The following is a 144179-nucleotide window of genomic DNA, read 5'->3' on the forward strand; positions in this document are numbered from 1 at the left end:
GAAAACCAGTTACCTGTTCCTTTGACCTTTGTGCTCTGTCGCCTGTGCTCAGTGAGGCTGGCTCTGCACCTTTTGTAAAAGAGTGTTGCCTGTGGCCTGAAATATACATGATGGCACACGCTCCGGGCTCTGAGCTTTACCAGTAAAACACTTTTCAGTTCATATAGAGATAAAAGGTTGCAGAACAGAGAATAACATGTGTCTTGTTGGAGGTGTACGTGAACATGGTGACCTGACCTACATGGACAGATGCAAAAGCAAAGGATTCCAGCACCAAGAAGGTGCCACAACCCCAGCCCGCCCTCCCCTTGCCTTTAAAAATGCTTTGCTGAAACCCTTCAGGGAGTATGGGATTTTCTGAGCACAGGCCACCGGTGTCCTGGCAAGCCCTGCAATAAACCTTTCTCTGCCGCAAACCCCGACGTTCCGGTTTGTTTCGCCTCACTGCACGTTGGGCACACGAACTTGCGTCCAGTAACATCTATACTTGACGATACTGTACTTTGCACTTAAAATTTTATTGAGGGTAGATCTCCTGGGATGCACTTTTTAACCACCATTTAAAAATAAAAGTTTATCTGTGCTCGTAGCTTCACAGGTCTACAAAAGAGTCTCTTGCCTGCATTTCTGGAAGGTAATTTGCCTGTTAATAACTCTGACTTTCAAAAGGGTTCAAGTAGATCATGGTTTTCTGCCTTAAGACAAAGCAAAGCATCCAACTGTCAATGCTCTTTATCAATCCACTGACTGGAGGTCTTCAGCATTTGACAGTTGGCCCGGCATCCAATGTTTTCCTCCAAATATAGAGAATCTGGTTCTTTGTTTCTTCAATGACGGTCCTAATATTTTTATTATTGAAATGTCATGTGGTGCATTGGAATGAGCAGGGGTCGGGTGGAGGCTGAATCTCAGCTCCATGATTTATTAACTAGGAGACTCTGGGTGAATAACTTAGTTTTTCTTGGCCTCGATTTTGTTACCTTTGAAGGAGGGGGCGGATATATCCTATTTTTAAATGTTAAATGGTAGCCGCGCCCAGGAGTGAGATTGCTGGATCATTTGGTACTTCTACTTTTAATTTCTGAGGAACCTCACCTCCATGTTGTTCTCCATAGTGGCTGCACCAGTTTACATTCCCAGCCACAGTGCAGGAGGGTTCTCTCTTCTCCACACCCTCTCCAGCATTTGTTGTTTGTTATCTTTTTGATAATAGCCATTCTGACAGGTGTGAGGTCGTATCTCACTGTGGTTCTGATTTGCATTTTGAAGAGGTATCTGCGCCCCCAGATTCACAGCATCACTATTCACGACAGTCGAGACACGGAAACAACCTCAGTGTCTGTCAACAGAGGAATGAATAAATGAGATGTGGCACACAGACACACACGACGGAATATTACTTGGCCATAAAAGAGGAAATCCTGCCATTCTTGACAACATAGATGTACCGAGAGGGCATTATGCTAAGTGAAATAGGCCAGACAGAGAAAGACAAATAGGGTATGATATCACTTATCTGCAGAATCTAAGAAAGTCACATTCATAGAAACAGAGTTAAAAGGTGGTTGCTGGGGCTGTGGGGTGGACGGGTAATAGGAGAGATGTTGATCAGAGTATAAAGTTGCAACTAGTAGGTAAATAAGTCCTGGAGATTTAATGCAGAGCGCAGTGATTATAGACAATAATATTGTATAACAAACGTCACCCTTACTAAGAGCCTAGTGCTTAATAATCCCCACCACATACACACACACAAAAGTGGTAATTAGGTAACCTGACAGAGATGACAGCTATCGCTACAAGGGCAATCATACTGCAATATATAAATGTATCAACCAACACGTGGCACACCTATCAGAATGTTACATGCCAACTATATTACAATAATAATTTTTTTAAAAAACCTGTAAAGCAGGTATCTTACTGTCCTGTATGGAGGGGAGCTCCAAAAACAGAAGAAAAATTTTTTTTCTGCAGGCAATACCTGAGACAGCCTCGGACTGAGACCACACCTGTTCTTCCTTAACTTCTTGAGACAAGGTTGTTGGATTCTTTAACAAGAACGCAAAATGAGATTGGCTTCCAGACTTCCACGAACAGAGTATGGTTACGAAAAAAAAGGAGAAAGAAAAGAAAAGAAGCCAATGAGGGCAACCAAAATGGCAGAGGAGACAGAAGAACTTAGCTGCTTCGTAACACAGACCCCGTGGACCATCTCCATCAGTCCCTCAAAAACCCTTTCTCATTTTCTCCCGAAATATGCACGGATGTGTGCGTGCACGTACACACACACGTACACGCACGTACACACACACACACACTCTCTCTCTCTCTCTCTCTCTCCCAAACCAGAATGTCACCCCCTAAGCACCTACTCTATAGAAATTCTAGATCGTCACTCCCAGAAGGTTTGCACCCAGACCCTAAGTTGCCATGCCTGTCTGTGGAGACGTTCCCAAAGGAATTCCATGAGCAGAGGTGGACAAGGGTGGCCACCAAGTAATAAACAGGCTCGTACGGGACCCTCGTTTTGGTGTGATGCTTGCTACCTGGCTATACCAGTGTGACATGAATGCTATAAATCACACACAGGTTGACTTACACTGAGGAAGGGTGGATCTTTCAGCAAAATGCAAAGGTAACGTGGAAAGCTGGGTGCCAAGCTACGCGAGGCATGAGAAGGAAATTTTAAAATATTTTAGTTTTTGATGACAATGACGGAGGCACATTTTGAACAAACTGCAAAGGCGACCGGCAAAGACACCCTCGGGTACTAGATGAGAGGCTGGCAAAGCATGGCCAAATCCAGCCCCCCAGCCTCTTTTTATAAATAAAACTTCATTGGAACACAGCCACGCCCCTTCATTTACATACAGTCTAGGGCCGCTTTTGCACACAGCTTGTCCTGCAATGCCAAAAATATTAACCATCTGGCCCTCTGCAGAAGAAAATACAATAATACTGTATCATATGTTTGAAACTTGTTTTAAGGGAGAATTTGAAAGTTCTCAGCACAAGAAAAACATTTTATAACTATGTAAGGGGACGGATGTTAAATAGATATACTGGGGTGTTTTTCTGCTACATATACGTATATAGAATCATTATGCTGTAAACCTGAAACAAACATAATTTTTTGGTCAATTATATCTCAGTAAAATATAAAAAATTAAAAAGAAAAAGAAAGACTCCCGACACCTAGGCTAGATGAAAGCAGAAAAGCTACAGCTTCCCCTGTGACCAAAGAACCAGACCGGAGACAGACTTTATCTTAAAAGATACAAAGTTTTATTAAACAAACCTGGAATCAATAGTATTATTCCATAAATTAGACAGCAGTAAAATTTTCCTAGGGTATATATACAAATCACAGTGATTTTCATTGTGCAAGGAACTGACAGGGTTTTTTAATCCACACGAGAAGCTGGGATGACCCGGCGGGGCTCCCAGTGTGACTCACTGGGGACATGCCACACTGGCCCAGGAGCTTCATCCCGCAAGAAAGAAGGAAGCTCTGACCTCCCTGCAGAGCTGGAAAAGCATCTCAGGGAACCAGGAAAGACGGCCTGCGAGCAGAAAGGCTTCACATCCCAGTTGCAAAAACAAACATGTAATGACTTGTACTTAAATAACAAAAGTCCACCATGGAAGATCAACAGAACATCTTAAGACACAATAATTTAGAGGAAACCGTTACAGAGTATTTCCTTTTGATTAGGAAGCACTGCTCCTTGGATGCAACCCCACAGGGTCTGCAAAAACAAGCTTGATACGAAAACATTATGCTTGGTGAAAGCATCCCCCCCATTCCACCTCCAACAAGACAGACAGACACACACACACACACACACAACTACTCAAACATATTAAGACAACTGTGCATGTGTTCTTCTCTTTGTTTCTGGTAACTCAACAACATCCAGGGAAGTGGAACTAATTAGTCAGAAACAGGGACAGAGGGTACATACAGTTCGTAGGATGTGCCCAACAGGTGTAAAATACACGCCAGGGAGACGGACCCCTGGAAAAAGAATAATGCAGGCATGTCACTTCAAATCTTAATTGGGAGCCATCAAGGGCTTCTGTGGTGGTGCAAATTTCACGATGCAAGATCAAAGGGCTGGAAAAAAAAAATCCAGTCTTTCCTGCACCTGCAGCTAACGTGAGGATTTTGATGTTCTGGTGGGATCTGCTGCAGCCTGCAGGGTTCACCTGGGTGGGCGGCCCTCGGTGCCTACAGGGCGGTGCGTCGGGGTCTCGCGTGAACAGGATGGAGCTGTATTTCACAGTTAAAGTGGTTCCACACTGAGAGGCAACTTAGGTAGTACGTAGAAAGGGCAAATGTGCGTCACCTCACTCAACTGCTCAGCGCTACTGGTGACGCTGTGGCTGGCGGCAGGCGAGTCCCGACATAACAGACGGACAGAAGGAAACAAAACACTGCACGAGACATTTATAAACAGCTGGTGGTGCAGCTGCCCCAGGAGCACAACAGGAGGTGGTGTTTGAAAGCATCGTGATGGTGTGACATGGACACCTGTTACCTAGTGACTGGAGTTTCTTTTGCGTGTTTTGACATGTGGAGAGCATAAATCACGATTTTTCCATTGCTGGCAAACGATACATTTCTGCTGAGGGGGATTCCAGCTTCCGTGACCATGAGCGTTATGCCGTATGACCAGCTGTGATTTCATCTCCTTCTCAGCTTGACAGATGCCTATCAAAGCAGGCTGGCGACAATCCCCTTAGGAAAACAAGACCCGCCTCGATCCACCTCTTGCAATACACGTGTTTCCTAAAGACTATTTAAATAGCACTGTCATTTACCAACTTGTCAAAATTGCAGAAAACAAAAAAATCTGTCCTTTCCCGGCTCTCAATGCTGTGCTGATGGATGTGAATTTTCTCCAAAACTTTGCACCCTGATTATTTTTGATCCGATATGTGAACACGGCAGAAGGCCTCCAGGGAGTGAACAATTTTTGGGTCATACATAGGGAGCGTGCCATGTGCTTAAGACTCACTTAGATCACACCCATCTTTGCATTACGTCAGACCATTTAATTTATGCCCTGGTCACCGGCAGGTAACGCTTCGTATAATTAAATGGGCCTGAGGGTCTGGAAGGTGAGACAAACACCATGTGGTACTCTTGGAATTCCTCTTCACTTTCAATGTTTTGCGTGGCTGATGGTCAATGACAACGTTTTTAAAGAACCAAGTCATCAATGCATTTGAACTTTCGTCTTCCCTGCGTATTTGTTCAAAATTAAGGCAGTGTGTTTGCATGCATTCTTGTACAATTTTCATCTCATAAATTAAATCCTGGACAGGAAGAGCAAACCCAAAAAAACACGCATAGGGATCGTGTGTATGCACAATTTTGCATTGTGTTCAAGAAAGGTGTTTCATTTATTTTGTATTTTTTTAAGCATAAGCCTCCTAACAATTTTTTAATTTTTCTTTTTGCGGTACGCGGGCCTCTCACTGTTGTGGCCTCTCCCGTTGCGGAGCACAGGCTCCGGACGCACAGGCTCAGCGGCCATGGCTCACGGGCCCAGCCGCTCCGCGGCACGTGGGATCTTCCCGGACCGGGGCACGAACCCGCGTCCCCTGCATCGGCAGGCAGACTCTCAACCACTGCGCCACCAGGGAAGCCCTAATTGTTTATTTTTATAGTCAGAAGACACAGGACATGTTTTTCCTTGTGGGTCTACATCTCCGTGTAGGTTTGCTTTGCTCATTTAACCTTCTGACATTCAACGATGAAACAGTGCAGAGATTACATGGTAAAATTTTAGCCCCTGTTGGCCCATGGCTTCACCCAAAGAGCACGGTGCCTGAAAGGTACAGACTGAAAATACAGTTCTGTGGGAACATTTATCCAAGCGCACCCTTGGAAAATAAATTTGTATTGAGCTACTCATTGGAGCGGGTTTCTTTCACTAAATTTTGGACTCACTCTCACCTATGGAGTTGGTTTTTGAAGACGAGGTCATTTATGAGAAGGGGGTGATTTAGTGTCTTCAATTTAAAGCTCTTATAGGTGTAAGTTGCCTTCATGTCTCCTTCAAATACACACAGCCCTCGTCTTTGGATTCGTGAGTGGAAACTGGCCAAATGTGAGAGGTGACTGCATCTCCTTTGACATTTTTTGCTACGGTAAAAAAAAAAATGTATGATTTTTTGCAAATGGCAGCTCTCCACATCCCCAGATGTGCCTGCAGAAGACATAGAGGTAGGCAAGGGCTATAGGAAGAAAAGCCTTCCTGGCCCAGCCCAGGAAAAACAGTGTTGATGGCAAAGAACCTGCCCCAAGAACACATGAGCTGCAGAGGCCTGGGAGGGGGCTGAGGGCTCAGGGGGCACCGAACACTTGACACCAACACACCTGTGGGGCATACTCTGCCCCATGCCGGCTGCCCAAGGAGCTGGACCTTTCTTGGCAGGAAAAGGGAGGATGCAGGAGAGGAGATCTCGGAGATCTATCGGGTGCATCCCTGCCGCCACTGAAGGCTCTAGAACCTACTTCTTAAATGCACAGACCTCCACGCAGAAGGCCGTGGTTGGGCCCTACGATCGGATACATAACAGGTTTGAGCAATGCTGTGTTTTCAGCTGACTCACAGCCAACAGAATATGGGCGGCGCCTTTAGATTTTCAGAGCAACGTTTGGAATCAGAAAGCAGAAGCCGAGAGTAGAGGAGGAAATGCATGAGGGACCAGACAGACACCAAGGACCTCCGCCCAGGCACTGCTTCTGGGAAGACCCATATTTAAACAGCAACACACACATGGCGACCCACTCAACACTTGGCTTTCATGATCAGTGCTAAGGGGAAGGCACAGCAGAGCACTCCTCAGGGGACCCTCACCATCACGTCCAAAGAGAAACGAATCTCACCCAACGGTTATTCTGCACAAGCCAACCAGGTCTATGACACCAGATGGACTGAACATTGACAAGAAGTAAAACTAAGCAGAAACGAGGGAAGTTCAAACACTTCCATCGTACCCGTTTTGTTTCTTACTTTTCCTAAAACCAAAGGGAAAAGAAAACATTTGCATAAGTTCATTGAGCCAATACAGAAAGCTACGCGTTTGCTCTGGGAGATGCAGTTTGGTCCACGGATTTAACCTGGAATATTAATAGATAGCCATCCCCCTACAGAGTATGAGATTTTTTAATGCAATAGAGAAAATTCCTTGAATAACATTCATGGTCAATGGCTAGCCTTGCACTAAAGTCCAAACCCACATCTCCTTCCCTGTCGTCCTGGATTCATGACCCAAGGCTACCAGACACAAAGCATGGAAGATATTGGATACAGACCATCGTATGATACTTTCTTCACATATAACCATACAATGCATATAAGATGATAAAAAATGCACATATCATACTTTTAAAATTTGTCCCCAAGAGAATAGATTCTTGAAAAAAAAATCTGCAACAGAAAACACCACAGGCTCTGGAAAGTAGGAACATTTACTTCACTGTACAATTCCCCTGCTCCAGGCACACCGTCCTTTTTATACACACACAGACACACGCACAGGCACACACACGCAATTTGTGGTTGTATCTGAACAAGTTCAGGTCAAACTTATAAAGTCTATGAGAAAAAAACCCCCAGGATATCCCAGTAGGAACACAAGCCTAAAAAGAAGATAAAATCTACAACCAAACCATTTTTCAAAATGTCCTACTATGCGGTCGATTTCCAGTTGCTTAAATAATTCTAGGTCCACAAATGTCAATGGCTCTGCAATCTCTTTATATACATCCGGGTGTATATAAATGTGGAAAAGTCCTTATCCCATTAAGAAGATGCTTCTTCAGGTCTGCCTGGGGGCAGCCATCTGTCCCAGGCAGGCTCAAATCACCCTGTTTCTGGCATGAAATTAGACAAAGGATTTTGTTAGTTTTTAAACACCTGGGTAACGTTTGACATCCTAAGAGCAACAACAACGATAATAGCACGAAAGAAACCCAACTTTCCTTTGGAATTCTTACTGCAAAGACCCACAAGCCTGAATTCTAAGGAGAGAAGATGCCCAATAAGAGACATGGAACAATATCTGAAAGGTGGGTTTTTAATGTTCTATGGTGTTGACATGCACAGAACTAGCCTCTCCTCACCCACGATGAGAAGGGAGATTCATCACTCAAGCAAAAACAGATCCTAGGGCTTCCCTGGTGGCGCAGCGGTTGAGAGTCCGCCTGCCGATGCAGGAGACGCGGGTTCGTGCCCCGGTCCGGGAAGATCCCATGTGCCGCGGAGCGGTTGGGCCCGTGAGCCATGGCCGCTGAGCCTGCGCTCCGCAGTGGGAGAGGCCACACCAGTGAGAGGCCCGCGTACCGCAAAACAAAACAAAACAAAACAAAAACAGATCCTAGTTTCAATGTGCTTTGCTGTAGGATTATACAACCAGAAAAAACATTTTATGATGAAGAGGACTACAAGGCACAGAGAGCTGAGAGGTCCCCTGCCAGCTGTCTTAATATCCATCTCCACCTGCTGAAAAGCAGGAGTCCACACACAGATGCACGAGTCAGTCACACAGCTCCAGAACAGAGCTCCGGAATCCTGTAACGAAGCTGAACTCGGGTCTCACCTGTGGGATGAGATTTCGCTTCATGAAAGAATATCTTTTCGCATAGCATCATCACATCTAATCGCTCAGCGGAAAATACCAGCCGGTAAAATGACTGAGAGACATTCAAATACGAATGTGTCTGGCTTTTAGAAGAGCAAAATGCAAGCTGGTTGCATGAACAGGAAGCAATGAGATCACGAAATGGTCTCCTGACTTCCAGAGGGTCACCAAGAATGTCATCAAATACTGCCCCTGCCATTGGCCAAAGTACATTAAAAATATTTCCACTATAAATCTGGGGGAAAAAATGATACAAATGAACTTATTTACAAAACGGAAACAGACTCACAGACACAGAAAACAAACTTATGGTTACCGAAGGGGAAAGACGGGGAGGGAATTATTAGGAGTTCGGGATGAACAGATTCACATTACTAGGTATAAAATAGATAAACAACAAGGACCTACTGTACAGCACAGGAAACTCTACTCGGTATGTTGCAAAGACCTACAATGGAAAACAATCTGAAAAAAAATATACATATATACAACGGAATCACTTTGCTACACCTGAAACTAACACAATATTGCAAATCAACTATACTTCAATTAAAAATTAAGAAAATAAAGACCAACCCCTAGATACCAGGGAGAAAAATAAAAGGCAATTAAACTAACTCAATAACTTAACTAAATAAACTAGACCTTCAAAGTCAGAGAGGCATAGACCTTCAAAGGTTCGTGGAAATAAGAGAAAGTCATTTCTTTTCAATCTCAAATTAACTTTAGCAAATTTCCTATGAGGTGTTCTCAGCTGATTCTTTTCTAACAAAAAGAGACCCAAGAGCCCTTCTGAAAATACTTGGGAAGTACTGTGGTCTGGACCTCGGGGATTCCAGGAAGCAGCCACAAGAGCTATGCTTCTCAAATGTGTAGGCGCACCGGTCTCCTAGGAGCCGTATGTACTGGTACAGACCCTGCCCCGGCAGGTCGGTCCGGGGAGTGAGATCCTGGTGGTGAGGCTGGTGCTCTGGCCGAGCGGCCCACACACACCGGCTGTTTCTTCTGCTGCCCTGGAAAGGACTAGGGCTGATTCTGCTCCATCGCTCGTGCCCGAAGTGGGGAGAGAAGCCCCACTCGGTCTGTGCAAGACCTCCTGCACATGAGGTTCTGTCAACCTTGCTGATTTTTTTTTTTTTTTTTTTGCGGTACGTGGGCCTCTCACTGCTGTGGCCTCTCCCGTTGCGGCACACAGACTCCGGACGCGCAGGGTCAGTGACCATGGCTCACGGGCCCAGCCGCTCTGCGGCATGTGGGATCTTCCCGGACCGGGGCACGAACCCGCGTCCCCTGCATCGGCAGGCGGACTCTCAACCACTGCGCCACCAGGGAAGCCCCCTGGCTGATTTTTAACTACTAAAAATAAACATACTCCTTGTCGGTTACCCATTTTAAATACAGCAGTGTTCGTATCAATCCCGAACTCCCAATGTATCCCTCCCCCCTCTCCCTGACCCTCCCCCCCCGTAACCATAAGTTCGTTCTCTGAGTCTATGAGTCTGTTTCTGTTTTGTAAATAAGTTCAACCAGCGAGGACCTTCTGTAGAGCACAGGGAACTGGGTACAGTATTATGTAACAACCTAAATGGGAAAAGAATTTGAAAAAGAATAGATACATGTATATGTTAGAAAGAAAGAAAGAAAGAAACAGAATTCAACTGATAAAATTAATGAATGAAATGAGATGCCTTGATATTCAAAAAAAAAAAAAAGATATACCTTCCAGGTGGGGAGCCCATGCTCAGAAATTCTTGAAGACTTCCAGATCTTTCTGTGACACCGGAGGGGCCATGTTCCAGTCGTTCTCGGGATAAGCTTCGAAGTTGGAGGTGTCACCCTCGCTGCACACTTTGGGCACGATGGGAGGCTGGGGGATCAACAAGACCCAACACCGTGTTACAGAGGAACAGCGCGTGCCAGGATGTTATTACGCTCAGCGCACATTATTGCACTTTGCACAGACCGTGTTTTTTTACAAATGGAAGCTTTGCAGCAACCCTACCCTGAGCAAGTCTATTGGGATCCTTTTTCCAACCACACTGGCTCACTTCGGGTCTGTGTCACATTTTGACAATTCTCACAGTTCAAACTTTTCCACTACGATTATATTTGTTATGTTGATCTGTGACCAGTGATCTTTGATGTTACTACTGAAATTGTGTTTGTTTTGTTTTCTTTTGTACTTTGGAATTAAGGTACGGACACTTTTTTTAGACATAGTGTGACTGTATGGTTAATAGATTACACGATAGTATATATTGTACATAACTTAATTTTTCTTCTTTTTAATTTTTGGCCACGCCTTGGTTTGCGGGAATCTTAGCTCCCGGACCAGGGATCGAACCCTCACCCTTGGTAGTGAAAGCACACAGTCCTAACCACTGGACCACCAGGGAATTCCCTATACATAACTTTTATACGTGCTGCGAAACCAAAAAATTAGCGTGACTCGCTTTATTGTGGTACTCTGGAACCAAGCTTACAGTATCTCCGAGGTCTACCCATACATCCCTCTATGTCTACAGCTTTATGTGAAAATGTAATAAGAACTGGAAAACAACAGAGCTGCTTTTCTTTGTTTATGAACAGGAAAAACTTGGAATTAAAGATATTGCAAGTGAGGTGTCAACTATCAGATTGATGAATGCTTACACAGTTTGAAGAATTTAGGGAAGAAGGAAGGTACCCAGCACTTGCTTCTTAAATTCTAGAACTGAGGACCACCTGGACTGCTTGTTAAATTCAGATTCCCAGGTCGGGGACATTCTGATGTAGCTGGTCCTGTGGCCACACTTTGGAAAATTCCAGAAAGATGGAAAGAGCTCCAGACTTGGGTTTTATTATCTCAGAGGCCAAACCACAATCCTGCATTGATAAAAATGAAGGCATTGGGATTGAGAAGAGGGTCAGCAAACTTTTCCCATAAAGGGCCAGTTAGTAAAACATCTTGTTTTTCAGGCCATACAACTTCTGTTGCGACTACTCAGTGCTGCCATTGCAGTGGGAAAGCAGCCATTGACAATCTGTAAACAAATGGATGTGGCTATGTGCCAATAAAACTTTATTTATAAAAAACAAGCAAGGGGCCAGATTTGGCCCACAGGTTGTACTTTGCTGATTCCTGCATACATCCAACTCCAAGATTCTGTAACACACACAGACACCAACTAGTTTTCCCTAATCCTATGAAACTGTTATGCTTTGTCCAGAGCCTTTAACACACGTGGTGAGCACCACCCCTCTCTCCCTTCCTCTGCAGGATGGGTCCTAACCTGGATGTTTCACAAGACACTTGAGGCTCACGATGCTAGAATCCTCAAGTCAAGTCCAGGACGAGGACCTAGATTTGTCCCTGTCCCAAAGCTCCGTGCTTCCTAACAGACCACAGCAAAGCAGATGCAGCTGGAGAATCCTGACAGAGCATGGGCTCATACGTGGATCCCAGGGGGGGACATTTTAACTGCTATGTGGACACAGAAATCAGTCAAGTAAATTAAAAATTATTCATGTAAAAAAAAAAAAAGAAAGAAAGAAAACCCTCTTGTCACTTGTATATTTCGGTGAGTGTATCAAAGTGCAAAGACTATGGAGCGGTCAGCATCTCAGAAACATCAAGGAACTTCAGGTGAAGGTGCCACGTTCCTCACCTGACTCAGAAGTTCCGTGCCAGAAAGCCTAATTAGTGAGGTTCACGCTTTATACGCACAGCAGACAACTCCCATCCCCAAATGGGCCAACCCACGCATGAATAGATCTTAGGTTGGCTCCATAATAGAGGTTAAGGATTTATAAAGATTTTAAAAGTCACAGAGTAAGTTTAATGGTGACTTTTCCTTCATTCTTTCTCACTGCATTCAATAAATGAGCTATTTCTATAAACCAGGCACCACGTGGACAGAAGGTGCATGATTCTGACTTTCAGAAACCTTCCAGCCCAGTCAATGGCTCCAGGGGAGTATCTCTATCTGGGTGGCATATTTGGAATCACTTGATGAACTTTTAAAAAGCTATAAAAATAAAGTCACACAGAGATACCTCTTTTTAACCATCAGTTAGGCAAAACTGCAAAAGTTGTATAACTCATCACTCTTGAGCTGGGGGGAAAGAGGCATTTTTTCAGAACAAGTTCCCTGGGAGCACAAAAGGATGTCATTTCTACAGAGACGTATGCTGCAAAAGTACCTAGATTTCAAACGCATTTGCCCTCTGACCCAAGGATCTCACTTCTGGAAATTCATCTTCAACACAAAAGAAACGTATGAAATTATTCCTTTTAGGAGACTGGAATCGGCATTAAGTGTCTGTCAGTTGAGGTCTGGTTAAGTAAACGATGGTAGAGACACGTAAAGGAGTTCCATGTGGTTTAAAAAGAATGAAAAAGCTATCCAGGCATATGGGAAGATCTCGAGGTCGTATCGTTAAATGAAAAAAGCAAAATTAGAATAGTGCACGTATAACTGTAGGTTTTGTGTTTCTAAAAAAGGGAGAAGGACTTCCCTGGTGGTCCAGTGGCTAAGAATCCGCCTTCCAATGCAGGGGACATGGGTTCGAGCCCTGGTCAGGGAACTAAGATCCCACGTGCCACGGGGCAACTAAGCCAGTGTGCTCTAGAGCCTGCGTGCCACAACTAGAGAGCCCGTGTGCCACAACTACTGAGCCCGAGTGCTCTGGAGCCCTCGCACCACAACTAGAGAGCCTGCGTGCCACAACTAAAGACCCGACACAGCCAAATAAATAAATAAAAATACTTTTTTTAAAAAAGGGAGAAAATAAGAATATGTGTATCCACCTGAGTTTACATTAACCTAAAGAAACTTTTGAAGGATACACAGAAGAATCTAATAAAAGTGGTTACCTATAGCCAGCTGGGAGGGGACAGCCTGGCCATGTATACCTATTAATATTGATTTGGTTTTTGAACAATGCGAATATATTACTTAGGCAATTTTGTAAGTCAGTGTAATAGAATAAAATACATAAAAGTTAAAACCTTGAACAAAATGAATATCGGTTCCACCCCTAGAGTCTGGGCTGGGGGCGAGGCATTAGCATTTTTTAAGTCTCTCCACTGGCGCCCAAGTGCAACGTTGAAAACATTGCTGTTGAGGATACCCGTCAGTCACATATTAAGTTCAAAGAAAGAAGGGCCTCAGAATACTTTCCACCTAAGCTACCACCATCACTGTGCCACATCCGTCCATAAGTATGAGACATACGTCCTACCTGTGTTATTCCCCCTTAGAAAGGGAACAGATGAGATTCATCATAGTCTCAGAGCCAGGGACGGATGGAGCCAGTTCTCCAAAACGTCAACTGCAAAACTGGGGTCTGAACCCCCCATTAGGTGACTCTTTAGCTGAGCTCTCCCCTGAATAGGGAACTTGGCTTATTAATGATTTGGGATGGTTGCTTGTATCGAATCAATTCATTATGTGTCCATGCTAAGTGAATGAGAGCTCAGGAGAGCTCTAGGCTGCCCAGGGACGAACTGCCCATTTAAGTATGTTGTACCTTCAGTTTCCTTTCTGGGACAGTCTCCCAGTCCATGGTCCGGAACCACCGATGCCGTTTCACATCCTCTGCTCCATTCTGCAAAAGAAACATGCATCATCAGTGAACGGAAGGTTGGCAGGACAGGAAAGAAAATATTCCAAAAGAACCTCTACGTAATGCCCTACAGAGAAAAACAAGAGTTTGCTATGCCTGCAATCACTGTGCCCAGAGTGTGAGCTATTAGGGAAAACTACAGACGAAGGCATTTGAGTTTCATGGGCTTTCCTTTGTCGTAGAAAGAAATCCGGTCACGGGGCTCACGTGTACACCGCTCTGGACCAAAGACCGAAGTATAATTATGATTCAGCCTCTTGACATAAAATTAGACTGACACGCGGTCAGGTCTGAGTTTGACACCTGTTTTCATCTTGACAATTTCCTCAGGCGAAATTACGCTCACTTTAGAAATGTATAAACTGAGATTCATTAAATGATGTCATTTGCTCTGTATTGCCCAGCGAGTAAGTCTGTAACTCAAACTGAGCATGTCAAACTTCAGAGACTTTAACAACTACCCAACGTTGCCTCTCAATCAACAATGTGTACAGCACAGGGAACGCTTCTCTACACTCCGTCATAACCTATATGGGAACAGAATCTAAAAAAGAGTGGATACACACATACGTACTCACTTTGCCGTACAACTGAAACTAACAGGACACTGTAAATCAACTCTACTCCAAAAAATATTAAAAACAAAACACAAAAACCAATGTGTAGTAAGGTCTGTCTAGTTCATCCTCAGCTGCGTTGTCAATGCTGGACGGGAGCCACCTCCAGTACCAGGACCTCTGAAAATCCCTTCCAAGTTCTCAGCCTTCAGCGGCACCTTTCTTCTCCTTTTTTACGACACTTGTAGCAACTTTTTAATCAATTAAACGCGTGAAGTTATAAGACAGAAACATGAGAAGTCCGTGACACAGGAGCCAGTGCATCTGAAGTTAACTTTTTAAAACGTGTATCAGTTCATATTTTTTAAAGTTTTAAGTGATTTATCCTCAAAAAAGAAAATTCTCTGTAACCATATCTCCAAAAGGAAGGAGATGGGGATGTCAATGTTTTCCACTTTTTTCCAGTCCTATTATTTTGAAAACTCTTTTCCTTTTCCTATTTCTTTCCATCCACATGTAAGTCAAACAATGACATCTGATAAATGTTACCTTGAGGGATGCTGAGAGAAGGTAAATGGGACTGAAGGTTTACTCCCTAAAAGTTCAAACTCAGTATGGATACTCAGGTTTTATGATATCTAGATAGATGACAGAGAGATAGATGTAGATGACGGTAGAGGACAGATGATGAGCTATTTAGATAGATACATTTATAGATGATAGATGAACGTTAGGTAGATAGGTGTTCAATAGATAACAGACAGATGATAGATGATGGAAGATAACAGATGACAGGTGATAGATACATAGGCAGATAGATGATAGATAAATTGATAGATAATGGAGAGATAGATGGATGAGATATCTAGATAGATGATTGATAGACGACGGATATATAGGTAGATAGATGACGGAATATGACAGACATATAGACAGACATAGATGACAGGTAGACAGATACAACAAATAGACAAAGAAGTGAAAGAGAAAGTAAGTGCTAGAAACTTTCCAAGTGTGGAGGACAGAGCAGTGTCCACAGAGGATGAAGGAGATAAACACAATGGTCTGTTTGGGAAATAAAAAGAGAAACACTGCAAATGAAGGAGCGCCAGGAGGAGAAACACATCCCGTTACTGGATGAACAGCCATCCGTTTTCACAGATCTGTTCCTTTCACCAGCGATATATAACCACTTAGCGTTTACTCCCCTCCCTTAAGGACCTCAACACATGAGCCAATCTCCATAAGTAGCCTTAACTAGCCAACCAATTTAACTAGTTATGTATTGAACTGTGCTCCCCATGAAAGGACATGTGAGGCCCTACTCCTCAGCACCCGTGAATGTAACTTTATTTGGAAACAAGGTTCCTGTAGATGTAAACAAGTCAAGATGAAGTCATTGGGGTGGACCCTAAATGCAATGAGTGTCCTTACAAGACACAGAAGAGGAGAGACACAGACACAGAGAAGCCCCGGGAAGACAGAGGCAGACACAGGTGGGAGGCGGCCACAAGCCCAGGGACGCCTGGAGCCCCCAGAAGCTGGAAGAGGCGGGAAGGACCCTCCCCTGGAGCCTCTGTAGGGAGCACGGCTCTGGGACACCTGGACCTCAGACGTCTGGTCTCCAGGATGGGGGAGGATGGATTCCTGCGGTTTTAAGCTCACGGTTTGTGGTCCTTTGTTACAGCCGCCCCAGGAAATGAACACACCCACATAAACAGAGGGCCCCAAGAGATCTGCGGGGTTCAAGTCTCACACATGGGTCTACTTTGTCCCTCAAGACTGCAACTGACAGGGTCAATGCACTGGTCCACGTCTAAGTTTATCCACAGACATCCAGAGCTAGAAACAGCTAAGAAGACGTCCCTGGCTTGTCTCAAATTCAGCAGTGCCCAAACAGAACCAAGACAGGCATATACAATATCACAGTTCATACAAGTCAGCTCCTTCCACGTTATTCCCCTCCAGATGAAAAATTTGACAAAAGCACACATGGTGTACAGCTTCTAAAATGCCGATGAATTCACACACCAACCAGCACATGCGTGTTTACAGCAGCACTACTCATAACAGCCAAAAAGTGGCAACAGCCCAAGTGTCCGTGGGCGGATGGATGGATACACAGCACGGGGTCCATCCACACAGTAGACCAGGACTCAGCCAGGACAAGGAGCGAAGCTCTGACAGGCTACCACGTGGACGGACCCTGAACACACGATGCTCAGTGAGAGAAGCAGACACAGAAGGTCATGTTTTGTATGATTCTATTTTCATGAGAGCTCAGAATAGGACAATCTATAGAGACAGAAAGTCGCCCAGTGGTTGCCTGCCACCAGGAGGGATAGAAGGCTAGAGAGGTGATAGCTACAGGATACAGGATATGGGCTTCTTCTGGAAGGGATGAGCGTGTGCTTTAAAACTGTGGTGATGGGGCTTCCCTGGTGGCGCAGTGGTTGAGAGTCCGCCTGCCGATGCAGGGGACACGGGTTCGTGCCCCGGTCCGGGAAGATCCCACAGGCCGCGGAGCGGCTGGGCCCGTGAGCCATGGCCGCTGAGCCTGCGCGTCCGGAGCCTGTGCTCCACAATAGGAGAGGCCGCGATAGTGAGAGGCCCCCGCTTGCCACAACTAGAGAAAGCCCTCGCGCAGAAAGACCCAGCACAGCAAAAATAAATTAATTAATAAACTCCTACCCCCAACATCTTCTTAAAAAAAAAACAAAAACAAAAAACTGTGGTGATGGCACAGTTCTGCAAATACATTACAAGCCATCGGACTGTCCACTTTAAAACGGGTAAACTGGATGGCATGTGAATTATACCTCAACAACGTTGTTTAAAAATATGAAAGTAAATAAAGTTATGACTCGTAACCTACAGATCACTGTTGAGTCACTGGCTCCTTTGGAGAGACAAGGAGATGGGGTGTAGACCCAGTTTGATTCTGCAGGCCCCAGAAACCCAGATTTGGACTCTGACCAATGACTGAATATGACAGGCACTTATAACGAATACCACTTAACATATACGGATGGAAACACTCACCTTCATGTTGCCCAATCTCCTTGTTCTGTCGACAACAAGCAATTTCTTAATGAGGTCTCTGTTGGGGAGATGGAGACAGAAACGCAGACATGTTGATACGGACCCATGCAAACACAGCAGGTCGACAGTAGTAAAATCCACACCGTACAACGTGGACACGGGCGCAGTGGTTCACACTGGCTGAACGCTTTCTGACGCTTCCTTCTAACCATTATCTGTTCCTAAATGATTTCTGCGGCGCAGAGCTGCGAGAGGGACCTAGCTAAGGGGAAGAGGTTGATTAAATCATCGTAGAGAAGAATAGCCCCGGAGCAAGAGAAAATGTGCCTGCCCTGGGGATGGTGAGGCTTCATTTCAGACATACGAGTCAGGCCATCCCCGCCGACTACGCGACATGCGCTTTTACCAAAATCGATGGTCTCGCTTTGCCCTGTGGGTCTGTTTTTCTGTGAGATTCTTGTCTGGCCCTCCTTGCCTTCCCGTAAGCACGTAAACTTATTGGATCCCTTTCGTGTGTGCTGGTTCACTGAGATCCTCCCTCTAGATAGCAGACGGGGGACTTCCCTGTGTGGTCCAGTGGTAAAGAATCCACCTTCCAGTGCAGGGGACACGGGTTTGATCCCTGGTCAGGGAACTAAGATCCCACGTGCCGTGGAGCAACTAAGCCTGCGTGCCGCAACTACTGATCTCACACGCCTCAACTAGAGAGCCTACGCCCTTTGGAACCCGCGTGCTACAACTACAGAGCCCACGCGCCCTGGAGCCTGCACGCCACAACTAGAGAAGAGGAAATCCGCACGCCACAACTAGAGAGAAGCCTGCACGCTGCAACGAAGAGCCCGTGCACTTCAACAAAAGATCCCGCGTGACCCAACTAAGACCCGACACAGCCAAAAATAAATTAGATAATAAATAATCTTGTTTAAAAATAAGTAAATAAATTGTAGGCAGTATCAGAATACAGCAGGACGGTCAACTATGATGGGAAACTGGAGATGGTTTTCAAGACTTCCAGAAGATGGGCTAGCTCTCAGAGTAACAGTTAAGGAAATAAAAAGTATAATGTGTGTGTTTAAGTATCTAATACGCTGACTATGCTGTGTATAATAATATCCAGGGACTTCAAGCATATAAGGATGTTTTCCAGGACAAGCAAACACCCCCGACTCAGCTTTAAGCATCTCAGCTTTCCTGAATCCAGCGATGCCCCAGGGTTATCATCACAAAACCAGGCTCCAGCTACGCCCTGGGCGCTGTGTGACCAGCTAAGGAGGCTCAGATGCGTCAGGTGATAAATGAGGGACCAGGGACCCAGGGCTCCTCACATCTGCACTGTGAAATCTCCCAGGTTCCCACTGATCAAACTCTGTTAAGGTATAACTGTAACACAGAGTTTCCCAACACTGGGTATCCTTAAGTAGAACTGGAGTCCTTCTAGACGTTCTCCCAAATCCATCTCAAAGAGAAAACCCAAGAACACTGGCTCACCTAAGGCTAGGATTTAGCCTTAAGGCTAGGATTTTGATGTGTCCATCGAGAACAGAGGAAATTTACTCTTGTGCAAGGCAGAGGGATACAAGAGCACTGAGAAATGAAGCTACCTTTCCCACACTTAGTGAGTCTCCCCTTCATTATTTTGACACACCAAAGAAACAAACTAAAAAAAACAAGGTCGCCAAACACCACACTCCCAAAACATCCCCAAATCCATGTGTTTTTTCTTCTTTTTCCCTATTATTTACAGCACCCTCAGCCCTATGAGTGCATATCCTTAAAGCTGCCAGTCCCAGGATTACAAGAAAATCAAAGATTTATTTAATATATAAATTTAGATCTTTGCAAAACAGCTCATTCCTGAAGGCAAAAGGTGCAAAGGAAAAGGGGCCACCCGATATGTCAAAGCCACATAGGAACTCTGCAAGCATCCAAGACGTGGCAGGTGGGCACCTCCATCCTGGAATGGCTGTGAGTCTACTGGCAGGCCCTTGATTCACCGAGGCTGAAATTCTGAATCCTACTGACTCCCCGGGTGCCAGCTGGCTTCTCCTCGACCACTTTCAGACACAGAGAAACACTTGTAAATAAATATGAGTTCTACCAAGTCGGCACCAAGCCCCCAAGCTTTTACTTCCTTTTCCATTATACATATTCCTGCAAGGAAACCTGAAGCTTCATCTAAAGAGACATTTGCCCAGGCCAACACGCTGACACGGTCCAACGCTGAGGCTGCAGGAACCCACAAAGGACCTGAAAAACTTCAGTCAAAATTCTACCCTCAGGGCCACCTGGTGACAGTCATTTGGGTAGGAAATCACTCCTTCGGGCTCTGCTTCTCAGCCAGCTCATGAAGATCTAGGCAAAAACGTGAAGAAGTAAAGCTTTACTCAACTATGATCTGCCGTCATCAAGAGCAGCAAAGGGTCCCAGGTTTCTGCCCTTGCTGAGCCCCCTCACTGGGGACGTGAGAGGAAGCGCCTGGAGCTGCGCACGTGAGCCCTCCCCCTCACCCTAACCCTCACCCTAACCAAGGATTCCAGAACAGCCTCTGCTGCTTCTCTCTTGAAAGTAAACTAGGAGAAAAAGACGGGGAGTTGGCAGGAGACCGGACGGAGATTATGCTTAGGTCTGTTCTCTTTCTGTAACATCTTCTTGTTCACGAAACGTTGGAAACGTACTCTACATACGGACGTGAGTGTAAAAAAGAATGAAATTGTGCCATTTGCAGTAACGTGGATGGACCTGGAGGGGATCATACTAAGTGACGTCAGTCAGAAGAGAAAGACAAATATATGATGTCACTTGTATGTGGCATCTAAAAAATGATACAGGGGCTTCCCTTCCAGTGGTGAGGGCTCCACACTTCCAATGCAGGGGGCATGGGTTCAATCCCTGGTCGGGGAACTAAGATCCTACATGCTGCGCTCATGGCCAGAAAAAAAAAAAAAAAGATACAAGTGAACTTATCTATGAAACAGAAACAGACTCACAGACATAGAAAACAGACTTATTGGGAAAGGGGGTGGAGGGGAGATAAATTAGGAGTTTGGGATTAGCAGGTACACACTACCGTATATAAAATAAACAAGGACCTACTATATAGCATTGGGAATTATATTCAGTATCTTGTAGTAACCTATGATGGACAAGAATCTGAAAAAGAATTTATATGTATATACATACATGGGTGTACGTATAACCAAATCACTTTGCTGTACACCTGAAACTAACACAACACTGTGGGTCAAGTATGCTTCAATAAAACAAAATGGATAAAAAAAGTGTGGTAAAATAGAAATAAAATTTACTATTTTAACCATTACAAATACATATATTAACAGAAGCAAATAAATGACCTGAGATTTATGGATCTTCCCTTCTCCTGGGGAAACATCTCCTGGAAGAATTTAAGTCCTTCCTTGAAAGAGGAAGGGGATCCAGTCTGATGATCTGTGTTGCCTGAGACTGTCAGAAGTTTACAAAAGAAAGAAGCAGCCTATGAGGACACAGGAGGTAGTTCATATTTATCTTGCTTGGAGCACGTGCACCCATGGCAACAGCGAAGTCACACCCACCGCGGGCAGGTCCCGCCAACATGCAGCGGGTGTTTACAAGCCCCAGGTGTACCCGGGACAAGTCCAGGGAGTCTACAGGGGCCATCAACTAGCAGTGCCCATGGGTGTGAGTAGGCGCTAATCTGATCACACCATTGGTCAATCGTTGATACATTTATAACTCAACTTTATTTTTTTCTCTTTATTTTGTCTTCTCTTAATACCCTCCCCCGATCCTTCCTCGTCCCTCCCCACCCCTCCCCTATAACTCAATTTTTAAAGTGTTTTGCCATCTGTTCGAAACAATGTCACTCAACACTGATGGGATCTGGAGCCTGGGAGAGAAATCCTAGACCATATTTCTTCATTTCTTTCTAGAGCAATAGACTTTTGAGTGCTGTATGTATTCTCCTTGTCACCTTACTGTCGGACCATTCAGGACACAGAAGTCTCCCTTCCGGATAATTTATGTCTAACTGGAGCCTCCTTTTCTTGCTAAAATCTTTTAAAACCCAGCTGGTGGGTCAAACACGACACAAGCTCCAGCCCACACGAACCAAGAAGAACACCATCCTTGGTCCATACTGAGCATCGCTGTTTAAGGTGAAACGAAACTAGATGCAGCCAGCGGCCCCAGGATCACAGCCGATCACTGTCACGAAATAAGTTTTCCCTGAACTTAACAGGTTACTTTAAAAATATGTAGCAAAAAAAGAGAGAAAAGTTTAGTTCTCAACTAAACACAATTAAACCCCATTTGGGGATCAGAAGAGGTTTGGAGCACCTATCAATGTATCTGGGAAATACAGTAAAACAGCTAGAAATTAGGACTCACAACGGTGCAAATGGCTAAAAGCTGACACACAGAGCAAGGTCGTTGGAAAACCTAAAGCATTCTTATCTTTTAAAAAATTTAGCTTTTCCTCCCACTGACACAAAAATGCACACCCAAAGTTTAACACCGAAGCAATGCAAAAGTTCTTGAAACAACGAGGGCGTAACTCAAAATTCTAGCAGGAGAAAGGACTTTAAGAATGAAAATAATTTAAGCAGGAGAGAAAAGATAAACTCTGCTAAAGCCATCAACACTTGTGCCAACCACAACACTAACTAAGGGAGGAAGGACACTTCTCCCTTCTTGTCAAATAACAAAACGGCTCTCTTATTAAATATGATAACAAACGCCTTTATTCGCTAATTGTAAGTGTCATTTATTTTAAACGGTATAAAATAGGGCTGAGAGTCGTTAAAAGGTGAAGTCTCATCCCAGCAGAGTCATGAAAACCTCTTCCCTTTTGGTGGAAAAAATGACCGGTCAAAACAGCTTCAGCCCAGCACAGAGAATAACACAGGATGGTACCCTGCTCGGCAGATGCCATAACTGGGGTCTCTCAGATGCTTTAAAAATAAACACACCCGATGAGGAGGGAACGGTTTACTTACTTGACACTGAAGTCCAAATGCCTGGGGAAATCGATCTTGCCTGCAAGAATTTTTTGGTAAATGCCAAATGCGTTGTCATCAAAAAACGGAGGAAACCTGTTAGAAACATCAACATCTATTTTTAGTGCCGAGCAAGTGTGGAAAACACCCCTGCTTGGTAAGGATGACTGTTTCTGCCTGACCCGAGCAGAACAGAATTTATTTCACCGCAGCTCTTTCCCCGCATCCTGGAGTCCATGGATGGCTCGACACCAGCTTCAAAGACATGGTTCCAAGAGGCCAAGCGTGAAGCACCGCAGCCCAAGCACAGAGGATGGGCCAGCAAAGAAAAGGCAATGACCATGAGGCCATCTGACCAACTATGAGGTCACTAGGGTGCCATTAAAAATGTCTCCCCGGGCTTCCCCGGTGGCGCAGTGGTTGAGAGTCCGCCTGCTGATGCAGGGGACATGGGTTCGTGCCCCGGTCCGGGAAGATCCCACATGCCGCTGAGCGGCTGGGCCCGTGAGCCATGGCCGCTGAGCCTGCGCGTCCGGAGCCTGTGCTCCACAACAGGAGAGGCCACAGCAGTGAGAGGCCCGCGTACCGCAAAAAAAAAAAAAAAAAAAAGTCTCCCCAACTAGACCATGAGTGGACCTCTTTGTATCCCTCCTGCATACGGGAGTGTGTAGCACACAGTAGGTGCTCAATAAGTGTACACAGGCCAAATGTAAGAGGATAGGTTACACTGTATCATATTTTTTTGGCTCGAGTACGTCATAACTTTACAGAAGCCAGTATGTAAATCTCCACAGTCGATGAATTCACCTCCATCCTACTTTGGGAGGCGAGTGACAGCAAGGCTGGTTTCCAGTTTTGCGATTTTAGGCACAAAGATCTACACTAGGGGTTGGCCAAGGATGGCCCACAGCCTCTTTTTGTCAATAAAGTTGTACTGGCACACAGCCATGCCATACACTTATGTATCCTCTGTGGCAGTGTTACCACAATTAAAGACTATAGTCTAGTTAGAGAAACGAACAGACCTAACCTTTCTAACATCTGGAAATAGAAAAACAAAACAATGTGACATAAGCTAAAGAAGAAATATACTTACAACCGTGAAGGCCAAGCAACTCTAGAAGTAAACCACTAAATGCGCACCAGATATCCACACGTCCCTGGGCACAAGGTATACTTTAATACTTCCTCAGAGTATTCAAGGCAAAGACCTTCTACTCGAAAGCAAAACTTCTATTTATTTTCTTTAGAAGGAGGTCTTCTAATTCAGTAGAATAAGCAAAATGGAAATATGAAGGGGAGTTTTCAAATGATGGTCTGATTGATGGCAAATCTCAATGATCAAAAATAATTCTCGTGTTGATTCCAAATCAACTCCTCATGTTTTTTTAAAGAGAAACAGTGTACCACGGGTGGAATGGTGGCCTCCAAAGTTACACCCGTGTCCTCACCCTGACTACCTAAGTGGGACCTTATATGGAAACAGAGTTTTTGCAGATGTGATGAAGTGAAGGGTCTGCGACGAGGTCCTCATGGAGAAAATGTGTCATACATACCTACCCACGTGCGTGGAGAATGTGGAACGCAGTACTCCGGGGGAGCTGGCATTACACGACACTATCATGGGAAAGGCATGTTACCAGTAGGTTAGTGAGCGGAAAAAACAATAATAAGGGAGAGCACTAACACATCTTGCCTGAAGGAAAAAGCACGGAGAGGGCGTGTCGGAGAACTCGGCGTGTGGAAAGCGGCCGAAGAAAGTGCCCTCAAATCTCTGCCTTTAATCCAACAGAATCCTTCCAATTCTTAATAAACGGGTGCTTGTCATACAGAAGTGGGCGTTATGTACACCTTGCGTTGTCCATGGTGAGATGTAGTCATAAGGACAAGCTGCCCATCCCCGTGAAGGCAGGCTCGAGACTTCTTTTGCCTGAAAAATTCATGCCAATTTTGCCATTTTCTCCATCATCTATCTGGATTCTTTTTAGATACCTTCGACCTACCTAAATCCTCCAGTAAAGAAAATGGATTGTCCAGAAACAGGCGCTGTCGCTGTTGTGACCTTGCGTTCCTCATCAGACCCCCAGAGACCCGTTACAAAATGATGGTCCTGGGACATCCCCAGTAGTCCAGTGCTTAAGACTCCATGCTTTGGACTTCCCTGGTGGTGCAGTGGTTAAGAATCCACCTGCCAATGCAGGGGACACGGGTTCGAGCCCTGGTCCGGGAAGATCCCTCATGCCGCGGAGCCACTAAGCCCGTGCGCCACAACTACTGAGCCTGCGCTCTAGAGCCCGCGAGTCACAAGTACTGAGCCCGTGTGCCTAGAGCCCGTGCTCCCAACAAGAGAAGCCCGCACACCGCAACCAAGGGTAGCCCCCGCTAGCCGCAACTAGAGAAAGCCCACGCACAGCAACAAAGACCCAACGCAGCCACAAATAAACAAACAAATACACTAATTTATCTAAAAAAAAAAAAAAAAAAGACTCCGTGCTTTCACTGCAGGGGGCACGGGGGGTTTGATCTCTGGTCCGGGAAGTTCCGCACACCACAGGATGTGGCCAAAAAACAAAAACAAAATGATGGTCCCAAACTATCGGCCCATTTTAACAGGGAAAGTACCTTGCAAGGCAGGTACTTTGGAAATGGCTTCAAGGAAAAGAAGAGTTTTTGGAGAGAGAAGTAAGAGATGGGCTGCTATAGTATCGCCCTATTTTGACTTCTCCCTCCAAGGTCCTCGGCCTCATACATTCCTATAAAACAAATATCTGAGCTCCTCAGAAAAAGGGGCAAGAACAAAGTACTGGGCCAGGAAACACCCGGGCAGACCATAGCTTGAGCCGAGAGTCCCGGGGCACCCTATCTTTGGCATGGCAGCTGCGATTCTCAAAGCGGGGTCCCAGGGAACCCTCGGGTTCCTCGAGGCCTTTTCAGGAGATTTGTGACACCCTTTTTCTGACTATAAATCTGAATATGGCTGCATTTTCGTCATATACCTCAACCAAAACAACGAATCACACCAGACAGAGTGTGAGAGAAGGGGAGAACGCAGCAGCCCACAATGAAGCTGGACATAAAAGACTAATGAACATGTGAAACAATGTCACTGTTTTCTCTAACTATTTTTAATGCTAGGAAATAGTTATTTTTTCATTAAAAATTTGATTTATGTTAACCATTAGTTTATCACCTTATGCCTTTACGTATAAACTTATAAACTTACATATATAATCTCAGTTTAATTTTCAAATGTGGTAAACGTTGACAGATATAACCTGTATACGTGAGAGCTCTTTGGGGTCGATACTAACATTCAGGGGCATTTTCATAACTTTTAGGAAGGGAGTCACTTTTAGGACAGACGGTCACTGAAAACTTTTAGGGTCCTGCGGCTGAAATGTTTTGAGAACCACTGCCCCGCAGCTAATGTTCTACATGGATGCAGCTCCAAATGCAGACTAGTTCCATCTTCCTGAAGAACAGGCGTGCGACTGAAACTCTCCACATGGGTGGATATGAAAGGAACAGATGATGGAAGACATCAGGGCTGAGTTGGGCGCTCCAGGAAAAGCCCATGAATGGGCCCACCTGTTTTCAATCCAACCGAAACATTTCTTACTCGATGAAAATAAAATCCCAGTTATGACATGCTCTCATACCTAATCACGTGGCTGGTTGTACCCAACAAATGTACTTCTTGTACTTCATGAAACATTTCACCCACCAATGAAAGCAATAAGCAAAGAGACAAGGCAGAGTCTAGCCTGATCTTGCTAAAGGTGCCAAAACAGAAAATGGAAATCCAACAGGCATACGGGAGACGGGGACTTGGAAGAAAAGGCCACCTCCACCATCTATGTAAGAACTCCCTCCCACTGGCCACCAAAGGCGTCTGGGTTCAAGGGGCTGAGAAGAGCAGCTTGCACCATCCAGTGATCTCGTGGGCAGTGAACACACGGAAGCAGATGGTGTCAGATCCACTGAGCGCTCCAGAGAGAACAGAAAGGGGTGCTAGGGCGGAGCGTGGCTGGGAGCAGCGGAGGAAGGCTCTGAGGGCAGGTTACAGGTGAGCCTGAATCGTGAGGACCGGAAGAGAAGGGACCGGCCGGGGGGATGCCCTCAGGCAGCTGGCAGAGAGAGGGACAGCAATGCCACATCGGGTGCTGGAGACACGGCAGGAAGGCCCGCAATCCCAGGAGAGAGGCCAGGCCTCTGTCTAAGGTGGGTAGATCTTCTACAGACCGACTCAGAGCCTCGTCTAACGAGGAGCTCCGGGTCTGTCCCCTCGAGGGCTGCTAGGGAGAAGGACGTGGCCTGGCGGGTGTCGGTGAGAGACCCCTCCGGTGGCTGCCAGGGGAAGGTGCCACGGGCAGGGGCAGGGGCTAGCTGGAGGAGACGTGAGGACACTCGGGGCGGGTCCAGGTGAGAGCAGAGGCTGGCCAGACTTCAGGGGCAGCCCCAGGTCAGCCAGGCGTGCAGTGTGGGCAGGGACGGGTGTCTCTGGAAATACCACCCAGAGAAGCCTGACTCTAACTGGAAATGTGGCAAACAAAAATACGCCGACTGTGAACAGTTCCCTCTTATGAAATGCAAAGTTCAGCTTACGGTGTTCTGGGTTAGGAGAGGGTTTGAACTATTACCCTCCAATTATTCTAATAATAGGACCTAGTAACAGATTCTAATGACATTATTTTCTACTGAATTCCTAATATTCTCTGAGAATACTAGAACTACCGTATGGCTAACCTTCTACTGGAATAGAATATTTTCTATTTCCTAATATTCTAATATTTTAATATACTACATCCCAAGAGTAATTAGAATATTATTTTAATATAGCATATCCTAATAGTATCTTAGTTACTATTAAAATAGCATACTAAACTATTAGAATTCTAATAATTATGGTTATATAATAACCCTCCTAATAATTCTAGTATATCCTAATATTATATTCTAATTCTACCCTGTCCTACTTTATTCTACTCTATTTTAATAATTTTCTATTAGAGCCTATCAATACTGTGTTCTAACAGTATATTATATTCCAACCTTGCCTCTCCTATTGATATTCCGCATTATTATATCCTGTACTATTACAGTCCAAGCTAACAATAAAGACAAAACAGAGGATACGTGGACCCCATTCTGCTAAACACGACTCGGCGCCGGGATTCAATTCTCCTCGGGCAAGGCTGCCCTCTCGTGGGCAGCAACGTACAGGAGGGAAGGTATGCTGCTGGCTTGAGTGTGGAAGCTGATCAAGTACAGGTGCAGAAAGATGTACAGTTTCTATACCTTCTTGGTGGACTGACGGCACATGCCATTTATTTCAGCGTGTTGCTTTGATTAGGACTTCCTGGGCTACGGTGCAAATGAAGAAATTTGGGTCTACGTGATTGGCTAGAGGTGTCTGACTAAAGAGCAATGGAAGACTGAAAAGATTCGATAGATTGATCGATAATGATCTATGATTGATAGATACTGATCTATGATTGATAGATGTTGATCTATGATTGACAGAAAGGCAGATAGGTAAAAATTAATAGCTATACAGTTAGAGAGAGATATAAATAGACGATAGGTAGATAAAAATAAATTCATAGAGAGTTAGAGATCGATACAGGTAGATGATAGAATAGGTAGATGACAGATGATAGATACATAGAATAGATGACATATAGATAGATCATAGATAGCAGATATACAGTTAGAGATAAATAGGTACAGATAGTAAGACAGACAAATAGGTAGATAGATGATGGATAAAAATGACAAACTAGATGATAGGTAAATATGATGATAAACAGGGGACAAGAGTGGGCAGATAGGTATATTATGTAAATAGATACCAGAGCTGACGACAGATACAATAGAGAAGATATACAAAGACGACAGATAGATACAGATGATAGGTAAACAGACGATAACTAGATATAAACGACAGACAGATCATAGGCAGACGATGAAGAGACGGACGACTGATAGATGAACACGGACAGGTTTGCAGAGATTCCCCCCTGGCTGCTCACACACTCAACGCTGGAGAAGGCCTCTTTCCATTTTTCTTTCCAACTGAAAGCTGTGGACCAGCCCTGCAGGGAATCACACAGGCATGGAACAGGCTCCGGGTTTTATTAAAACCAGAGTAAACTCACTGTCTGCAAAACTTACCAGCAAAAAGCACAGCCGCCAAGGAAGGCAGGAAAAAGGGAAGGGGCGGGAGTGTGGACGGAAGGCTGCACGTCAGACAGAAGAGCCCCGCGTTCACAGGACGGGGAAGAATCCCCAGGTCCACAGTTTCTACGAGGGGGATGCCTGCTTTCTGTGTCCATCCTGCACGTCTCACGCAGAAGCCACACACTTCAATATTTAATCATGCCGACCCCTTGAGAAACAGTTCGACTCTCGGCTATCTGGACGAGGGGCAACGTGACTCCTAACCTCCCCCGAGGCACGTTTGGGATTCCAGGGAAGAACACCCTCTTTCCATTCCGGCACACTCTCTGTTCATAACGTCCTCAATTGCGTGATCCAACACGTACGTTACCCAGCTCTGGGAATCACTCCAGAGCGTCCGTGCGGGAGAGGAACAGCATTTTCTTGGGAGACAGGGACACTTACAGACAGGATAGAACACCTCGACAGCTGTGCCCTGCTGGTCCCAAGCCTCCGCTTTTGCTCTTTGGAAATCAAGCCGAACGGTCCGTTCGTATCACCGTCACCAGCAGCGGGAAACTGTCGTGCGACCCGACCCCAAGAATCTGCCCCCGACCCCCAGTGCCCCATCCTGGGGGCGGGCTGAGCACCCCAGGGCCAGCGCGTGGGGCAGGGACTCACCGCAGACTTCTCCACGGAAACCCAACTCACCCCGAGAGCATCTCGAATATGAGGATGCCGAGCGCCCACCAGTCCACGGCTCTCCCGTGGCCCTTGCTCTGGATGACTTCGGGGGCCAGGTACTCGGGGGTCCCGCAAAGGGTCCACGTCCTGTGGGCAGAGAAGGGGGTCCACAAAACTCAGCTGTGCTTGGCCAGTGCGTGCATCTCAGAAGCACTGAGGGTTAGTCACTGAATTGATCAACAAGATGCCTTAAACCCTCGCCCGGTAGATAAAGACAGTAACCTTGTCTTCCCTGACTTCTGTCCTTTATAAACACACTGTAACCAAGAAAGAATCTGAGTAACGGCCCTGTTATCACGGCTGTGTCTTCTTCTTGGTGCTTACCTTTGCTGCTCAGAAGCAAACCCCTCAGTCCCCGTTTTCCCATAAAATGATGGGAAAAAGGATTCAAGGATTGACTCAAGGGAACGACCCTCAGGAACCCAGACGTCCGCTTTATTAATAAATGAGCTGGTTCTGTAACCCCCAGAGGAAACACAAAGCGACAGCTAAGTGCCTTTTTCACCTGCTCTGCAAAAGGTCTGAAGTGTTTTTGTGGGTTCGCGGTCATTTTAGTATCCGTGGTGGCTTTTGGAAATCCTCAGGTTAAGGGGTTCTGAGATGTTTGGGGTTTAAACGGGGCGGACAGCTTTGGAAAGGATTTTCTCCCCAGGAGTTGAGACTTGGAAAAAATTTAGCTTTTAGCGCCACCTAGAGGACAGCTGGCTGAAAGCAAGAGATTCCAACCAGCCAAGCCGGGACCCAGCGCTGAAAGCGGAGATTTCTGATCGTCTGGGTGGTTGTTTTTCATTTGGGTCGTCCCTTCTCTGTGCTGCCTTAGATCTGTCTTTTTCACAACAGATGGGAGAAGCAGTCTTCTTCTCCTTTTAAGAGAATTCTATTTATACTTTAAAAAGCCCCAATGTTTAATTAAAACATAATTTGTAAGGTTTCTGCTGAAATATCTAAATTTTTATGCCCTATGGAAAATAAAGACTGATTTTCCTAATTTTCTCTTTATTTGTATATCTCAGTATGGAGGATTTTGCTAACAAAAATTCACCCGTGAAAAGATAAAAACAATACAAACTTCCAGCTGAAAGATTAGGTCCTGGGGTTGTAACATATGTCGTGGTGACTATATAGTTAATAATACTGTATTGTATATTTGAAAGTTGCTAAGAGAATAGATGTTAAAAGTTCTCATCAAGAGTAAAAAATTGTAGGGCTTCCCTGGTGGCGCAGTGGTTGAGAGTCCGCCTGCCGATGCAGGGGACGCGGGTTCGTGCCCCGGTCCGGGAAGATCCCACATGCCGCGGAGCGACTGGGCCCGTGAGCCATGGCCGCTGAGCCTGCGCGTCCGGAGCCTGTGCTCCGCAGCGGGAGAGGCCACAGCAGTGAGAGGCCCGCGTACCGCAAAAAAAAAAAAACAAAAAAAAAACAAAACAAAACCCTGTGTCCAAAGCATAGGAAAATAACACGCTATGGTCATGTTCACGTTTTAGATGACAGATCAGCGATCGTGATTAATAGCCAAAAGGGAGACCACGGAATTCCCTGGTGGCCCAGTGGTTCTTTGCCTTCCAACGCAGGGGGTGCAGGTTCCATCCCCGGTCGGGGAGCTAAGATCCCACATGCCTGGTGGCCAAAAAAATCAAAACATAAAACAGAAGCAATACTGTAACAACTTCAATGAAGACTTCAAAAAGGGTCCACATCAAAAAAATCTTTAAAAAAAAAAAAAAAAGGGCAACCAAAGGAGATGCCAGGGAAAACGCTGCTGTGACACATGAGCTATGAGCTCCATCAGAGCCTTTAGCCAAAGTCTGAATGGTGACTTTCTCTTCCCCAAAGTGCAACTGACACAGCTAGGCTGTCAAACCACTAAGATGACCTGGAAACCGCCTGGTTCCAGCCCACGTTCTTACGTTGGGTAAAAGTCCAAGGCAATCAATGCCATCTGCCTGTTTTGTGTTTTTGGTGTGTGTTTGTCATCAGGACATACACGAAATCCCCAGAACGTATCTATCATATAACTGGAAGTTTGTACCTTCACCCATTTCCCCTTCCGCTCATCCCCTGCCCCTGGCAACCACCATTCTACCCTCTGGTTCTGTGAGTTCAGCTGTTTTTTTAAAAAATTAAAGTATAGTTGATTCACAATGTTGTGTTTGTTTCAGGTGTACAGCAAAGTGATCCAATCAAACACATATTTTTTTCAGATTCTTTTCCATTATGGTTTATCATAGGATATTGGATATAGTTCCCTGTGGTCTACAGTAGGTCCTTGTTGGTTATCTATTTTATATGCAGTAGGGTGTATCTGTTCATCCCAAACTCCTAATTTGTCCCTCCCCCGCCCTTTCCCCTCTGGTAATCATAAGTTTGTTTTCTAAGTCTGTGAGTCCGTTTCTGTTTTGTAAATAAGATCATTTGTATTCTTTATTTAGATTCCACATGTAAGTGATATCATATGATATCTGTCTTTCTCTGTCTGACTTACTTTGCTTAGTATGATCATCTCTAGGTCTACCTGTGTTGCTGCAAATGGCATTATTTCATTCTTTTTCGTGGCTGAGTAATATTCCATTGTATTAATGTACCACATCTTGTTTATCCATTCATCTGTCAACGGACACTTAGGTTGCTTCCATGTCTTGGCTATTGTAAATAGTGCTGCTATGAACACAGGGGCGCACGTATCTTCTCAAATTAGAGTTTTCGTCTTTTCTGGATATATGCCCGGGAGTGGGATCTCGAATTCAGCTTTTTTAGATTACACACGTAAGTGAGATGCTACAGTATGCGTCCTTCTGTGACTGACTTATCTCACTTTAATGCCCCCAAGGTCCAACCATGTTATCCCAAATGGCAAGGTTTCCTTCTTTTTTATGGCTGAATAATATTCCATTTTATACGCATCTCCTAGCTTCTTTATCTACAAGCCAAGAAACACGTGAGGCTACCAAAAGCTAGGAGAGGGGCACAGAACAGATGGTTTTCTAGAGCCTGTACGAGGAACACTGCCCTGGCAACACCCTGATTTCCTATGCTGGCCCCCAGAATTGTGAGGCTGTAACATTCTGTTGGGTTAATCCCCTTACTTTGTGGTACTTTGTTATGGCGATCTCAGAAGCCAAACACCCACCCCATGTGGGCCATATCACATCAGCCCTCAGCCAGTTCACCTCTGCTTCTAAAGCACCTGGGGTTTTCACACTCCACACCGGGTATTAGAACTTGTGCTATGTGACGGGCTACAAGCTAAATGATGGCCAGGGAAAGAAAACATTTGGAAACACAGCTTTGGAGGTCCAGAAAATTGTCATAATGATATCCATGTTTATCTCTTTAAACAGGCTGACCACCCAGTTGCCCCCTCAGGCTTGGAGAGATGACATCATGTCACGTAGACAAGCAGCTACAGCTCAGAAAGGGGATGCGATGGGGTTTCCGTAAGGAAGAACTTCAGGTTCTCCTTGTGACTTTGCCCTGGGATCGGCGAGAGGAAAGAGTCGAAAGTGCAGAGGCGACCCACTTCACCCCACGCAGATGGCTACCATCAAAAAAACAGAAAACAAGTGGTGACAGGATGTGGAGAGAAGGGAGCCCTCCTGCAGTGGAGGTGGGAACGTAAAATGGTGCCGCCACTATGGAGAACAGGATGGAGGGGCCTCAAAAAACTAAAAATAGAACCACCGTTAGGATCCAGCAATCCCACTCCTGGGCTTATACCCACGAGACATGAAAGCAGGGTCTTGAAGAGATACCTGCGCATGTCTGTCCATTACAGCACTGTTCACAACAGCCAAAAGGGAGAAGCCACCCAAGTGTCCCTCATGGATGAATGAACAAAAAGGAATATATCCAGACTATGGAGTATTATTCGGCCTTGAAAAGGAAGGGGACTTTGACACCTGCTACAACGTGGAAGAACCCTGAAGACGTTACGCTCAGTGAAAAGGAAAACTACCTAATGATCCCACTTACATGAGGCCCCTAGAGGAGTCATATTCATAGAGACAGAAAGTAGACGGTGGGTCCAGGGGCTGAGGGTGAGGAAGTAGGGGAGCTGGTACATTTTAACGGGGACAGAGTTTCAGTTCTACAAGAAGAAAGGAGTTCTGGAGATGGATGGTGGGGATGGCTGTACCACGTACTGAATGTCATTCATACACTGAATTTTACGCTTAAAATTGCTTAAGATGGTATCTTGGATGCTATCTGTATTTTGCCACAATTAAAATTTTATAAAGTGCAGAGAGAGAAGAGGCTGAGAAAGGAGGGTGTCCCCGTGGGCGGGAGATCCAGGAACAGGTGTCTGATACCCAGAGTCAAGGTAAGGTAGCCAGGACCTCGGCAGACGCTGGACCAAGGGCGGGTTTGGAAAGGATCCGGGACCAGTAAGTCCAGACAGAGCTGTGTGGGAGCCACGTCCAGCTGGCACGCTTCTGCCAAGGAGCATGTCTCTGGGGCAGCCACTTAAAAACTCTGGGCTGCAGCCCAGGTCCAGACCACGTGTGCCCGGGTTGCCTAGTGTTGCCGTTGCATCTGGCACCTGTCTGTAGACAGGTAGAAAGGAACGGCATCTTAGGAGGGAGAAAATATCCTTTGCAAAGAACTCCTCCAACAAGAGATGCAATGATGAAGCACTGATAGGAGAAACCCCTATCTTGCAGGTTTCATGTAAAGAAAGTAACAGTGTCTGCTCACTGATACGTTTGTCCACTCTCTCTGTTTCTCTGCCCATCATCGAGCTCACGCTGACCCTGCTGTGTAAGCAGTGCATCTGGTCCGAGCCCTCCCCAGGTCCACTGGAGTGTTGGGGGGTCTTGGGCGGGAGTGTTCAGCCCTCTCCAGGAACCCACCCAAAGGTGCTCTTGGGTCCCTGCTTCCCTTCTCCATGACACCTCTCCATTCCCAATCTCTGATTCTTTTTTCACACGACAGACTCTTTCCCATTTCCCTAGAACCCCCTGTGATACAAAGTACCGTTCCAATTTCAAATCCTATGGAAGGAATGGAAGGTCACGTTACGTTGGTGCAGACAGAAATTGTATGGTCTGGTAACCAGCCAGGAATTTGGGTGCAGAAGGTGGCCGTAAGTTCAGGGAAGGAAAGGAGATGGGAGACGTGGGTTCTTCCCACACGGAGTCGAGCGGGAAGGGGCTCACACTGCCTACTGGGCTTTTTCAAGTGACAACCCGTCAGGGCGCACAGAACCACCTGGAGGTCCAGTTAGGAGTTTCTGGTCCCCAGGACTTAAGCTTAGCAGCATTTTTCTTCCCGCCACACCCAGGTGAGTCAACTCAAAGTCAACCCTCGTTGCTTCGGCTCATGAAATTCTTTAGTTCTGCCGACAGAGCCAGGTACTGGCCCGTGAATGCTGTATTCCCAGGTGGGGCGCATCCACGGTTGCCTGAATCTAGCTGGAAGCCTGGCTCTTAGCTGATGTCCTCACCAGGTGGAGGTGGGTGCAGATAATTGTATCTGTGTTAGGTGTGGTGTCTCCGCTTACATGTGGAAAGGTGAGTCTCTCCCTGGCTTCATCCTGGGGTATTACGGGGCACAGATGGAAGGCTGTATGACTTTCCAGTTTCTCAGTAAACTCAGGTAGCCTGACCCCCTCATTCAAGTAAAAGCTTTCTCCAAAAAGCCCCCAGGCTTCTTGGATGTAGAGAGGCATAAACTGCTAGAAGGAGCTTCAGACTGCAGTAAACGTCCTTAAAGCCTCAGATTTCAAACAGTACTGCAGTTCCCTAAAAAGTTAAAGAGAATTTCCGTAAGTCCCAGAAACTTCAGTCCTTGGTTAATGCCCCCCAAGAATTGAAAGCAGGGACTCTGACAAACATTTGTACACGCAGGTTCATAGCAAACGATTACTGTGCAAGGTGGAAGCAGTCTTCTCCTTTTAAGAGAATTCTCTTTATACTTAAAAAAGCTTCCTGCAAAAAGCCCCCATGCTTCTTGGATGTAGAGAGTCACCAATTGCTGGAAAGGGCTTCAGACTGCAGTAAATATGTTAAGACAAGACAGACAGTGGGGGATGTTATTGGGAGAGTGTGCTGGTCCAGGCTGTGAATTATCGATGCCCCTGGTCTTATCGTCTCTGCTCACTGGCTCTTGAAGAGAGGGCAAAGTGACACCCGCCGTTCTCAGTTTTCTCACTGTTATCAGGTCCACCACAACTGGGGGTGGGAGACCGTTATCCAAGTGTGCTCTGTGAGATAGTCGTCCAATTGCTCCTGTGTTCCGACTCCCCCACTGCCTTCCGTGGCACCCCCACTGAGTTGAACTGTGTTCCCCCCCAAAAGTCCTAGACTCCGGTACCTGTGAGTGTATTTGGAAATAGGGTCTTGCAGATGTAATCAGGTTAAGACTGGGACTAATCCAATGACTCGTGTCCTTAAAAGAAGAGGAAGAGAGAGAGATCTCTCTACTGTATCCGAAGGAGGCCATCTACAAGCCAGGAAGAGGCCTCACCGGGAACCAAGTCAGCCAGCATCCTGACCATGGACTTCCAGAACTGGGAGAAATACATTTCTTAGAAGGTCACCAATCCTATGGGATTAGGACCCCACTGTCATGACCTCATTTGACCTTAATTACTTTTAACAACACGATCTCCAAATACAGCCACACGGTGGGGGTTGGAGCTTCAAGACATGAATTTTGGAGGAACACAAGTTCAGTCCAGAGCAATGAAGGTGATGGTGATGGCGGTGATGGAGGTGATAATTATGGAGACGATGGTGGTGATGATGATAGCGGTGATAATGATGACGGTGATAATGAGGGTGATGATGACGGTGGTGATGGTGATGAAGGTGATATCTATGGGATGATGATGGAGATGACAGTGGTGGCGATGGTGGTGGTGATGATGATGTGAGGGTGGGCATGATGAAGTGAGAAGCACCTGCCTACTCAATGCTTACTACACGAGAGGAACCGTTCTTAAGAAATCCCTTCCAATGAGCAGACCCATCCGTTGTTACCAATCACCCTACAGGGTAGGAACAATTCTCATTACACAGACGAGCAAAACCAAGGCACACGGGGTGATGACAACATACACCGTACTCAATCTCTCCAGCTGGAGAGTGGCAGACCCAGGGGTCCAGCACAGGCAAGTGGTCCTCATATCCACTCTTCATTCCTGAATGCCCCTCTGAGGTGCTTCCATTAACAGAGGCTCTTGGTAAGGGAAATAAATTTAACCTGGAAGCCATAAGGTACTACCGCTTGGCAATTGTGGGGATACACGCAAACTACCTTACCTCTCGGGGCCTCAGATTTCTCAGCTGTAAAATGATGACGGTTGGCCAAACTTATCACCGAGTGAATTTGTGAAACATTTTATTTGTTTGTTTGAATCAGGGCTTCCAAATAAAATGATTAAAAAAAAATCCCACAAAACACTAGCAGGTGGACTATATACCACATGTTACCAATAGGGGGCAGCCAATTTTAAAACCAATTTTTAAAACTATATAAAGTCTTCACACTCTTCTACGTAAAACCACCCCATTTTATTCTTAGCCATGCAATAGATGAAATTCTATAGGGGAAAATCAGATTGCATTTAACAGCATCCTAGAACGAAATTGGGTCATTTGTAGAGACATGGATGGACCTACAGACTGTCAAACAGAGTGAAGAAAGTCAGAAAAACAAACATCGTATATTAATGCATATATGAGGAACCTATAAAAATGGTACAGATGAACTTACCTGCAGAGCAGAAATAGAGACACAGACGTAGAGAACAAATGTATGGATATCAAGGGGGAAGGAGGGGTGGTGGGATGAATTGGGAGATTGGGATGGACATATATCCACTATTGATACTATGTATAAAATAGATAACTGGGCTTCCCTGGTGGCGCAGTGGTTGAGAGTCCGCCTGCCGACGCAGGGGACACGGGTTCGTGCCCCGGTCCGGGAAGATCCCACGTGCCGCGGAGCGGCTGGGCCCGTGAGCCATGGCCGCTGAGCCTGCGCGTCTGGAGCCTGTGTTCCACAATGGGAGAGACCACAACAGTGAGAGGCCCGCGTACCGCAAAAAAAAAAAGAAAGACAAGCCGTAATATACGTTGGTGACGGTGTGGAGAAAAGGGAAAGCACGTCCGCTGTTGGTGGGAATTTAAACTGCTGCAGCCGTTATGGAGAACAGGATGGAGGGTCCTCAAAAAACTAAAAATAGAGCTACCATGTGATCCAGCAATCCCACTCCTGGGTATATATCTGGAGAAAACTCTAATTCGAAAAGATACATGCACCCCAATGTTCACTGCAGCTCTATTTACAACAGCCAGGACATGGAAGCAACCTAAGTGTCCATCGACAGAGGAATGGATAAAGAAGATGTGGTGTGTATATATATATATATACACACACACACACACACACACACACACGATGGAATATTACACAGCCATCAAGATGAATGAAATCATGCCATCTGCAGCACCGTGCATGGACCTGGAGATTGTCATACTGAGTGAAGTGAGTCAGACAGAGAAAGACAAACACCATACGATGTCACTTCTGTGTGGAATCTAAAGAAAAAGGAGGTCACAGCGCAGAGGACACAGAGCACGCTGCCAGAGGCAGGGGGCGGGAAGATGGGAAAACGGGGGAAACGTTCACTTACTTGTCCACCAGTTTCTTGGCGAACCCGAAGTCAGTGAGCTTGATGTGACCGTCTCTATCCAGCAGGATGTTCTCCGGCTTCAGGTCCCTGTAGACGATCTCCTTGGAGTGCAGGTACTCGATGGCACAGACGATCTCCGCAGCATAGAAGAGCCCGGTGGAGCTGGAGAAGCGGCCCTGGTTGCGCAGGTAGCTGAAGAGCTCACCACCCGGCACGAACTCCATCAGCATGTACAGGAAGCGGTCATCATGCCCCGTCCAGAACCTGCGGGACCAGAGCGGGAGTGAGGGCTGCGCCTCGGATGGACAGGAAGGGACAGGGACGGACGGATGCTGGGATGGCACTTAGACGGAGGTCGTGTCACATGAACAGGTTGTGTTAAGATATATCTCTAGGTAAGACATGATCATACGAAGTGAATTCAATCAGACAGAGAAAGACAAATACCATATGATATCACTTATATGTGGAATCTAAAATGAGACACAAATGAACTTATCTACAAAACAGAAACAGACTCACAGACACAGAGAACAGACTGGTGGTTGCCAAGGGGGAGGGGGGTGGGGGAGGGATGGAATGGGAGTTTGGGGTTAGCAGATGCAAACTAGTATATAGAGAATGGATAAACCACAAGGTCCTCTTGTAGAGCACAGGGAACCGTATTTACTTTCCTGCGATAAACCCTACGGAAAAGAATACGATAAAGAATGCATAGATACGTATAAGGGAATAACTTTGCTGTACAGCAGAAATTAACACGGCATTGTAAATCAACTCTACTTCAATTAAATCTTTAAAAAAACGATATATCTCTAGGTCCATGTTAGGACACTCATATACATGGACAGATGCAAGACGTGTGTGGACAGATGTTAAGATTTGGTAGAGGGCTTCCCTGGTGGCGCAGTGGTTGAGAGTCTGCCTGCCGATGCAGGGGACGCGGGTTCGTGCCCCGGTCTGGGAAGATCCCACATGCCGCGGAGCGGCTGGGCTCGTGGGCCATGGCCGCTGAGCCTGCGCGTCCGGAGCCTGTGCTCCGCAGCGGGAGAGGCCACAGCAGTGAGAGGCCTGCGTACAGCCAAAAAAAAAAAAAAAAAAAAGATTTGGTAGAGATCGATGTTAAGATATGTCTATAGGTATTAGAACAGAAAAACCAACACATAAACAGATGATTATTTTGTAAGAAAAGATACATCCCTAGGTAGATGTTAAGATACTCATACAGATGGACCGATGCTCACATCTGTGTGTGCGGCAATGCTAAGATTTGGTAGAGAGCGATGTTATTGGTACAGATACATGTTAAGACACGGCATAGACAGATGTCACATTATGTGTATAAATACACGTTAAGATCGATCTCTAGGTGGACGTTAAGATACTCGTATAGGTGAACAGATGTCGAGATATGTGTGTGGACACATGTTAAGGTTTGGCAGAGATCCATGTGATGGGTACAGGTACCCATTCGATGTGCTAAGATGTGGCACAGATGATGTTAACGTTACGTGTACAGACACACGTTTGGACACGTATAGGTAGACGTTAAGATTCAGGTGCACGCAGATGTTAGGATACAGGGAGACACAATGCTAAGGGATGGCTATCCTGTCGACATGCAAAGGTCTCAGAACGGCCAAGAGTAAATACCAACTTCTGATGATAAACTGGTGAACAGCTTGTTATGGGCTGAACTGTGTCCCCAACCCCCAAATTCATATGTTAAGTCCTCACCCCAGGACCTCAGGAGGTGATTCGATTAGGAAATACGGTCTTTAAGGAGGGGATGAAGGTAAATGAGGTCACTAGGGTGGGCCCTGATCCCATAGGACAGGTGTCCCTATAAGAAGAGGAGATCAGGACACAGACACACACAGAGGGACGACCCTGGGAGGACACAGGGAGGAGACGGCCATCTCCACGGTCTCAAAGGGCACCCACAAGGCCGACATCCTGACCTCAGACTTGCAACCTCCCCAAACATGCGCTAGTAACTCTGCTGATACAGCCGTGCCGTCTGGGGCGCTCGTCTCACAGCCCGAGCAGACTCACACGGGGAGGGCACACCTCAGGGATCACACCTGGTTCAGTGGCCCCAGGGTCGTCATCAAGACTGCAAATTTCCAGTCCATTCATGATGGCCTCCCAGACACCTACTGGGAAAGGTGGCCATTAACAAAACCCCAAAGCAAGAGATTTCTAAGCAACAACGGGTAGGAGATGTCCCCAGAGAGTCAGAAGAGACGCATCACCTTTAGAAAGGTGCTGATCGGCTCTGTTCACGGGAGAAAAGGCAGCAGCGACAAGCTGAGGAGAAAAGAAGAATATAGATGCGAGAAGAGACAGAGTCCTGAATGAATTTTAGAGGTCACGGCAAAGAGGAAAAGCAACAGCTACATCCTGGGGAGATAAGCACTGATGGAGAAGAAAGTTTGCCTGTAAAGGAGACGTAGCTACGTATGGCTGATTCACTTTGTTATATAGCAGAAACTCATACGCCATTGCAAAGCAACTGTACTCCAATAAAGATGTTAAAAAAAAAAAAAAAGACGTAGAATAAAAGAGAAACGCTCTTTGGAAGTAAGGGCTCTGTTTTTGAGCGGATTTAGGACACAGAAGCGTGACTCACGCACAAGCATATAAAGGTCCCCCCCTCCCCCCCGCAGGATCGGGACACACAGACGATGATGTGAAGCAACGTGAGGCTACCGTGCCAGCGGTGCCTGATCCCCGAACCCCCGGCTCGGGCATCTTCTCTGCTCAGGACGCTGTGCTCCCCTCCAAGGCTGGTCCCAAAGAGCTGCGTCCCTCTGGGCTTCCATGAAAACAAAGGATGCTCGGAGGACCCGGCGTCCTTGGGTGAGCAATGCACAGGGCACCACGCACCAGATGGTCTTGGCTGCTGGGATGGGCTGTTCCAATAAAGTAAAGAACAATACAGGCACACCTCGTTTCAGTGTGCTTTGCACACACCGCATTTTTAACACATGGAAGGTCTGTCACAACCCTGTTTCGCAAGCAACTCTACGGGCACCATTTTTGCAAGAGCATTTGCTCACTCTGGGGGTCTGGGTCCCCTTTTGGTAATTCTCGCGATACTTCAAACCTTTTCGTTACTGTGGCGATCTGTGATTTGGGGTGTTTCTATTGCAAAAAAGCAAGTCACGGAAGGCTCCGAGGTTGGTGAGCGATTTTTACCAATAACGTGTTTTTCACTATGGCACCCACATTGCTTTTTTTTTTAGACATAATGGTACTGCACACTTAACAGACTTCAGTCCAGCGTAAACGTAACTTGTAGATGCGCTGGGAAACCAAAAGCTTCGCGTGACTCGCTTTACGGCGCTATTTACTTTACTGTGGTGCTCTGGAACGGAACCCACCGTTATGTCTGAGATCTGCCTGTAATCAACCGTATCGATATATACACAAAGCACTGGAGGAGATAGTTTGCAATGACCCAAAAAGTAGCTGGAAGGAAGATCACCAAGCAGTAACCAAGTGTGGCAGTGGTCAGGAAGGTGTAAGTTTCTGCAATAAATAAAAAGATGGGGGACTTCCCGGGCGGTCCAGTGGTCAGGACTTGGTGCTTTCACTGCCGAGGGCACGGATTCAGTTCCTGGTTGGGGAACTAAGATCCCCGTAAGCCTTGCGGTGCGTGCGGTCACATTTGAAAAAAAAAAAAAAAAGATGGGCTGCAGAGAGGAAAAACGCCCCCCGTCGTGGATGTGAAAAACTTTTCTATGCCCAAGGGAAGCCTTTTAAAAAGAAAAAAGGACAACACACTCTTCTGGTGTTCAAATGAATGGCTGTTTTGTTAAGCACTATGGTTTATATGTCTTCGCACAATGCGGGCCACGCGTTACGAAAGGGTTTCTCTACATGCGCGTTTACACGTGCAGACTCTTTGCACGACGGGTGCGGCTGGGGGATGACGGCTACCCTCCGATAGGGTGGCCATACATGCCATTCTTTCTCGGTGTTCCTCGTTGATTTCTGTCTCTCAGAGTCAGAGACGGCCCCGGATCCCGTCTGTAAGAAGCACAGCGGCAGCCACGTCTAGGCGTGGCTTTTCCCCCAGTTCCTGACAGCCGTGCATCTCTGGCCTGTTCCCCTTCTCACATCTGACAGCTCAAAGGCTCGAGATTTGCAGTGTTGAGACTTGAGGGAACACAGGACGCAGGAAGAGTGCTTTGGGGTTGTGGGTTGTGGCTATTGCTACTGGAGTGGAACACAACTTTGCTCCCCCCGCAAAGTATCTCTTTGGCACGCGGATTATTTCGACCTGAAAACAATCAAAGCCCAAAGACTCAAAAGAGAAACTCTGACCTTCTCGCTAATAGCCTAAAAGAATTTAGACGGAGGAGCTGTTCCTGGGACCCCTCTCCTCGCCAGAGATGTCTGCCCGTGATATGGGCCACCCGTGGTGGGGAAACAGCAGGGCCTGGAGATCACGGTCCACCCTGTGTCCCATTGTCTCTGCAGGCTCAGCAAACACTTGTCTACCAACCCTTTTCTTTTCCGTCTCCATGTCAACGGCCCTCCTTCCCTTTGAAGTCCCAAGCCACTAACCCAACAGGCTCTTTCGCCTTTAGCTGAAGATGATAGCATTTAAGATGAGGGTTAGGACCATGTTTGTGAGTGACTCCGCTTTCCTGGGTCTCTCCCGTGCGTCCAGGGGATTCAACTTTCGTGGGACTTTCTCCTGTTCATCTGTCTCACGTCCATTTCATTCTCAGACCAGCCAGAAGAGCCTGGAAGGATAAGGAAAATGTCTTCCTCCCCGACATGGCTTTCTGGAGAAATCGTCTGAGCAGACGCCCATCTTCCTTCCATCATTTAAAATCGAGATGAGTCGTTACCTTTGGGCCGCCCGCCCTCCTTCTCCGGTCCACATACCGACGTGTATGGCAAGGACGTTCCGTGCCGTGATGCTTGAATAGAAGCGCACGGCATCCCAAACGCACGACAGCCTCGCTGTGTTTTGCGGGCGAGCTGAGAACCCAGCAAGGGCTTTGCGGTTCTGACGGGGAGATGTGTTCTAGAGCAGGGGTCCCCAACCCCCAGGCCACGGTACTGATCCGCGTCCTGTTCGGAACCGGGCCGCACAGCAGGAGATGAGCCGCTGTTCCCCCCCCACACCGCCCCATCGCTCACATTACCACCTGAAGCCCACCATAGACACACACCTCCGTGGAAAAACCGTCTTCCACAAAACCGGCCCCCAAAGCCAAAAAGCTTGGGGACCGCTGTTCTAGGGTCCTGACACCTGACTGGTGAACTTGTACACTGAACCTCTACGTAAACTGGTGACCTGCTGAATTTCTCTGGGGCAGGGCGGATGGCCAATCTAGCTAGAACTCACCTGGGAAGGCCTGGGATTCCGGGATTTCGGGGCCGAACTGAGCCCTTAAGAAGACGTGAAACAGTCAATAATATCTAAGCAAGGGCACGACCATTTTCTACAGCTGTGAATTGGGTTGAAAAGGTAGGAGAAATATACAGGAGCCTATCTCTCCGCTGCTCCAATACACACACACACGCGCACACACACACACACACACACACACACACACACACACACACACACGCACGCACCTGGAGGTCATCAGGGAGCTGCTAGGCAACTCATTCTTTGCGTAACTTCTGTAACTGCTCCCGCAGACCCACTAACAGGCTGAGACTGTCCTGACGTCTTCTCAGCTCTGGCAAACGATGCATCCCAAGGTTCCAAGGCAAACTCATCTCAACTCTCAGGAGCATCAGATAATGAACAATGTGGGGAGGTGAGGACAGAACCCAGATGGGGTCAGCAGCAAGGAATGAGACAACTTTCAGGGTTGAGCAAGTAAGTGCAGTGCGTCAGTCCCAAAAAATAGCGTGGCTGGACACCAGGTGATTCGGGAAGGAGGCCGGGGTCACAGTCTCTCTTTCCGTCCCCTGGGCTCTAGGGGAACTGCAATTTGATCCACGGGTAGGTCGACCGACATAGGAAGCAACTGAGGGTGAAGGGTCTGTTAACCGGCTCCCAATTCCTCACACGCCAAGCCATTCTCGGATACCAGCTGGGTGTCCTAGAATTCAACTCAGTTCTGGTACTATGCACCCGGAGTTAGCATCAGACCCCACGGGGTAAGGGCTCAGTCCCACAACACCCCAACGGCAAGTCCAGGGGGCCACCTGTGCTTCTGACCGACCGGCTGCAGGTGGAAGGTTGCCACGACCTCTCCTTGGGTTTCATCTGCTAGAACGGCTCACAGAAGTCAGGAACGTTTACGCGCTAGATCACCGGTTTATTATAAGAGGAGCTAACTCAGGAACAGCCAGATAGGACCGATGCAGAGGGTGAGATTTGGGGAGGGGGCAGGGGACCCCAACACCCTCTCCAGGCTGCACTCTCCCCAAATCTCTACATGTTCACCGACACGGAAGCTCTCTGAACCCTACCTTCTTGGGGTTTTATAGAGGCTTCATTACGTAGGTCTGATTAACTCACTGGCCACTGGGAAGCGAACTCAACCTCCAGCCCCCCTCCGCTTCCCAAGGTCAGGGTGGGACTGACAGTTCCAACCCTCTAAGGGTTGGTTCCCCTGTAACCAGCCCCCAGCCACAGGTGACCGGGGGGCTTTCCAAGACACCTTTATGGCTCTCAACACTTAGGAGATTTCAAGGGTTTTAGGAACTCCGTGCCAGGAACTGAGAAGCAAACCAGATAAATATTTCTTAGGATAAATCACCGCATCACAGTCTCAAATGTCACAAACAAGGGGCAGAGTGGGGAGAACTATCCTGACCGATCAAGATGGATGAAGACGTCCGTTCCACAAATATCTAATGAAATCAAACAAAACTTCAACCAACCAGCACACCTACGAAAGCCACCGTATAATAAGTGGATAAGTCATTTTGACCTTTGCAGATCACACGCAGAAGTGATCCGTCATCAGCCTGCTTAAGAAGCAATACTTTTCAAATAAAGGCACCCGTAACAAATAGAAATTATGGCTATAAAACAAACAAAAGTCCTGAGGGCCCTGATGCCACTTGCCTTCTCCAAATCACGAAAATCAAATACAGCATCGAAAGGAAGAAAAGAAATTCCGCCGATACATCTTTGCTTCAAAGCTCCACCAGTTAAGAGGTTTCTTGTATGGACAGAAGTTGTGAAGGGCTGGGTATTATTAATGATCGGAAGTAAACGAATATTCAAACACTTCCTGACATCACAATTCCAAAAACAGTAACAGTCATCGCTTGGTGCTTGTGGCTGACAGGAGGCAGTCCACGTGACCACAGAGGAATGAAACTCTTGAGGTTAGAAAATCAGAAGCGGGATACACTGCAGGAGCTAATCTGTTCATCCCGTCATTCTCATCAACTGCAGGACCGAGTCTATAAAAAGAGTAGAAGTTCGAGGGCCAAAAGCAAGGTTTATCACGTCGCTACGAGAAAAGCACGCACGTAGCGGATCTCAAAGGTGTGGGACCCACGGTTAGCATCACCGAGCAACATCTCCAGTAACTCACGATCACCCGTCTTTATTGACCTCACCACCCACTGGTTTTCTCTTTGTTTAGTGGATACATCTGGACAAGGACCCACTTCGGGGACGTCCCTGGTGGTCCAGTGGTTGATACTTCGCCTTGCCGTGCAGGGGGTGCGGGTTCGAGCCCTGGTCGGGGAAACTAAGGTCCCACATGCCTCGCAGCCGAAACACCAAAACACATAAAGCAGAAGCAATATTGTCACAAATTCAATAAAGACTTAAAAAATGGTCCACATAAAAAAAAAAAAAACAACAACAAAGGACCCACTTCATACCTGGCAATGTCCTATCTTGGACACACTGGAAAGGGCACCTCCCGTTTGGCCTGTCATGAGCCTTGTGGGAAGCAGGGGAACCAGCTCTAAACACCGAACACAGAAGGGGGGTGTGTGTCCCAGCAAGATGGGAAGGGTTGGCCAGGTGTATCTGTGGTCGACGGAGGCTGGGGACAGACACACAGGGAAGTTGGAAACTGAGGCACCAGTCAAACCCTAGAGCTGTGGACGCACCGTAGGGAGTCTGCATTTTGTTGAGGGCAGGAAGGAAAGTCATTGACGGGACTGGAAAACAAAGGATGACAGTTGGGTTTTCATGTCAGAAAGAAGCCCCCGTCTCCAATCAAGAGTGGATGAGCCCTGGGGAGGTGACTGAGAAGAAAGAGAGGGGACCCAGATGAACAAAGGTGGATGGACTTTGGAGATGTGACTTACAAGAGGCAAGGGCAGGTCTGGAAAAGATGAAAACTCTAACTCGAAAAGATCCATGCACCCCTGTGTGCACAACAGCAGCAGTCACTGCAGCCAAGACATGGAAGCAACAGCAGTGTCCATCGACAGAGGACTGGATAAAGAAGACGTGGTACGTGTATACACAGTGGAATACCACTGAGCCATGAAAAAGAATGAAACGATGCCGCTTCCAGCGGCATGGATGGACCTGGAGATGATCATACTATGTGAGGTCAGTCAGACAGAGAAAGACAGACGTTATACAGCATCACTCCTATGTGAAATCTAAGAAGTAACAGAAATGCATCTACGTACAAAACAGAAACAGACTCACAGACACAGAAGCATGGATGGACCTAGAGATTATCGTATCGAGTGAAGTAAGCCAGAAAGAGAAAGACAAATGCCACACGATGTCACTTAGATGAGGAATCTAAAATATGACACAAACGAACTTACTTCCACAACAGAAATAGACTCACTGACACAGAAAACAAACTTATGGTTACCAAAGGGGAAGCGGGGCGGAGGGGTTAAAAACTAGGGGTTTGGGGTTAACATGTTCACACCACTATATATAAAATAACCAACAAGGACCTACTGTAGAGCACAGGGAACTCTACTCAATCTCTTAGAATACTCTATAATGGAAAAGAATCGGAAAAGAGCTTTATATAAATATATAAAACGGAATCACTTTGCTGTACACGTGAAACGAGCACAAAACTGTAAATCAACTATAGTGCAAAGAATTAAAAAAAAAAAAAAAGGAAGAGGAAAGGGCAGAAGCCCTGGTTAGGGTGAACACAGCAGCAAAGAAAAGGAAATCAAAAACAGTGCCCGGGGGTGTGGGGGGTGGGGGGGACCCAGGAGCTGGAAGGGCCATTTGGGGGGAGTCCAGAGGAGGAACTGATTGGAGGTGTGGGGCAAAGAGGAAGGTCAAGAACTCCTTTCCAACACGAGGACCCTGAACTGCCTGCAGAGACATCTGGGCAGAAGGGACCAGGCGCCAGGTGGGTGGGTGAGTCTAGCTTGGAAGGAGCAGGTGTGAGTGAGAAGCTGAGCTGAGGCGTCTGGAGCGTCTACTGTACAGCGGGCGTGACTACAGTGCGTGACTTTGGGAGCACGTGCACACATTCACACACGTCCGGCCCCCATACCACGTCGCTCCCTGGTCCTCCCACCTCTACCTTGCATGGCCCATGGCCCAGCTCCTCTCCAAGGAAAAGCTAAGAGACCTCCCTCCCTTTCTGTACGCCCTCACCCCCGCCCGGCCTCCTGGAACGCGTCCACCCAAAATGCCCAGGAGGGATCTCTACGAAGCAGAGTTAAAAACATTGAGAGGCAAAACAAATGTGTATAATATGCTGTAAGGATGCCACACTCTGTGTGCGAGCACGCACACACAGAGCTCTTTAAGCACAGGGAGGAGGACAGAAGGCATCATACCAAACTGTCCACGTGGTGACCTGGTGATGACGGAGGGACAAAGGAAGAAAGAAAAGGGAATGAGGCAAGCTGAGAAAAAAAAATAAAACAGAAAGAAAAGCAGAGGAGAGAAGAGAAAATGCTTAAGCACTCTCCACGGGCAGGAAAGAGAATGAGATGTCGAAAATGCACTCAAGGAGTTGAAGCGGGGACTGAGACGCCTGTACACCTGTGTTCACAGCAGCGTTACAACAGCCAAGAGGTGGAGGCAACCCAGGTGTCCATGGATACGTGATGGATATAAACAAATGTGTTCCAGTCACACCATGGAATATTACTCAGCCATGAAAAGGAAGGACATTGTGATACAGGCTACAATGTGGATGTGCCTTGAGAAAATGATGCTGGGTGAGAGAAGCCAGACCCAAAAGGACACACAGTGTGGGATTCCACTCAGAGGAGGTCCCTAGGGTTGTCACACTTATCAGAAAGTAGATGGGGGAGGGGGACAGGGACGCAGTGCTTCATGGGCACCATGAGTTCCAACTCTGCAAGATGAAAAGGTTCTGGAGATGATGGTTGGGATGGCTGCACGATGTGGACGGACTTAATGTCACTGAATTATACACTTAAAAATGGTCAAGATGGCAGACGAACGGATAAGGAAGATGTGGCACATGTATACAATGGAATATCACTTGGCCATAAGAAGAAGCGAAGTTAAGTTAGTTGTAGTGAGGTGGATGGACCTAGAGTCTGTCATACAGAGTGAAGTAAGTCAGAAAGAGAAAAACAAATACCGTATGATCACACATATATATGGAATCTAAAAAAAAAAAAAAGTTCTGAAGAACCTAGGGGCAGGACAGGAATAAAGACCCAGATGTAGAGAATGGACTTGAGGACACGGGGAGGGGGAAGGGTAAGCTGGGACGAAGTGAGAGAGAGGCACGGACATATATACACTACCAAATGTAAAACAGATAGCTAGTGGGAAGCAGCCGCATAGCACAGGGAGATCAGCTCGGTGCTTTGTGACCACCTAGAGGGGTGGGATAGGGAGGGTGGGAGGCAGAGACGCAAGAGGGAAGCCATATGGGGAGATATGTATATGTATGGCTAGTTCACTCTGTTATAAAGCAGAAACTAACACACCACTGTAAAGCAATTATACTCCAATAAAGATGTTTAAAAAAAAAAGTCAAGGGCTTCCCTGGTGGCGCAGTGGTTGAGAGTCCGCCTGCCGATGCAGGGGACATGGGTTCGTGCCCCGGTCCGGGAAGATCCCACATGCCATGGTGCAGCTGGGTCCGTGAGCCACGGCCGCTGAGCCTGCGCGTCCGGAGCCTGTGCTCCGCAACGGGAGAGGCCACAACAGTGAGAGGCCCGCGTACCGCAAAAAAAAAAAAAAAAAAAAAAGTCAAGATGGTAAATTTTATGTGAGGTACATTTTACCACGATTAAAAAATTAAAATTGAAAAAATGCATTGGAGAGAACATATTTATCAATTATTCCATAAACAGCAAAAAAAAAAAAAAGTGGCCGTCACTGACAATGAGTAGGAAAGTACCGGCAGAGACGTCAGCTCTGAGCTCAAAGAAGCACTTTCCACATTTGATTATTGTCTTTTATTTGCAAAGTCTGCAGTGAGCGCCTCCCTTGTGGCATTTTAATTAACTTAAAAGTCAGCCTCATCTAGCTGGAGACACCTAACTTTAAAGTCGCTCACCATTTCTCCAGATGCTGCCGTAAAGCTGGACTCTGCCATCAAAAGGAGAAAACAGAAAGCCACTCACGTCACCCTTTCTTGAGCCCCATCGCCCGTCGCAACCTGAGGCTCTGGAACATCCCTTCCAGTTTCCGAACCGGCTCCATGGTAACCAGTGCCCCCCCCCCACCCCGGCGAGGGGACCTGAACTTGTTTCGCCATCCCCAGCCCAGGCTCCCCCTGTTGTGGTCCCCAGGGGTCCCAATGCTCGGTGGCTACATCTGATGCCTTCCCAAGGACCACCGTTTGCTCTCTCTCTCTTCCCAGATGGCTCCCTGGAAACTGCCCCACCTGGAACCCTGTCTCTCCCGTCCAACTTCCCAGGCGTGTGCCAGGCCAGTACACCGCTGTGGAAGGCGGGGACGAGGTGACCTCGTGCTCTGTCCTCGCACCCAAGTCCCCAGCTGAACGCACAGGGAAGCGCACCGTGCGTCCATCTAACCTCCCCAGAGGTGCCCTGGGGGCCCGTTCCCATCTCCTTCCCCAGCTCCTGAGTCACACACCAGCATCAATGCTGGAGCTCCCCACCAAGGCCAGCCTCGTGTCCAAGGCGGACTCAGATCCCTCCCCATGTCCCAGCCTGCTGGCTGACCCGGTGGCCCCTGCACCAAGCATTCCCCCCACCTGTCAGCCAACAAACGCCTTCTCCTTCTGCGAGATGCTGCTGCGGCGTCCTTAGGGGATTAGGATCTCCCGCCCCAAAGGGCTGACGATTCCGTCCTTACCAACCACGCCGGGATCTACCAGAGCCTCGTCGGGAACTTCACAGTTTCCCTCCATCAGGAGAATTCAAACCTCCCTTTTATAAGCATCCACCTTGCCAGAACCCCCAAAATTCAAAATGGACATTTCATTACGTTCGGACAAAGCACAGAACAAGGAATTGGGAAGTGGCCGTGTTCCTTCTGTCACAGCTGTCCCTTGCAGGCGATGGTGAAAGAGGAAGGAGAGCTATTTCTGGACTTTTGCTTCTGAAACTCAAGTGCAGAGGGGTCAAGGGACCCCTCTTTCCTCCTTAATTATCAGCAAAGTCAAGGAACAGTTTTACTAACTACCTGTCCACGTGCCAATGGAGATGCACACCAGACTCAAGTCTGTGGGCAGGAAGAAAGACCTTTCCTTTAGGCTATGGGCTCGTCCTCTCCAGACTAAGACCCAAGTTCCTCTACGTGGAGATCCAAGCTGTCATTTCGCCAATAATGAGAAGGATGTGCCCCATGGGTGATGGACCTCTGAGTTCTTTCATACCCAGATCTGTAGCGGAAAGCCAATGAAACATGGCTGGCTACCCGGGTCTTCTACCGCGCAATGAGTGACACGGCACTGGGACTGTTATTGGGTCCACAGGCTCATCACCAAGACTAGATGATGGAACTCCACGTGCAGGGGCTGGGACAGGGAAGTGAGAATGCACCCACACCCACCTAATCTCTGTGTGTGCCTGTATCACAGGCGTTATCAACCAACCATCCATCCATCCTTCAACCCATCCATCCAACCGTCAACCTATCTAATCATCTACCATCTGGGTATCCATCCATCCACCCACCCACCCATCCATCTTCCCAAATATCTACCTATCAATCTATTTATCTCACTATCTATTTCTATATCACCTGCCTATTCATCCTGTCTTCCTTTCTTCCTTCCATCCACGCATTCTTTCTTTCTTTCTACCTATCTATCTATCTAGGCAGTGGTCTGTAATCAGGACTATTTCACTCCCTGGGACATATTCTGTCAACGTCTAAAGACATTTTTTGCCATCACACCACAGAGGGAGTGTGCTCCTGGCATTGAGTGGGTAGACACCAGGGATGCTGCTAGACCTCCTCTACTACACAGAAGAGCCGCCACCACAAAGAATTTCCCGTCCCCAGTGTCAGTGGTGCCCAGGTGAGAACGCCTGTCCTGGATCCCACCAGCTCTAAGATGCCAGTGATTTCTATACACACAAAGGGCACAAAGGGCAGGGAGCAGACACAGGGTCCTGGTCTAGGGGCGGGACACAAGCCTTCCTCCCCGGGACACCTTGTCTGTAACACAATCCTTCTACACTGAGTTTGTCAGCTCTTCTAAAATTATCTCTACGCTGGCTGAACTGGCCTTCAGGATTGCTTTATCCCAGAACAGAATGCATTCTCTGATGTGGACGTAATGAACGTCCTGGCCGACTTTCAACAACGCAACCAGTAGCACTTCAAATACCGAACGCTAATAACACCGTGGGCGAACAAGCCAAATCGTTCAAGTGGAAGTTGAAACTTGAGTCTGTGTTCGGCGTGATACCTGGGATCATCGGTATTCCACGTGGCTTCACGTGAACGCAAGTAAGGCTCACTCAACACTTCCGGACAGTATGAAAGGCAGATGTTGGGAGAAGCAACTCATTTCCAAGAGAAACTGCGCGGCTGGGGGGATTCGATACCTGCTTCCCTCGTGGTCTCTTCCCACTAAATCCGGTGCCCCATCCAGCGGCCCTGGGCACCCTACTCCCCCCGTTCGCGGGGCTGGTCAGATACAGCGCTCGCCCCCCGTTACGTGTGGGGCACCTCTAGAGTCTGCTGACCCTGCATCAATTTAATCTGTTTTCAAACACTGCCGGGTCCCACAAGTGATCATGCACAGGAAACTTCCAAAGGCTACAAATACTTTATAATAAGACCCTGTGCACTGAAAGACCTGCACCTAGCAAGTCACCCCAAAATCTATATGCTGAAGTCCTAACCCCCAGGACCTCAGCATGTGGCCGGATTTAGAGATGGAGTCTTTAAAAAGGGGATGAACGTGAAATGAGGTCACTAGGCTGGGTCCTGATCCCGTAGGGCTGGGGTCCTTATAGGAAGACGAGGCCAGGACACAGACACGCAGAGGACAGCCTTGTGGACTAAAGGACCAGGAAAAGTTCCTGCCTCTTGGCCGGAGCACAGTTGGACCTGACATATAGAAGGACGACACTGAGGTGTGCCTGCACCCAGTGAGCTGTATGGCAACAGGAATATCAAGGTAGCAAAGAGACTGTCAGATTACAGAGCTACCACAGTGCAGAGAGATCACACTCTTTAAAATTAGAGAAAACCCGATTTAGATAACCTGGGGTCAAATTCCATCCCACTGAAACTAGGTCTTACAGCCTTTGTGATGGAAACAATTCAGGTACTTATCCAAAAGCACGGAACATCGGAATACAGAATCTGCGTCCCTCTGGATTCGGCAGTCTACCCTACCTGATGAGGAACCCTCCTGATTAGCTGTCCAGGAGTCAAGGAAGCAGAGTTGTCTGACTAAAGCTCTGTTTTTCACGGTCCTCCTTTTCCCTATTCCCTTTTAACTTCCCAAAGCTCAAGGATTCTATCCTGGGGACTCCTCTGACGTAGTTAGAAAGCATCTCCAGAGCCCATCACCTAGGCTGGTCCCCACTCCAGGAGACGACGGGGTGTGTGTTTGGGGCTTTGCTGGGGCTGCCGTAACAAAAGACCACAAACTGGGTGGCTTAAACAACAGAAATGCATCCTGTCATAGTTCTGGAGGCCAGAAGTGCAAGATCAGGGTGTTGGTGGTTCCTTCTAGAATCTCCAGGGAAGGATCCATCCTAGCTTCTTCTATAGCTTCTGGTGGTTGCCAGCAATCCCTGAGGCTCCTCGGCTTATGGCCGCATCACCCCCAATCTCCACCTCTGTCTTCACGTGGCCTTCTCCTCTCTGTGTGTCTTTGTGTGTCTTCTCCGCTTGTTTACAAGGGCACCCATCACATCGGATGGAGAACCCACCTTACTCCTGTAGGACCTCGACCTATATCTTGATTACACCTACAAAGACCCAACTTCCAAATAAGGTCACATTCACGGGTACTGGGGGTCAGGACATCAACGTATCTTTTGCAGGGGTTGGGGGGGACACGACACACAATTCAACCCACAGCAAGGTGGAGTTCCCAGAATGGAAGCCATCCCCCAAGGTTCCCTATAGCATCACCCTAATGTTTCCAGGGGGACGTGCCTGATCCCAGAAAATATGCGTTGAGGTGACCTCAGCAGCCCCGCCAGCCGCTGGGCGGCACGCCCACCACCCACGCACAGCCCTGGCAAGCACTCCTCCCACTGGCTTCTTCCCTCTTCTCCAAACTTGTGTCTTCTCGACGCCAATGTCTCAGACTTTTCGTTTTCACCATCCATTCCACCTGCTTCTCTTCCACGTTCTCCTAATTTCACTGCAGACACACAACAGATCACGCCACTTGGTTTCCAGAGCAAACCGGAACCCAGCGGCCAGATGCCCCGTCTTCCTGGGAAAACTCAGCCACAAAGCACCCTCGGGGACACACCCTGGAGGTCCTGGCTTGAGACTTCCTGTATTTGGTAAAAGCCCAAGACCGTTCTCCTAAATCACGTGAGAATGACTTGGCAACAGATAAGGGAGTCCACGTCTCCTTTACAAAACGTGTACTGAAAACCCTAGCCAACTGAAGTCGTTATCCAGAATCACTATTTCAGTTTCTAGAAGAGACACCAGGAGTAGACGCTTTTCTTCTTTCCAGAAGAAGATCTACACGCATCAGATTTTCTACCCATCTTCCCACCACCTCCCAGCGAAGAGGAGACTCAGACCTGAACAGGGAGGGGTGGCGGCTCTGCTGCCCTGGCTACTTCTTTCTTTGTTTCGATTTTAATGACTCAACAGCATGAGACTCTACTGACCCGTCCACACTGGCCCGACACGGCCGCTGGGCTTCTTAAAAGGAAAGTAAGACAAGAAGTCAGCTGCTTCCCTTCTGTCGCCCGTCAAACATGCCGCCCGTCCGTGCTCCGAGTGACACGCTGTTTCGGGCCCTGGGGACATTGCTCCGCGGCTGTGAGTTGACAGGTGTTATCTCCCTGCACTGGGGCACGTGCAACATGCTCCAAGAGCAGGGTGCAGGCGCCTGTCTCTGTGTACAGGCAGGTGTATTGCAGAAGAAAGGCAGGTGAGGGTGAGGTGGGAGAGGCAGGGGGTGGGGAGAGGCAGATGAAGGAGGCACCACAGGGGGGGCGGGTGGCCCTGCGGTGACAACATGGATGGCACCTCCCACCTTCTACTGCAGGTCACTTTCCTGGGATGGAGGCAAGAGCGTCTGAAAAGGGCCAGAGGCAGAGCCAGAGACCGGGATGAGCCGTTTCTAGGCCACTGAGCCCCTGGGGTCATTCCCTGAGGATGTGTCAGCAGAGACGCAGGTCATCGGAGGGCCGTGCGGGTGAAGGGATCACTACGGCTGTAGTTAAAGCAAAGAACGCCTTGAAAGAGGCAAGTCTGGGAGGCCAAGAACAGCTGGGCACTCAGGCCAGAGAGGGGGGCCCACACCAGGCTGGGCTGGGAGGGGTCGGGGGCTGCGAAGGGGCGTGAGGAAGGCGGCGGAAGGGGTGGGAAGCGGTGCCCGGCCCCCGGGGATGGGAACGGAGAGCCCTCTGTGGACGCCCACACCTGAGGCCCCTGAGTGGGAAACGGCCTTACCCTCCGCCAGCAAAGAGCGTGGCAGAAAGAGGGATCCATTTGGTCCACATTGGGCACCTTCAACTGGAAGGTTCTATGAGGCATCGACATGGGGCCACTGAACGGCCAGCTAGAAACCCAAGAAACGACGTGCGTGAGCAGAGGTGAGCAGGTGGCTGAGGTCCCAGGAAGACCGACTGGACGGGCTGTCCAGGGGGCTGGGGGTGGGAGGAGGGGACAGAGCCTCTGGCGGGCCCCAGGTGGCCCTGTGGACACGCGGCTGGCGCAGGGGGTGCGGCGCCAGGCGTGCCACCCTGGGCAGGCACTCGTGGGAACGGCGCCTTTCTCCGCGAGACCGGGAGCTGAGATGTCTCAGCAGAGGGTGACCCGCTGTGACCATCCTCCCACCTCCCGCAGGAAAATCCACCTGGGGTCCGGGAGGGCGGGGACCCGGCGAAGGGGACTCACAGCTTGACCAGGAACGGGTGGCTGACTTCCTTCAGCACGGATTTCTCGTTGTGAACGTGCTGTTCCTGCTTCAGGCGGATGACGTCCGGGATACTCATCACCTTCAGGGCGAAGAAACGTGTGCTCTGCTTCTCGCGGACCAGCTGCACGCGACCGAACGTCCCCGTACCTGCAGTGGGGAGACGCGGTGTCAGCAGTCACGGCCCCCAGGACGGGAGACCGGCACCCCGACCTCAAGACAACCTGGAGGCTCCGACAACTCAGTACCGGCGATACACCTGGTGCGAGGGCTGGGTGACAGGCACCTGTCTGGAACGGTCAACTGAACTGACACATACACAGGATCACTTGCCCCCGAACTGTTCTTTAATAGGGGCGAATGGCCATCCTTTCTGCAAATGAGTCGTCCCAGAGGAAATGCGCACACAAACACACACGCGGGGAAAGGCAGAACGGTAAAGGATGCTAAATACGGTCCTTCGATGTGTCTTTTTCTTTAGGTTTTCTAGATCAAGACAAGACATAGAAAATAAACTTGCGGTTACCGGAGGGGATAGCAGGGGGTGGGGAGAGATAAATTAGGAGTTTGGGATTAACAGATATACACGACTACATATAAAACAGGAGAACAACAAGGACCTACTGCAGAGCACAGGAAACTCTACTCAACATCTTATAATAACCTATAATAGGAAAGAATCTGAAAAAGAACAGATACGCATATATATAACCGCATCACTTTGCTGTGTGCCTGGAGCTAACACAACATTGCGAATTAACGAGACTTCAATTTAAAAAATTGGATTAAAAATAAAAAATCAGAAGATAACTCTTTCCATGAAAAACTTGTGAGTACCCCTGCCAGGTTCCTATTTATCCCACAAAGCACTGTAAGAGAGGCCAATAAGCTCACAACTCTAGGACACGTGTTGGTGATTGCCACCGTCCTGTTAAAACAAAACAAAACAAAAAAAGCCAAGTGTAACACACCCCTCCTCACAAGCTGCTTCCTTTAAGCCATGAATGCCAGCTAAACGCACTCAGTGTTTCTGTTAACACTTGCCAAGGGTTAGAACCAAGCGATGCAGATACTCACAGAGAGAAAAATTTAAAAAGTGCAACCACTGCAAACATGAAAGGAAATCAACAGTATAAATGTAAAAGGAAATCAAACCCTCTTGTGTACCATAGGCTGTGACACTGTCAACCCAAGGTCTCCTCCTCTGTGGTCTCCCACCAGCCCTTCTTCATCCTCTTGAGCCTCACTGTGGGGTGGGGTCCAGCTGCTACCCCTCCCCCAGGCCGACAATCACTTAAGGCACCTCTGAGATTAAAGTTCCAAAGGCATTTTATCTACGGCCAGAGAAAAGGTAAAGTTGGGGGCACAAAAATGACATCTGTATGTGTGAGCCTCTGGAAGCTTATCCAAGACGGCTGTCCTTTCTGCCCCTGTTTATCGAAGAAATAACGCAGAGGAAGGGCTCTCCCAGGGGAAGGAGGTGTGGAAAACGGCCAACGAACTGGGGCTCCCTGGCTGGAAAAAATGGCAATCAACACGATGAGAATGCAGGAAGAAAGGAATTCGAGGATGGCTCGAAGACGAAAAAGACCTTCAACGCAACCATGCAGCCAGCCACCTTCTCCTCTTTCATAGAGTTGGGAACGCCATTATGGCACACGGTAACATGGAGAGGAAAACGAAGTTACACTTAAGCAACACACTTGGGGGGAGGACCTTTTCTACAAATTGAAATTCTCAAGCTGCAAAAGAAGTAAGTGCATCTACTGGCTTACACAGCTGGGGTGAGGGACAATGCCAAGTCACCTTGGCTTTTAAAGCAAGTTCCCAATCGTGAATATTTTATTATCGCGCAAGTAGAAAGTGATGTACAAACATGAAGGAAAGAAACTGTGCCAGAAGCAGCAAATGATGAGCCCCAGTACAGGTTTTAAAAGTCCATCCTCATCAAAAGATGATTCGGAAGTAAAAACAGAACTGCACCACAGTTAGGCAGTGTTGACAAAGTTCTGTGCAAGTGGATCCACACAGAGAGGCAAGTAGGGAAAGGGCTCCGAGGAGAGTGAATGGACACAGTTTAGGTGTTTTCATGAGATCGCTTGGTAAAGGGCACATGAGTGGGAACTGAGGACACTGGCATGGCTTCTAGTGCAAGTTTTGCCTTTGACTTGTTCTGTGAACCCAAGGCAAACAAATGAACCCGTCTGGACTCATACTGTTTTCATCTGACAGAACAGGTAGATGACTATATCAACGTTATCAACTGTCTCACCACACGCTAAAATTCTAACGATGAAAAGAAAGAACACGGCTATGACTCAACAGTTTTTTTTTTACCTTTCTGCCTGCAACCTCTTTTAAGCTTTGCTCTGAGCTGCGTGTGCTGTAAACACTGGGAACTCAAAGCAGAGTGCCTGCAGTGCAGAGATGGGGGAACTCCCTCAGCACCACAGTCAATTACAGGATGATATAGGGAAACCGTCTTGTTGACGGCAGATGAAACCAGCATGCTGTAACTTTTAAGCTGACCGGCTTGAATGCGCTGAAGACCAGACCAACATTCAATGGTGCTGGTATGAAGTTGTTATTGCAGTAGAAAGAAAAAGGACAAACATCTTTTCCTGCTCGGTGTTGGCAGGCTCTCCAATACACATCCCCAGCTCTCCATATCTCCCGTTGGAAAGTAGAAAAGTCCCCCTTTCAGCTTTGCTGCCGGTAAGGACGGTTACATGACCCACCTCCGCCCAATAAGAGACGAAATGGAATATTATTCAGCGTAAAAATGAAGGAAAGCCTTGTTGATCATCTATTTTATATATACTCGTATGTGTATGTTAATCCCAGGTTCCTGACTGATTCCTCCCCCTCACGTTTCCCCTCTGGTAAACATAAGTTTGTTTTCGAAATCTGTGAGTCTGTTTCTGTTTTGTATGTAAATTCATTTATATCATTGTTAATTAGATGTCACAGATGAGTGACAGCATATGATCTTTGTCTAACTTACTTCACTTACTTCACTAGTGTGATAATCAACTACACTCCAATAAAATCAGAAAACGAAGGAAATCCTGCCACTTGGGACATCACGGATGAGCCCTGAGAGCATTAGGCTAAGTGAGATAAGTCCAACAGAGAAAAACGCACACTGTATGATCTCATATATATGAGGAATCTAAAAAAGGGCAAACTCATAGAAACAGAGTCGACGGTGGTCGCCAGAGGTGAGGGGTGAGCGATCGGGGGAATGGATGAAGGGGGTTAAAGGGCAGAAGGCTACAGTTACAAAATAAATAAGTCCTGGGGATGTCAAGTAAGGCATGGTGACTACAGTTAGTAACTCTGTATTGTTTACTTGAAAGCCGCTAAGCGAGTAGATCTTAAAAGTTCTCATCACGAGAAAAAAATGTGTAACTATGTGAGGTGATGGATGTTAACTAGATAGACTGTGGTGATCAGTTTGCAATATATACGATTTGCAATTTGTCCAGTCATTGTGTTGCACACCCAAAACTAATACAGCGTTATACATCAAACACATCTCAAAAAAACGGGGGAAAAAAAAAACCAAACCTATTTCTCAACTACACTCCAGTAAAGATTTAAAAAATAAATAAAGGGGTCACCTTGAACACAAGGTATCACTTTACTATGAGTAAAGTCACAACAGAGGGGGAAAAAAAAAGAACTGCAGAGTGAGGTGTGGGAAAGCGCAGAAAATGCATTTCGCAGGGTCAGGAGGGACTGACCTGCCGTCTTCCTCAGCTCCAAACCCACAAACTGTCCCGAGAGGAGGGAGGTCACACAGGGACCACGGCAAACCCTTTGCCCTACAGACGCCAGGTAAAAAAAAGCAGCCACCTTATTTTGTCTTTGAAAACCCATAATGTAAATGAAGCAGGTGGAAAATCAAAGCTACTAGGATTTAAGTTTGTGTGGGTCATTGTAAGTTTGCTGGAACTGAAAACACTTGGGGGGAAATCCACACAGAATGGGGACCGTAAGAGTAGCGTGGAATGCCAGGTAATTACAAAAGGAGAAAACGGAAACCACTCTGGGTTTTATCTCGGGGTATGGGGATCACAGGGGTAATGACAGAAATGATAGGGAGGCCACTCCCTCTGATTTCACCCTCCATCCCCCTCTGGTCTCCCCCCTTTTCCCGCACCACGTTCTGCAGAAAAAATCCACTAATGGACCAACGCACCAGAAAACCGACATCGCCCATCTGAACCCTACTCAACCTCTGTACTGGGAGGGGACCCACAGTGGGCCTGGTCCTGTTTGGCTCACCTACACACCGTTTTTCTAAGTCTCCTCCCACCAGTTGAGGGTTGAATTGTGTCTCCCAAGAGACAGATTCAATTCCTAATCCTGGAACCTGGGAACGGGAGCTTATTTGGAAACAGGGTCTCTGCAGAGGTGATGAAGGGAAGGGTCTGAGATGAGGTCCTCCTGGATGAGGGTGGCCCTACATCCAATGACAGGGTCCTTCCAAGAGACAGAAGAGGAGAGACCCAGACACAGAGGAGAAGCCATGTGAAGACAGGACAGGAGGGATGCGGCCAGAAGCCCAGGGACGCCTGGAGCCCCCAGAAGCTGGAAGAGGCAGGAAGGATCCTCCCCTGGAGCCTCTGGAGGGAGCGTGGCCCTGGGGCACCTTGACCTCAGACGTCTGGTCTCCAGGATTCAGAGAGGATGAATGCCTGTGGTTTTAAGCTTCCCAGTTTGGCGGTAATTTGTTACGGCGGCTCCAGGGGTACAAATTCCACCAAGCAATGCAAGGATTCCTCTAGCATCCTTATTATCTAATCACCTAATACTACGTGTTCATGTTTTTGCATACAGAACCTAACAGGATTTTTACTTATCTTCCTCCTGTTTGAGAACACGTTTGGAAATGAAAATTTACATTTTTCAAATACCCCAACAGGGATCTGCTCAAGTCTTTTGATACACTGATGTGGTTTGGGAAATCCGGGGAAGTGTAAAGGCCAACACTGAGGACACCACACTCAACTGTCTTTGTCCAGATAGTTGATGAGGAGAGACTCAAGGGAAACTCTAGAATTCATGAAAAGAAAAGCCGGTCTGTTCTGGAAAAGTGATGAACTTTCCAAAAGCTTATCAAAAGAAGCATGCAGGGCTTTCCCTGGTGGCGCAGTGGTTGAGAGTCCGCCTGCCGATGCAAGGGACACGGGTTCGTGCCCCGGTCCGGGAAGATCCCACATGCCGCGGAGCGGCTGGGCCCGTGAGCCATGGCCACTGAGCCTGCGCTCCGCAACGGGAGAGTCCACAACAGTGAGAGGCCCGCGTACCGCAAAAAAAAAAAAAAAACAAAAGAAGTACGCAAACCAGGAGTCTGCCTCAAGACAGAACAGGATGATAGCTAATAACAGCAACATTTTCTGGGCAAAAGAAACACTGCTGGGTTTCTGCTCCGGTGGGGTAAGCCCCGTGGCTGTCCTCACCAGGAACACGCCCCCGTCAGAAAAGGGAATTTCTCTTGGAGACTCTGACACAGGCAGTTTCGCCAGAAAGACAGCCAAATTCCACATTCCCTTTTATGAACTGCATTTTCATTTCATGTTTTAATTACTGGAAGTGAGAAGATTCCGCCTCTTACAAAGGATTTTGTAAAAGTGTACACGCATAATGTCTCCTGCGAAAAATGCACATAATTAAGCTTACCGTTATGACATGGAAGTCTGGCTTCCCAATGACTGTTTTTTTTTTTTTATCCTTGAGACTGCAACAATCAAATGAAATATGCAATACCCCTCTATCCATTTCTAGATACCTCTGACAAAATTTAACCTTGAAGAAACACACTGCTTTTTTATTACTTTACATCGTGGAGACCATCGGCAGTGACGTTATCTTACACACTTCCGTCTTGTGCTTTAAGGAAAAAAGACTCCACAAGAAAGGACGTATCCAAGCTTTGATGATGAAAGGGGTAGAAACAAACCCTTTGAGGACATGTTTAAGGAGAACATTTATTTCACAAATAAAGGAAAAGACAACGTGAAGTAACAGGATCATTATAACAACCCGTGGAGCAGAATTGATAGAAATTCCACCAAGGTAGAAACTAGCAAAGACTGGTTAAATGTGCAAAGGGAGCCCTGTATATAAAGACCGTATTTCCTGGGTTCTGTTGAAAATTAGGGAACCGAACCAGTTTTTAACCTGACGAGAAATCACCTTTCCTTTTCTTCCTGTTTCAGAGATTCAGAAATAGTACTGGTTCCCTAAAAATGACTGAGTTCATGCTTTGAAGGGTCTGCTCTAAACAGGATGACCTCTGGGGGGAGGGATAAATGGGGAGATTGGGATTGACACATACACACTGTTATATATAAAATAGATAACTAATAAGGACCTGCTGTAGCGCACAGGGAACTCTACTCAATACTCTGTCATGGCCTATATGGGAAAAGAATCTAAAAAAGTGTGGATATATGTATATGTATAACTGACTCACTTTGCTGTACACCTGAAACTAACACAACATCGTAAATCAACTGTACTCCCATAAAAATTTCAAACAATAGGGGCTTCCCTGGTGGCCCAGTGGTTGAGAGTCCGCCTGCCGATGCAGGGGACACGGGTTCGTGCCCCGGTCCGGGAAGATCCCACATGCCACGGAGCGGCTGGGCCCGTGAGCCGTGGCCGCTGAGCCTGCGCGTCCGGAGCCTGGGCTCCGCAACAGGAGAGGCCACAACAGTGAGAGGCCGGCGTACCGCAAAAAAATAAATAAATAAATAAAAATTCAAACAATAAATCAATAAATAGGATGACGTCTCGTCCACACAGCAAGGGAGGGGCAGTTATTTGATTATGCAAACAATTCTTAAACACACACACACACACATTTTCCATTCTGGGTCCACACTGGGGATGAAACAATTCTGAACAGGAGGTGCCACGGCTGTGGGGATGGATTCGGGGGTCTGAGATGTCAAGATCTGTCTTTCACATCTGTGGGCCTAATCCAGCAATGAAAGACATCAGCTTCATTCTTCTAATCCATTCTTTACCCAAAGATCCCAGGGTGGCCTCCCGGGTGTTACCTTCTTACAAGGGACCCAGAATCAAAGCTCAGATTTCGTGCAGAAAGTCTTTCAGTTACCTCCACTCTTACCCAAGGAAGGCCCACTCGGGAGATTCTATAAAGCCAGTACTTGGTTTTAACTTCGTCCTGTGTTTATGGAGGATGTTATCACTGCGGGTCCTGGAGGAGGACTCATGGGGACTCCCCTCTGTGGGCTATTCTACAACTTCTCCTGCGTCTTCAACTGCTGAATGAATCATCTTAAACTAGTTCATCATAAAAAGTTCTTGTAAAAAATCGCGTCTGTCGTACACCCTGGAGGATCCTATGCCCCACGTGACCATCTTCAAGAAGCCCTGTGTCCGAAATCCATAGATTCCAGGTTCGACCAGAGACACTTTGCTAAAGGCATCGGTAGAGAAGGACCGATTGTACCAGCTCACCTGCCTTCTTTTTCTTAACCTGACTGTATCCCCCTCCACCCCTGTCAAAAACAGGAAGGAACGGATACACAGATACGTGGACAGATAGAAAGAATGGAGAGATGGATGAAGGACAGACAGATGACTAATAGATATGGGCTTTGTACGCCTATTTCCCAAAGAGGAGATAAAACCTCATCACAATCCACCTGACAATTACCTGTAATCTCCATCTTCATTTAGTAACAGCCGACACAACTTTAGGACAGTCCAAACCACTCCGTCAAACCTTAAAGCACAGAGAGCTGGGAAGAGGATTAAAAACACCCATCACCCAGCTTCTGACGTCAAGAAACCCCACTCCCGAAGACTCCTGGGATCCAGACGCCAAATAATTTCAACTCACTTCCCACAGCTGTCTGATAGAAACCTTTTTTTGTTTAGTATTTATTTTACTTATTTTATTTTTGGCTGCGTCGGGTCTTAGTTGCGGCATGCGGCAGGCTCCTTCGCTGCGGCGTGCGGGCCTCTCTCTAGTTGTGGCGCGAGGGCTCAGTAGTTGTGGCGCGCGGGCTTAGTTGCTCTGCGGCATGGGGGATCTTAGTTCCCCAACCAGGATCGAACCCACGTCCCGTGCACTGGAAGGCAGATTCTTAACTACTGGACCACCAGGGAAGTCCAGAGAGAACTACTTCTTTTAATGGAACTATAGGTAATTTACAATGTTGTGTTAGTTTCAGTTTACAGCAAGTGATTCAGTTCTTTATATATATATATATTTTTTTTTTTTTTCAGATTCTTTTCCATTATAGGTTATTACAAGATATTGAGTAGAGTTCCCTGTGCTCTACAGTAGGTCCTTGTTGTTTATCTATTTCATATATAGTAGTGTGTACCTGTTAATCCCAAACTCCTAACTTATCTCTCCCTCCCACGACCCACTATCCCCTTTGGTAACCAGAAGTTTGTTAGAGGTAAAGCTTTTTCAGGGGAGCATCTCAGGATCACAAAGAGACCAACTGCAAGAGTTCTCAGTACGTATCCACCCCATCCTGAAACAGTCTGCACCCGCCCCTTGTATATAGAGCATAATCATACCTGTTTATACTGGCAGGAAGGGAGCCGAGCCAGAGCTCAGAAAGAGGTGACCCAACCATCTCTAAAGAAAGACCTGCCTTACCGGCCATCCCATCCCCTGCACCCTCCACTTCTCTGTAACCTGCGATCTCTCTTGAAGTTACGACGCTCAGTGTGCCTTGCAATGGTGTATCCCAGATGCTAACAAAACAGAACCAGGCATGGCCAAGGGGACAGAGAATGTGGGTGAAGGAGACCCAACCTGCCCTGAAATGCAGGAGAAAAGACAGCCAACAGGCCAGTGGGGGGGGCGGGGGGGGGGGCGGAAACTGCCACAGGAGCAGAGCTTCCAAGGAAGCACGTCATCTCTTCCCTGTGGCGCTGGGAAAGAGGATGCAGTGGAAAATGCGCTTCAACCCAGGTCCCCTCGGCGGGAGCAGAATCCCCACACCCTGTGTATCACCTGCTGGGCCAGGGGCTTGAGCTCTGCGTTGGGTTTCGAGGGAACACTCTTCTTCCTCACACTTCTATATGGTCGAGGTAGGTTAAGGTACAGAGGTCAACACAGGGTGTATATAATATTAAGGGTTGCAACTGGGAGACTTCTGAGCGGCCCAGCGACCCTTAAGGGGCTACAGAGGGGTCTGGACCATGCTTCAGAGCCGAGGCTGCCTGAGGTTCACACACCCCCGGCCTCGTCGTGCCGTGGCGTCTGGTGCAGCCATTCTGCAAGATGGGGGCCGGACAGAGGGTGACATACCCCCAATTCGCTAGCATGCCCAGACGTGGGAAGAATTCAGCGGACCCGTAGGTGAGCCTAGGACACGGCAGGCAGCCTCGGCCTTGGGCATCAGCAGCGTCACCTGGCCACCCGGGGGGATCCGGGGGTCCCTTCCACCACCAGTGCACCCCAAGTGTCATCAGCAGTCACCCCCTTTGCCTGGAACCCCGCCTGCAAGGTGTCAGGAATCCCTTGTCTCCTCCATCCAACGGGAGCAAAGGTTTTATCTCCTCAACTGTTTAGACAAGTGAAATTAGTTTACAGATGTTTAAACCCATTGAAAAAAGGATCTATAATTTCTAAGGAGGCTGAAAGAAGGCAGTATATGAAGAAAACGTCAGTCCACTCTTGATAGTGGTATGTGCTTCTCTATGTTGAAAAGACTTCTTAAAAAAAAATAATAAATTTATTTATTTATGGCCGCGTTGGGTCTTCGTTGCTGCACGCGGACTTTGTCTAGTTGCGGCAAGCGGGGACTATGCTTTGTTGCGGTGCGCGGGCTTCTCACTGAGGGAGCTTCTCTTGTTGCAGAGCACGGGCTCTCGCCGCACGGGCTTCAGTAGTTGTGGCCCGCGGGCTCAGTAGTTGCGGCTCACGGGCTCTAGAACGCAGGCTCAGTAGTTGCGGCGCACGGGCTTAGTTGCTCCGTGGCATGTGGGATCTTCCCGGACCAGGGCTCGAACCCGCGTCCCCCTGGCAGGTGGACTGGCAGGTGGACTCCCAACCACTGCACCACCAGGGAAGTCCCTGAAAGGGGCTTCTGCAGAAGGATACAAGATACTAAGCTGGGTACCTGGAGTTGGCAGGGGATGTGGTGATGGAGGCAGATGGGGGCCAAAAACAGGGATGCATTTCCATGGATAATTTTCATTTTTTAAATCTGTGAGCTGTAGAAATGTTTTAGGTACATGATAGTTAAATCTATGTTAAATTGATCAACTCAATAAACATACATTATATAATTATTGCAAGATAATTACTACGTCATAATGAAAGAATGCATCATTGTAAAACCCAGTTCTTTTCTTTGGAGGAGGTTTACCCCCTTAAGGTAACATCAGAAAAGCTTATAAACTACAATACGTGACATCTTGTGTCCCAAGCCTGCAGTTCTCCTTTTCAAAGCTGGCTTTTGGAAATTACGGCTGCAAACTAGTACAAACTTCTGTTTTACAGGGGAAAAAAAAAACCTTTAGAAGGTGTTTATTAAAGAATGTGTGCTACCCCTGATCAAAATTAGAATTGTGGAACTGTACACTTTGAAAGGGTGAATTTTACGGTTTGTGAACTGTCTCTTAATAAGCAAAGTTTACCCCCAAAAATGTGTGCTTTGGAGAAAGTTCTGAGGATTTTTTTTTTAAACTTGGAACCTTCAAAGATCAGCTGATTAAACTGGACATAATTCAGCTGAGCCCTGGGTGGGAGGGGTTAGAGTTGTGAGTTCACTAGTCTAGACAGATTTAAAAAAAACAATAACAAGCAGTTCCCTCAAAATGTGGCTGAGTCAAGCCACATTCCATTTCACAGTGCCCTACTGTAGGATCGATATTTCAGAAACACAATTCCTCTATTTACAGATTAATTACTAAGTTACACTCTCTCTTAAGAAAGATACGAAGTGTATAATCACGAAAGAAAAAAGAAACACAGGAAGTCCCTCACACCAACCCCAACACTAAGGAATGTAACACGAGGAAACGCCTGGAATCCCTGGCCCTGCACTGGGCTCCCCGGGAGCAGATATGAGGGACCTGGAACCGTGCTTGGTGACTCTTCACCCAGGAGCACGAAGGCCGGTCTTTGTATTCTGACAACACAATCCAGGCAGGTTAAAAGTCACAGGCCGGTACTGCATCCAGGGTGGGATGTGATGATGTCATAGCACCCCGCAAAGTTACAAACAATGCACCTCAGCGTAACTGACACTCTGGGTTAGATAATTCGGGGGTCGGGGGGGAGGGCGTGTGCTGGGCACTGTGGGCTGTGGAGCACGATCCCTGGTCTCCACCCGCCCCCCGCATTTGTGACACCCCAAATGCCTCCAGACATTGGGAGCAGAATCCCCTTGGTTGAAGACCACTGGTATAGACAGATGGATGATGGATGGACGACAGATAGAAGATAGATAATAGGTAGGTGGTAGATGATAAATAAGAGTGATGACAGATGATAGCTAGATAGAAAAAGGTAATAAATGGATGGATGGATGGATACATGGATAGATATGGAATATAGATGATAAATGGATGGATGGATAGATATAGGTATAGATGGATACATACATACATAATAGAGAAATACAGAGATGGTAGGTAGATGATAGAGAAATATAGACAAATAGACGGATAAATAGATAATAGGTAGAGTGGTAGATGATAGATGGATAGATATGGATAGATGAAAGATTTATAGATTTGATAGATGGTACATAGATATAATAGATTAATGATAGGTGGATGGATAATTGATAGACAGACAGACAGACAAGACAGGGTCTCTCATGTCAATGCAGAGTTTCTCTGCCTCAGCAGTACTGACACTGGGGCTGGATGAATCTCAGATGCGGGGCGTGCTGGGCCCTATGGGCTGTGGAGCAGCTTCCCTGGTCTCCATCCCCCCACCCCCGGTGTAACAATCAATAATGTCTCCAGACTCTGCCAAGTGTCCACTGGGGGGCAGCACTGCCCCCAGTTCAGAAGCACCAACTTGGAGCAAGACAGCCCAGTCGAACTTCCTGTGGGGACAGAAACAGTCTAAGCCCGTGCCGTCCAACCCGTGGCCACAAGCGCACAGCGGCTCCAGAGACCGGGCGACTGGCTTGGATCGCCTTTCACGTGGCCAGCAGCTGTCGTCACAGCGGACAGCCTTCAAGGCGCCGCAACTCAGCTCACGATCAATTCTTGCGTCCAGCGTCCACTGGCCCCTCTGGAAATGCAGAGAACGCTGCACCTCGGGCACCAGATGGTTTCTGTGGCCCACGCTGTGAAGACCACCTAGCTCTCTAAGCAAAAACGGGGTCAGGGACTTCCCTGGTGGTGCAGTGCTTAAGACTCCGCACTCCCGGTGCAGGGGGGGCCCGGGTTCGATATCTGGTCAGGGAACTAGATGCCACGTGCATGCCACAACTAAGAGTTCACATGCCACAACTAAGGAGCCCGCGAGCCGCAACTAAGACCCAGTGCAACCAGATAAATAAGTATTAAAAAAAAAACTACTGAAATATTGCTGTGTGTTGGACGCTCTGCACGATTCAGAAACAGCCACAATCCACGCAAGGCTGGTCCCTGATATCTTAGTTTTGTTACCATCGTGCTGGGAAAGGCTGACAGTAAATGTTAATGACAACAGCCATCCTGACTCTGATGCGCTCATCTGTGTTTCAGGGGCTTCTAAGGCTGCAGGACTTCAGAACACAGGTGTGCTGAGGTACATATGGATGGACCTCACCTTGGGGTGAAGGTCGGGAAAGACGTTCATTTTTGAGGGAGGGAAGTTTCCAGTGGAAATGGGAGGGTGGGGCGGACTGGAAAGTAGAGGCTCACTGAAATTAAGGACGGGTGGGACTTCCCTGGTGGCGCAGTGGCTGAGAATCTGCCTACCAATGCAGGGGACACGGGTTCCAGCCCTGGTCCGGGAAGATCCCACATGCCACAGAGCAACTAAGCCCGTGCTCGACAACTACTGAGCCTGCGCTCTGGAGCCCGCGAGCCACAACTACCGAGCCCATGTGCCACAACTACTGAGCCCACGTGCCACAACTACTGAAGCTCTTGCGCCTACAGTCCGCAAGAGAGGCCACCACAGTGAGAACCCGCGCACTGCAACGAAGAGTAGCTCCCACTCGCCGCAACTAGAGAAAGCCCGCACGCAGCAACGAAGACCCAACGCAGCCAAAAAACTAAACTAAACTACAATAATTAAAAATTAAAAAAAAAAAGAAATTAAGGATGGCAAAGGCCACAGAGAGAATGGAGATTCGTGAGGATGGAGGAAACAAGGCAAGAGAAGGCAGGGATTCTGAAATCCTTCCACTGCGGTCTTTAGGGAACGGATTACAGGAACTCACGCGGCGGGCAGGGGGGAAGTGCCTGGCTCGTCTGAGTTCGGCATGCTTTCCGTTTTGTTTCAGAGATTTCCCTGCGGTTGCAGAAGCCAGTAGGAAGGACGAAAGACTAGTGTGGAGCGAAAGAACAAATCCTGCATGAGGCTGGAGGGGATGGGCTGGGAGAGGGAGGGAGGAGATGCCCACAGGGTAGCACTGAGGCATCTGAGAAGGTCGTGATTTAAAACTTGAAAAAAGATCCTGTACTTTTGTGAAGATGTATTTTATATAACTTAACAACGCTAAAATATAGTAAGATCTTTTGAGAATGTTATTGTAATATATGTTATTGTTTGCACAGACTTTTATGCATAATTCACTCTAAAAGTATACAGTGTGTGGTCTAAGAAAGATAAAAAAAAAACGACAGGACACAGGAAACCCTGGCAGGTGTCCAAAGGGTCCACTGAGTTGTTCTGTTTTGGGGAGGGTGGTGACAAGTTCCATGTTGGACCCTGCGGATGTCTGGAGGAGCAGGGATGTACTGGGTTCAATCGAGCCCCCAAAGATTCATGCCCACCCAGAACCTTAGGATGGGACGTTATTTGGAAACAGGGTCTCTGCAGATGTGATGAAGTGAAGGGTCTGAGATGAGGTCCTCCTGGAGAAGGGTGGCCCTACATTCAATGACGGGGTCCTTCTAAGAGACAGAAGAGGAGAGGCACAGACACAGAGGAGAAGCCCCGAGGAGACAGAGGAAGAGACAGGAGGGAGGCGGCCACAAGCCCAGGGACGCCTGGAGCCCCCAGAAGCTGGAAGAGGTGGGAAGGACCCTCCCCTGGAGCCTCTGGAGGGACCGTGGCCCTGGGACACCTTGAGCTCACACGTCTGGTCTCCAGAACTGGGGGAGGGTGGATTCCTGTTTCTGTAGGTCACCTGGTTTGTAACGATTTGGAACAAGAGTCCCGGGAAATTAATATAAGGGGCCCCCTGGATGTTGGGGAGAGAGAGACAAACCCACCCAACAGGCTCTGCCTTGGAGACCACCCTGCAGCTCGCAAGAGCAAGGTGCAGGTGACGACTGTGCCTTTGGCCACCAGCTCCAGGATGATAACTACAGTCACAAGCATGGATCAGATCACCCTTTGGACTTTAGAAAATTCTCCTTTGTAATATCCAGCCATCCTGTTGGAAACTCTTTTGTTTCTCCTTTATTGGAACTTCCTATTATTGTTGATGGATACAGTATCTCGTCAAACTTCTCTGAAAATGACTCAAAGTGAGACTTTTAACAAAATTCCCTATGTTCCCTTGTTTTCACCTTCTCTTAGGTTCCCTGAATTATTGGTTTTCTCTGGGATCTCAAGTCTTCTGCTATCTGGATGTCTCAGACTGTGTAAACCTATCCAACAAGGCGAGTTTGGTGGCTGTTTCCTGTTACGAATGAGGGTCTGAGAGCATTAGGAGAACGTTACCCTTAGAGAGCAACCACTGCCTTCCGTCTCTTTACTGAATAAACTGTTCCCACAGCGCTGATGGTTTTCTGGGCACCGTGCTCATCACAGGAGCTGTGGAGTTCTCCGGGGATCCCTGTGCTTCCTTACTCAATCCTTACTTTGTTTTTTGGCCCCGCCGTGCGGCTTGCGGCGATCCCCGTTCCGCGACCAGGGATCGAACCCGGGCCCTCGGCAGCGAGAGCACCGAGTCCTAACCCCTGGGCCGCCGGGAAGGCCCACTCAATGCTCACTCTTGTTAGAGCTCGTCTGGGGTCTGGCGTGTCCCGCCCTCCCCATGCTGCTTCGTCCACACTGCCCTACACGCTGGCGTCTGCTCTGGACTGCCCAGAAGTCTGATGCAACTTCTAACCTGTGCGTGACACCTGCAGCTCCTTCGTGACGACTGTCTGTACCTGCGTTATTCCTGTGTTCCTGAAAATAAACTGTATTATCAGCTGAATGGAAACTTGGGAGAGGGAGACTATGAGGGGGGTGTGTGTGTGTGTATGTGTGTGTGTGTGTGTGCGTATGTGCGCGGACGTACCAGCAAGCAGGTGGCATCTGTGTGCAGTCAGGTTGCCACATGCCATCAGACGTCTCTGCACTGTTGATACTATGTATACGATAAACAACTAATGCGAAGCTACAGTAGAGCACAGGGAACTCTACTCAGTGCTCTGGGGTGACCTAAATGGGAAGGGAACCTAAAAAAGAGGGGATGTATGTATACATGGAGCCGATTCACTTTGCTGTACAGCAGAAACGAACATTGTAAAGCAACTCTACTCCAATAAAAATTAATTAATAAAAAAGTCTCTGGCAATATTTACAATGGAGAGAGGCTAGAAATAAATTACACACACACACACACACACTGGCGGACCTCAGAGACACAAGTTGGGTTCCAGACCAACTCAATAAAGCAAATAGGGCAATAAATCGAGTCACAGGAATTTTTTTGGTTTTCCAGGGCGTATAAAAGTGATCCTTCCCAGTTGACAGACTCCCCTGTAGTCTGTTAAGTGTGCGATAGCATTCTGTCTAAAAAAACAATGCACAGACCTTCGTTTTACAACAGCTTCTTGCTAAAAACTGCAAACCATCCTCCGAGCCTTCAGGGACTCGCCGTAGTAACATCCGAGTTCCCTGGTCACAGATACCACGACACATATCATCACAATGAAAACGTTTGAAATATGGCGAGAATGACCAAAACGTGACCCAGAGACACAAAGGGAGCAAGTGCTGTTGTAACAGTGGCACCAACAGGCTTGCTCGAGGCGGGGCTGCTACAAACCGTCAATTCGTAAAAGAATGCGGCATCTGCGAAGTGCGATAGAGCGAACTATGCCTGTGTGTAAATATATTTAAAACTGTAACTTTCACTACATCTTCTCAAGGAAGATGTAGCTTGTCTTCTGCTGACAAACTCCATCTTCCCATCAGTGAAGGTGTTTTGCCCGTTTGAAAGTGTTTTGTTATGAAATCCTCAAGTAACCACGAGAATATGGTTCATACAGAAACAGAAGAGATGCTATAAGGGGTCCGTGTGGAATGTGCAACCAGAGACGTTTAGAAAATGGCAGCTGATACTCAATCACTTTTGGAAAATATACGTATGCCTCTGGACATTTACCTATACTAGGGAAAGGAGGTCCTTTTGACGTGTAATTTATCTCAGGTATCGTAATGAATCAGGGAACAGCCGAGAATTTTATTAAAGAGCTGTTTCCATCGGTATCACTAACAGTGTCTGAAAAATCACTTAAAAACGATCCTGAGGTAGTGGCACCCCAGAAGGAAGGAATTCTGAGGTCTGATTTTGTTGACCTATACGACTGCTGAGATTCTTAGGTGTGTAAGCTGTGCTGTCCAATGCGGTAGTTACCAGACACATGTGGCTTATTTGAAGTCCAATGAAGTGAGGTTGAATCAAATAAGGAAGCTGATGATGACCCAGCAATCCCACTCCTGGGCATATATCCAGACAAAACTGTAATCCGAAAAGACGTATGCACCCCTATGTTCATAGCAGCACTATTTACAATAGCCAAGACATGGAAGTACCCTAAGTGTCCATCAACAGATGAATGGATATAGAAGATGTGGTACATACACACAATGGAATATTACTCAGCCATAAAAAAAAGAATGAAATAATGCCATTGGCAGCAACATGGATGGACCTAGAGATGATCATACTAAGTGAAGCAAGTCAGACAGAGAAAGACAAATATATGATATCACTTCTATGTGGAATCTAAAATACAATGCAGGTGAACTTATTTACAAAACAGAAATAGGCTCACAGACATAGAAAACAGACCTGTGGTTGCCAAGGGGGAGGGGAGGTGGGGGAGGGATGGAGTGGGAGTTTGGGATTAGCGGATGCAAACTATTATGTATCGGATGGATAAACAACAAGGTCCTGCTGTAGAGCACAGGGAGCTCTATTCAGTATCTTGTGACAAACCATCATGGAAAGGAGTGTTACACATGGGTAACCGGATCACTTTGCTTTGCCGTACACCCGAAACTAACACACTATTGTACATCAACTGTACTTCAATAAAATAAATTTTAAAAAAAGAAGCTGGTACCTCAGCTGGTCACCACAGCAACATAGATTACAGGACATGGTCCTCACAGCCCCCAGTTCTCTTGGACCGCGTTGCTCTAAAGAATCCAAGAACGGGAGAAGAAGTTTGCTAGCAGAGAATCCGGGAGAGGCAGATGACTCAAGAGCTAGCATACGAACTTGCTGAACCGGTCACCTGCTCAACTAGTCCCGTGGAGTCTACTCGGGAGCCTGGTTCATGTGCGTGATACGGCTGCGGCTGCCATGCTGCTCCCAAACTACGGAGAATCATCCTTATTTCATGAGAGGGGAGGGTCAGGTCTGAGCCCTGAACTTACGCGTGGTAACAGAAAACAGTACTAAAGTTGCCTAATAGTCTTCACAATGTTTAGACCATCCACATGATGGTCAGTGGAAAGCATGGGTCCCGCCGCAATATCCCCCAGCTGAGCAACCGCTGGGTTCTCGGAGTACGAGAATCTTTCCTCTTCTAAAGCCCCGACCCCGATCCTTGTCTCTTCTCTCTCTTGCAGATCACATCCCTGAGAGGTGACCCTTCAGTTCTTCCAACTGACCTCAGGCTCTGAACTCTCGCCAGGGTAACCGACAGCCAGCAACACATCCACTCTTCCAGTGTCTGGCTGGACAAATCTTCTGGGGTCCCTACCGTGCCCCAGGGTACAGAGTGATACATACACAGCGTGGTAGACACAGACCCAGGCCACCTGCAAGCCCGTCAATGTCCACTTCAGAGCTCCCCACGCTCAAAGCAGCACCTCTCAAACTCTCTGATCTCAGGATTTCTGGATGCGCTAGAAATCTATCGAGATCCCTGAGGAGTGTTTGTTGGTGTGGGGCTTGGGGGTGCCTCTCGATAGCAGCCATAGTAACAAGTAAAACAAAAATACAGAAAACCCAAGAGCCCTCAAGGACGCATTTCACTGGTGGCCAAAGAGGCAACCATGATCACACGTCAGGCGGCCACTGGAAACTCCACCCAACACTCATGCGAGAAGGAGGGAGGCAAAAAAAGCAAATAATGCTTTCGTATTCTTACGAAAGTCATAGTGACCTCAGAGTCCCATAAGGAACCCCCACGGGCCCCCGGACCCCACTCTGAGAACCACTTGCATCTCAGCTATGGACCGACCGTAGCGGCCCATCGCGTAACCGATGCGGTCTTTCAAGAGGCATTTCATTCTGCCTCTTAAATAGACTATTTCGCAAGAGCCAGCATTTTCCAAACTGGATAAAGAAATATTTTTACAGCCTTTTTAGTCTAGGCTCTGCAAAGCAGACACATTTTGAGTTGAGTCTGTTACATATTACAATCCGCCCTTTTCATTCTCATTTACTATCTATTTTGTGGTCATTTAAGAGCTCACGGCACTAAATACGGGCATTCTGAAAACCTGAACAAATGACACATAATCAAATATAACTGGCTCCCATTCAAAGTCTTTCTGATGATTCCCACTTCAAACCACAACCTTCTCACCAAGATCGAAGGTGTCATTTGAGAATGTGACAGAGACCCACTCTCCCTCAACCATCTTCCTCCGGGATTTCCTACCTGTCAAGGATATCCAATTCCCACAGCATAGCCCTCATTCCCCAAAGACTAAGGACAGAGACTGGGGGTCTGGGAGGGAGCGACCTAAGGGTCCCCAGGAGTCATCTTAAAAGTCCCCCGTGGCCCCAGGTTGGGATAAGCGTCCACCCTTCATCTTTGCACGACACAGGCGAACCACGTCCTGGGAAAGCACATGGAATCCAAACATCTACTAAGAAGACAAAACCGAGTGTCTCCCAATGCCCGTGCCTGAGCCTTGCCCAGCTGGAGCCAGAGAACATGTTCATAACCCAAAGTACACTGCTCTACAAGCCCGGGCACGGCCAGTCCGTGCAAAGTCAGGACAGCCAGAGACCTGTGTCATGCCAGCCACTTGGGAAGTCAAGTTTAATGCTGGCAACAAATGAAATCGATAGAAAGACAATGTCTCCAATTCCTCCAGAGCCTTGATGAAAGCTGCTCACTCCGTCTCGATGGCCCCCCTGCAAATCTGTGGTCTTCCAAGGATCCACACGCAAGACTCCTGCTGTCTGTGCTACTGAGTGATTCCTGGGCTGGGCTGGCGTCCTCATTTTATACTAATCCTGCCTTCTACTTTCCTATCACTGTGTGACGTTTGTCACGATTCATTACTCTTTTCTGGGCTGCAAAAGCAGCAGCCTGGGACCTGGACCGTCAGAGGTTGCACTGTTTCCAGAACAAGAACATTCTGAAGGGACAATTCAGAAACCACCTCCTGGGGCAGACTCGGGACTGTCCACCTAGGAACGACCTGCCCTGCTGACTTAACAGGAAGGCTAGGCAGCGGGCCTGGCAACCGGAGATGGCCCTTCCCATCCAAACAGGTGGCCGGTCTCAGGTTTCATCAGAGCATTTGGCAACGTCCGAAGAACTGGAGTGTTCTCAACAGCCAGAAGGGTTCTCACCCACTCAGCCCAAAACCTTCCAGTGTGCGTGGGTGTGTGCACACCTGTGTATGCAGTAATGCAGGGAGAAACGGAAGCACAGAAAGTCACTGGACAACTAAAGAAAGAAGTCGGTTTCCCCTTTGACAAAGGTAGAAGATCTCCCGCCGATAACCCAGGAGGTAAAGAACCCAGTCCACACACCCACCCCCCACCCTTCCCACGGATGGTTTTGCCAATGGCGTCCCAAGTTCTAGACGGGGACTGTAAAGCTGATGTCTAAAGCTGACGGCGCCCTCGTTTTACTTTTGCTTTTAAGGAAGCCGAGCAGCTGTCCTGAAATGCACTGCACTCAGAAACAGGCTTCTGGAGCAGGTGGCCGCCGACTCGTTTTTCTCCATGCTTATTTCTGTGGCTTGTTCTCCCCAGGGAAGCAGCTGGGGCTTTTCCTTCGTGGAGGGGGAACTGTAACGAAAGCAGCAGCAGCTGGGAGAGGGAAACAACCCTGCAAGAGGGTGAACCAGCCACAGTGCACAGAACACAAGACTCCCCCAACGACCAAGGTGCCCTGGGATGGTGGGAAAAGATGACGCAGGCTTAGCAGTTCTCCTGGGTCACGATTCCATTTCTTCCATGGCCCTCTGGGATGCTCAGAGGAGTAGCCCAGAATCTCAATCAAAATACAACATTTTACTACCAGGAAAAGTAAATAAAGACCAAAAAAAGAAAGCAAGAAAAAAAAAAAAAAAAAAAGAAGCCTACACAAAGAAGAGTAACAAAAAACAAAAGCAAGCAGAAATAAAGACCTAACCCGCGTCTCCGTGTCAGGTCTTGACTGACTTTACAAGCAGAAAACAATGAAATTGAAAACAAAAGAGACTTCCCGGGTGGTCCAGTGGTTAAGACTCCAGGCTTCCACCGCAGGGGGCACGGATTTGATCCCTGGTCAAGGAACGAGATGCCCCATGCCGCGAGGAAGATGCAGTGCAGTGAAATAAATAACAAGAAAAAAAGAAAACAAGAAATCAATAGAGAAAAAATAATCAAGGCAACGAGAAGCTGCCGCTTTGACCCAAATCCATACAACGGATACCTCAGAATCTGTTACCAAAAGGACGCACTGACTAATCTTTTGGAGGCTCAACTAAATGAACGTCTTCCTGAGTAAAATCACTGCCAACAATGACTATATTCAAGGATCCAATACTCTGACTCACTGGTGTTTGGTTTTTTTCTGGGTAAATGTTTTTTTTCCCCTACGGTGTGAGGATAAATGGAAACTAGCACCCAGGCAGAATTTCCACAAGAGGAAACTCTAGATAGCTGGCCTTCTGGGTGCCCATTCGATTTAGGGGGGCGGGGGTGGGGGGGGAACACTCCAAGCGAGAGTTTTCAATCTGTGCTGAATGTTTTTTTTTGGAATTGTCCGCAAACACGAGCTGGCTAACTACCCACCTCTCCTCGCTCCCTGCTAGCCGTCCCCCCCTTCACTGAACGCACCCAGGCACAAGAAGGCGTGGGCACACAAGCCCTGCTTCTGTCTGCCCCTCCAACCTCAGACCCCAGGTGCCCTCGGCGTTACAAAGGCCGTCCTGTGAGCAGCGGAGCCCTGCCCGCCACACCCAACCCTCAGATCTGCCCGGTCTGGTCTTTTGTTCAGTGAAGTGGCTCCCGAGATAATGATCCAGCAGGGTGAAATCATCAACCCAATTAACTGTCAACTGTTTTACAGGAACCCTGGGGAGGCTGCCCTCCAAACGCCTTCGATGAGCCCGCCTCATCAAAACCGTGTCCAAAGGAGCCACGTCCAGAGAACGCATATAGAGAGCAGCTCACGACGTGGGAGCGCTGGGTGCAATGATTTTCAGGAACTCACGCGTTTGAGCAGGGACTCTGGGAGACGGTTTGTTTTTCCTGTAACTGGAGGGAAAGCCAGCGTGAATTTCCAAATGGTAAGTGGGGTGAACAGATGTGCAAGGGGCCGAAGGTGGATCTTTTTTTCAAGCATGGAATCACCCAGTGGGAGGGGACCTCGGACGCCCAGAGTCTAATCTTGACAGTCCTCCTAGACTAAGTGGGATGCATTGGGCCAAGCAGGTGCTGGGGAGGCCACGGCAGCACCTGGCACGAAATAAAGGCTGGAAGGACGACCCAGAGGGGTCCGACGGGAGCCCCTACACAGGGACAAGGTGACTCACAGGACGGGTGACAGCCACCCACATGGAGAATGTCCCCTTCACGTTCCTACGTCCCAGGGGAGCAGGACCGTCTGTGTCGGAGGAGGGAAGGACCTGCATCGTTGAACGCGCGTGCCCACTCCATCCGCGGCCGTGGCTGATACGGGGCGTTCCAATGGGACGAGCCTCGGGGACACTCGGGATGCGTGACTGGAGTCCTCCATGGCTAACTCCAAAGGCACTGAATAGCTATTTGTAACATACGCTCTTATTTGGAGACGCAACCCAGATGCCAAGCGGACGTTTACTGAAGTGCCGTAGGGGTGTAGCGAGAGACGCAGCGTCCTATGCACCCAACCCAGCGCAGTGTCGCAGATCCGTCCTCCCCGTGAAACGCAGGCGGGGCATGACGCTGCTGGAATTAGGAGCTGCTTAGGTGCATTCATGGTGCTGCTTTTATTATTCTTCCAAGGGTAACCTCGGGGTGGCGGGGGGAGAGCCTGCCAAGTTCCTCAAAAAAAAAAAAAAAGATAAATAAACGTCCCCGTGTTGTCCAGTCAATGAACATGCTCAGGCCTCCTTGAGAACAACCCGCCCGCCGCCGCCTTTACCTCCCGCCCCCGCATGGACACAAGCTTGGTTTCCGGGATTCCACGTGGCTAACCACACCTGCCTCCGCACGGGTCATAGCCGTGCGTCTAAAGGTCCATCCCGGGGCCAGAAGCTCCTCGAAGGTGTAAGGCTTTGTCATCTCATCTTGGAGCAGTCCCGTCACTGGCCTTTCCCTTGCAACACGAGAACTGGAGCTGCTTGGCCGGGGACGTGGCAGTCAGTGGTGACACCATTCCAGCCCCTCAAAAGAGGGCAAAGATGTGACAGCCTCCGGTAACTCATTAATCGCTTCCCCAGCGTGCACAGGCACGTGCGCACACACCCAATTTCCAGCCCCATCTGTCGGTCAGTGGATCTCCCATTTCTCCTCCCAGGTAGTAACGGAAGAGCTTTTTATTGTTAACTGCGGTCCCACCGTTTGTGGAAGTCAAGGCCGTCAGACCACGGCTGAGGCCGGGCTGGGCGCAGCCATCCACCCGTCACGTTCTCCAAAGCGGTGCTGCGTCCCAGGTGAGGCGTACACAGTAGATTAGAAGAATCAGTGCACGATACACAGAATAAGACGTCCTTGTCGTCATCCCCAGAACCTGGGGACGTGTTCGTTTACGCGGCCGAGGGGAGCTGAGTTTCAAGGAGCTAACCACAGGGGTGAATCAGCAGAACCTTAACAGCGAGATGCCCTGGGTTAGTTGGGTGAATCCACTGGAATCACCAGGGTCCTTAGAAGTATCCGAGAGAAGCAGGAGAGAAACGGCATGAGAAGGGTCTGAGCCGGCAATGCCGCCTTCAATGACGAAGGAAGATTATCATAAACAAAGGAATGCGGGCGGCTTCTAGAAGCGGCAAAAGGCCAGGAAAGAATTCTCCCCGGGAGCCTCCCAAAGGCACACAGCCTCGCCCACACCTTGGTTTTTAACCCAGCCATACTGGGAATTCCCTGGCGGTCCAGCGGTTAGGGCTGGGAGCTTTCACTGCCGAGAGCACTGGAGAACTGAGATCCTGCGAGCTGCATAGCACGGCCAAAAAAGAAAGAAAGAAAGAAAGAAAGAAAAAAACCAGTAATACCATTTCCAGACTCCTAACCCTTGGAACTGCAGGTTAATCAATGCATGCTGTTTTAAGCCACTGCGTTTGAGGTAATTTGTTCCAGTAGCCCAAAGGTGGGAAAGGCCACGCGAGAGATCCCAACAGGAGACCAAGGGAAGTGGAGCTTGCACCGGGCTCCCTGTGCGGGCCCTGCCCGACCCCCTCCCCTCCCCGGCTCCCTGACTCCGGGGTCAGAAGGAGGAGGTGCTCTGAGCATCGGAGGGGTGGGCGCACGACAGGTGTGCCGAGAGGAGGGAGCACCAAATCCATACAAAGACACTACCGTATGTCCTGGAAAACGAGATGAGCCTGTGTTTGGAAAAGGTGATGTTGGTGATGATGGGGGTGATGATATTATGGTGCCTACCTTGGATGCAATCAGCCAAGTCCACCTGGGGCGAGGCTCAACTAGTGCATCGTGGGAACGCCAAGGAGGCTGAGGTACCATACGATGCATTGAAAGGTTCATGGTGTTATGCGCTGAATTGCGTCCCTCCGCCCAAAGGATTTCATCTTGAAGTCCTGACCCCCAGCACCTCAGGACGCGGCTGTATTTGGAGATGGGGTCTTTAGGTAAAATGAGGTCATTAGGGTGGGCCCTGATCCCATAGCACTGGTGTCCTTTTAAGAAGAGGAGATCAGGACACAGACACACACAGAGGGACAACCCTGGGAGGACACAGGGAGAAGACGGCCGTCTACACGGCAAGGAGAGAGGCCTCGGGAGGAACCCAGCCCTGCCCACGCCTGGATCTCAGATTCCGGCCTCCAGAGCTGTGTGAAAATAAATTTCTATTGTTTAAGCCGCCCAGGCTGCGGTACCTTGTTTCTCTAAGCAAATGAATGCAACAGGAGAAACAAAATGGGGTCCATCCAGCACAATGAAATATGACTCAGCCATAAAAAGGAATGAAGCACGCACACAGGCTACCAGGATAAAATTCAAGCACGTGAAGCTCAGGTGAGAAGCCGGACACAAAAGGCCAGACAGTGTAGGATTCCACTGACGTGAAACGTCCAGCACACGCAGAGCCACAGAGACATGGGTTAGCGTCTGCCAGGGGCCGGGGAGTGATTGCCTGCTGCGTAGAGAGTGTCCTTTGGGGGCTGACGAAAATGTTTTAGAACCAGATAGAGGCGGTGGTTGCACAACACTGTCCCACTGGATTGTTCACGTTAAAACGACCTTCTGTGAGTTTCAATTAAACGGAAGTTCCCCGAGCGTCAGAAGTGATGCAGGTGATGCTGGTGAAGGGCGGCAGGATGTGGCAGCAGGGGGCGGAAGGGGACGGTGACGATGCAGATAACGACAAAGACGCCTCCCAGGCAGATCAAACTAACCATGCCCCGAACGGTACTCCTGGCCTTTTCCCCCAAACACTGCTCCATCCCTGACCCCCTCAGTGTCTCCAAGGGGTGGCACGGCTTTCCAATCATGTAACCCCCAAACCTTGGATTTACCCCTGATTCTTTCCTCAGTTAGGTTCTCTAAAGAACCTTCCTTTCTCAGTTCTTTACTGTGCTTCCCAGCAAGAAAGAGCATTTGTAGTTTTCCAAGAAAAGAGGAAAAGGGGAAACGTTTTAAATGGTGTGAAGGTGGTGACATGTGGGTGTTGGAAAACAAACAAACAAACAAACTTGGGGGAAAATACCAAGAAAGCCCCAAGAAGTTGCTCCAGAGACTGAAGGAGATGCACCGAGAATCGTGAACACGTGTTTCTCAGGAAAAACGTGCTCACAAGCTTCAAGTGACCCCGGAAAGGGGAAGCTTGTGTCTGTGTCACGTGGTGCTTCTGCCCTTTTCTTGCAGTGACAGACATGGCCTCCTCGGTGGTCCCCAACTGTGGAGAGACCCATCCCGGAAGCAGGTCTGAGACCAGCACCATGGCGCCATGTCCTCGTCCCCACGGATGAGCCAGGTCGGGACAAGGAGGGTTGTCCCCAGATCCAGGGAGAGAGGTGTCCTCCCGTAAGGAATCCAGGATGTGGCAAGGTGAGGCTGTTGCTCAGGCAGCCACCTGCACCCCAAAGGCAGAAGCTCAGGAGGAAGAAGCCAGGGCGACATGTAAGGAGGAGTCAACCCAGTGTTATGGACTGGATGTCTGTGCCCCCCCCCAATTCCCACGCTGAAGCCCTATCCCCTCCCCGCCAATGTGACGGTATCCGGAGGTGGGTCTCTGCGAAGTAATTAGGATGAGATGAGGTCATGAGAGTGGGGTTCCCAGGATGGGATTAGTGTCCTTGTAAGAGCTTTCTACTCTCCACCATCTGAGCACACAGCAAGAAGACAGCCAGTGCAACCCAGGAGAGAAACTCTCACCAAAACCCAAGCACGCTGGCACCCTGATCTCGAACTTCCGGCCTCCAGAGCTGGGAGAAATCCATCTGCATTGTGGTAAGACACCCAGTGGACGGTATTCTGTCATGGCAGCTGGGGCCAATCAAGACAACAAGGTCGGGATGGATTCAAGATGGCGCCCCTTGGCCTGACCACATGGGAACTAACTCTGCCCCATCCAGCTCGGGGGATGACCTCTGTCAAACAGTGAGCTCTGCTTTAGCCACACCCACATGCTGTGTGGGATGAGGACGCCCTCGGAAAATACATGTAACCTGGTGTCCTCCACCTCCAAGGATTTGAGGAAACTGCCTTATGGACCAAGCTGTAAGGCCACATAGAAATCAACTCTGTAATCCTCTCTGGAAGGTGAATTAGTTTCCTGGGGCTCCCACAAACTGTGAGCTTAAAGCCACAGGCATCCATCCTCCCCCAGTTCTGGGGACCAGACGTCTGAGGTCAAGGTGTCCCAGGGCCGCGCCCCCTCCAGAGGCTCCAGGGGAGGGTCCTTCCCGCCTCTTCCAGCTTCTGGGGGCTCCAGGCGTCCCTGGGCTTGTGGCCGCGTCCCTCCCGTCTCTGCCTCTGTCTTCCCGGGGCTTCTCCTCTGTGTCTGGGTCTCTCCTCTTCTGTCTCTTAGAAGGACCCTGTCATTGGATGTAGGGCCACCCTCATCCAGGAGGACCTCATCTCAGACCCTTCACTTCATCACATCTGCAGAGACCCTGTTTCCTAATGAGGTCCCGGTTCCCAGGTTCTGAGAGGACATGCATTTCGGGGGAGAAGGGGACTCTATCCGACCCAAGACAGCAGGTTCTGTGTGCACGTGTCTGTGACTCGTTTGCTCACCCCTGCCTCTCTCACTGACTGCACGTTTCTCCTCCTGGCTGGTCTTTACCTGACCGCCCCCCCCACCCCACATCCCATACTTTCTATCCTCTGGCCCATTTTCCTTTTCTCCTCCTGAGCAGGGAACTATTGGCTGTGCATCTCCTAAGCTTCTCTTCCCAAAGTCCCACCCCTCCCCCCACCCCACCGTCCCCTTGGAGATGCAAAGTAAGAAAAGCAGAGTGTGTAAGATGAAGATGACACGAAACAGATCCATGGAGACAGAGAGCAGATGGGGGTTCCCAGCAGCCGGAGGAAATAGGGGGTGACTGCTCACAGATTTGGGGTCACCCTGCGGGGGCAGCAGACGAAAATGTTCTGGAACCTCACAGAGATGAGGGTCGTGTGACTTTGTGAACGTGTAAAGCACCACGGCACGGTTCCCTTTGAAATGGTTCCTTTTGTGTTATGTGAATTTCACTGCAATTTTTTAAAAATGAGAAGGAACAGGGGCTTCCCCGGCGGTCCAGTGGTTAAGACTCCGCGCTTCCACTGCAGGCGGCCAGGGTTCGATCCCTGGTCAGGGAACTGACATCCCACATGCCACTGGGAGTGACCAGAAAACAAGTAAAAGGTTTTTTTTAAATGAGGAGGAACAGCCTGCAGGACTTCTGTAAGACGAAATATTCTTTTCTAGTATTTTCCGTAATTTTATAAAAAGAAATATTCTTTTCTCGTATTTTACCTAACCTTCGAAGTTCCTCTGATGCTCTTAAGTTGAAACTACCATTCACGCCCACTCAAGGTACATCAGATTAAAAGGTGAACACAATTTTCTGGCTATCTACACAGCAAGCAACATTCCCTCCTAAAGACTTCTGTCAACATCGCCCCCAGGGAGAAGTCATTCACATGCAGTGGGAAATCTCCCCAGCACGGATTCCACCCGCCTCCGGGTGTGCTGCTCCGGTGATGCTTTGGGAGTCCAGGTGGGAGGGAGAAAAATTAGGACCACTTCTGGGGAACCAAGGGTGCATGAGACAATCTTATCAGCAGGGAGGAAAATGAAAGTAAGAGACAACAGTGCAGGTTTAATTACTCACTACGGAAGGTCTCCTCGGTCTAAAGAAAATACAACTTTCTGACAGTGTGACGTGATAGTAAAAAAATACAAGTGTCAGGCGTGAGTGCGTTTCTGTGGTCAGGGAATGAGCTTTGTGCCTCGATCTCAGGGCTGGTGGCTGCCCAGATGGATGTACAGGATAACAGTGCACAAAACCAAACGCATGCCCCCTCCCCACAAGCTCAAACGAGTTCCCATGAAAAGTGGGAGCACTGATGAAGGTCTGTGGTCTCTTAGCAGGACGGACCCCACGACGGCGCGCGTCTGGTTTTGACATTGTGTGACACCTACAGAAGACGTCACGGGGGAGAACTTCATGAAGGGTGCATGGGACTAGGCGCAGGTTTTGGAATCCCCCGTGCACCTATCATTATTTCAAAACATTTATCTTTAATAGCACCATTGTTCGTGCTCATAGCGAGAAATCAAGCTTGGTTACCTGGACCAGGAATGTGGACCGGGGGCTGCACACCATTCCTTCTGTAACTGGGCCTGTTTTTCAATCTATGAAATCAGTTTGGCCAAGACAGGACCCAAGGTCCCTTCCACGCTCTTTAAAAAATGCCCATGTTGGGGCTTCCCTGGTGGCGCACTGGTTGAGAATCTGCCTGCTAACGCAGGGGACACAGGTTTGAGCCCTGGTCTGGGAGGATCCCACATGCCGCGGAGCAACTAGGCCCGTGAGCCACAACTACTGAGCCTGCGCTCCGCAATAAGAGAGGCCGCGATAGTGAGAGGCCCGCGCACCGCGATGAAGAGTGGCCCCCGCTTGCCACAACTAGAGAAAGCCCGCGCACAGAAACGAAGACGCAACACAGCAAAAATAAATGAATAAACTAATAAACTCCTACCCCCAACAACAACACCACCAAAATGCCCGTGCGATTTTTCACCAACATAAGCTAAGCTTTCTTCCAAGCTGTCTGAATTTGTGGAGGGCTAATCAACCTAGAACACGGACAACTTCCCATAGACAGTTTATCCAGGAGCACAGAATAAGGGCATCTGAGACCTTACTGGTCACTGACTTTCCTCCTTATTCTATCTCCAAGGTGTCATGGCCGCCCTGTGAACTGGGCCGTCCGCTTCCAGCTGGGTCTCGGTATCCTGGTGCCAACCCTCCTGGGGGGTCCTGCCATCTGAACAGCCACTGCCGGTTTTGCTAAATCATGGAGAAGCACATCTGCGCCCACCTGCTGCGTTCCACCTGCACTGATCGTCACAACCGTCCTTGGGGGATTGTGAGTCAGCAATTCTGTCCCACAGGCGCCTCCCCCGGGGGCCCAGGTCACAGGCAAAAGAGAAGGATGAAAAAAACGCCTGTTGGTGAGAAAAAGAAGAGCTCACACACAGGAGTGGAGACCAGACCAGGTGAAAATGCACAACTGTGTGAGGCCAGAACTTCAGAACTTCAGGGTGGAGGACAAGCCCAGTCGGCCCGGTCCTTCCACCCTGACTCATTCTGGAAGGTTCCAAGGGCGTGGGGATTGTGGTTATGTTAAGAAAGGCTGAGAGGTTTGTCAGGGTGGTTTTTTTGTCTTCTGTTTTGTATGTGGGTTCATTTCAAGTTGTGGAAGACAGCCTTGCTCAGCTGGAGAAATGCATACAGATGGCCTCAAGACGATTCAGAGCCACTGGGGGTGCCTGTTTGCGATGGGAGACAGTTAGGGATGGGTCTGGGGCAGTCAAAAGGGAACTTAAGTTTCCTGGGCCCAACGCTTAGGATGAAGAGGCACCATGCTGGCCCCAACTGCGTTCTAACTGTGGGTAAAGAGCCCAGCATAGCCCCTCACTTTTGTCCACGACACCTCATGGTCTAACGTTACCGGAAACTCTAACACCTCTGATGGGTTTGGAATTTTTTAAAAGCTTATTCTTACTTTCTTAGATTAACCATGCGCAGATAAATCTGGAATATTAAAGAAAGTTCTGGCAAAAGGTGATTTTAAAAAGCCACCAAAACTGCAAAGCCACACACACACACACACACACACACACACACACACACACACACACCCCTGGGTCCCAGGCCTCTGCTGGTCCAACATCCTGAACACGTGTGACCTGGCTCTCCCTTCACACCCTTGGAACCCACAGGAAGTTATCCTTGAAGAGCAAGTATCTTCTTCATTAAGAAAGGGAAAAACAACTGGAGAGCTCATTTCCCCCCCACCCGGCCCTGCTCGGTCCCCAGAGGCAGTGACTTTCTAGTTTTAGGGACAAGATGACTCACTGGGCACCCTATGCCCACTAGGCAGCGCCCAAAGGGCCCCCAGGCAGCTGCAGACATCGGGCCATGCCACGTCCACAGCCCACCCACCAGCCCACGCCCCGCCTGATGCCCTGGCACCTTTCACAATAGACTTGCTTAAGTGCCCAAAACAGATCCAGTTGCCAGCGCTGTGTGCCAAGGGCCGCCGGGTCCTCCACCAACTTTCCATTGTTGAATTGTGTTTCCACCTACCGGTGTGACTGCACTGGTCTAGGTTTCTATCCTCGTCTCCTACCCTGCAAAACACAGCCAGCTTTTAAAGCAGCCCTGCAGAGCGCCCCAGACGGAAGGAGGGAGGGACAGAGAAAAAGAAAGGGAGAGAGATAGAAGATGGAGAAGATGAGACAGAGAGACACCCAGAGAGAGAGAAAAACAGGAAAGGGAGGGAGAGATGGACAGAGAGAAGATGAAGGAGGAGATGGACAAGAAGGCTTGGAGGGAGAGGAGGAGAGAAACAGGAGAGAGGGAGGGTGCCTCCTGTCCCCTCCGTCCCAAACGAGGCTTCCTGGGCACCCCTTTCTCACAGCCAACTACATATGGGCAAAAGGCTACTGATGGAAAAGGGAAGGGTTTAATGCCACTCTGGCTGTGCCCCTTGGTCATATGAAACCCCAAGCCATGCCTTGAGGCCAATGCTTCCTCCCTTCCAAGAGAGGCTGGGTAAGGGCCCGAAGAAGTACCTGGGTTCCCCTACTCCAGGGTCATTTACGGTATGTGTCCCCTTCCCCATTGATTCTTTCCTGACAGGTTGGGACAACTCCCTTAGCAACAAAGGGTTGCTAAGAAGCCACAGGCTGGCTTGAGCCCACGGCCTGAAGGCAGCGCCCTTGCGGAGTTGGGATATTCTGACCCACTCGGGGCGGGCTCCATACACCAACACGTTTTGGGATCCAGGCACTCATGGGACTGGAGACTTCACGTTTCCAGCTGCCTAGGAGTGCTCAGGTTCAAAGGAGGACGACAAAAAGGAAATCAGTGCCGGATAAAAGAATTGCCCAGTTCCGGATACACAGACGGAAAATACGGCAGGATAAGGAAATGCGTAATTCACCCCCAACGCCGCCCCGCGCCCCTAAAACGCCACGGGACACCTGACCTCCCAGTTCCAGATACGCTCTCAAGTCCAGGCGGGAGCATCCTGACGCGGGGGAGAGGGGGAGCCTGGCCAAGGTGAGGTCTGCACGGGTCTCCGCGGCCGCCGCCGCCCTCAATGTGACGTGACCCCAGCAAGTTCTGTGACGTCGGGGGGGCCCAGACACCGGGGAGGTTGCTGGGGGGCGGGCGGGAAGGTCTAAAACAGGAGACTTTGGAGGTGCGGGGCAGAGCGTCCGCAGGCGGGGAGGCTCTCGGGGGCCGGAAGGAAGCCCTCCAAGTCTCGGGGCGTTCGGCGGACCCAGGGCGCACGGGGAGCCCCGCGCGGAGATCCAGAGCAGGCGGGACCAGGCAGGGCCCTCCCCGGGCGGCGGCCGGGCGACCGCACACAAGCCTTTTGTCTGACGCCGGCTTCCCGGGCGGCGCCGAGCGCCCCAGCGGGCCGGGTCCCCGCGCGTCGCACTCACCCACGGTGGCCAGCGTGTCGAAGTCCTGCGGGCGGTAGGCGGGCGGCTCCGGCGAGGGCGCCCCGGGGCCGGGGAAGTGCGCGGGCGCGCCGTCGGGGGTCTCCCCCGAGCTCTCTCGGGCGTCGGCGTCCGCCGCGGCCGCCTTGGCCAGCCCGGGCGCCTCCATGGGGGCGCGCTCAGGTCCGGGGCGCCGGGCCGGGCCAGGGGGCGCGGGGGGCCGGGCTTCCCGGGACGCAGCCTCGGAGGGCGGCGCGGCGGCGGCGGCGGCGGCGGCGGCGGCGGCATCAGCGGCGCCCACCCATGCGCGGCCCCCGCCTCCCGGTCGGCGGCCGGGCGCAGCTGGCGGCGCGGCGGGGACAATGGCTGGGCGCGGGGCGGCGCTCAGGGCAGGAGCAGCGGCGGCAGCCGGAGGGAGTAGCCAGCGGCCTCTGAGGGCGGGCGCGGCGTGGCCTGGGCGGGGGGCGCGGCCCGGACGGGCGGGCGCGAGGCGGGGTCCTGGCCGCGGCCGCCCGGCCGCCTGTTCATTCCTCTCGTCCCGCGCCCGCCGCCGCCGCGCGGGCGCTGCGTGCGCGCTGCTGGGGGGCCGGGCGGAAGCGGCCTGGGCGGGGCCGCGCGCTCCCTCCGCCCGCCCGGGCGCCGGCCCGACTCAGCCCGCCCGGCTGGGGGTGTGGCCCGCGCCGCCGCGCCCCGCCCCCTCCGCGCCCCAGCCCTGGGACCTCAGGGCCCGGGCGCCAGGAGCCTCTCCCGCCATTCTGGGGCGGGGGCGGGCGCTGGCGCTGGCGCTGGCGCGGGCGGCGAGGTTGCTCGCGCGGCTTCCGCACCCCGGGGTGCCCCAGGGATGGGGTCTCGGCCGAGCTCCCCCGGGAGACGGGCGGGCGTGTCCCCGCGCCCCCTGCGCCCCAGCCCGGAAGGCTGGGGGAAGGCGGGACCGGCTGGGGAGCGGGAGGGCGTGGCTTAAAGAAAAGTAAAGTTGAAAAATAAAGCTGGAGTTGGAAGCGGATGGGGCGCGCTCCGCCGACCGCGCGGTGCCCGCGAGTCCCGGCGGGCGGCCGCCACGTCTGGCGAATAACCATCGGGACCAAGGCCGCTCCCAGCCCTGGCTTGTTGGACTGCAGTCATGTAAGATACGCACCATGGGAGAGGCGCGGAGCCGCGCTCCCGGAGCGTTTCTTGACAGCTTCCGATAAATCTTTAATTATTTCTAAAGAACCATTTTTTTAAATACTAAGAGGCAGGTAACAATCAGATAACTACCAAATGCGGCGCATGCAACTTGACGGGCAGCTGGTGTAAACACACCAGGGACGATTTCGGAAAAGAAACGCAGGACGGTCACAGACAACTACACAACGATAGCGTTAGGTTTTTCCTAATGGGAAGTGTGTCCCAGGCCATCTTTGGTTATAGTTATACCCCCAAAATGTCGGGGCTGTATCTTAAATGCAAATGTAACTAGACGGATGCGGCCACTGTTTTTCCGGGGATCTGGTTAAAATGCTCCTTGGACCACAGCGGGCCGGGCAAGGAACGCCTGGAATCGGTCTTTCAGAGCAGCCCCCAGGGCTATCCGGGCCGCAGGTCCGCGGACCAGTTTGAGCAGCGAGAGGGCACCGAGCCTGCCCTATTGTTTGGCGGGATTCCAGCGATTCCGCCCTTGAAAGGGAGGGTCCTAGCCCTGAGTCCTCGAGTCGGCGTGGGGACGGTCTGTCGCAGAGGCCAGAACTACAGAAAGGAGGCGTTTTACGGGGGACCAGGCCGGGCCTGCCTCGCTTGGCCAACTGGGAGGGGGTGACAGGAAATCAGAACCGGCTCTGGGTGTGGTGCTCTGGCCCCCGGCTGCCAGCCGCGCCCCTGCCCTCCTCTGCACACTGTGGGTGGCTTTTTCCCCGGGCGAGACGCCTGCTCTCTGCTGGTTACCAGATCTTGAAGCTGGAATGCGAAAAATGCGCTCCAGGAGCGGGCCGCGTGTGCCCCAGCGGCTGCTTAGACAAGGACTGGTCCCCCGCGCTCAGGCCACCAGGCCGTGCCCCGCGGAGGGGCGACCGGGACGGTCCACGCCGGGCAAGGGCGCGACTCCACGCGGAGCGCGTGCCCGCTCCCCGCGGACGCGACCTTGTGACTGCGGTCGGGCTGGCTAATTAAGGTCGATGGTCAAGGCTAGGGTTTCACGCCCAGTGAAAGGCACGCCTTGCCCTTCTAATGGCAGCCGGGGAGGAAAAAGTAACAGAGACGCTTGCAGAGTTAAACTCTGGGTGGCGGAGTGGATCTGACCCTTCCTCGCCCGCCCGGAGTTTGACCGCTAACCTACCTGTTCCTATAAATATCCCGGCGGGTTTCACAACACCTTGATGAACAAAGCCGCTTTCATCTGGAAGGCTCATAAAAATTCTTCAGAAACCACAGCATATTTCTTGAAAGGCAAAAAAGAAAAAAAGCCCTGCAAGCGAGGCATCACAGGGGCATTTGTACCGCCTTTGTGAGGAGCATTCGGTGGTGACGGGGCAGGGAAATACCGAACTCTGTAACCCAGCGGACTAAACGCTCCCCGTACGCAGAACGAGCGCTAAAGTCAACGCCGAAACAGGTGTAGGCGGTGTTGAATGAGGGAGAGAGAAAAAGGGTGGTCCGTGAGGGCAGCTGGACACTTCTTTTGGAATCGCATGTATTTGTAAATGTGTATGTCTATAAGTAGATAGGTAGATATGTGTGCGTGTGTATACTGAGTTAAAATAAAAAGCGTACAGCTGCCTTCACAAAGTTTACAATCTCTCTATATTATTATATATATTACATTCCAATGTGTTCTGATATATATTCTAAAGTAAGTGTTTACCAGCCTTCAGACTTAAGAATTTATATGTGTATAATAGATATTAAATATCACATATTATATTCCAAGCCATTCTGTGATACATGTTTTACAGTATATATTCTATTTGATTATGTTCTAATATATATATTCCAAAAGTGTTCAGCTGCCCTCACAGACTTTATATATATTAGATATTATTATATCACATATATTCTATTCTGAATATATATTCTAATATGTTTTATTATATGTTCTAATATATATATTCCAAGAGGTTTTCAGCTGCCCTCACAGACTTTACAGTCTTTATGTATATAATATTAGATACTATTTATACCCCATATATTCTAATCTATTCTGAGATATATATTCTAATGTTTTATTATATGTTCTAATATATATATTCCAAGAGGTTTTCAGCTGCCCTCACAGCCTTTACAGTCTTTATGTATATAATATTAGATACTATTTATACCCCATATATTCTAATCTATTCTGAGATATATATTCTAATGTTTTATTATATGTTCTAATATATATATTCCAAAAGAAGTTTTCAGCTGCCTTCAGACGCTACAATTTATATATAATATTAGGTATTATTTATGTGATATTACTACATTCTAATATATTCTGGAATATACATTCTAATCTATTTTATTATATATTCTGATTCAGAGAAGCGTTCAGTTACAGGAATACGGTTTCTGATTTCCGTGGTGAGACTTTACTGTCATTCAGATGAAGCCGTGGTTTACTAGGAATAGCCTAGGTCATGTCTCACGCTCAGTGATTTTTTCCTATTTCTCAGGTGAGCTGTTGCATAGCCACGTAGGGGGGTTTGTGCTTTCATTTGGCACCGGTGAATGTTTTCCTGGCAAGGAGTGACTCAAGTGTTTATAAGCGCTCACATTTAGTAGCTTTGCAACCCTCTGCAAGAATTCCTTTTCCCTTGTCCGGACGGCCCTGTGGTGGGTTTGCGTTGGTTTAACGCGCTGGAAACTCACGATAACCTAGTTAGTTGGCTACGTTCTATTACAATCCTGGGCACTTCTGCCCCCACGGATGGACCGCTGCGGTCATGATGAGTCACAGGTGATGGTACTTATTTTATCACGATGATCAGTACACCCACAGTCATCAGAGGCCTGCCCCGGTGGGAGCCCAGCTGAATCCCCACCACTCACAAAGCGTCTCCACGCACCCCAAAGGCTGCATTTTGGCGCCTGGCTCTCTAGAGACATTTTATGCAAAGCGGACCCCCTTTTCCAACAGCTTCAACTTCACTTGTTGAATAAGTGTTTGACCCAACATACGTGGATAAGTTTTGACCTAGCAATGGCCTTCCTGCTGATGGAAATGAAGTTTTCACCATGGAGATGTCACACACACTGCCCTGGTTAGGGAGGTCATGAACTCCAAATGGGCTGAGAGCAATGAACTCATCCAAGGTAGAATCCTGGAATGGTTAAATATGTGCACATTTGGGTAAAATCAAGCAATCCACCATCACTAAAATAAAACAAAACCCTAAGCCACCCTCTCTACAAACTGAAGTTTAAAAATCTGAAAAAGTACAAGGACATTTGACTGTCACTCTGCTCTTATTCATGTATGGAGCTCCAACGTCTATGAATAATGGTTTTGTTTTGTTTTTGTTTTTGTTTTTTGCGGTACACGGGCCTCTCACTGTTGTGGCCTCTCCCGTTGCGGAGCACAGGCTCCGGACGCGCAGGCTCAGCGGCCATGGCTCACGGGCCCAGCCGCTCCGCGGGCTGTGGGATCCTCCCGGACCGGGGCACGAACCCGCCTCCCCTGCATCGGCAGGCAGACTCTCAACCACTGCGCCACCAGGGAAGGCCTCAAGAATGTTTTTATACGTGTCTATTTACTCGGAGGCTTTTCTTGAGAGATTTCAAAGGAAACTGTAGAGGAACGTGTTGAGAACAGACACATTGCCTGGGACAGACCAGCCTGTAATTAGAAGATGGTGCATTCACTCATCACCGAAGATACGCAGGGAAGTTTTTACTTGTCAGATGCTGAAGAGATTCATGGAAAATCTAAGCTGTGATGCTGGAGGAACACAGGTGGGTCATGCTTCCCGAAACGTGAATACATATGGTGGATAGAAGCATCCTTCGTCCGAAAGAGAAGTTAACGTTCGATGCCCCTGTGGCTGCTGTGTAACTGGACTTCTGAACTTGAACTTTAGAAGTCACATTTTACCCAAGGAATCATAGTGATGATTAGAAAGCAAAGATGATTAGGAAGTAAATATGATGACTTAAGAGAGATTTCACCAAGGGCATCGATCATTCTGTTCCATCTTATGTTAACGCAGTTTCCTTTCCCTACCTTAAATCTCAAGTTGTGAAAATGAATGAGTGGGGTGGCCCCCATGAACCACGGTGACCTGCATCCTAGAATCCACAAACCAAACCTTGTCACTTGGGTCAGGCTGTCCTTTTAGCTCATGTGCTAGTGTCTGGAGCTTTCCATGAATTCCAAGTAGCACAAAGGAACATGAGAAAAATTATATCTAATCAAGTCGTATATGTCTCTAGACATTATAAATAATATTCTAGTACCAACTGTTATGTACTTTGGGTTAAAAGCTTCTTCAGATTCTCACCTTGTATGCTATTAAAAAGTACCACAAAGACATTACCACGAAAGAAAACTAAAATCCATTTCAGAAGGACTAGGTTTAAAGATAGGGGGAACGTATAAGACAGGCTCAAGGTTATATTGTACAACACAGGGAATATAGCTAACATTTTATAATAACTGCAAATGGAAAGTAACCTTTAAAAATTGTATAAACATTAAAATTTTTTAATTAAATAAATTTAAAAAATTAAATAAAGAATTGGGAAAACAAACAACACAACGAGACTAGGGACCTCCCTGGTGGTCCAGTGGTTAGGAGTCCATGCTTCCACTGCAGGGGGCACAGGTTCAATCCCTGGTTGAGGAACTAAGATCCCCCAAGCCGTGTGGCATGGCCAAAAAAAAAAAAACAACAAGACTAGAAGACGATAGTGGAGTGGGGTCAGTTTTCCAATCCCTGGATGGCTATAGGAGGACCTCCTAAACTTGACAGAGACAGAATCACAGGGGTAAACAGATAAATAGATCTGACAACCTAAAAATGTAAGAACATTATGGAATTATAAACAAAATAAAAACACATTTACAACAAGAATGCAAAGTGCCTACGAAAAGTACATGAGCCAAACTGATATATGTTCAATGGGCATTAACAGACAATTAACCCAAAAAAGGGCATAGCTACGGGTCATTCACACAGGGAGGAAACAAAAAATCTTTAAAATAACTAATAATCAAAGAAACTGGACTGAGAACAAACGTGACGGCTTTTTTCTTTTTGTTTTTAAATCCACCTGACATGGTACAGGTGAAATGTTCCATGCTAATGAGGGAATTCTTAGACACTTTTGGTTGTAATGTTACGAAATGATCATATGTTTTGGTGCAGTCATTCTATGTCTAGAAATGTACTTTTCAGAATTAAATTTTGGAGAATATTATGGGATGAAGTGTGCTCCACAATCTCACACAAATTCAGATGTTGAAGTCCCCACCCCCAGGACCTCAGAAAATGTGGCTGGATTTGGAGATGGGGTCTTTAAAGAGGGGACAAAGGTACAATGAGGTCACTAGGGTGGGCCCTGATCCCATAGCACTGGTGTTCTTATAAGAAGAGGAGATCAGGACACAGGCACACACAGAGCAACGACCCTGTGAGGACACAGGGAGGAGACGGCCGTCCACACGCCCAGGAGAGAGGCCTCGGGAGGGACCAGCCCTGCTGACACCTGGATCTCAGATTCCAGCCTCCAGGACTGGAGACCATAAATTTCTGCTGTTTAAGCCGCCCAGTCAGTGATATTCTGTTTTAGTGACATGATCTGACAATGACACCAATGATTGAAGGCAGTTTTTATTATAGAGAAATAAATAGACATACTTTCAACACCCGGAAATATGGGAAAGTATACTGGTCTGTTTATGTAAGGGGATTTTCAAACTCTTCAGAATGGAAGCATTATGACCAAATTTTAAGTATCATAGGCAGCCATCCGAATTTTGTAACGCACTCTGATCTTCATTATATAACAAGATGATGCCTCCCCCGCCCCATAAAGGGAGGAAAGTGTCCCAAAAGGCTGTGTCTGGATTAGGAGAATCTTTACAAAGATTTTTCTAATGTTGTGTGCCAATTTTTTTTTCATAAGGACAGAGACCTCAGAACACACAAGATTTCACAGGAGCTACAGATTGAGAGTTATCTCAGGGCCTGCCTAGAAACTGTGGTTCTGTAGTTTATCTTAACTTCCAGGAGGGACGTAAGAAAACATTTATTAATTCTTATCGGAGAAACAGATTGCTGTAGCTGATCAGCAGTATTTATCGGTAGGAAGAGAAAAGTTGAAAACTCGTGAAGGACGTGAGGAGGATGTGACTATAAGTAGAAACACGCCCCCTGATCTTGGAGGAAGGCATTTGGGGCTGGAATTCTTCCTTAATGGAGGATTCAGGCCCGCCTCACAGCATCATCCCCTCCGAGGCGTGGTGGCGGGGCTCTAAAATCCCGAAAAATAAGACTGGGAATGAGGTGGCAACTAGCTTTTCTCGTGATAAAGCCAGGATTTAAAAAAAATAGTTTCCTATTGCAGAGGAAAGAAAGAGATTGAGAAATGCATTTCACAGGACTCCAGAATGCATATGCCGTTTTAACAGGGCAGAGAACGTGGGTCACCCAGTAAACGTTATTCAGAAAACTGCAGGGTGACTTAAACGTAAATAAAGCAGGCCTCTTTGTCTACTCTTGATGTGGAAATTAATTCTTCACGTGTCAAAAGGCGTGTGCAACAATAAAGCCCTGGAGCGTTAGATGAGAATATGGATTTTAAAATACGATAGTCATAATAAATACATTTGTATAATCTGTATAATGTATACGTTTTACCTAGTGTATATATAATTTATATTGGGGTGGCCAAAAAGTTTCTTCAGGTTTTTCCCTAAGATCTTTTTTCTTTTAATTAATTATTTTTATTTACTTGGTTGCATGTATCTTTTCGAATTAGGGAAAAGGGGGTGGGAGGGATAAATTAGGAGTTTGGGATTAGCAGATATATAAAATAGATAAACAACAAGGACCTACTGTACAACACAGGGCTCTGTACTCAGTGTCTTGTAATAATCTATAATGGAAAAGAATCTGAAAAAGAATATATATACACACACACACACACACACACACACACATATATATAACTGAATCGCTTTGCTGTCCACCTGAAACTAAAACATTGTAAATCAACAAAACTTCAATTTAAAAGTACATAAGTAAAGGGGAAAAAAAGAAGTGCTGTTCAGAACAGTCTTAGACAATGTGGACAGACTTGAATAGAAACAGGCAATACTGGACATATCCAAAAGGAGCCCTAAAATATCCCATCCCATAACCTTGCAAGAGCAGATTCAACCCATCCCCAGGAAGCAAGGATGCCACCAACACCTCCTGCCTGGACTTAACATCAAACACCTGTCCACAGGATAAAAGGCACAACAGGTAGTATCCATCACACATACATGGGGTATATTTGGGGTTACCACCACCAAGAACAACACCACAACCATCTGTTTGTATAATGAACAGTGGAACTTTATAAGAAAACCAGGGTTTGGTATCACTTGTTTTGAATTTTGCTGAATTCGTGGCTGCCCTCTCGGGCAAAAAGAAAGATGATACAAGTGTGACAGATAAACTTGAGGTTAAATACAAAAAGACCTTCATGGGATAGGAATGTTCTGTGGTGTGAAATCTTGGAGGGACACAGAACTAAGAACAATTTAGAAACAAATTTAATCTGCTGTGTGGGCACACACAGAACTGGAGTTCACTGAATATCAGATGTAGCGCCTCAGCTTTTAAAAGCGGGGGAGTAGGTGTGGGCTTGTCTAGAGACAGTACAAAGAGTTTCAAATTTCCAGAAGAAACTATATTCAATATCCTGGGATAAACCATAATGGAAAAGAATATTAAAAAGAATGTATATATATGTATAACTGAGTCGCTTTGCTGTATAGCAGAAATTAACACAGCATTGTAAATCAACTATAGTTAGTTCAATAAAAAAAAAATTTTTTTTAAATTCCAAAAGATTCACAACAGAGTGTTCAATGGATGAAACTGTATAGTTTGGGGGAAAATTGATCCCTCAATGGGCCCAGCCTTCTGTGGGGCATTTTAATACAGACCGTGAAGTCATTTAGGCAGGAGTCTGTGGGTCTAAATTTTAGGATTTGAAAATGTCAATCAGTCTAATATTTCTACCGTGTGATCATTAAGGAATCTGAAGGTACCTGGATAAATGTGAATTCCTGGTAAGGGATTCCACAATCTTTGGCCAAAATGTTGAGATTCCACCATATTCTTAAAAAGCCAATGGCCAAGAAGCTTAGAGGTTGTCTTTCATGGACCAGGTACTGGGTTCCATGGTGGCCCCCCCTCTCTCCCCCCCCAAAAAATGATATGTCCTCTTACAATCCATCAATGGGATGTTATTTGGAAAAAGAGTCTTTGTGGATGTGACTGAGGATCTTGAAATGAGATCAGCCTGGATGAACCAGGTGAGCCTTAAATCCAGTGATGCATGGACACATGTCCCTACATGAAAAGGAAACACAAAGAGGAGAAAGCATTGTTTACAAGGAGGTGGAGATTGGGGTAATGCATCTACAAGCCCAGGACCACCAGAAGCTGGGAGAGGGGATGGGACAGCTTCTCCCTCAGAGCCTCCAGAACTAACCAGCCCTGCCCACACCTTCGTCTCACACTTCTGGTCTCCAGAACTGAGGATACATTTCTGTTGCCCTAAGTCGCCCCAGTTTGGGGTAATTTGTTACAGTAACCCCAGAGATCCAACACATCAGCTTGTCTTATTTTAGATCCCCATGAAAACTTGATGAACTGGAGGTCGTACTGTGGAGGGTCTGTTTCTGTAGACACTCCCATTTGTTGCCCCAAGGGCATGGGATAAACCTTTTACAGAAAAACTCTAAAAATATGTATACATCTGTCTACCTTTAGCCAGTTGGCAGGTTGCCTTCCTCTTTGCAAAATGACAAGGTTGTACCGGTGGGGGGGTCTGTCAATGTGTCACATCCCAGACTGATGGTGCAAGCATGTTCCACAGTCCAGCCCACCCAAGATAAACTGTGCACTTGCCAGAGAATGATGGCTTCAACTGGCGAGGGCGTGGAGAAAAGGGAACCCTCGTGCACTGTTGGTGGGATTGTAAATTGGTGCAGCTACTATGGAGAACAATATGGAGGTTCCTTAAAAAACTGAAAACAGAGCTACCATGTGATCCAGCAATCCCACTCCTGGGCATATATCCAGAAAGGATGAAAACTAATTGGAAAAGATACATGCACCCCCTATGTTCATAGCAGCACTATCTACAATAGCCAGGACATGGAAGCAACCTAAGTGTCCATCAAACAGAGGAATGGATAAAGAAGATGTGCCATATATATATATATATATATATATATATATATATATATATATACAATGGAATATTACTCAGCCATAAAAAAGAATAAAATAGTTCTCTTTGTAACAACATGGATGGACCTAGAGATGATCAGACTAAGTGAAATAAGTCAGACAGAGAAAGAGAAATTATGTTATCACTTATATGTGGAATGTAAAAAACATAACAAACCAGTGACTATAACAGAAAAGAAGCAGACTCACAGATATAGAGAATGCATTAGTGGTTACCAGTGGGGAGAGGGAAGTGGGGAGGGGCAGTATAGGGGGAGGGGAGTAAGAGGTACAAACTATTAGGTATAAAATAAGCTACAAGAAAATAGATAGCTAGTGGGAAGCAGCCGCATAGCACAGGGAGATCAGCTCGGTGCTTTGTGACCACCTAGAGGGGTGGGATAGGGAGGGTGGGAGGGAGATGCAAGAGGGAGGGGATATGGGGATATATGTATACGTATAGCTGATTCACTTTGTTATACAGCAGAAACCAACACACCATTGTAAAGCAATTATACTCCAATAAAGACGTTAAAAAAAAAAAAGCTACAAGGATACATTATACAGCACAGGGAACACAGCCAATATTTTATAATACCTGTAAACGGAGTACAACCTATAAAAATTGTGAATCACTATATTGTACACCTGTAACTTCAGCAACTATACTTCAATAAAAAAATTTAAATTAAAAAAAAAAAAGAATGACAGCTTCAAAACTCTGACCTCCTTTTGGAGCTATCGCTACCGATTTTCTTGCTCTCAAAGATCTTTCCAGAATTTTGCAAGGAGCAGTGAGAACAAGACACAGAGGACAGAAGCAGCATCCCTCATACTAGCTTCCAGTGTTCATAAGAGGGGCGTGTTATTATTTCCTGACTCGGGGGTGTGAGATGGCTGCAGGCTTTTGTGGTTGCAGGCTGGGTGTTTGTTCTTCTGAGCTCCTGCCGTGTGAGCCGGGATGCTTGCAGGTAGAGCCTACGCATCAGAGCTCTGTGGGGCCACAGGGAGCTGTCTCTCTCAAGGCTACACCTGGTGCAACTCCAGCTTGTCAAAAGTAAAGTAAAGGCTGCCGGGAAATGGAATCTCGGAAGGAGCTGAGTGCAGTTATTTCAGAAACAACCTGGATTTCTGGCCCCCCTCCTGCATATTGAATACGAATGAAATAGCACAACTTCTGCCCTCTCTCTTCCCAATCTTCAGGTTTCCTTCATGGTTTTCATTAAATGGGATGAGGTCGGTTGCGTATTTAGGTGGATGGGGTGCTATTCTGGAACGAGCACGCAGCGGTCATCAAATCGAGAGCTGAGGAGCGGTGACTTGAAGCTGGGTTCCGCTGGGGCTGTCCGCAGGACTACGTCCATGGGGCTTCGGTTTCCTCCCAGCCCTGGGGCTGGTTTCCACCAGGGAGCAGCCCTGGAGAAATGGGAGGAAGCTACAGGGGCTTTCCTAACCTCTTACAAGTGTCCCTTCCACCCCCATTCTGTGGTGACACGGACTGAACCGCGTGCCTTCAAAATCCATATGTTGAAGTCCCAACCCCCAGGACCTCAGGATGGGGCTGTGTTTGGACATGGGGTCGTTAAAGACGGGATGAGGGTACAATGAGGTCACTAGGGTGGGTCCTGATCCCTTATAAGAACAGGCGATCAAGACAGAGACGCGCAGAGAGGGACAACCCTGTGAGGACACAGGGAGGAGATGGCCGTCTACACGCCCAGGAGAGAGGCCTCGGGAGGAACCAGCCCTGCCCACACCTGGATCTCAGATTCCAGCCTCCAGGACTACGAGAGATACATGTCTGATGTTTAAGCCCCAGTCGCATGACGATTGGGTGCAGCCCCAATGCATCACCCAATCAGTGGTGCATTGTTTTGGCAGCTCTAGGGAACTAAGACATGTGAGACAGAGTAAGTTTATCTCGGATGCAAGGGGGAGGAATTTAGGCTCCACTTCTTAGGGGAGAGGCAAGATAAGAACCTGTGGGTGGGAGATGTCAGGTCACCTCTGGGGCTGCGCCATCTTTAAGGTGCTTGTTTTGCGGGGACGGTGGGAAAAGGTGATGTCATTCGTTTGAAGTACCGCGACTGCACTCTGACACGCACCGGATCAGCTGCCGTAGAGCAGTGAACCAAGAATCCCCCCCCCCTTTTTTTTTTTTAATACCCTTTTCTTAAAACCATCTTCTTGACTTCTCAAACCACTTTGGCCACCGAGCCCGGGCCCCACCCTTAACACTTCCTGCTTCAGTTTGCAGTCAAAAGCCATCTGAGTGTTTTACTAAACACTGGTGTGTAAACAATTCATGCTCTGAGGTTGGAGGGGTTCTTGAACATTTTTATGCCGCCATAAAAAAGCAACGAACTTTTGCCATTTGCAACAACGTGGATGGACCTGGAAGATATTACGCTCAGCGAAACACGTCAGGCAGAGAAAGACAGATACTGTAGGATCTCACTTATAGGTGGAATCTAAAAAACAAAGCAAACTAGTGAATATAGCAAAAAAAGCAGCAGACTCACAGACACAGAGAAGAAACTAGCGGTTACCCGTGGGGAGAGGGAAGGGGGGAGGGACAAGACGGGGGAGGGGATTAAAAGACACAAAGTATTACATATAAAATAAATAAGATACGAGGGTATATTGTACAGCACAGGGAATAGAGCCATTGTATCTTGTAATAACCTACAATGGAGTTTAATCTGGAAAAATTGTGAATCACCGTGTTGTACCCCTGAGACATACACTATTGTATATGTATATGAACTCTATTTCAATTTAAAAACAAACCCCAAAAAGCCCTGGCTCATCCACCCCCCCCCCAAAAAAAGACACTGTAAAAGAAAATACATAATTTATTGGAAAATACATTAAAAATTGTTTAGGGACTTTCTATTTTATTTCTCTTCTAGCATAGGTGGTACCTGGAGTTATGTTCAACTCCATGTATAGGGCATGCCACCGGGTACAAAGACCAGAGATGCCAGGTGAGAATGACACTAATCAGATCCTTCTACAGCGTTTGTGTTGTTCTGTCCATCACTCTGCGGGCACCCTTCCCTGGTGTGCACATTCAACGGGTCCCACTGAATATTTCCTAATCTACAGCCCAGGGTTTTTCTTCCCTGGCACTGTGGATATTCGAACCAGATAATTCTTTGCTGTAGGGGAGCTGTCCTGGGCACTGCGGGCTGTGGAGCGGAATCCCTGGTCTCCACTCATCCCGTGCCAGGACCATGTCCTTTTCCCCAGTGGTGACAACCAAAAATGTCTGCAGACATTGCCTCTCTGCAGAAGGAGGGCATTGTCTATTGTAGAGAATCACTGTCTTAGCACAATGCATAGTTGCTATTCCACACAGATGACAGATAAAATTTTTGTACGTGGGTGTGTATATATACGTTTAGATAGATAGGTAGATAGATAGATGCTAGATGGATAGGTGGACAGATAGATCGAAACTATGTACCAGACATTTATTATATAATAGACAAATTAGATAGATAGATAGATAGGCCCACATTTGTCTTTTTAAATTTGGCTACAATTTTCATTTAAAGAAAACACCCCTAAAATTGATTTGTCTCCATGTAATCTTTTTGTTTTTAATTAATTTATTTATTTGCTCTTATTTTTGGTTGTGTTGGGTCTTCGTTGCGGTGCGCAGCTTCTCATTGCGGTGGCTTCTCTTGTGGTGGAGCACGGGCTCTAGGCATGCGGGCTTCAGTAGTTGTGGCACACGGGCTCAGTAGTTGTGGATCGCGGGCTCTAGAGCGCAGGCTCAGTAGTTGTGGCGCACAAGCTCAGCTGCTCCGCGGCATGTGGGATCTTCCCGGACCAGGGCTCGAAACTGTGTCCCCTGCCTTGAAAGGCAGATTCTTAACCACTGCACCACCAGGGAAGCCCAGTCTCCGTTTAATCTTAAATAATACTTCTACAAACTTAGCTACTTTCCTGGTATCTGTTCCATGACAATAATACTCAACCAATTCATCATGACAGCGTAGGGGGAAGCAAGTTTCACATGCTTTGTGAAACTCTCCAGTTTGAAAGAAACTCCATTCAGGGAAGCTGAAATGATATTTGTATAGAAAACAGTGCAACAAGAAATCCAATGCGGAAATCACAGTGACGAAAAGAAACAAATTGCTGCGCTTGTATTTTTTTAAGTTTTTAAAAGTTTTTCTTAAGTAAAGGTCTATAAGCATAAAGAGTTTTTTTTTTTAGACCTATTTTTGTTTGCACCTACTTGGGTAGCATAATCCCAACACAGCATATGCGGGAATTATTCGCATTTGCAAAGCTTTCTCAGAGAATTTGAAGACACGTTAGTTTGATACTTCTAAAGCTCTCTCAAGCACATTTCATTAATTCCCTAAAATGTCACTGGGCTAGTGCAAAAACTAGAACGCAACTTTGAGAAAGCATCACCAAATGCAGCTTTCCTCTGGAAATTGCACCTTCCAAATGTAAGAAGTCCTCTTTCCGACATAACTCCTTCCAAACAAATCTTGCCTCAGTGGTGAAATTACTTTGTGTAAAAGAACAGCTTAAAATTAGCTTGAAGCCAGGTAATGACTACTCTTAAAATATTTAGACGCTGATGCTGAAATTTTAGGTATTTTTAAATGTTTGAGCTGATCACCCCTAAGGCATCTGTGGACACATCCATATTCTTCTGCTCGTGTGTGTTTGTTTTAAATTGAGCAATCTGGGCTTAGAGGGGAGAAACTGTGTTCATCCCGTGGAATTTTGATCTTGTCTGTCTAATCAGATGTCACTGGGAGAGTCTGTCCAGTTCCTGGGGGTTGAGAGGGTTTACGTCAGCAGACCTCATTCTTCCAGACGTTATTGCTTATCTCAGTGCCTCAGACGGGAAAATCTGGGGTCAGGAATCTCACTCATCTGTCTTTTACTGACCTGGAGGTCCAAAAAAAACCAAATGAAAAAAGCACCCCCAACTTCTATGAACAAAGAGATGTCGCCGCCTATATTCATTTAACGTTTTGTTTAAACATAGTTTTTAAAAGGAAGAAGATGCAGACATAAGTTATGTTGATTATTTTAATAAAGGATTTTAAAAATATAAAACAATCTATCGTTACGTCTGTACTATTTAAGTAGACTTTTATGAAGACATGGGGGAGGTGGGTGTTTTCCTAAGCATAGAATTAGCAGCTAGAGTGAATACTCCTTCCTTGATTTAAGATGGAATTGAAACACGTTGTAGTTTTAACGCTGAGTTTAGCTTTCATCCCCTCAGTTTTCCCGAGATTTCTGGGACTGCGGTGTTCCTTCAATCGCTTCTGAAATACCCTCTGATTCTAATAAGAAGTCTGATCTTCTGTTTTTTTACCTAGAGAAATACAATTGTGAGCACTATTCCAGAGGCACTTATCCATATTACAAAAACACATCTGCAAACCCAAATGCCTTTCCTAAAATACGGTTTGGATATTGGAGTGGGATAAAATGCTTCAAACGAATCAAGCCAAAAAAAGAGTCTAAAGTGTACATCCTTAAGAATTAAAATTTTAAGTATTGTACGCTCCATTCGAAAGGCGTTTTATGATTCAAATGTTGTCCTTGTCCTCTGGCAAGCGATCGAGAAAATTGCACAAACATTTTATCTCTGGACAAGAAGATCTAAAACACAGCAGTTACTCAAGAGACGAGACGTGAGCACAGAGAAACTGCACGTGGTTCACTTCCCCGCAAAGGACACTCATTTTACTGTGTGGGAAATCACTGTCTTCTAGCCTCAGTGCCACTGACTTTTGGGGCTGCGTGACTCTGTGAGGCGGGGCGTGCTGGGCACTGTGGGCTGTGGAGCAGTGTCCCTGGTCTCCACCCACCACGTGCCAGCAGCATCCCCTCCCCCGTAGCTGTCACAGCCAAAATGTCTCCAGACACTCCCAAGTGTCCCTGGGGAGGCAAAATAACCCCCAGGTCGTGAATCACGACTCAAGAGACATGAGGCCGATACACAAACGAACTGGAAATCGTGAACACCGATCTTAGCGGGACTGACTTGGGATCTGCTCGGCTGGGCCCCAAGTTTCTGGTTGGGTGACTATCGTCCCCACAGGTCTTCATGCAGGGGTGCAGGCCAAGGGGCAGCGGATACTTGGGGTGTCCCGCTCTTCCGGCAGAGAATGGGAGCTAAGATTAAACAAACGAGGCTGCCGCATTTACAGCCCACACTTTGGTCACCTGTTACTGATGCACTCAGCAACATGTCTGAACCCAATACAATGGTGCAGGAATGGTTCCTGCGCTATAACAATGATTCTAGTACCAATTCCAAGGTGTATGGGTGTGTGTGGGGAGGGTTCCCCACATCAGTGCTTGCACACCAGTTAGGTGTCCTACAGTTCAACTCAATTCTGACACATCTACCTGGAGAAAAGGTCGGACCCCACAGGTGAAGGGCTCAAGTCCTACAAGGCTTCCTCCACTTCAGATGCCAATCCCCAATCCAGGGTGTCACCTGTGTTTCTGAGCGACCACCTATTCTGGGATTCTATTAATTTACTAGAGTGGTTCAGAGAATTCAGGAAACCTGTTTATTCTCTAGATTACCGGTTTGTGACAAAGGATATTACAAGGTGCAAATTCACAGCCAGACGGAGAGGTCCCAAACAAAGGAGCTCTGTCCCTGTGGAGTCTGGGGTCTGGCATCATGTCACGTGGAACTGACCTCACTCCCCAACTTGGAAGCTCTCTGAATTCCATCCTTCTGGGTCTTTAGGGAAGCTTCATTACTTAAGCACGACAGATTCACTCATTGGCCATGGATGACTGATTCAAACTCCAGCCCCTCTCCTCTCCCTGGAAATCAGGGGGGTGGCACTGAAAGTTCCAACCTCTAATCACAGGGTTGGTTCCCCGGGCCCCCATCCTTAGGGGAGTTAACAAAAGTCACCTCATTAGCATAACAAAAGACACCTTGGTCTCTCTCCTCACTTACGAAGTTCCAAGGGTTTGGGGAGCTCCATGCCACAAAGCGGGGTGAAGACCAAAGACATATTTCTTATAAATCACAATATCACAGCTTTTGTGGGCGACCCTACAAAGTCCCTGAGTCTCTTGTTTCTGCCTTTTACCATCTTCCTTAATATTTGGGCAGCCTAGTGCTAAAATTACAGGAAGCTGCTTTCAGCTTTTTTTGTTTTTTTCCACATCTTTATTGGAGTATAATTGCTTTACAATGGTGTTAGTTTCTGCTGTACAACAAAGTGAATCAGCTGTACATATACATATATCCCCATATCTCTTCCCTCTTGCGTCTCCCTCCCACCCTCCCTATCCCACCCCTCTAGGTGGTCACAAAGCACCCAGCTGATCTCCCTGTACTATGCGGCTGCTTCCCACTAGCTATCTATTTTACGTTTGATAGCGTATATATGTCCGTGTCACTCTCTCACTTCGTACCAGCTTACCCTTCCCCCTCCACGTGTCCTCAAGTCCATTCTCTACATCTGCGTCTTTATTCCTGTCCTGCCCCTAGGTTCTTCAGAACCTTTATTTTTTTTTTAAGATTCCATACATATGTGTTAGCATATGGTATTTGTTTTTCTTTCTGACTTACTTCACTCTGTAGGACAGACTCTAGGTCCATCCACCTCACTACAAATAACTCAGTTTCGTTTCTTTTTATGGCTGAGTAATATTCCATTGTATATATGTACCACATCTTCTTTATCCATTCATCTCTCGATGGACACTTAGGTTGCTTCCATATCCTGGCTTCAGCTTTGGTTTCTCGCTGAAAGACTGCACGTTCCTTTCAGTGATGAATCCCACACAGAACTTCCCTCTTCCGATAGTCAGTGGTCCTCAAAGCCAGCCTGGACCAGCAGCGCTTTATCACCTGGGGATGTTTTGGACATGCAGAATCTGGGGTCCCTCCCAGATGGGATGAACAGAAAGCTCTGGGGGTGTGGCTGTGTTGAACAAGCCTTCTGGGAGATTCCCAAGCCCGTGCCAGGCTAAGAGGAGAAGGCTGCTTCTTCAGAGAGACCCCCAAGCTTCACCACCTGCATCCCTGGGGAGGATGGGGCCCTTCTTCTGGAGCATCCTCCTGGGGTTGGATATAGGATGGGCAAAACACCTGACAGTCTGGAAAACGCTGCGGCGCACCCACCCCTCCCCGGTGATGGCTGTGGGCTGGGCACCAAGTCCTGGGGTCATGCAGAATCTCGTTCCTTCCTCGGGTCAGCTCACGTGAGGGCAGGGGACGCTGTCCAGGCCAGTGAGACTCAGTGAGGCTTCTGATTCTTGGCAGAAAAGGTGGAGCTCATTTCTGTTGGACTCAAACCTGGACTGTTGTAGGCTTCAAGTCGGGCTTCTCAACCAGGGGTGACCCTGCCTCCTGGGGGACCATTGGCAATGCCTGTGGGTGTTTTTGATTGTTATAATTAGAGGCCAGGGGTGCCACTGTATGAGATGTCCTAGGGCTGCCTTCACGAATGACCCAAACCAGATGGCTTAAAACAACAGAAATTTATCCTCTGTCAGTCCTGGGGACCAGACGTCTGAGGTCAAGGTGTCCCAGGGCCGCGCTCCCTCCAGAGGCTCCAGGGGAGGGTCCTTCCCGCCTCTTCCAGCTTCTGGGGGCTCCAGGCATCTCTGGGCTCGTGGCCGCGTCCCTCCCGTCTCTGTCTCCATCTTCATGTGGCTTCTCCTCTGTGTCTGGGTCTCTCCTCTTCTGTGTCTTGTAAGGACCCTGTCACTGGATTTAGGGCCACCCTCCTCCAGGAGGACCTCATCTCAGACCCTTCCCTTCATCACGTCTGCAGAGAGACCCAATTTCCAAACGAATTCCTATTTGCAGGTTCTGGGTAGACATACATTTAGGACCCACTGAACCCACAACTGGGCCCATCTTAGGATTCTACCCACTACACTCACAATTTTCGATATGTTTCCTAACAAGGAAACACAAAAGTGTATCTGAAACATTCCCTTCCTGTTAAAGGATAAAATACACAAATACGTTCTTCAGATAGCCTTCAATCAAGTCCAACCTCTGGAATATTGACAGTTTGCCTTTTTCCAACCAACCAAACATTTAAAAATACTCACGCAAAACTCTCCTGCATCTGCCGATTTGATTCTCTCTCATTCTATGCTCTACCAGGAAAGGCGCCCTGAGCTACCTTTCAATGCTTTTTACACAGTTGCTTTTTCTGAAACACCCATGTTTGAAGTGAACTTTCAATGGACACGGGGGAGGATTTATTTAGCATCTATGTTTTCCAAGGAGCATCAGCTCTGTTCTGTGTCACCCAGCCCCGCCAAACAATTACATGGTTTTAATACAGATCGAAATGGTGGCCATAATTATGCTAACCATCTAATCCAACGCATGATAAAAGTGCCATTACAAGCCTAATTACTATATAATTATATATAATCAGAAGTTTTCCAGCTAATAGCACATTCTTTGCAAAGAAAGGAGTGTGTGTGTGTGTGTGTGTGTGTGTGTGTGTGTGTTTCCATTAGTAATTATAGTAGTGGTTTGAAAAAGAAAAGTGGCTTTGGTTTTGCTTTGTTTTACTCTAGGTACCCTTTATTAAATAACGTCCGAGGTGTGTTTGTCACAGAGAGAAGTGAAGAGTCATCCCAACTTTTTTTTTTTATGATTAAATGAATATTATTTGCTGTGAGCCAAGTTGTATGATGAGAACACTAAATTGGAAAATAATTACATTTTCCAAGTTCAAGGGTTTAAATTGGTTATTCCTTGGAAACATTAGGAGCGAGATGCCTTTCACAGAAATGTTCTGAGGCTTAAACAACATATGTGAAAACATTTTGTCAACCAATGATCAGGTGGAATTGTTATTAGAGTATGAAGTGTTGCAATAAGTAAAAACCAGGAGATCTAATCCAGCTGGGCAAATGTCTCATGATGGTGTCAGGCTTGAATTGGGCTGAGGTGTTAGGAAAAAAAAAAGATTGCCCTTGCATGGTGCCTGAAATGACCTTCTTTGTGGAGACTCTTGGGATTCCATCATCTTCCAGAAGGTCCCAGTTGAAATACACACAAAACTGAAAAAGGAGATAGCTGAAACCAGCAGAATTCACTATTTTTATTTTATTATTTTGTATCATTTTAATTTTAGCTACGGTCTGCAGATGGGACGAAGAAAATTCTAGCGCTTTTCAGTTTTAACAGCTTTTGGAGATACTATTCACAAAGCTTTCAATTCACCCAAGGTGTACAACTGGATGCCTTCAGTCCATGCACAGAGTTGTGTAACCAGCACCTCTATTTCACTCCAGAACATTTTCATCACCCCAAATAGAAAGCCCGTCCCCATGAACATTCAGTCCTCACCCCCTCCCTGGTAGACACTAACCCACTTTCTGTCTGTCTGGATGTACCTGTTCTGGACGTTTCCTATCAATGGAATCACACTGTGTGTCCTTCTACGTCTGGCTTCTCTCACTGAGCATCGTGTGTTCAAGGTCCATCCACGCAGCAGCCTGTGTCAGAGCTTCACTCCTTCTCACGGCTGAGTCATATTCCACTGCGTGCATGGATCCCATTCTGTTTATCCATCCATCCCTCCTTCCCTCCATCCACCCGTCCATCCAAGCGTCCATGGACATTTGGGTGGTTTCCACCTCCTGGTGGTTGTGAATACTGCTGTGAACGTGTATGTACAGATGTTTTCATTTCTCACCCTGCCACTTACGTCAAGCAACTGCGTGTGAGCATCTTTCAAAACAGACGGTGCCACGTGTATAGAGGCTCTCCCCGCTGAGACCCACAGTGGTTCAGATAAAGTCTGAGAGGGCAGCAGGGTGGGCTGGGGCGTCAGCCTGGGGCGTCAGGTGACTTGCCAAAGAGCAGGGACATTTATTATCCACCCGTCACCATTCTCGCCTTCATAGATTTGACGGTGTCTTCACGGTCACCTGCTTTTTCACCACCTGACCCTGAACAGGCCACGCGGTCTCAGCAATGCCAGCAAGTGTAAAATACATGTGGGTACCACCTTGGGTAGGATTCATTTCCTCTGCAGGGAACAGAAAGCCCAGTGCACAGTGATGCAGAAGAGGTGGGTATTTTCTCTTCCTAGGAAGGAGAAAGTCTACCCGGATGCAGCCCAACGCCCGTGGGGTGCTCTGCCCGCTTGGAGGCTGGTCTGTATCCAGATAGCCCAGGACGGCGGCATCTGGCTTCTCAGAGGGAGGCTGGAGACGTCAAAGAGGAAGGTGACAGACTCCCAGCTCTTCCGAAGAGGCTCATGGGAGCTGCCCCCGGGGGCTTCTTGCTTTCATTATGCCCAACCAACTGCCATGCTATGCCACTCCAGCTGCAAGGAAGCCTGGGGTCGTTGTCCTGAATCCGAGAGGCCTTGTGCCGGGTTCCAGACTCTTCGTGGTGGAAAGAGAGTGGAGTGACTACTGCAAGCGCCCCCAGCCGGCTTGTGCCACGGCAGGGGCTGCATTTTGGTCTCTCGTATGTGTGTTTTGGGTGAATAGAAAAAAAGAAGTTATGTTGCAGAAACTAGACGAGTACGTGAACAGTTGAAGCTTGAAAGACGCAGTGCTCGGGCGGTAGGGAAAGAATAACAGAAGAGAAAAGAAAAAGCCAGCCGTTATAACGTAATCGACGTGAAAAATCAGTGAAAGGAGGGATGAGGCAGACAGCTGGCTGACTGCGGCTGTTGAGAGGGGAGAATTCCCTGTCGTGGTTATTAGACTTGAGATCAGTGATTCTCACTTGGGGCTGACCTTGTCCCTCCACCCCCAGGGGACACTTGGCAACGTGTCTGGAGACACATTTGGTTGTCACAATTTGTGGAGGGGGGGAAAGAGGGAGAGGGAGAGAGAGACACAGAGAGAGATTCTGATAGCACCCACAAGTTTTCCCACTTGCTGTTTTAACAATCATAAAGCATACAACTCAGGGGGGGAAAGAGGGAGAGGGAGAGAGAGACACAGAGAGAGATTCTGATAGCACCCACAAGTTTTCCCACTTGCTGTTTTAACAATCATAAAGCATACAACTCAGGGGCAGTCAGCACACGTACAATGCTGTGCACCCCCCATTTCACCCCAAAAAGAGACCTCGGACCCACCAAGCGGCCACTCTCCGTTCCCCTCCTGCAGCCCCTGAGGATCTGCGTCCATCACCCCATGGTTTTTTTCCCTGTGTCTCCACTGGACCACCCTGTCATCAAAACACCAGCTCTATTAAGAGAGGGGCCCCGCCCACTGCACTAGGACCTGACGTTAACTCGATTCTACCTGCCAAGACCCTATTTCCAAGTACGGTCCCGTTCTGAGATACTGGGGTTAGGATTTCAGGGTATCTTTGGGGGACGTTGGGGGTATAACTGAGCCCACCAGAGTGCTCAAAACTCAGTAATGACGATCCATGCATTTTTTAAAAGGGAAATAATATTAAACTTTTATTTATATTTGGTGTACTTATTGAAATGAAACTCTTCCAGCAGGTCAGAACAGTTTACAGTTCATGGCATTTACAGATGGTTTCTTTTGTTTTAACTGAACTCAAAGGGAAAAGAAGGGACTTCCCTGGCGGTCCAGTGGTTAAGACTCCACACTGCCAAGGCAGGGGGTGAGGGTTTGATCCCTGGTGGGGGAATTAAGATCCCACGTGCCGTGCAGAGCGGCCAAAAGATAAAAAAGGTAATAATATTACTTTTTTTTAAAAAGGGACAAGAAGCTTAAAGAAAATACCTGAGAAGAAAGTACAGATTGACGTGTCTATGCTATGTCATGAATCAGGCCTGGGTATGCGTGTGTAAATGTGATATTAGGGTTAGCAAGACTTCAACCAGTGTTGGCCAAGTGGCAATTAGGGATGCAAAGCTGGGTTCAAGGGTCATGAAAAATACAACACATGGCGCGCGTTCTAAACGGAAAGAATACCCGATTCCTGGCACGATTCTACGGGATGCGGTAGCAGTCGGCTCCCATGGACACCTCAGGAGCCGACAAAGATGATACTCAGCTAGGCCAGTTAATCCTCCCCCTGCGTCCCGCCTGGGGAAGCACACCAGGTAAGAGGACACCCTTCCCTCAGCATCATCGAAAAGGCGCAAGGGATACAGCACCAGGGATGGACCTGGAGGGTATGACGCTTAATGAAATAAGCCAGAGAGACACAAATACTGTAGGATATCACTTACATGTCGAACTTACAAAATACAACAAAGTAGTGACTATAACAAAAACGGAGGCACACTCACAGACCTAGAGATCTACAGTGACTATAACAAAAACAGAAACAGACTCATAGATCTAGAGAACTTCCCAGTGGGGAGGGGCAAGATAGGGGGAGGGGAGTAAGAGATACAAACTACTGTGTATAAAATAAATAAGCCCTGGGGCTTCCCTGGCGGGCCAGTGGTTAAGACTCTGCGCTTCCACTTCAAGGGACGCAGGTTCTATCCCTGATGAGGGAACTAAGATCCCACATGCCGTGCGGCACAGCCAAAAATAAAATAAAATAAAATAAATAAGGTAAAAGGGTATACTGTACAGCACAGAGAATATAGTCAATATTTTATAATAAAAATAAATGAAGTATAATCTGTAAAAATTATGAATCATTATACTGTACACCTGCAACATAACATGGTACATCAAATATACCTCAATTTAAAAAAAAATTTTTAAAGAAAAGGACAGATGCAGGGAGCTTGGAAGGGGCCACCTACGTGACCCTCCCTCTTCAAAACCAGCACAAAGCAAGTACCCATCTCCTCCACCCAGAAGATGGCGGGGCACATAAAAGCATCTGCCGTGAATCATCTAATCTACGTGCAAAGACACAGGCACGAAGGCTAATTCCCTTTTGTGCTTTCCCACACGGGTCTCGTTTGTGCTATTTTGGGTCACCCAGTCATGCGGTCACGGATGCTCTTAGCACAGGCTAAAGGCACGGGGAATCCATCTGCCTACTTCTTTTGTTCCAAGGACAGAAGTCTCCCCTAAGGGGCTCAGGGAATCTTGTCGCTGCTTCCAGCTCCCGGACAGGGAGCTTTGCTAAAAACGCAACAAAGTGTCCGTTCTTTCCAAATTCACTGAGGAGAAAGTAGAACAGAGTGACCTTCACATGGGGCAAATGTTTATCTTTGAAACTCGATTGCGCCCTTATATTTACATAGACAGTCTCCATTTCCTGAGAAAACATTGGCAAGTTCCATTTGGGGTTGCTTGGTACTCTCGTCAACAGTTTAGATGCTGTGGGATGCACAGAGGTTACATTGAAAGGTACAGCGTCTGTGCCAGGAAAGGAGAGACGGCACCAGATTAAAAGAGCCCAGTGTCCGACCTGGGAGGTTAGAAAGAGTACAGCAGTTGAACATACACAAAGGAAAGAGGAAGAAAGAAAAGGGAAACAGCAGGGTTCATTCCATAAAAAAAGAAAGAAAGAAAAGGAACAGAAGATCCACGTAGTCAAAATTAAAAGCATTTAAAACTTTTAAATAAAATCCATTTTAAGTTAAAATTGAATTTTAGTAAAATTAGTTTTATTTAAAAATTTACATTTGGAATTCCCTGGCAGTCCAGGGGTCAGCACCCCGTGCTTCCACTGCAGGGCGCACAGTTTCGATCCGTGGTCGGGAATCTAAGATCCCGCAAGCCAGGACACGTGGCCAAAAAAAAAATTTTTTTTTAATTTAATTTTATTTTTCATACAGCAGGTTCTTATTGGTTATCTATTTTATACATACTAGTGTATATATGTCAATCCCCATCTCCCAATTCAAAATAAAAATTTACATTTAACACATTCAATTATTTTAATTTAAATTTTAATTTGTAATATAGCTAAAAGCACACTGAAATAGAAATAGTAGAATCGGCAAAATTCTGGTAAGATTGAAAATAAAAAGAAAATAGAATGTGCCAATGAATAATAAAAAGCAGATATAACTTAAGATGCAGCAGTGTTTATAACAACAATAAAAAAAAATCCAAGAAGATAACTTTTTTTTTTTTTTTGCGGTACGCGGGCCTCTCACTGCTGTGGCCTCTCCCGTTGCGGAGCACAGGCTCAGCGGCCATGGCTCACGGGCCCAGCCGCTCCGCGGCATGTGGGATCTTCCCGGACCGGGGCACGAACCCGTGTCCCCTGCATCGGCAGGCGGATTCTCAACCACTGCGCCGCCAGGGAAGCCCAAGAAGATAACATTTTAAATAACGTTTTCCCCGTACATTTAAGAACTTGGACACAACAGATGCTTTCACACTGTACTATGAATTTGGTATTTTTTTTTACCAAAACTGACTCTACTACCTATGTAAGAGCTGAAAAGTATTATAGAAATTTAATAAATCGAACCAGTACTTAAAAAGCTTCCCACTGAGAAAATACTCGGCTCAGGTAGTTTTATCAAGTAGTCGAAAATTCCAGTATTATCTAAACTACTCCAGACAATAGAAAAACAAGCAACATCTTCAATGCATTTTATGAAACCAGTAATATTTCTATGCCAAAACTTAAGAAAGCATGGGAAAGAAAATCACAGCTCAATCTCACTCTTTGTGAAAAAAACCTGCAAATTTCAAAGCAAAGTGTTGGCAAAACAGGTTGGTAAGCCATTAAGTGAGTTTGTTTTATGTTGCACATTAAATGTGAACAGATTAAAGGAAAGAACAAAATGAAGTAAAAACAAGCCCTTCTTATACCACCTGATGCAGAAAATAACTTGGGTAAAACTGAACATCCATTCTTGATTTAACAAAAATAGGAATAAATAAAAACTTCCTTAATTGAATAAAGGCTTTCTACAAAACAACTGATTGTACATAATACCAAAGAGTGAAACTTTGAAAGTGGTCTCCTTAAAATCAGGAACAATTCAGGGATAACATCATTTCTATTCAACACTGTCTTGCAGGTTCTAGCCAGTACAATCAGACCAGAGCAAGAAAAAAATAAAGTACAAGAACTGGAAAGAAGGAGGATCATATCATTTGCAGATGGTATTTTCTACATGTATACAGAAGAAGACAAACAAACAAGTTTCTAGATAAAACACAGAATTAATGAGTTTAGCAAATTACCATTTATAAAATCATGAAGCAAAGTCAGTTTCCTTTCAATACACTGGAACAAGAATATTTCATAATATGAAAAAAAACATTTATAATAACAAGAAAAAATAAAGTCTTTTGGATTGTTCTACCAAAAGAAACACAAGAACAAATAAAGAGAATTGGACAGATTTAGTGCCCTGTTGACAGACATAGCTGAAGAATATAATTTGAGAAATGTATCATGTTGAAAGTTTGAAAAATTTGGTAGCATAAAGATGCAAGTTCTCTCTCTCTCTCTCTCTCTCTCATAGCTACAGGAAAATTTTTTTCAAAAGCTTGACTACCTGACTTTAAAACTGATATACAGATAGCCAATATTGCTAAAATGAATGTGAAGAAGAAAAACAAGGGGGAGATTGTTCTAAAGATGTCAAGTTATCTTTAAGGATGCAATAGTAGGAGTGCAGTGGTGCCTGGGTGCTGGGACTGAAAACAGTCAATGGAAGGCATGGTGGTGTGTGAAAAATCCATGGGTAAACCATGACCTAATCAATATGGCGCTGGGACCACTCGTTCTCCATAAGGACCAAGACATACTTCAAAATCAAAAGCTTCAAGTAAATCAACAATGCTTCAAAAAAAAAAAAATCAGAGGTTTTAAGATTAAGCAGTTAGGTTTAAAAGGTAAAACCTTAAAACTCTTTAGAAGAAAATACAAGCAAATATATTTATGACCTTGTGGAAGAAAGAATTTTTTAACCAAGAGACAATCAGCAGAAACTCTGAAAGGAAAAGACTGATGCGTTCGATGACATGAAAACGAAGGACTTCTTTGCCTCACGACTCCTATAAAGGAGTGACCAGGCAAGACACAGACTGGGGGAACATCTTTGCTATAAATAATCCACAGAAGATTAGTATTCATAATACATAAAGAACTTCTACACATCCACTTGAGAAGACCACACGATTATAGAAAAAAGGGTGAAAGACTCCAACAGGCATTTCAAAAAAAAGGAAATCTAAGTTATAAATTAAACAAAGGGAAGCAGCTCACTCAGTGGTCATCAGGGATATAAAATTAAAACCAGAACTGGTATCTCATAGTGTAACCAAGCGGGACCCTATGGGGACTTCCTAGACAGGTCTCCCCCACCTCCTCCCACCCCATGTCCTCCACCTGCCTTTTGTCTATAGAAAAACTTTAGTCAAAGATTACATTTAATCAGAGAAGTGAGAAGATGCAGAAAAAAAACAGTCAAGCAAGACAAAATAATAATAGTTTGCCCATTAAACAAAGTCAAGGGCTTTTAGTTCCTCCTCAAGGGCTATAGATCATATTCTGAGCCATGTCCTGTGAGCTGTTTTGCAGATACTGAAACCTCCACTAGGTGGGAGAAGTTACCTGCATGCTGCCCACCAGCATGGAGACCCCAGACCGCTTGGAACCAGAAGGTTGATGATGTGGACTGCCGATGACCTCACCACCAACCAATCAGAAGAAGGTCCACGAGCTGACCACACCCCCACAGACCCCCTCCCTCACTCTGTCTTGAAAAACCCTCCCCTGAAAGCCATCAGGGAGTTCGGGTCTTCTGAGTACTAACTGCCCAGACTCCTTGCTTGGTGCCTGCAATAAACACTGCACTTTCCTTCACCACAATCCCGTGTCAGTAGGTTGGTTTTACTTCACGTGGGTGAGGGGACCCAAGTGTGGTTTGGTAACAATAGTAGCAAGAGCTGAGTACAGACATGGAAACATGGGAACACGCACACTCTGCCTGTAGACGTGCTACGGCTACTTGGAAAAACCACGTGGCGTGACTAAATAAGGACGAGGAAAGGCATATGACTCAGTAATTCCACAAATTACTCACCCTGGAAAGACTTTTACAAACGTGTACTAGGAAAAAAGGACGGGAAGCCCTCCGAATGGTTATCGAGAGGGAAAAAAATAGTAAGTAAAAACCACGTGACCAAAAAAAAAAAAAAAAAAAAAAAACCACGTGACATTCAGATGGTGGAATAATATACAGCAAAGAAAATGAAGAAAACACAGCTAAGTACATCAACAACGTAATTCTCAGAAACAGTGTTGAAGGAAACAGGCATGTCGGAGGAGAAGACATGTGACCCGATGCCATTTATATAAAGATCAAAAACAGGAAAACAACATACTTTACAGTTTAGAGATGAGACCCATGACAAAACTACTCATAAAACAAAATAACGAGGGGGAATTTCCTGGCTGTCCAGCAGTTAGGACTTGGTGCTTTCACTGCTGAGGGCCTGGGTTCAATCCCTGGTTGGGGAACTAAGATCTCGCAAACCGCATGGTGTGGCCCAAAACAAAAACAAGCCAACAAAAACAAATTAATGAGGAACATACATTCAGGATATTTTAACCGTGAGGGCTTTGGAGGGACAGACAAGAAGCTTGTAACATACGGGATGTGTGTCTTGCTTTATGTGTATTCATATTATTATTTATTAACTCTACCAGATATTATATACTCATGCATGCGTGAAAGGAAAAGAAAATAATTCTATCGACTGGTTTATTTACACTCTGTGGTGAGAATTTATCGGTGATTCTGTAACTGCAGCAAGTCAATCAGAATTTAAGACCCAGAATAGACCAGAAATAAAAGATCTGTTAATTCTTATTACTTCCTTGTAAAGGCTCAGGGTCGAAAATTGATTTTCTAGAGTAAAAATAATAACAAGTGAATTCATTGCTACCACATTTTGCCTCCATCACCCAAGCTGGTGGTTCCCTTTCTCAATATTAAAAAAAAATATATATATATATATATATATATACACATTTCTGTTCAATCTTGCTGGGTCCTAATTTGGACGTTATCTCTGCCTTTCTTTTCTTTTCTCCAAATGCGGTCTGTCACCACATCCTGTTGACAGTACACTTATCAGGTCCTTCAAACTGGAACCTTTCTCTCCTTATCTCCCTCATCAATCTCCCATCCAGGACTGCACCGGCCTTGTGCCTGTGTGCTCACCACAGCCTTCCTCCGGGTTTCTGTTTGGACCGTCACACGCCCTGACTGTGGCAGACGGGATTATTTTTCTTAGATAGTATGATATGCTCATGTGACAACTCACAAAAGTTTTCTTGTTCTGCAGGAGGAAACCCGTCCATGGGGCATCCATTTCTAGACCTTTCCAGACCAAGGTACAGGTTCCCCCATGCTGTGGCGGCCCATATTTACCACCTGGCCCTTTACAGGAAGAGTGTGTCAACCCTCGGTGTGGACAAACCCCGTTCTTGTCCTCAGAGAGGTCACCACGTGAGGATGGAGAGAGATGAATGCATGATTATAACCTATTGTGATACCTGCTAGGGATCTAGTGATTATAGATTATAACCTATTGTGATACCTACTAGGGATCTAGTGATTATAGATTATAACCTATTGTGATACCTACTAGGGTGGGGGCAGAGCAGAGTAATAATGTTGCATTCAGAGAACTTCTGGAATGAAATGTGATACAGGATGTGATGGATGGCACCTCAACCACTCAACAACCCTGGAATGAATAAATGCACCACGCATTTCAGACACTACAAAGAACTCCAATACGTGATCCCAATCGTTCATTCCCCCTTGAATACCTCCGGTTGGAGTTTTGTCTTTTTTGGTTTTTTTAAATTAATTTAAGTCTTTTTGGCTGCGTTGGGTCTCCGTTGCTGTGTGCAGGCTTTCTCTAGTTGCAGCGAGTGGGGGCTACTCTTTGTTGTGGTGTGCGGGCTTCTCATTGCGGTGGCTTCTCTTGTGGAGCATGGGTTTCAGTAGTTGTGGTACGCGGGCTCAGTAGTTGTGGCTCACGGGCTCTAGAGCGCAGGCTCAGTAGTTGTGGCTCACAGGCTTAGCTGCTCCGCGGCATGTGGGATCTTCCCGGACCAGGGCTCGAACCCGTGTCCCCTGCATTGGCAGGCGGATTCGTAACCACTGTGCCCCCAGGGAAGTCCCTGAGTTTTGTCTTTTTCTCACTTTTTCTAAACCTTTTTTTTCGTCAAATGATTTGCGTGCACTTCAGAGAACGGAATTTTTTTAAAAATCTCAATTTGGTAAAACATTACTAAGGGCTTATGATGTGTGAGGGGTATAAGGGTCGGGGTTGGTCTTAAAGATGCAAACAGGTGAGGCACTTTGTATTTGTCAGGTAGGGCTGCAATAACAGAATACCATGGGTTGGGGGCTCCAGTAACAGAAATTACTGTTTCCCAGCCCTGGAGGCTGGACATCCCAAATCAAGGTGTGGGCAGGGCTGGTTTCTCCCGGGGCCCCTTGCCTTGGCGTGTGGACGGCCGTCTTCTCCCTGTGTCCTCAGGTTGCCAATTCTCTGCCACATGCCAGTAGACAGACAGGGAGAGAGACGTACACAGAGAGACAGAGAACTGTGGTGTCTCTTCCTCTCCTGACAAGGGCACAGCCCTGTGGGGTTAGGGTGCCACCCTGATGCCCTCATTGAACCTTAATTACTTCCCTAAAGTTCCTGTCTCCAAATATGTCCTCAGAGGGGTTACGGGAAGACACAGTTCAGTTCGTAACAGCCTTACTCAGAATTGCATGCTGATTGCATGGGACCTAACAGTTCCTTTCTTCCTTCCTTCCTTCCTTCCTTCCTGAAGAAAAATTCAAATATATATTACATCACTCATTATTACTAATAATGGACGCTATGGGAGAAAATTACCACGACTCTATAAAGATAACTAGTAAGTCACTTATTTGCTTCTCATCTTGTTGCCAAACATAACGAATTGGTCTTGGCTTGTACGTTTGTGATACACGTGGTTTTCATGCTGATTCGCGGTCAGCATGCTTCTCGTGGTCAATGGTTCTACATGTCTCACTTCATTTTTCTCACGGATAAACAGGCTAAGAACGTATGGAACAATCAGATGATTTTATTCCTTTGCTTTTGAGTGCAGGTCACTGGGGGCCTTTGCCTGGGAGGCTGACGGAGACACTGAGAAAACAGAGCAAGGCCTACACACTGTTCATTTTTCCTATATCCCCAGGAGGGGTGGGGGAATGAAATACTTCAAGGTAATGAGCACAAAAATGGGACAGCCCCAAGCCTCAGAAAGGTAGCCACGATTCCCCGCCTTACTGAGTGTGGCCAGATGTACGGAGGAGTCATCCAGGCTTAGACATTTCCCTTCTTTGGGGTGAGTTAAGGATTGTGGGTGGAAGTCCAAGTGGATGATCTTAAACGCCAGTTTCCTGTTCAAAGAACCGTGTTCCAGTGACTGCCGCTGTCCCCGTGTGGTGGACGCCCCCCTGGAAGGGCAGGTTGCAAGGCAGGGAGGTACAGACTTTCCCCGCAGGTGCCCCGTGCAGGAGGGCCCATCCCCGATCTCATCCCGGGCACAGCCCAGATGCCCGCCAGCCAAGCACCCAGACCTGCCCAGGAGGCAGCCGTCTGCTCCCGGGCTCTGCACAGCTACTGGGAGCAGGTGCATCCAGCCCGCAGGGACACCCCCCCCCCCCGCCCAATTCCCTCTGGATGTTCTTCCCTAAAGAGACAATCTGCGCCTGTTGTGGACACGAACGCCAGCTCCCTCAGTTCGTAGCTAAGCCAGTCTGGGCTCGTGTCGCTAAGAGATGGCATGGAATCATCTCCTCTTGTCGGTTAAAGGATGCGAAGCAGGAAGAGAGTCAGATGTGAAGTTTGGGTCAAGCCTGTGTAGCCTCAGCTCTGGATTCCCCGGGGCCTGTCATTTAAAGGCTGACGCGTGCACTTCATCTTCTGGGCCTTCCTGCTAATGCTCTGCATTTTGATGTTTCCCGTTGGTTACGTTTTATGACTTAAAGACGAGACTCGATGACAAGAGATTCAACCAAATGTATCTGGTTTTGTAATAGCTCCAACACATGCTGAGGAATAGAAGGGAAATAGAAATAAGGGAATAGAGTGAGATTTTTAGATTTCCTGTAAATTTTGTTCCTACAAATTCACATTGTTTTACATACACACACACACACACACACACACACACACACACACACACACACACCATCCATCCACCCATCCATCTACCCAACCATCCATCCACCCATCCATCCACCGTCAATCCATCCATCCACCCATCCATCTACCCATCCATCCATCCATCCATCCACCCAGCCATCTACCCAACCATCTATCCATCCATCTATCCATCCATCCATCCATCCACCCACCCATCCATCCATCCATCCACCCATCCATTCATCCAGCCACCCATCTATCCATCCATCCATCCATCTACCCATCTATCCATCCATCCATCCATCCATCCATCCACCCATCCATCCATCCACCCATCCATCCACCTATCCATCTACCCAACCATCCATCCATCCATCTATCCATCCACCCATCTATCCATCCATCCACCCATCCATCTACCCAACCATCCATCCATCCATCCATCCATCCATCCATCCACCCACCCACCCATCCATCCATCCATCTACGCATCCATCTACCCAACCATCCATCCACCCATCCATCCATCTTTTATTCTCTGTTTCTCTTTATTTGTGTATTTTGAGGCCAAAATTGAATTTAATACTCCTTTTCTTCTACCTTCCAGGGAAGGTGGAGATAGTTTACAATGGAGAAATCCTTCCTCTCAGCTGAAGCATCTCGTTTGTAAATAGCCTTTGGCTTCCTGAACTGCTTCTCCCCTGATTCTGAAAATCCATTCTGCTCTCCCCAAGGCACATATCCAGGCCCTCCTAAGATGCAGAAGAACGCCAAGATTTCTATTTAAGGAGCGTCCCTCTTCTTCAAAGGTGGCTGTGGTTATAAATAGCATCATTTTAAAAATTGAATGTTTATGTTCTCATCGGACTGTCAAGGTTAGGAAAACTGGCCTTCAAATCCAACCACCCTGGAGTTGGATTCTGGCTACGCCTACGTAACAAACTCATGTGACTGTTGTGAAACCAGCACAAAATATTTCACGTAAAGAGCTTGTTATACTGTTTGCCATTTAGTGAGGAACCGATAATAAGCACTGCTCAACAATAACGATGATAATAGATCATCTTATGTTTTGTATACTGAGTAATAAATTTAATGTTTGGTACACTGTTTAATAATAATACGGAAAACTTCTTATGTTTGGCCATTAGTAAACAATCGATAGTAGTTTAATTCAGATTTATAAATAAATTTAAGGATAACGTTTATTACTATCTTATATATTTGTAATAGTTCTGTGCGCCTAACATACACCGATCCTGTTTTGCTGGGTGTTGCGGAACATGGCATCATTTTTGGTAGGTACGGGAAAAGAATACTGAAAAAAAATGATTTCTCCATTTGCATGAAGAGTCATGAAAATGTTACATTTTACCATCCGTGATCATGCCCCACCTGACTGAGTACACCATTACTCAGATCCTGTGAGCTGCTTGGTGACCTTCTGTTTTTAAAAAATCTCAGCATCTAACTAAGTAAACCTACTTCGGGTTATGCAACTCGGGATGTTATTTGTAATTAAGCTGTCATCTGTTTTCCCAATATTTATCAGTCCCTTTCATAGCACTAAAACCCACATTTGGCTTGTTTGTGGCAATAAAGAACACTGGCTAAGGAGTTTCCAATAATTTTAGATAAGTACTCTGGTTTATCAAAAGATTTTGTCATTCTTAGAAAAAATAATTTTAAAAACAGATCTCTAAAAACATATATAGAAAACAGCGTGCAGTATGCCCTGATGAAATGGAAGGACATTGTGTGCCACGCACATTTATGTATCTGCTACGAGATGTCTCCTTTTAGGATGTCAGTTCATTTCGACGTTGCTGTCAAACTTCTGAGCATCTAATTATTTTTTTTCCCTTTACTGAGGTATAATTGACGTGTGACATTATGTTAGTTTCCGGTATCCAGCATAATGACTTGGTATACGTAAAGCCTGAGAAATGGTCCCGCAATAACTGTAGTTAACTTCTGTCTTCACTACACAGAGCTACCATTTTTTTCTTGTCATAATCCAATATGTTCTTTTTTATTGAAGTAGAGTCGATTTACAATGTTGTGTTAATTTCTGCTGTACAGCAAAGTGATTCAGTTATACATATATATACATATACACATTCTTTTTATATTCTTTTCCATTATTGTTTATTACAGGATATTGACTGTAGTTCCCTGTGCTCTACAGTAGGTCCTTATTGTTTATCCGTCCTGTATATACTAGTTTGCACCTGCTAACCCCAAAGTTCCACTCCATCCCTCCCCCACCCCCTCCCCCTTGGCAATCACAAGTCAGTTCTCTTTGTGAGTCTGTTTCTGTTTCGTAGATAAGTTCATTTGTGTCATATTTTAGATTCCACATATAAGTGATACCATATGGCATTTGTCTTTCCTTGTTTGACTTACTTCACTTAGTATGATCATCTCTAAGTCCATCCATGTTGCTGCAAATGGCGTTATTGCATTCTTTTTTATGGCTGAGTAATATTCCATTGTATATATGCACCACATCTCCTTTATCCATTCCTCTGTCGATGGACACTTAGGTTGCTTCCATGTCCTGGCTATTGTAAATAATGCTGCTATGAACACTGGGGTGCACGCATCTTTTCGAATCAGAGTTTTCTCTGGATACATGCCCAGGAGTGGGATTGCTGGATCATATGGTAGCTCTTCTTTTAGTTTTCTGGGGAACTGCCATACTGTTCTCCATAGTGGGATAAGCCAATATGTTGATTTTAACATTGAAGGAGTTGTGAGGGGCAAATGGAGGGGGCAATCTGTAACTTAAATTTGCAGAGCAAGTCGTTTATTTTATTTCATTTCATCTTTATTTTTAAGCTTTATTCTATTTTTAAAAACTAGCAGAGTTTATTTTTTAGAGGAGTTTCAGGTTTACAGAAAAATGGAGCAGGAAGTAGAGAGTTCCTATGCACCCTCTTTCTTCCCACTCATGCACAACATCTCATATTTTTAAAATTTAGTTTATTGAGATACAGTTGATTTACAATATTGTGTTCACGTCTGCTGTACAGCAAAGTGATTCAGTTATACAGATATATATGTATCTATATATACATTCTTTTCCATATTCTTTTCCATGATGGTTTATCACAGGCTATTGACCATAGTTCCCTGTCCTGTACAACAGGACCTTGTTGTTTATCCATCTTACATATAATAATTTGCATCTGATAATCCCAAACTCCCAATCCATCCCTCCCCCAACCTCTGCTTGGCAACCACAAGTGTGTTCCCTATAACATTTCATACCTTTAACATCTTGCATTCGTGTGGTTCATTTGTTATAACTGATGAACCAATACTGCTACATTATTATTAACTGAAATCTGAGTTTACGTACCTTAAGGCTCACTCTTATATGTAGCGCATATGCTGGAGGTTCTGACAAATGGATGACGACATCATCTACCATCACGGCATCATACCGAATCATTTCAGGGTCCTAAAACCCCTCCCTCCCCAAGACCCCTGGTCACCCCTGATCTTTGACTCGCTCTGTGGCTTTCTGTTTGATGGTTTTACATTTTTAATCTATACCAATTGGTAAGTCAATTGGAATTACTTGGTTCCAGCGTGGTACCTCGGTGGCGTATCTATACCCCAATGACTATTTTCCCATAACTCTCCAACGAAGGAGACTATAAAACACACAGCGTCTACTGCAGCCCGTTTTCATTCATTTCCCTGCATCTGTAGGGATGGGACAGTCCGTCTCACTGAGCCAGACCACGGGCTGTCAGCTCACTGTGGGCATCTTTGCCAACGTGGCAGATGGAAATCCTGGCTATTGCACGAGCCCTGCTGCTTCAGGGTCTGTGGGTGGGGCTGCCACTTGCCTACGATATATGGAATTTATATGTGATTCATGAACGCAGTCAGGGTAAATACGCTGAAGCAAGTGGTTGGCGGATTTGTGTTTCATACCTGCTTCTCCTGATCACGGTTCCGGACAAGGCAGGCATGTAGCGTGCCACTCCTTTTTCTTTTTTTAAATCGAAGAGACTTTCACGTAATATGCAATTAACCACTGTGAAGGGTACAGTTCACTGGCGTTTAGTAAGCTCATGACACGGTATCACTGTCCCCTCTATGGAGCGCGAAAGCAATTTCCTCCCCCCAAAGAACACATCCATCGCACCTGCGGACTACTCACGCCCCATCCCCCTTCCTGCAGCCCCTGGCAACCACTGACGTGCTTTCTGTTTTGACGGATGTAACAACAGAATTCAATTTCTTTTTGGAACCATTAACCATCGACGAGTTACAAGATGATGACCGTTTCTCTATCTGGTACCCAGTGTATAGATGGCAAAAATGGCTATCATATACCCGATACATATGTGCGTTAGAAACTGGCTTATAGGGATGTCGAAATTGCCACATGGGGTTACGTGTTGGGGTCTCGATGTGGATTAGCTCATCTTATCAACACTTGAATCTCACAGTCTTTCGGTCATGTTTTCAGCTCACACGAAGATATTCAATCTCAGAGAGAATCAAACAAGTTTGTTTTTTTCTTTGCTTGTTTGGTCGTGCCGTGAGGCTTGTGGGATCTTAGCTCCCCGACCAGGGACTGAACCCGGGCCCCTGGCAGGGAAAGCACCGAGTCCTAACCACTGGACCGCCAGGGAATTCCTTCAAACAAGTTTTTTCTATAACTTACTAGTGCACAAGTATAGTGTGATTGAGATCGGCACTTACTATAGATAAGCACCCATCCTCGGGGTGACCTGGTTGAAATCACAAATTTAAGGGGTACGTCCACAGCCCCGAGAGTCAAGGGGCCAGGGATGGGCTGGAAGAATGGATCATTTTGATCGAGTTGGCTGATAAAAGTCACATGGTTCTCTGGAGTTGACTTGGTGGCTCCCACTGTTGGGGAGATCATTGCCTGAGTCCCGAGAAGGGACGACTGGGCAGGTTCTGCCTCACGTTCCTTTACTGATGCCAGCAGCACAGGGCGTCAGGAACAACCACTGAGGTATTCCTGTGGATATCTGTACTTCGATACAAATATTTGCGCTAGAAACTAGAGAGGAAACATGTTTGCTTGCAGAGGAAGGTGTAAGCCTTACAACATAGTACAGGTTCTGGGCAGCTGAGTGCCTGACTCCTGGATCTGAGAAAGTAAGGTGTCACCGTACTTGGGGGCTTCCACTGGCAGAAGCCCTTCAGGATGGGCATGTTTTGGGGGGTTAGATAACCTGTCTCTTGGCCGCGTTGAGACAGTCTTCAAGGTGCCCATGGATCGCTACCTTCTCTCTCCCCTCACAGACTCTTCTAAATTAGTGGTTTAAAGTACGGAGTTTCCTTAAAAAAATAACGACAGAGCTACAATATGATCTAGTAATCCCACTCCTGGGCACGTACCCCGAGAAAACCATAATTCGAAAAGATAGCGCACCCCTATGTTCACAGCAGCACTATTCACAACAGCCGGGACATGGAAACAACCTAAATGTCCACTGACAGACGAATGGATAAAGAAGATGTGCTCCATGTATACAATGGAATAGTACTCAGCCATAAAAAAGAATGAAGTAATGCCATTTGCAGCAACATGGATGGACCTAGAGATGATTGTACTAAGTGAAGCAAGTCAGACAGAGAAAGGCAAATATCGCATGGTATCGCTTATATGTGGAATCTAAAAAAATGGTAAAAATGAACCTATTTACACAACAGAAATAGATTCACAGATGTAGAAAACAAACATACAGTTACCAGGGGGGAAGGGGGAGGAGGGATAAGTTGGGAGATTGGGATTGATACATACACACTACTATATATAAAATAGATCACTAATAAGGACCTACTGTCTAGCACAGGGAGCTCTACTCAATACTCCGTAATGACCTAAACGGGAAAAGACTCTGAAAAAGAGTGGATATATGTATATGTACAACTGATTCACTTTGCTGTACACCTGAAACTAACACAACATCGTAAATCAACTGTACTCCCAAAAATAAATTAAATAAAGAAATAAATACTATAAAATCTGTTATTGAACCACAAAATTTTTTTTTCTAATTAAAAAAAAAATTAGTGGTTTAAAAAGAAGAGTATGCACTCTGCCATTGAGGAAGAAAGACGATTTATTTGGGTATGGAAAAATGTGACAATTCCTATTTCTCTTTATTTTATTTACTAAACGGGAGAAGATTAACCTTACTGATATGCAATATGCTGACAGGTACATTTGCACACATACTGAGTGTGCGCTTAAAAGTTTTAAAACGTTGAGCATAAACTAAAGAACAAATGTCACCACCCTCGCTCCAGACTTTGGATTTCATGTCCTCACTTCCTTTTTCCGTCTCTCAGAAAACAGTCGATGTTTTTTATTTTTGGTATCCTCCTACCTCCACCCACATGCTTTTTTCACCGGGCAGGATTTTTGTACTTCCATATTTTCATGTCAGGGAGGCTTTCTGGGTTTTTTTTGTTGTTGTTTTAATTAATTAATTTATTTATTTATGTTTCGTTTTGGCTGCGTTGGGTCTTCGTTGCGGTGGGCTTCTCACTGCGGTGGCTTCTCTTGTTGTGGAGCACGGGCTCTAGGCGCGCGGGCTTCAGGAGTTGTGGCTCACGGGCTCTAGAGCGCAGGCTCAGTAAGTTGCGGTGCACGGGCTCAGTGGCTCCGCAGCATGTGGGATCTTCCCGGACCAGGGCTCGAACCCACGTCCCCTGCGTTGACAGGCGGATTCTTAACCACTGTGCCACCAGGGAAGCCCCTCAGGGAGGTTTTTTGGAGTCAAACTTACAACGCGCCTTGACCTGTCTCTGCAGCGTCTTTACAGCCTCAGAGCCCGTCACTTTTTGACTGGTTATCTGGGACGTTTCCTGGAATCTTTCATTTTAATTTCATGGAAGAAGGAAAACCCAAGAAGGCACGAGAGTGATTTACATGAATTGTATAGTGATGCTTTCACCAGTGCAGCTGCGTCACTGTGGAGTTTTTCAAAACGGGAGTAACAACGTGTAATTGATTTGCACGAAGAGAAAAGTCCACAAGATGCGCCTTCCTCCAGGGACGTAAGGACCAGGATCCTCTACAGTCCTGGAAGCAGGGACGGAGATGGGGTGTAGTTCTGGGGGAGCGTCAGGCCAGCCCAGGACCTCCTACTGCCGATCTGCTGAGCAGAGACCCTGAAGGAGCTGTGGCTGAGACTCTCCTCGCACACCATCCTGTCTCCTCTGGTGTGTTGGTGTCATTCGTTGGTTCATATCCTACTCAGACGCGTGGAGAAAATGCAGATCATCTGATTTTCCCAGAGGCAGGTGCTGTGGGGGTGTGTGTGTGTGTCCGTGCACGCACATGTGCCTGGGTGTGTGTGCGTGTCTGCGTGCATTCACGTGCACGTGTGGCACGTGTCTGCAGACACGTGGTGCACAGCCTGGCGTGGATGTGTGCACGTGGGTACTGTGCTGCGTTTGGCGTGTGCATGCATGTGGTGCGTGTGCATTTTGCACGCGTGGCGTGCACACACACGTGGCATACTTTGTGTGCTTGTGCAGCACGTGTTTAGCATATGTGTGCACCCATGTGTATGGCACGCGTATTCTTGCATGCAGATGTGTGGTGCGTGCATGCATGAGTGTGCAGTACCTGTGTATGCCTGCCAGTCTGTGCTAATCGGAGGGTGACCCCAGATGCCTGAGGGAATGCGAATTGGTCAGATGCAGTTATTTCGGTCCAACGTAAGACTTGACACGATCCCTTCAGGAAAATGCTGTCTTTATGACTTTCCCCACATCTCCCATCCCCGCGGGACATCCAGGCTCTGCGAGGGGTGATGTGCCTTCCAGGAGGTGTTGCAAAGGGGCCAGGTTGGCGGGCACTGTCCACTGCTGCCCCAAGGCCCCTGGTCCCCGGGCCCGACTCCCCAGGAGCTGCCGGCCTTCGTAGCTGACATCAGGGCCTCACAGTCCGGCCGAGGGCAGATGGTGCTTCTGGCTCCAAGTGTCCCAGAGACACTGCGCCACCTTCCACCCCATCCTAAGGCCGCCCGTCCAGCCCCATGACCTGGCCATGGGCTGATACTGCTGTCCCCACCAGTGGCCTCAGGCTCTCCCACTAGCTGGTCCATCACCATCTGTGCCATGAGGCTGGGATGAGGGCACAAGTGTAGCCTCTCTGTGACAAGCAGGTCTGACCATCACAGGGCAGACGGGAGCTGGGAATAAACCCGACCCCAGCGCTTCTCTCTGGGAGCCGAGGGACAGGTTGCTGCTCTGGAGGTGCCTGCCCCATGGGAGACATTCTCCTTTGTGCAGAACCAGTCTCTGTAGGAGCCAGAGCATCCTGGAACAAAGCATAGCTCATCCTGGAGAGAAAAATGGCCAAGCAGAGAAAGCAAGTCTTCTGCAGCCACGTGAATTTAAGACTATAATCCTGGCTCGCTGGCGGTCCTCAGCACAGACAACATTCCCTTTGATGGGTTTGACTTTAATTGCTGTGTACAAAATGCTCAGAGCTGCAATTTCAATTGCTGGTAATGGCCAGGGTGTTCTGGAAGACTCCTGAGAAGCTGTGGTCACTAATGCAGAAGCCAAAGAGAACAGCAAAGCTCATCCCTGAAGGTTTCCAGAACCTTCCTCATTAAGAATTTAAATAGATTTGTTGTCAAGCTCTGGTGTAGAGGCAGGGGTACCTGCTTTGAAAGTGAAATGGAAAATTTAACTGCGTATTTGGGAAAAGGATGCTCTAAATGAGGTTCCATTGCATCACATATAAGCTGCAAGCTTGCAGTAAACCTTGACGGTCCTCTTGCTGCCTTGGTTTCCTCATCCATGCAAAGCAGGGTGGTGGGGTTAACATCACAGGGATAGGAGTCCAGCGAGGGGGCCCTCAGGCCTCGTCCATATCCTATAACCACGGAAAACGCTGGTGGCCGAGTGTGTGGGGAACACCGGGCCTTGGAGAACAGGAACACATCACCGGGGGTCCCAGGGACTCCCCTGTTCTACAGCCAAGTCTAGACGACTTTGCTTCCAGGGGATGCTTGGCAATGTCTGGAGGTCACACCTGTGCAGGTGAGGGCTATTGTCATCTGGTAGATGGAGACCAGGGATGCCGTTCAACCCCTCACAGTGCACAGGACAGCTGCCACCACGGAGAACAACCCAGCCGTAAATGTCAGCAGTGCCGAGGCAGAGAAAATGGGTCTTTGCATGAGAGAGTGTATCCATCCATATGTCTAAGTATCTATCATCTATCTATAATCTATATATCTATCTATCATAGATCAATATCTATCTACTATCTATCTATCTATATCTATCTATCCATCTATTTATAATCTACTATATCTCTCATATCTATCATCTATCTATTTATGTATCTCTCTACCTTCTATTATCTACTTTTATATCTAATCTCTCTGTTTATATCTATCTACATATGGCTGATTTAGATTCAATCAGTTTCCTCTCTATGTTCTTACATTCTTTTATGTATTTATGTGCTCCATCTATGTATTATAAACATATATATGTATCTGAATCAATGATAAAAATATCTGTGTATATGCATGCTTATGTTTATATGGGTATACGTACACACACATTCTTTTATCTGTAGATACGTATCTTACATGTGTATACACACAAAACTGTGTATATATGTGTTGTACTTGTGTATAGACAGATAAAAGAATATATATTTTATACACAGACACACACATCTTATACGTATCTCAGTGTGAGCGTGTGTGTTTCTGTGTGCCTGCTTATTTGAATCCATGTTAAAACATTCTTTAGTTTCCCGTTTATAAAAAAGATGTATGGGAGTTCCCCGGTGGCCTAGTGGTGAGCCTTGGGTGCTGTCACTGCTGGGCCCTGGCTTCCATTCCTTGCTGGGGAACTGAGAGCCTGTAAGCCGTGTGGTGTGGCTAAAATATCAAAAAATCAAAAAGATGCTCAACGCCACAAAGACAAAGCGAAGGTCCAAAAGAGAGGTCTTTATGTGACCTTTGGTGCATTAGGTTGCCTGGGTTCTATTTCTTTGTGTCTAATGCACTCCTGCATGGCCAGTACTAAATCAACTACCGGCTGCATGAGAAAAGTAATACATGGAGGCTCCGTACTATTTCTTTAAAGGGGATTTGGCAGTAAAGCACGCCTCGTTCCCTCACTGGGATCTCACTTGATTGGATTTTCTGCCGTCTCTGGTTTGCCAAGCATTAGGTATTGGGGAGTTATGGGGTGAAAGAGGCCGGTCAAAGAGACTTATCTGCTTGGGGTGAGAGATGTAGAAAGGGGACAGGTACTGGCTTCTTTGGTACCAGAGACCTTTTTAAAAAATTTTTATTTATTTTTTGGCCGCGTTGCTGCGTGCAGGGTTTCTCTAGATGCGGCGAGCAGGGGCTACTCTTCGTTGTGGTGCGCGGGCTTCGCATTGCGGTGGCTTCTCTTGTTGCGGAGCACGGGCTCTGGGCACGTGGGGTCAGTAGTTGTGGCTTGTGGGCTCAGTAGTTGTGGCTCGCGGGCTGTAGAGCACAGGCTCAGTAGTTGTGGCGCACGGACTTAGTGGCTCTGCGGCATGTCGGATCTTCCCGGACCAGGGATCAAACCCGTGTCCCCTGCCTTGGCAGGTGGATTCTTAACCACTGTGCCACCAGGGAAGTCCCAGTACCGGAGACCTTGATGGTTAAAATCCAAGGTTCTAGAATGGAGAGCTGTAAGAGCAGCTCAGGAGATGCTTCAAGGAAGAGTCACACCCATTTGCTGACTGACAGGTGAGTTCTCATCAGAGCTATCACTTCGTCCTGAGGGTGCTGACCTGCTGGGCAAGGCAGTGGGTGGGCTGGGCTGATGGAATTGCTTTCAGCTGAAGCCAGGAAGACGCCTGTCACGGATGATTCCTTTAATGGAGCTAAAATGGGTTGTCCATTTGTGCATTTGCAATTTCTCCTCTTACCCTAGCATTAAAGCTTCTGGAATCCAAAAGTAATCTTTTTCTTTTTCTTTTTTTTTTTAACACATCCTTCAATAGTGGCTTCATTACAGAAAAAAAGAAGAAAAAACTGATGCAAATCAGAGTGGAAGAATCAGACCGTTACCGTATCTGCGAATTTCCAAGGGTCTCGTTAGGTGGGACCTCTGCATTGGTTCAAATTTTGTACGTATTTTTTAAATGTAATTTTTATTTTCGATTGGAGTATAGTTGAGTTACACTGTTGTGTTAGTTTCAGGTGTATAGCAAGGTGATTCAGTGATACATATACATATATCCATTCTTTTTATATGTATTTTAAGAAGCAGAGGCCGAGCACAGACAACACTCCCTTTGATGGGTTTGATTTTAATTGCTGCGTACAAAATGCTCAGAGCTGGAATTTCAATCGCTGGTAATGGCCAGGGTGTTGTTCTGGAAGACTCCTGAGAAGCTGTGGTCACTAATACAGAAGCCAAAGAGAACAGCAAAGCTCATCCCTGAAGGTTTCCAGAACCTTCCTCATTAAGAATTTAAATAGATTTTGTTGTCAAGCTCTGGTGTAGAGGCAGAGGTACCTGCTTGGAAAGTGAAATGGAAAATTTAACTGCATATTTGGGAAAAGGATGCTCTAAATGAGGTTCCATTGCATCACATATAAGCCGCAAGCTTGCAGTAAACTCTTAGAAATAACCACATTGCTCTATTTCAAGTGTCAGCAGGCTATGAACCGTGGGCCAAATCTGGCCCACGGTCAGCTTTTATAAATAAAGTTTTATTGAAACACAGCCACATACATTCTTTTGCACACGGGTACTATCTATCGCTGCTTCCTGCTACAACGACAGGGTTGGATAATTTCGAAGGAGTTTGTATGGCCTACAAAGCCCGAAGTATTTATTCTTTTTTTACAGAAGACATTTGCCAACATTTCTCTATTTGATAAACTTTGCTGCCTTTCACACAGAACCCTCATGTGCCCATGGCTTTGGAGATGAAAAATGATCACTTTTTGTATATAAAGTTTGAGTAGGTCTTCACCTTTTTTCCCCATACTTTCCACATCCACAGAGCTGCAATGAGATACTGTTATAATGCAGTGGCTGAATGCCATGAAAGATGGTAAGTGTAACTTAAAGACTGAGTCATTTTAGTGTTCACTGCAGGGGGAAATAACTAGAATAGCCATTAATTTTATCAATACGCAGGCTTAGTTCCCCATATCAGCCTCTTTAAGGTAGGAGCTTCCCTACTACACGACATTAAAAGAGTCACAATGCTTGGGCTGCTTAAATGTGCATGAATTTCTCAAGCCTTAAATCTCTCGGACTACACTGATAGTTTTCCTAGGTGCCCTTGTCTTGGCTGAAAAGTTTCAAGTCCCAAAAAAAAAAGTTTCAAGTCCCTACCTGTGACCCACTGGTCTTAAGAACCAAAGCAGAAATCAGAGCATGACTGTAGAAGCTGTTCTTTATTTCCTGCAGTGAGCATCGGACCATCAATTATATTCATAATTACAGGTTTCATACAGCATGTAAATAATGCACAGGCTGTCCTCGTCAAGCAAGCCTTAAGTGCTTTTCGTCGAGAGTTTCCCGGAAGTCATTTGAAATCAAAACACTCTTTAGACACCATCTCAAATCACCTAACAGCGTTCCAACGGTCGTTTCGATAATCAGAAAGAAACGGCAGTCAACAGGCTTACCCACTAATACGGCAGAAGATGAATGTGTTCGCAGCCAGTGGGTTTTACATTACGGGGTTATAACCATGCAGCTTAGTTTGCGTCTGAAAACCTAAATCAGCCCGCGAGTTTTCTTGCAAACGCGGTGTAGACTAAGGGGTGCTGGGGGGGGGGGAGAGTCCTGCACAGGAAACCATGGCAGCCTCAAGTTCTGCGATTTGAGAATGACTGTAAAAAAGGAACGAGTTTCCAAAGTACGGGAAGGATACAGGGAAACTCCAGGCAAGAATGCAAAAATCTGGGTCTTGAAGGAGCAGAAGGGAAAGGAAACACCGGAATCTCGAGGCTTAGAGGGCTCTGTGGGAAGGGGTACCTTGCACCGGGGGGGCGGATGTGGTCAGCCTCCCTCTTCTTTTTCCCTCCTGGCTTCTGCTGGTGTACCCCACCCCTCTGACTGACTGGAAACCAGGGGGTAAGGTAATCTTTTCATGTTATCCGTCCAAGTCAGTCTCTGGGAACTTGGATCAGGGAGGAGGAAGTTAATCTGAGTCATCAGGGGATCCCGATGGCAGGAGATACTCAGCAAAGGTGGTCAGACCCCCTCTTCACATGGATATTGCCTTTTGTTCGTTTTTTTTAAAATTTGTTATGTGTATTTATTACGAAATGATCACCACAATGAATCTAGTTAACATCCATCACCATACATAGTTACAAATTTTTTTTTCTTGTGATAAGCACCGTTTTATTTTCATGGAAAGACGTTTTCTTTTAAATACGGCAGTGCGTACATGTCAATCCCAAACTCCCAGTCTATCCCTCCCCCCGGCAATCATAAATTCGTTCTCTACGTCTGTGAGTCTGTTTCTGTTTTGTAAATAAGTTCATTTGTATCATTTTTTTTAGATTCCGCATATAAGCGCTCTCATACGATATCTGTCTTTCTCCACGTGACTTACTTCTGTTAGTATGATCATCTCTAGGTCCATCCATGTTGCTGCAAATGGCATTATCGCATTCTTTTTTTATGGCTGAGAAATATTCCATTGTATACATGTGACACATCTTCTTTTTTTTTTTTTTTTTTTTTTGCAGTACACGGGCCTCTCACTGTCGCGGCCCCTCCTGTCGCGGAGCGCAGGCTCAGCGGCCATGGCTCACGGGCCCAGCCGCTCCGCGGCATGTGGGATCCTCCCGGACCAGGGCACAAACCCGTGTCCCCTGCATCGGCAGGCGGACTCTCAACCACTGCGCCACCAGGGAAGCCCGCCACATCTTCTTTATCCATTCATCTGCTGATGGACATTTAGGTTGCTTCCATGTCTTGGCTATTGTAAATAGCGCTTCTAGGAACACAGGGGTGCGTGTATTTTTTGAATTAGAGTTTTGTCTGGATATATGCCCAGGAGTAGGATTGCTGGGTCATAGGGTAGCTCTATTTTTAGTTTTCTTAGGAACCTCCATCCTGTCCTCCATAGTGGCTGCACCAACTTACATTCCCACCAACGGTGCAGGAGGGTTCCCTTTTCGCCACACCCTCTCCAGCATTTGTCGTTTGCTGGCTTTTTTGTTGTTGCTGTCCCCTCATTTTTGCTTGTGTATGTCAAAGCAATCTCATGGTTGACCTAGCTTCGGAAGTCAAAATTTTATGTCCTCTTGTGGAAACGGTTAATAGTTAGTGACATTGGTTTCCACTTGTCTTGACAGTGTCTGCTTGAGGGTAGCTTCAAGCAGGCCCGAAAGCGGAATTTAGCGTTTTGAAAGCAATATTTGGTGGAAGCTTAGCTGTCTTTCACGTACCTGGCGAAAGCAGCCAAGATGCAGGGTTTGGAATACATAACAGCGGGATCATCCCTGCACAGGTGGCCTGGGGGCAAAGGGATAGATCTTCCACCCAAGGAAAGATTCTCAAACGGAACTGTGATCCTGGGTAAAAATAAAATACCAAATGCATGTCTGCCTTCAAGTGCAAACTCAAAGGATGTCTCTTTACTCACTGTATTTTGTTTTTTTTGATTAAAAAAACATCAATTTCCATTAAAACTTGTGTATATTAAACGTATACAAAACGTACACAACGTTTTGATAAATAGCATACACGTTTTGATATAATGTGTACATGTTTTGATACAGAGTGAAACGAAGACCATAGTTGAGCTAACTGATACATCCAACTACCCACAGACTTATCCTTCCATGTGTCTGGGGCAGGACAGAGCATAGGATTTATGCACTTCACGAATTCCCAGGATACAGTACAGTATTGTTAACTACAGTCACCATGCTGTACATTCGATCCTCAGAACTTATTCAGCCTACGTAACTGAAACTTGGTGTCCTTAAAGGAAACTCTGTAGCCTTTAACCAACATCACCCATTTCCCCCGACCCCTCAGCCCCTGGCAATCAGCATTCTACTCTCTGCTTCTACGTATTTGACTTCTTTAGATCCCACATAAAAGTGGAATCATGCAGTGTCTGTCCTTCTGTATCTGGCTCAGTCCACTTCTTCATTCCAGTTGTCGTAAACGGCCGAACTTCCTTCTTTCTTAAGGCTGAATAATACTGCATTATATATACACCCCATCATTTCATCCACCAACACACACTCAGAGTGTTTCCACATCGTGACTGCTACAATGGACATCAGAGCGCAGACATGTCTTTGAGATCCAGACTTCATTTCCATCTCGATTTGTTTAAAGCAAGGGACTGTCGTCCCCTGTACAGTTAGGATAACCATGCCAGGCGAGGTCTGAGGCTAAAGCAGGCTGCAGGCACCGTCAGCTAACCTGGGGAGGAAAGGTGCCAAGGAGGTCATGCCCACGACCATACCCAAGAACCCTCCAACCCCACACCTCCCCACACACAAGTTCAAGGCAGACACAGCATTTTCCAGATGATGCTTTACACTGGAAACGCAATTTGTTTCGCCCCAGCCTTCTACAAGAGCTCTCTTCTCTCCGCATGAGCACTGGCTTCCTTACTGGCAGGCGCATCTCACCAGACACACGGACATCTGAGTCATGATCTCGAGAGTGGCTTCTGCTCGTCTTACGGTTTCCACTATGTTTGAACATTAATGTGATTCCAGAAACCAGACGCCAAATATGATATGAACCTACTTACGAGATAGTGACGCCTATACGGTGGTTCCTGAGCTTCAGGGCGGGTCAGAAACACTCCGAGGGCTGGTGAAAACACAGTTTTTGATTCGGTGGGTCTGGGGGTTTGTACGTGGCTTGACGATTGGCATCTGGAACAAGTTCCTAGGTTGTACTGAGGCTGCTGGTCCAAGAACCCCCCCTTGAGAACCACTGCCTTAGAAGGTCTTGTGATTCTTTTTTAAGCACTGTGATGGGATTATTCAATGGGCTCGTGATTGGATTTTTGGTTCCCACCAATAATGAAAATATATTCGTCTGTGATAGAAAAAGTTTCCCGAACGAGAGTGTTTGAATATACTGAGGTTCTGTTTCCCGGCTGGTATGTTGTATCCAGCGTTGTGTAGCACATGGTCGAAATTTAGAAGCTGAGCTTTTGCATCTATAGATGGAAGAGTCATCCTGTGACCTGTACAGCTGAGAGAACGGTAAAGCCCCAAGCTGTGCACGAGGGGCGGTCCTCAGCTGAAGAATTTGATTGCTTCCTTGGAGGCATCCATTTCCGAGCTACGTCGTCGGTGTTTCTCTTGAAGCAACGGAAGCAGGTATGGGCTGACAGAGTCCGTTCAGATAACACGCTTCAGCCGTGTCATCTATTTCCTGGAAGTCAGAAGATAAGAAATGTAGAAGGGATGAGAGGAGGTGGAGAAAATAAAGGACCTGAGGCTACAGATACTGGTCTTCCATTGGCTTTATTCGGAGGGGCTCAGACGTGTCAAGTATGGTGACGTTCAGAAGACGTTTCTCTTCTTTTTATGCACTGGGCATTCTGACTTGGGAACGAAGGCTTTATGGATGTGTGTGTGATTAAATAGTCCCCTCTGAACACTTGGATGCATTAAAAAGATTCGTCAACAACTCGTACTGATGTACGGGCATCAACGGAGGTAAAACGTGGCGCGCTCCCTGTGGACACTTCTCAGCGGGGAGTCGATGGGTCTTTTAGGGAGTTCTTGTAATGAGCAACTGAAAGCTTGCCCGGACCATCAAACGATTTGCCTTGTGGAAATAAATGAAGATGGAGGAATATAGCAACAGCGTACGAAGCAGACAGTCACGTGTGCTTTCATCTCTCAGGGCCTCAGGGTGAGTGTGAGGGTGGACGGTTTTGTTCTCAGGAGATCACATGGATGCATCACCTGGCCCTAATCACACGCTTTCTAGAAAGGAGACCCTCACGGTTCTCCAGGGTTCCTTGAAAAGCACAGGAGGCGGAGGCACTCTTCCAGAACCGCCCAGGGAGCGTCTGTGAAATGATGTTTGCTACAACCCTCTTCCTCCCCACTTGAGCTCAGAGGATGTTTACTGACGGCACGATACTTACAAAAATCAATCAAGTGCCTTATCTAGTACGCTCTTACTTATCTATTATGCTCTCTCTTCCGAGGACCTTCCTTATCTCTACAACGCTTCCCTGTTGAGGGTGGCCGGAGTCTACTCAGTGGATGAAAAATCACTTCTCTTGACATACGCTTTGAAAAACGCAGGAGAAATTAAATTTCTCCCTCGAACAAGCGGCGAGCGATCAAACTGGCCTTCAACTCAATGCATCTCTGTAAGTCCTATGAGAGAGCTGTGTCTACAATTGTGCATTATACGTAAGGAACAACCTTGGTTTTCCTGCTGTGCTGCTGGAAAAGTTATATCTTCCGGTACGAACCGGAAGGTATAACTTAGACACACATTTTAAATGAAATTTTAAAAATATTCATTGTACTTATCTTGGATTTCTCACCAAGGTAATGTGTCCTTATTCTCCACATCTCCTTTCCCTGCTTGTAAGAAGTCAACCATGGGTCCCAGGGATAGCGAGACGTCCATTTGGTGACTGGGTGTCAGTGAAAAGTAGATTCAGTTGTATATGAAAGAAAATCGGGGGTGGGGGAGGGATAAACTAGGAGTTCAGGATTAACATATACCCACTACTACATATAAAACAGATAACCCACAAGGACCTACTGCAGAGCACAGGGAAGCCTACTCGATATTTCGTAATGACCTATAGGGGAAAGGAATCTGAAAAAAATTGATATATATGTAACGTAGAGCTGAATCCCTTGGCTGTACATCAGAAACTAACACAACACTGTAAATCAACTACACTTCAATCAAATAAATAAATAAATAAAGCTTACAAAAACTAAAAGCCAAGACAAGAAAATCCCACGCGCCTCCGTAACGCAGAGGCTTATTTTGGGGACACGCTGAAGGAGACAGAGCAGGGTCTGAGTGCCTGTTACACTGTCATTAGAGACCAGGATACTCTGGTCTTTCCTGTCCAGTCTTCTTGACTCTGTGCTTCCAATCTCACTGTCAACTCATGTTTCAAGATGGTGCCTCGAGCTTTCGTCATCGTGTCCAAGACGCTGGACGCGGAAGACCAAAGGTGTTCTACATTCAGAAGCTCTCATGCAGGAGCCACCGCACGGCCTCTGCTCACATGTCATCAGAGACCCTGCAGTGCGAGGGGAGACCGTGGGGCTTCGTCTTTAAGCTAGGCCGACGGCCACCTCAAGTAAAATTAGGCTTCGGATAATAGGGACAAAGGAGAAAGTGAATGCTAGCTGGGCCATGAGGAGTCCAGTGTAGGGTAGAAAATGGACCCGGTAAAGCTCAGAGTGAGGGCAGGCAGAGTGGGACAGAGAGAGACAGAGACGCTTAAAGAATCTAGCAGTAAGAGGGGATGCAGGAGGGAAGTCCCTGGTGGTCCAGGGGTTAGGGCTCAGCGCTTTCACTGCCGTGGCCTGGGTTCAGTCCCTGGTTGGGGAATGGAGGTGTTGCAAGCCACTGGGCCACAAAAAAAAAAAAAAAAAAAAGAAGGAGGGGATGCAGGAAAAGAAAGGGGAAAAGTGTAACAGAGTTTTCCCACATCGTCTTTCAGGACCCAGAATCCCACAGCCCACAGGACACTCTTTGGCTTGAAGCCATCCTGAAATCTAGTCTTTCTTTGTGGAATTAGGACTGGGTAATGCTCTCCACTGCCCTCATCCAGGACGCACTGGGTTAGATCCTCCCGGGCCATGATGTGAATTCAACTTTGTTCTTTCCCCAGGGAGAAAAGATGCTCAACCTGCGACCTGCTGTCTGTCACACAATGACTACTTGAGATACCATTGTTTTGGCCGGGGCTTGCTAAGGTTTTTTTTAGCTACCATTTAATCCACGTGATTATATTTTAAATGATGAAGGGACCCAGGGTTCTTATCCATTTGGGTATCTTGTTTCCTGCTCCTAGGTCGGGTGAGTAGTTCAGTTCTTGAAAGTTTCCTGAGGTTTGTTTGTTTTTTGTTTTTCTTTCAGTTCTCAGAAAAGATCTGGGGCACAGATACCAGGGCTTATTTTTGGAGAAAGAAAGAAAGACCTTGGGACTGCAGAGGTCTGCTTTTAATTTATGGGCAAAATGACAGGCAGGAAGGCTGGTTTCTGTTGACCTGCTATCAGTTAGGGGGTGAAAACTAGCAAAGGAGCCCAAGGCTCCTTTATCTCCACCTGCACATTTTATAGGAGGACTGGGGCCGGTGTGATAGCAGTGAACAGTGAGCTTGAAGTGGCTGAAGGTCTTCTTATTTGCAGGCTCATCACTGGAGAGCCAGGGAACTCTAGGAAAAGAGTCACCAGGAGGGTCTGTGACTGGGTAGAGATCGGCCCCCGAGAGGATTTGGAACAACTGCATTCCAAAACTGATTCAGGAAGGAACAAATAATTTGAACAGACTGATCACTAGAAGTGTAATAGAATCTGTAATAATAATTAAATTTTAAAAAACTCTGCCTGCAAGCAAAAGTTCAGGACCAGATGGCTTCACTCGGTGATTCTACCAAACATACAAAGAAGAACTTACACCTGTCTTTGTCAGACTGTTCCGAAAGACTGAAGTGGAGGGAACCCTCCCAAAGTCATTCCATGAAGCCACCATCACCCTGATACCAAAACTAAAGACACGACCGAAAAAAGAAAATTACAGGCCAATATCTTTGATGAATATTAGATGCAAACGTCCTCAACAAAATACTACCACACCGAATCCAGCGACACATAAAAAGGCTCAAGCACCATGATCAAGGAGGATTCAGTCCAGGTCCACAAGGATGGTTCAACGTATGCAAATCAACCAATGTGAAACACCACATCAATGAAAGAAAAGACAAAAAACACATGACCATCTCAACAGATGCAGAAAAAAACAAAACAAAACACATCTGTTTGTACAGCAGATGGAGAAACCAACAGGGACTTGAACCTGCAGAGTCACAGTCTGGGGTCTAACAGTTGCATACGGGATGTGCTTTTGCACTTCTGTGGAGTTTATCCCTGCTCTGGGCTGCAATCTTGCCAGCTTCCTGGAAAACATCCCAGGCTACATTTTATTTTAATTCTTCCCTACCCTTAGCTAGGAAGAAGGGGACCAGACTGAGGCAGGAGATAGATGGGCTCCAGGCTAGGCATTGACATCGGCCTCCTGTTTACATTTCTTGGGGCGAGAAAAAGATGCGCTTCCGCAGGGGAACACTTGCAACTAGCCTTGTTTGCATTTTCTGAGACAGGAGATAGATGGGCTTCAGGTTAGATATTTACAACCAGCCTCGTGTTTGCACTTCAGAATGGAAATAACAACAGACACAGGGTAAACAGCCGGGCTTTGTCTCCTGTGGACGCCTTAAGATAGCAGTCGTGGCAGGAAGGGAAAGAGGCTAAACCCTGTCTCAGTAAAAGATCAAGAGGTTGTGCATTTCCCATCCTGGGGGCAAGGGAGACACTGCACATGCGCAGAAAGGCTCCTGGGGGGCTCAAAAAGGAGGGATGCTAAGGCTGTTCCATAGGCCTCTGGGCTGAAATCCATCTTGGGAAAACGTTTTGCACGCGTGTTGAGGAGGGTCCTAGGCAGGGCAGGTGTGGAAAAAGAAACCAGGTAACTGGCCAAAGGTAAAGAGAGACCGGGAAGAACTGCCCTGTATGAGTGAGCTAACCGCCTCTTTCCTGGGCTTCTCCTCATTACGGGGGATGCCCACACCCTTGCTCTCTGGGTGTGCGTCTCTGCCCTGCTTCTGTCTTAACTAAACCGTTTCTCTGTGTGCTGTCCCACTTATTGTTGTGCTGGGTCTCTAATAATAAACTTTCCGTCCGTTTTTACAGTTTTGCCTCTGTGAGAAATGCATTTTTCACTGGGATTAAGAACCAGGGGAACTCTGCTTCTAGCCTCTAGGCCTTGCTGGCCTAGCGGCTAGGATTCCTGGTTTTCATCCAGGCTACCCAGGTTCAATTCCTGGGCAGGGAACCAAGATCTCGCTTCAAACCACTGCTCACTGTGTCTCAGAGATCAAGAAGGCTTATTTTCTCTTAGTTTTCATTTTCAGAGATGACATTGCTGGTCTGGGTGAGCTCTGTGTGCAGTTGTTCAAAATCAAACGCAGCGTCAGGAATTGCTTTTGGACTTGGTGTGGAAAGCACTGTTTGATTAGTCTCTGGTATTGGGAAGCTATGGCTGCTGCTTCCAGATCTGTGTTAGCCTCCAAGCAAATCCAGTCCTTGTTCAAACTGAGTGATGCCTTTTCCGAGTTGTTAGCCTTCCTGGGAGCGTGGGTGGAGTTCAGATGGAGCCTCAAGCTTTTTTCCCTTCCTTATTGATTTTGGGATATATAAAAGTGCTTGGCATTATGCTTTCTTTTGTTAATAAGTAGGAAGTAAAAGCTAGGTAATAATTATGCTTCTGATACACATATTCTAAGATGATCCCCCGAATTCTTACCCCTTGGTCCACACACCCTGTCTAATCTCCCCCTGAATGTGGGTGGGGCTATGACTAGAATGGATGCCACACCTGTGATTAAGTTACATTATACAACAAAGGTGAAGGGGTTTTAGAGGGGTAACTAGAGTCTCGAAACGGGTGACCTTCTGTTGATCAACAGGGATGACTGTCCTGGGTGGGCCTGACCTAATCAGGTGAGCGACTCACAGTCAGAGGGATTTGAAGCAGCAGAGATGTTCTGTTTTTGTCCTTGAAGGAGCAAACTGCCTTGGGGTGGAGAAGGCTCGTGCGGCAGGGAACAGCAGGTGGGCTCTGGGATCCTCAGCCCTACAACCACAATGAACTGAGTCCTGTCCACAACCAGTAGGCTTGAGAAAGGACCCTGAGCTTCAGAGGAGAGCTCAGCTCTGGCCGACACTTTGATTTCATCCTCGTGGGACCCTGGGCAGAGGACCCAGCCATGTTCTGCCTGGAAACCGTGACAGAAGAAATGAGTGTGATAATTTGGTACACGGCAATCTCTTAACTAATACACTGCTCTTTTCGGGTAGGAATGAGTCAGCAGTCCTCTTCTAGAAGGAGACAGCCTGCCCAGCCCTTCCCACTTGTCTGAAATAAGACATTCCGTCTGTCTGACAGCAGCTACTCAAATGCCAAATACCCTGATGTGGAAGAAATTTTGTTCTATCATGCTAGCTTAGCAAGTCCAAACCTTGGGGTTTTTTTTTTGTTGTTGTTCTTATTATTTTTGTTTGTTTCTGTTTGCTTGGTTTTTTGTTTGTTTTTGTTTGTTTGGGTTTTTTGCCTTGTGGGATCTCAGTTCCCCGACCAGGGATCAAACCCAGGCCCCCAGCAGTGGAAGCGCAGAGTCCTAACCACTGGACCAACAGCGAATTCCCCAAAGCTTGTTTAGACAGAGATGAAATATCCTCTATCAAGATGCTTTCTGGGATACTCCCAGGTAGCTGCTTAAAACATGCTGTGTGAGGGCTCTCTCTCTCTTGCATGGCCATTTCAGTCCACGTGCGCCGGAAATTGCGTGTATTTGAGGATACGGACCGTTCCGATACGTCACCATCCATTCTGTCTACCGCGTACCTCGAAGGTGATAGAAGGTAACAAGAGTCCCAGGACGGCTGCCCTGGATTATGAGTTTCACAGCCCAGTTCTGCCAACGCTTTCCTTTTATTCTTGAAATTGACAAGCAGTTTCCTACCCTTTTCCTGAACCCGCTTTGCAGTCGAGAGCAGTGAATTCTTGTTGTACTGTGGGCCAAACGAAGAGTGCTGGGCAGGCCGTGGCCGAGGGTAATCTCTCCCGATCAGACTTATCTAGTCACACCAGGAGGCATAGAATAAAGCAAACCTCAGAGTCAACATCAATGCGTTCATAATTTTTTGGATGCATTATTGAATTGTCCTATTTCATTGTGCTCAAAGAGAAGCACATGCCCGATGTTAATTCCCCGTCCCCCAACCAGGTGATTTTTTTTTTTTTTTTTTTTTTTTTTGCGGTAGGCGGGGCTCTCACTGTTGGGGAGCACAGGCTCCGGACGCGCAGGCCCAGCGGCCATGGCTCACGGGCCCAGCCGCTCCGCGGCATGTGGGATCCTCCCAGACCGGGGCACGAACCCGCGTCCCCTGCATTGGCAGGCAGACTCTCAACCACTGCGCCACCAGGGAAGCCCCCAGGTGATGTTTTAAAGGAACCCAAGAGGAGTAGCACGGAGGGATTCTGACTTATCATTTTCATGAGAACGCTTACATGTCACGAGTTTGCCTCTTGGCCACTCTCTGTGAGGCACGTGAAGGAGCTGGGACATTGGGTGGGTACCCCTCTCAGCGACCTAAACTTTGGTCCTAATGCCTTCTGCCTACACTGATGCCCTGCAGGTGGCTTTGGTTTCTTTCTTTGTCTTGACAAAGACTGGCATTGTGCGCGTCCCTTAGTTCCAACAGCACCTCTTCTCTGGCTCCACGGGCTTTCCTTAGCAACCTGGCCTCAGACGTCACCGCTGGTCGTATGTGGGAAGGTGAGCTGCCCTAAACTCCCCTAGACACCCCCCAGGATGTGCCTCAGAACTTTCTGGAACGACCCGTGTAATTAATGAGACTGAGAATTCACTCTGAACAAGGACCTATCGTACAGCACAGGAAACTACATTCAATATCTTGTAATAACCTATAATGGAAAAGAATCTGAACGACTTTGCTGTACACCTGAAACTAACACCGCATAGTAAATTCACTATACTTCAATTTTTTAAAAAACAGTTAAAAAGAGAACTCATTCCAAGGAAAGGCAATGGGCGACTTGTTTCCCAGTATGACTTTCTAATCATGGAGAAGCATGTAGAGGTGATCTGTCGTTGTCACGGTGCCCACGTGATGAAGCAGAGCCTTGCTCTTGTAGAACAGATCGGGGGCTGCTGCGTCTAGGT

At 47.2% G+C, this 144179-nt stretch overlaps 1 protein-coding gene across 1 annotated transcript; it reads right to left on the minus strand.

Moving 5' to 3' along the window:
- Positions 1-10402: 10402 nt before the first annotated feature.
- Positions 10403-87998, minus strand: PRKX (protein kinase cAMP-dependent X-linked catalytic subunit). Its single transcript, XM_065901234.1, has 8 exons — positions 87746-87998; positions 55807-55975; positions 38400-38663; positions 29732-29851; positions 22862-22957; positions 17868-17925; positions 14173-14250; positions 10403-10528 (listed from the first exon to the last, which is right to left on the minus strand). Exons 1-8 carry the CDS (start codon positions 87909-87911, stop codon positions 10403-10405), a joined length of 1077 nt encoding a protein of 358 aa, XP_065757306.1. The 5' UTR covers positions 87912-87998.
- Positions 87999-144179: the final 56181 nt, after the last annotated feature.

Source organism: Phocoena phocoena, chromosome X (assembly GCF_963924675.1).
Source record: "Phocoena phocoena chromosome X, mPhoPho1.1, whole genome shotgun sequence".
Taxonomy (NCBI): Eukaryota; Metazoa; Chordata; class Mammalia; order Artiodactyla; family Phocoenidae; genus Phocoena; species Phocoena phocoena.

Bases quoted from the DNA above. Each gene is read 5' to 3' on its own strand.
- PRKX (XM_065901234.1), bottom strand. From the start codon at position 87,911: ATGGAGGCGCCCGGGCTGGCCAAGGCGGCCGCGGCGGACGCCGACGCC. The intron at 55,976-87,745 runs GTGAGTGCGACG...TCCCCACTGCAG, and splicing joins CGACACGCTGGCCACCGTGG to GTACGGGGACGTTCGGTCGC. The intron at 29,852-38,399 runs GTAAGTGAACGT...CTCTGCCCACAG, and splicing joins GCCAAGAAACTGGTGGACAA to GACGTGGACCCTTTGCGGGA.